The sequence below is a fragment of the Mixophyes fleayi genome, unplaced genomic scaffold (genome assembly GCF_038048845.1).
Source record: "Mixophyes fleayi isolate aMixFle1 unplaced genomic scaffold, aMixFle1.hap1 Scaffold_29, whole genome shotgun sequence".
Lineage (NCBI taxonomy): Eukaryota > Metazoa > Chordata > Amphibia > Anura > Limnodynastidae > Mixophyes > Mixophyes fleayi.
The window spans coordinates 2,154,700-2,298,878 of record NW_027446953.1 but is presented as its reverse complement, the minus strand read 5'-3'; the positions used below and the strand labels follow the sequence as shown (position 1 = coordinate 2,298,878).

The window sequence follows — 144,179 nt, the reverse complement described above, 5'->3', positions numbered from 1 at the left end:
AATTTGCACTAAGATGATCACCTAATAATCTAAACTTTAAAAACAAACAAACACAAACTCATTATTAAGTTAGTCAATAAACGCCTTAGGCCAAAAACAACACATAAAAACAAAGATCGGGGTGCTATAGGAAAGTATTGACATTAGGCTATAAACAAACATTGAAATAAGTCTTTTCATGTAACCATCGCTACTTCTGTGTCTTATTCTGATAAAACACTACTGACAGAACAGTCAGGATTTTTTTTAAATCAATACAACCAGCAATAACTTACTAGCTGCAGGCAGATTTCAAAATGTAATATTTGTAAGGCGCAATAAAAATGTTTTATTGTATGTTTTAGTAACCATGATATAATTGCTCAGTACCTGCGAGTATCGCACTTGTTGTGAAAAACACAAAGTTAATTGGCACCACTTCAGTCGCATTGTAAAGTTTCATTGCTTGATTTAAAAACCTAGAAACAGAAAAAGAATAATAATAATATTGTAGACATTTCAATTGTAAGAGACGCTGTAAGATATACCAGCATCATAAATATTTATAGAGAACGGTATTCAGCAGAACCTAAAATTACTTCATAATCTACTCAGGAAGCCAAATTAAATAAACAACTACCCCTCCGACAGCAAACTCAAGACAAAAACAAAGATAAAAAAGACAATTGAAATGAATCCCTGAAAATGCTCTTGTAGCCGGTGTGAAGAATGGTCACAATTACATGTCAGGTTCTATGCTTATTTTGAGCTATAACCTTTATGGCTGAAACAACAACAACAACAACAACATAAAAACAACACAAGTATAGGCTATATGTTTGGCTCTATTTTGTTTTTAAGCTGGAAAATAGGGCACTGATGTGGTACGAGTTTAATCAGTTTTTATTAGCCACCAATAGTTCAAATGGGTATCTCGGCTTCACCGGCCATGACCAATGTTTCTGGGCACCATCTCCATCATCATCATCTATTTATTTATATAGCGCCACTATTTCCGCAGCGCTGTACAGAGAACTCATCCACATCAGTCCCTGCCCCATTGGAGCTTACAATCTAAATCCCCCAACACACACACACACACACACACACACAGACCTAGAGAGACTAAGGGCAATTTAACAGCAGCCAATTTACCTTCCAGTATGTTTTTGGTGTGTGGGAGGAAACCAGAGCACCCAGAGGAAACACACACAAACACAGGGAGAACATACAAACTCCACACAGATAAGGCCACGGTTGGGAATCGTACTCCTGACTCCAGTGCTGTGAAGCAGAAGTGCTAACCATTGAGCCACTGTGCTGCAGTGCTAAAGGGGACAATAAGCCAACATCCGATCTCAAACAGACTACAGTACTAGAATGTGATTTTGTAGATGACACACAATACAGCACTATCTCCCCTTCTACACTTTGGGGTAAATGTATCAATTGTCGGTTATCTAAAACCGGCGATTTCTTGCCGTTTGCCGGCATGCTTTGAAACGGCAATTTTATTAAAGGCAAATCTTGGTGGGTTTAGCCTCTATATCGGGGGGCGAGACTTGGCTCAGCAGCCTATTGGGAACATTTTAAAGGGGAAAAAAATGCAAGTAAACCAATGACCCAGCCCAAGGTAGCCCACTATGGAACCAGATTCCCCCCAAGCCCACTCAGCCCCTGGTTGTAGATATTTTATTTTAAAGTTTTAAACATTTTTTATTGCATAAAGTTTTTACTATATATAATTATGGTGAATGGTGAACATTAAAATTAAAATTTCTATTTGATTTCTTGGTGTCAGACACATATTACATAACAGTTGGGCTCCTTTTTTTTTACCAACCATTTATTTGGGGCGTTATTTACAAACAGATCTACACTTTGAAGTGAGGCTTCATTTGTTGTTTTCATCTTAGAAACATTATTTAATTCAGCAAGAAGAGTCCTGTAAATATGTTTATTTCCCCTCAAAGGTACATTATTTATTTGAGTTTATTTATAGAGCGTTGTACTTTAACAACCATCAAAAGTTGACATGTATAAGAGTGATTAAGAATGAAGCCCTATTGACTTCTAGCAAGGAGGATTAATTATACTGTCGGTCATTCTATAAATTATTTTTAAATTCAATAAGCAGAAAAAAAATGGACACAGATCACTCACAAGTTTACCGTGTTCTGAATACAGACACTGAAGTCATTAAGATTCTGTTACTGAAAGTCCTGTCTAGCCAAAATCATGACCAATCAGGGCTGTCACGAAGGACAAGTATCCTGCCAAGAGAAGCATCACTTACTTGACCTGAAAGATGCACGACGCGACCATTACAATGGCCATGACGTAGAATATGGCGTAAGTAAGCTGCATGTACCCCTTAAAGGTCATTGCTATCATGCCAGCTACAGCTTTTACGGAAATCACGGCCACAGAAGCTGAAAGTAGAAAAAAAAAAAACAAAGAGGGAAAAATGGTTTAATGTATTAATCATACAACATAAAGCTCATCTGGATTTGTGAAACACTTTTACGCTAACAAAAAAAATAAAAAATAAGACAAGACAAAATAAACAGACCGGGAACTATGTATGCATTAGATTTCCGTTTACACCCAGCTGCACCACAAAACAAAACATGGTGAGTGTAGAGTTTGCAGATCAAAGACATATATATGGGGTGTGTAGTCAGGGAACTACAGGGAATGTGCCCTTCTGGGGGTGGAGGGTAAATAGAAAAAAACAAAACTCCACTTCTCCATTCCGTGACATTTAGCTTTCTGGCTTCTCTCTTATTTCTTATTGTCTAAAGACAGGAGATATGCATTCAGTTTTCTGCATGTTTGCTTCCAAACAGTCCTGATTTAGGCGGGATAGTCCAGATTTCAGGGCTCTCTCCCTCCATCCCTAAATGGACACCTTTGTCCCGCGGGTGGAAAAGTTGGGACGTATTCTCTGTTCATTGCTGCTCTGCATGTACGAGCAGTGGTGACCGGGTGCCATGGTACACACAGCAATGAAGGCATACTTGCCAACTTTTCCTCATTGGCTTCAGGAAGATCCCGGGGGTGGTAGGAGTGCGGGGGGCGAGAACCGAAGAAATACGGGAGTCTGCCGGACATTCCGGGAGAGTAGGCAACTATGCGTTAAATAAAAGCACCTAAAAAATCTCTAGGGACTGAACTGTCTTTTACATTTCTGTCTCCATTAGTGAAGTCATGTTGTCTTACCTCAGTTTTTGATTAAATCTTGGTCTCCATGAAAATGGCCACCTCCATAGGCATCAATACATGGACATAGGACACAATTTTTGAACTGTGTCATCATGCCACAGATGACGAAGCCAACCACGTCTTGTACTGGCTCAGCATCAGGGAGAATGCCAGACTCTTCAGGGAGTGAGGGAGATCACCCCTATTTCAGGGAGTCTCCCTGACATTCAGGGAGAGTTGGCAAGTATGAATGAAGGTGTTAACGGGATAGCGCTAGGCATGTCCTCAGGGTGCCCTATCGTAACATGGCCACACCCCCATGAGCGATGGGCAACCTGAAACGGCACCATGTGGCCCTCTAACCTTTAGAAGGGCCACACATTACCCTTAATCCCAGAAATAAGTTAAAACAATACATTTAATCAAAGAGAAAGACAGCCATCTGTAATAACACATCAGCAAACATATTAAACGTTACCAGCTATAACAAACAAATCTGACAGTAAAGCAGGAAGGAGCTGGGGGCCACAGGTGAAGGCTCGGAGGGCCCGATGTTGCCCATCCCTGATCTAGCGCTTATAAGGACTGTAGAGAATCCTGTGTGCATGAAAACAATTCACTTTGTGATGAGGATCCACAAGGAACAATGTCATGTTTACACAAGATCTGCATACATTAAATGTTACAGAATAGTAAATTATTAATCAAGAAACAGATAGCCTCTGAAAATACATCCAGGCACTGGGCTGAAATTGTATTAAGCCGAGCTTTTCCTTTCGGGCCTGGCTCTTATAAACTAGACATGCAGTGTTAAATAAGGTAATTTTATAGCTGAATAATATAAGTCCATCATCCACAAGCTGATATGGAAAAAGACCCTTCAACATTTGTTTGGAATTTTCATTACCCCCTTCCACTTGTACTACCAACTCACAAAGTATATATTAGGTAAAACCTCTCATTTATTGTTATGATTAAGAATGATTGAAAATAGAACTTGAAGATAATAGTAAAGTATTTAAGAGGAAATTGTTAATTAAAAATGGAATCGTGTGTTATGAAGCAGAAATTAATAAATTATATATATATATATATATATATATAATGATTTTAGTTATCAACATCCTGTGAATCATGGCCAGCGACAGCTGTGGTGTCACCGGTAGTGACCTTGTGTTGCATGGGGGCAAAACAAAAAGAAAAACGCCCTATTGGCAGCAAAAACTCCAGTTTACTCCGGCGTTAAGGCTTTTCGTCCTTTGATTAATCAATGCACTAGGCCAGTGATGGGCAAACTACGGCCTGCGGGCCAGATCCGGCCCACTTAGAGGTTCTATCCGGCCCGCCAATATTTTAAAAAATTCCATTAAAATATGCATAAAATTATTAGGGCCGACCCTGTGTGTCAGAACCTTCATTTTTATGCCTTCCCAGCTATTTCCTCCATTACACTTCATCCTCCTTCCTAAAAGGACACTTCGTATGTCAATCACTCAAACACCTGCCCGCCCCCTAATGGTTGAAAGTCATGTGAGAAGAGATGGGATGGGCCATATACTAAGGTGGATTTCGATTGACTGCTGTGTTGTCAGTTAGTGGCTCACCAGAAAGACGGATCTGCAACAACCTGCTGAAATAAGTGCTGTGTCTGTACGATCGCTGCACTTATAGAGGTAACACTGCTATATAACACCCTCCCGTCCCATTCAAAACATTTGTATTATATATTTCGATATTTGCCTAAAGATTTTTTTTTTATTTGGCCCGCTCCAGAAAAAGTGTGCCCATCACTGTTCTAGGCTCTACCAAGAAATTCAGTATCCCTACCCATGTTTTATTTATTTTTTTTTTTTTTAAGTGCTGTTTTTCTTTTAAAATGTACCTGTAACCTGCAGCCATTTTGTAGGCTGAACCTATAACCTGCAGCCATTTTGTAGGATGAACCAATATTCATTCAAATGCAGCAGTGTAACTACTGCTGAAACAGCAAATACTGCTGCTTATGGTGCCCAATAGTACGAATTCAGTCAGTCCAGAGGACCCCACTTTGCGCTCCTGAATGTGTGTGGGGGCCAGAGCATACACACAACTTATCCATACTTGCCAACTCTCCCGGAAAGTCCGGGAGACTCACGAAATTCGGGTCAGTCTCCCGGGCGAGCAGGCATTTCTCCTGGATCCTGGATATCACCGAGAATCGCGTCATTTGGAGGGGGCGGGGTGAGGCCAATCACGCCATTTTGGCCCCGCCCCAGCAATGTAAATTACGGTTTCGCGGGGGCGGGGACAAAATGACGCGATTGGCCTCGCCCCGACCCTTCCCGCCCTCCAGTCACGCCCCATCTCCCGGAAACAAGTTTCCGGGAAGTTGGCAAGTATGAACTTATCACAGTGGAACTGAAAGCCCAACCAGTGCTTAAAGCTCAACTGTGCTTGTGCCGCCCCCCACGTGAGCGTATAAAAGCAGAGCGAGGGCCTCCAATGCAGTAAGTAGATACACACTCATCACTATGGGGTGCGGTGATTGCGAGTTACTCACCTGGAACACAGCCTCTTATTTCACAGAATCAGGGAATTCACTGCCTCATTAATAGGCTACATTCTCATGAATATTAGTTTAGCCATATGTCAGTGTGGTGTAATTATAATTAATACCTAGTGAATTGATTCTGTATTCTCACATACATTGGCTCAGACATTGTTTACCTCAGTTATGTCACAGGATACTAAGCTGCATTCTCATGAATACGGCTAAACCCACGTAACATCTACCGCTACCGTGTGTAGGCAACAGGTGTATTTTAAATTAGAGATGGTCACTGACCCCCGTGTTTTGGTTTTGGATTCGGTTTTGGATCTGGATTACCGTCGTGTTTTGGTTTTGGTTTTGCAAAACCGCCATTGCGTGTTTTGGTTTTGTTTTGCTATTTTTTTGGAAAATCCATGTTTTTGGGCCTAAATTAACCCAATTTAGTGCTCCAACTGTTTTAGAGACAAGTAATCTAATTGTTGAGGTAATAAATCATCCAAAAAAACAGTTTAATTCTTCGTTGGTAGGCCTATTCTACACACAAAACAGATTGTCTTCCTCTCCATCTATGCATATTGGCAATGCAGCCATCGTCTTTGAATGTATATTACTGAAGTTCATAACATCTATACCACATAATTTAGGATTGGATTCGTCACAGTTTACACGGGTGGAGTTCTAACCACCTATCAATCATTGGCCAATTTCTCTTGCTACTTGTTTTGACAGCTGTCTGGTATGGACTTTATATTGCAGCAATAAGAGGGGATTGTATTTATTTTATTCCATTAGCCATTTTATGGCGTTGTAGTCACAGTGCACTGTGCTATTATAGCTACGCATCAATTGTGCTTTTCCAATAGATTGTGTGTACACATATATGCTTGTTATTGTGTTTTGGTTGGCTATATCATAGGTCTACTAACATATATTTTTATACATGTATGCATTCATTATAATACTAACCTATCAGTGTTTCTTAATGTGATTAATAAATATATTTTATGGTGATTCGTGACAGTTTTACATTTTTTAGCATGTAATTAATAGTCACTATTCTACTATCAGCCATATAGGTTTTTAGCGTTGCAATTCATTTGGGTTTCTATAAAGAGAAGCATATTCTACTTAATATTCTATCGGAGACATGGAATCTGCTGTTACTAAGAAACTAATTTAAATTCTTCTCTATTCTAATCTTAAATGTGATGTTGATGAACCGCATCTCACTTCCCAACCTGCAGTAAGTACACGAACCCCAAGGCAGATCTCAGATAGATTAAAAGGGTAATTTTAGCTACAACTCAGAATCACGTAACATTTGTCAGAAAATGCTAAAACATAACCAGTGGGTTTAACTGAAATGCATAAGAAGTTGGGCTTCTTTGAATAAATGGACATTGATGAAGAATTACTTGGTATAAACAAACACATATTAAGGGATGTAAACAAAAACAAAAAAGGTGAAATCCAGCACCACTGTATAAGTGTAAAGCATCTTGTGCTGTTTGTTTTTGCATGAATATTTCCAGAAAGTAAAATGTAATATTCTACTATATAAATGCCTAGTGGCGTGTGTGAAAAAAAAAAAAACCAAGCTGCAGCGCCACCTGCTGGGCAGAGTTATACACTGACCTATATATTTCTTGAAGGAGAAGTGACAGTTGGGAGTGGTTGGTGGTTGCCGGGGGTGACAGTGGGGAGTTTTTAACACCTTAAGTAGCTTGATGAAGGATGTGGCGATGAAGATGAAGGATGAGGTGATGGAGAAAAATGATGAGGTGGTGACATGTGGACAAAACCACGTTAAAAAAGGGCGCTTGCGTCGGGAAGTAACGCTCTTCCCCTGAGGAGGCCTGGGCTAGGCCCAAATGCATGACAAGAACCTTTTTAACACCTTAAGTAGCTTGATTTGACTAGAATGCATGAGTATCATGCACGGGTTAACTTGTTTCTTATAATAATGTTCTCACATGGGCGAGTTTCCGTCACAAATGTTGTGAAATAAGCAACAGACGTAATGGGAGTAGAAACAGAGTATCTTGTTAATCGGATCAATATACTAAAGTTATCCTTATTTTGTCTGTCCCATTAGTCAGTGGTATTAAGAGCAATGGCTTCTATAGATGTGGTACTTGTCAGGCCTGTAGATCAGTTAAAAGTGATCAGAACAAAATTGAAAAGTTCTCTGCCCATGATCAGACCTATACGGTAGATCCCGTTATTACCTGCAATTCAAAAAAAATGGATTTACATATTGGGCTGCAGATGTGGATTAATATATGTGTGTAAAACTTTTAGACCTCTTAAAATCCGCTTGAGTGAACACTTTAGAAATATTACAAAAAGGTCTGGTCTCACACGCAGTCTCTCTACACTTTAAAGAAAACCATAACAATTCTATTTCAGGAATCTCATATTTTATGGGGATTGGTATTGTGGAGAGTGATTGGAGGTTAAGAAATGTGGAAAACAAATTTGCCAAGACAGAGATATCATGGACCTCTAAGCTGGATAGTTTGAACCCTTAAGGTCTCAACAAGGATTTTGAACTTAAGTGCTTCTTAATTTAATTATAACTTTATTATATTTTTTCTTTTTCTCTTCTCCTCTCTCCTGCAAACAAGGAATGATTGTGTAGTAAAAAGGACACCAGAAGGATGGATGAATATCTTCCCCTATATTACTTATTTTGTGATATATTTTATATATGTTTGTGATGGCTATACTACTTAAGTCACATTTACAGCATTAATACTAATCATGCGTTACCCAATCTGGAACATAGAACTATATAGGTTTGAGTTAATATGTAAAGATATTTTGTTGACATTGATGCTAATGACTAGTTTCCATTGAAATTGAAACCGAAAGTGATGTAGCGCTATTTAAATAGAATATAACTAGTTCCCATCTGATGAAATCGATATATGTACATGTTATGTATTTCTCACTCTTTGCCTTATATCAGTTCCTGTCTGCAAGGCATATAAGATCTATTGTCTTATAGTATCTGATAAATAATGTCAGAAAACGCACATATGGTTTTAATAATTTCTAATTTCATCTGTAGCTCTCTACATTGCAGACAGATGCAGCCAGACAGCAGTTTTGTGTTTTATTCCAGGTCAAACAAACATAACAAACGCTGCTTATATACATATGTACCAGCTAAACACAGGAGGAAGCCAAAATAATAAACAAATCTATTTGGTAAATGTTGCAGGATTCTCTATATTGTATGTCATCTATAAAACAACATGCACATTTCTGTTTTAAAAAGCAAACTCATAACAGTGTTATATAAAAAAAAGTATTTTTTTTGTAGAAGAATTTGAAAGAAGAGAAAATAATACCAAAAATAGAACCGCTGGTAGGAACATTATGAAATGCAATTCACCAGCCTCTATACCTGGATCAAGATTTGGATCTCCACTTGTATCATCAAAGAGAGGACACAAATAACAGCCCTGTCTGGACTCTGATAAATATTAATATGTTTTGTATCAGAAAAACAAGATTTCATATGTGACTTTATATATTTTGACACAATCTAACACGGCCGCAGACTTGTGCCCAACAAACCTGCCTTATGAATCCTACGGAAAGTTTCTTCTACAGGAAACAACATTTCTGTAACTTGTACAGAATTATAGAAAGAAAGTTGCATCTATTATAAGACTAAAACCATTTTCCGAAATTGGAAAATTGGTGCTTTTCCAAGCCAGATGAAGCAATAACTTCTTGAGCACGTTTAGCCTGAGATGCTACGAGAGTAGGATCGTTATAAAGGGAGCTGACAATTGTAAAACAAAATATGTTTGTGCAGAAAATACAAGGTACAAACTTTGACAGTGTTTGGATGAATAGAGAAAAGGAAAAGAATGAAGAATACATTGTTATAGAAACAGTTGTTATAATCTTATTTGCAACATAAAAGTTAAAGGGATTGTCTACTTTTGGGTAAGGCTGGGTACATACTGCAGATAATTTCTTCCGATGCGATATTGTTAACGGTTTTAGCTGAATGCAAGTAGGAGTGTCGGTCCCCACGATGGACGTGGAAGGCCAGGCTAAAAAGCCTATATAGCAGGCATTTTCTTAAAGGGGACACCTTTTAAATATTTTAAAGGAATCACAGAAACTGCCTTTATTAAATCATATTTAACATTTTGGAATTACAGGAATCATTTCAGCAGCTGTCTTGCAGAGCTGTTCATTTATTTGAATGTAAAAACTAGGCGATATGCTGTATACTGATATGAGCCATTACTAACATCGGGCTGCTCGGATGTAATGGCGCTGTGCTGTATAAATACTAGTATTGCAGAACGAAAATGTTATTGTTGTATTATTCTTTAAAGTGAGCTGCAAAAATTAAAAAGCGCTTGTAGGATTTTGATACCAGAGCAGTATTTATAAGGTCATATATAAAGTCAGTCTAACTTAAAATGCTCTCTCTCCAGCAGCCTAACACCAATTACCCACCCCCGAAGTCTAACCTTAACTTTCTTTTCCCTGCAGGCAGGTTCGGCAGAACATGGTAAGCTCAATAAGCATGACAGAAGGGAGCTGCACTTACTGGGGCGCCCCGCAAGTATGAACCAAATTATTATTATTTTTTTTGACAGGTGTTACATACCATTTTAATTTCTAAGTTCCTGCTGTGTGGTTAACAGCAGCTATAAGAACAAGTGCAGGTGTATGGGGGGCGGCACATGCACAGTGAAGCCACTTACGTGCATGTGCAGTAGAGTGCCAAAGGGGCTTTGTGGCGCATGGACCAACTCCAGGCAAGTGGGCACTAGAGCTTCCATCACCAGCCCTGCCTGTAGGAGTTGGAAGTCGGTAGAGCATTAGTCGGAGATCGTCAGGGCAGGAGTTGTAAATCAGTAGAGCAGGAGTTGGAAGCCAATAGAGCAGGAGTCAAGTATTGGTAAAGTAGGATTTAGAAGTCGGTAGAGCAGGAGTCGAAAATCGGTAGAGTAGGAGTTGGAAGTCGGTAGAACAGGAGTCTGAAATCGTCAGAGCCGTAGTTGTAAATCGATAGAGCAGGAGTTGGAAGTCGATAGAGCAGGAGTCAAAGATCGGTAAAGTAGGATTTAGAAGTTGGTAGAGCAGGAGTCGAAGATCGGTAGAATAGGAGTTGGAAGTCGGTAGAACAGGAGTCGGAGATCATCAGAGCAGGAGTTGTAAATCGATAGAGCAGGAGTTAGAAGCCAATAGAGCAGGAGTCAAAGATCGGTAAAGTAGGATTTAGAAGTTGGTAGAGCAGGAGTCGAAGATCGGTAGAGTAGGAGTTGGAAGTCGGTAGAACAGGAGTCGGAGATCGGCAGGACAGGAGTTGGAGACCGGCAGGACAAGAGTCAGAGATCAGCAGGACAGAAGTCTGAGATTGGCCATCCAGGAGTTGGAGATCAGTAGCAGGAGTCAGAGATCGACAGAGCAAGAACCAGACAGCTTGGATGACAAAATCGGAGAAGCACTTAGAGCACTATCAGCTACAGAGGAGACCAGAGAGTGGTTGAATGTGGAAACAGGAAAAAAAGGATCAAGACAGACCATATCAGAAGTACTGTATAAAAACATCCAGCAAGCAACTTATAGATTATTTCTGGAGTAAATAGGTTAAACAGTTATATACTTGTTCCAAAAAGCGAGAACGGAAGACAGTGTAGCTTTACCTCTCTATACCCAAGAACACAGATGAGAGCTGTATTTATAATTCATTCTGCCCTGACCCACAATGTGTAAATATTCCCTTACTTCGTAATTGTGTGTTACATAATCTTCCCTTTAAATTATTTCTTTAAAGGGTATATGAGGACAATACCTAGAAATGCTGATCTTCATTATCATTTACTTAAATGCATTGTTTTTCTTATGCAAATGTATGCTTTAAAATATCTTGCATTTATCCGTCCTTGTATTATAATTGTCAATTTACAATACAGGGAGAAAATGCGAAGCTCTTTTAATGAACACTTGGCTTCACTAATGAACAGGATTCCTATTGGAATAGAGAAAAATAAGCATTTGACAAAAATAAATTAAACACTAATAAAGAGGTCTCCAAACAGTTTTGTTCATGGGCCCGAGCCAAGACTGCAGCTAGTCACGCTGGTCGGCGTTGCATCGCTTATCATTTTATAGGTGATTACAAAAAGAAATTGTATCACGTTAGAAGATTTTTACCCTGGGAAAACGTGCTGATGAATAAATAATAATTAATATCCAGATTTTTCTTTTCCCCCAAATACTACCTGCTGAAATAAATACATAACTTACTAGGATTATATATTGAAATATTCATACCTAAGTCTGCAAAATATAAATAAACATTTTTGGGCTAGCCGAGTGACTAGGCAAGACAAAAAATGCTATTTTATTACACTCCTGTGAAAATGTAGCCAAAACGGATGAAATTAGTGCAAAATCAAATGTGGTTATATCTAATACCACTTTCACACTGGCGCCCCGGCAATATCCCGGATTTTCAAACCTGGGATTGTGCCATGTCACAGAGCATCCCAGCTCATCAGACCCCGTCCACACTGCACCTTGGACATGGGAAATTCCCGGTTTGACCCCATTCATACTGAAATGGGGTCTGCCCTGACAATAAGTGAGAGTCATCACAAGAGGAGCTTTGATTGGCTGACAAAGATTACATAATGGCCCCAATCAGCTACTTTCTGTGAGACCTGGGTTGAAAAACCCGGGATGCACCTGGGAATAACCCTGCAAAAGTCCAGAGTCTAATTCCCAGGTCATCAGATCCAGGTAGATGCAGTGACCCTCGTTCACACTGAGCCACGATCCAGGTAGTCGGGGCACGCTCCAGCAATATCCCAGGTTTTTAGGGCAGTGTAAATGTGGTATTACTGAATTTAAAGTTATTATGGCAAATTTCTGGGTGTAATTTATTTACATTTAGTTTTTCTGTTCCAAGATGTAAATAACTGAAATTATGACAGTTTCTAATAAGTAAAAGAAAAAAAAATCAAACCATTATATTCCAATAACCCAATATTTCTAAATGCAAAATCGGTACAAAATAAACCAGCCTTATCCCGACCAAACTCCGCCTCAAATCAGCTCTACCACGCCTAATTTCCAACCAAACGCGCCCACAATTTGGCAAAGCCCCACCCACTTCAATGTCACCTCTTCACTTTTCGAGGTCCGTGAATCGGGATAGCTGAGAAATATGTAATATGGAAATATGCGCCTACCAAGATAGTTACCGGCTGTCCCTTTTTTGGAGGAATAGTCCCAGCTTTTAAACATATGTCTATGGATATTATTCTGCCTGGAAATATTCTTGTCTATTCTATATTTAGTAGCTCATTATAACCAAGTTTGCTGATGGCGATTATAGTTCAAAAAAGTCAGTCTAAACCAGCGATAAGCAAACTTATACACTTCAGGGGCTGCACGGACGGCCTTCTGTCACGGATCAATGCAGGAACACAGCTAAGGAGCCACGAATATGGTGAAAAACACCCAATGTTTATTTGCTGAAGAGTACAAAACAGAAGGTGTAATGATGAGCTTTGCAGTAATTACCAGGTACACGGCTGATGCAAGTAAGCAGTAGGTATGGAGAGATCCCAAGCAGCAAGTGCAGGGAAATGCAGCAGTAAATACCAGGTTCACAGATGATGCAGATAAGCAGGAGGTATGGAGAGATCCCAAGCAGCAAGTAGCCCAGAAGGAAGTAACAACAATGTAACAACAATAACCAGCAATGTATGCGGAAGTGACCAGTATACATAGGGAAACACCCAGGTACAAGGGATAATAGTGCAACAAGGTTAACTCCTAAAGGACAAGAAACAGGCACAATAGCAACACCTCTGGTGATCATAGGTACTGCTGCTAACACATAAAATGAAACACAAATAATAAAGTCCAATAGTCCAGGAGGCAGAAGCTACCAATACAAAGCAGCAAGCTGTAGGCAGATCGTTACACCTTCTAACCTTCAAATAGGCCACACATTACCCTTAGTCTCAGTAATAAGTTAAAACAATACATTTAATCAAATAATGAGACACCGATCTGTAATAACCTATCCGCAGGCATTTTTGAAGAAGTATCACAAACTATAACAAATCTGACAATAAAGAGGGAAGGAGCTGGCAGGCTCCGAGGCCCCTGTTGTCAATCACCGGTCTAAACAGAGTGGGAAATGCTTAGATGTATTTAGCTACAAGGAGTCCCTAGACATGATATGAAGATATTGGCATGCTTGCAATGTCGATACATGCTGAAGTTCCAATAATCTTATTTTCAAATGACCCATGTTTCTCCCCAATCTACTACTGGCTTATTCCCCACCTCATCAAGGACCTTATGAAGAGTTGCAGTGTAAAGCTGGGTACACATTTGAGGGTTTTCAGACGATTATCAGGCAAATCACACAATAAACGAGAATTCAGCTCGATATCACATTAATGTGTACACATGAATCGGCATGCTGATCGGGACTTTGTTTTTTCTGCTGTTGGTAAAATCGTTACAAAAGTCGCATATGGAGAAATTTTCTGGAGGGTGTACTCAGCCTCAGACTGTATGTTGTCATTACGCCTCTCTACGTGTGAAGAGACAAAACTGGAGAGGGAACGGGCAAAATAGCGTAGCCCGAGTACCGGTGGTAATCGTAAAAACGATTACCAAGGGGTGGATGATGCTGACCGCAACTAATTCCAAAGAGAGACCTCTCCGGCACTTGACTTCCTCGTCAATGAACAGTGTGACCTAAGTAACTTTTCATTTAAAGCGGCAATGTCCGTTAACCTGCAGGGTCCTGACATTGCCGCTTTAAATGAACAGTTACCTAGGTGGCACTGTTCAGTGACGCGGAAGTCAAGTGCCGGAGAAGTCTCTTGTTGGAATTAGTTGCGGTCAGCATCATCCACCCCTCAAAAATCTGCAACGTCGCTTTGTAGGTAAGTCTGTGTATATTAATATAGTTTTTTTTGCCTAATCTGTGTTTCTTTGTAGGTATCTTCGTTGTCGGGGTTGTGGTAGTCGAAAAATCGTACCCAACCCCCGAGTACAGTCATATCTGTTGCTTACACCCTGGTGCAAGATCCGTGCTGGTAATGATGATCATCAACACAGACCTTGCTGCTAAAAATAAATAAAAGTTAATCCCCCCCTTCCCAAAAAAAAGAAGGCAAAACAGCTATATTGCTGCCAGCCTAGTCTGGTATTAACAAAATCAGCATGAGGTCCCCTGAAATTCCTAAAACCACTCCTAGGCTATGCCAGCCAAGGATGGTGGCTCTATAGCTGGAAAACTTGCAGTGTGAGTCCCCACTGCCATGGTACCATCCAGCCCTAGGCTGGGCAGTACTGGACTGAATTCCCAAGCGGGACCAGGCCTACAAAGAAGAACGCGGGCCCTGGCCCCCCTATGAATAATCATCCCCGATAGCAGTAGGATTATTTCACACCCCAGGGCGGTGGATGTGGGTTAATAATGTAAATTAAAGGGTTAAATCAACATTTTGTCCACAGTGCACTGCAAGGCCCACGTGCACTGGTCACCTTTAAGTGGTAAGTCATGATGGCGCTTGTAGTACTACAAATTCCAGCATACCCCTATCTGCCCGGGCCCTCTGGGAATTGTAGTGACCCAGGAAAAACATAAATAAAAACAAACACACCTAAGACAAAAATAACATTATCCTTGACATTCTGTTTTACCATGCGGGTTGGCCTCGGATGCCGTCTGAGTTTTTCAGGCCCCAATCTGCAGGATAGTAGATGTTAAAGGCTCATCCGATGCCTGTCGCTTTGCATTTAATATTTCTTACATTGTATTGACCTCATAGAGGTCACCCCTAAATGACTATAACCAGGTATTATCCACCAGTATATCTAGCAAGGCCATAACTCAGAATGAATAGAAAGCAGCATTAGACAGTAAACACGACCATTAAACACTTACGGCGTCAGAGAAACTGAACCTTTTAGCTCCTTGAACAAGGAAAATGAAAGGAGACGCGAAACCCTTTTATCTGAGTCCTTATTAGACTTGTTTTTATCCATTTTTTTCTACTTTCATTAATACAATATCAAGAGAGTCTCTCTGTATACAGCACAATGGTATTATTCAGGATACCTGACTCCACAGGAGATTTCTGTTATGGATATAATGATGGTGACTAAACGTAGCAATCAAATGGGGGAGCAATTCATGACTAATCTAGAGATCCTTTCTGAGGCATTAATCTGACAAGAAATCTCCTGTGGAGTCAGGTATCCTGAATAATACCATTGTGCTGTATACAGAGAGACTCTCTTGATATTGTATTAATGAAAGTAGAAAAAAATGGATAAAAACAAGTAAAGGGTCCCTACAAGTGCAGGGTCAAGATCATGCATATGTGTCTTCATAGTGCAAATATACATATGGGTAGCATATACCCCCACAGGGCGCTGATGTGTGAGGTGCACAGTATGCTACTGAGGTATACCATATATGCATAAAAAAATAAGTGTGGCACAATATGTTATTACTCAGTTTTCATATTAACATATTGTGCCACACTTATTTTTTTACTAGTATATTTATTTTAACAGTATTATAATTAATTAAAATGAAACGCATACTCAATGAAAAACTGAATGTGGAATCACTTGTAAGGGTGTCCGAAATTGAAATATAAAATATAAGCCTTGTATCATTCATATGCTGCACTGGTGTGCTTACACCATGCTTATGTGTGGAGGCAATGGGGAGGTTAATTCTTCATTACTTAGATCTTGAGATCTATAAATTATTGTGCACTCTGAAAAAATGAAACAGTATACAATAAAGAGCTAAGTGTAACAGCATAAGCTAGAAAAGGGTCCAAAATATTACTTGTGATACCTATGGAGTCCAAAGTTGTCAAAGAGATAGAGTTAACAGATGCTCCTTAAGGTTCTGAAGGAAGTGATATTTTGATCCCTTTTGGCCGTAATGTAAGTAGTCTGGAATCAATACATTTGGAAAGGCATAGAACACTAAAATGAACATATATAACTGTACAGTAGTGTATTGATACTATAGAATTCAAATTTTACTTTCTTAGTTTCCACAATTAATATTTAAATAATTGACTCCTTTAAATATACTATTAAAGTAATTTTATAGTTTTCCAATAAGCATTGTCTAAGCGATTTCTTGTGTTTCGCTTCGCACTCTGCTGGATCCAGCTAGAACAGTACTTCACTCTAGAATACTGTGGTCAGAGAATGACTGGCCTAGCCGGTCCTAAGGAGCTTGTATATATACACTCAGACTTACAGAGAAAACAATACAGATGACGTGGCTTGCTTCTATAGGTCCAGACTTCAGGAGGGTCCAGTGTAAACAGGTCATAGGCCAGTTGAAACAACTCCCTCCAAGGGTGATGGTCAACATTTCAGATGATTCTCCCGCCCAGAAACCAGTTTAAGGTAGTCTATTCACAGTACACAGTCAGTAACATTTTAAACATTTATTCCTAGCATTGCTAACTAGAGTATGCAATGTGCGAACCCTTCGATGAATGAACCAGAGAGCTGCTGATGAATAGGGGATTAAAATGATACTAAACATGACATGTTTCCTGTAACCTGAACCTTAAATATCACTAAAGTGTACATATAACCTTAATAAATAAATATATATATATATATATATATATATATATATATATATTGTAACAAAAGGAGGCATTTAGCTGGCAATATGCAGAGAAAACAGGGAAGTAGAGTATAACATTTGTGCAGTAATGCACCTAGATTGAATGTAAAGACTTATGTATGAAATGCAATAGTTTAAGTTTGGTTAAACTTACATGATTTGAAATCCTTCCTCTCAGCAAACAGACAGGTTGTGTCTGTTAGTGCAAACAGAACCAGGGATGGGTGTTTCCTCTTAAAGAGAAGGTGGGTGTGTCACCTGTCCATCAAGCTAAGGCTGGGGGAGGAGTATCAGGTATAAAAGCTTGTTTGTATCATTTGTGCACTGAGACCAACGCTGGAGAAGCTGGCTGGTCTTGAGAGAGCTGAGCTATGTCTAGCTCGCGTTTATGGTCTCCAAGAATTGTTGTGAAATCTGTACGATGTCAAAACATTTACCATCCTGACAATAAACTACATAAAAAGGAAGAATTTGTTCGCGTGTGCTTCTGCAGTAGCGGGCTCTTGCCACAAGTGGTGTCAGGAGTGGGATACTCCGGGAAGCAAGTTTCCGCTACCCAGTCCGCGCAGACGTCAACATGGAGGAAGTACTGAGAACCCTCGTGAATGTGGCCGCTGAGCAGCAACAGCAGCAAGCTCGGATTCTACGAGTTGCCGAGGCACAGGTGGAAAACACAAGGCTCTTAAGGGAAGAGTTAAGCCAGATGAGGCATGACAGAAATGAACCACCTGGTCCTGTTCTCCAGAAAATATCGCCAGGTGATGACATAGAAGCATATCTGGTGTCCTTTGAGAGACTTGCAAAAAGGGCAAAATGGCCTCCTAAAGATTGGGCTGAGAGAATGGCGCCATATCTGACTGGTGAAGCTCAGCGAGCTTATATGGATCTAGATGAGGAACGGGCCGCTGATTATTTGTGCCTAAAGTCTGAGATATTGGCTCGCATTGGAGTTTCCGGGCCAGGCCGAGCCCAGCGCTATCAGCAATAGCGCTACACTAAAGAAAGCCTGAGGGGAATTCGCCTTCTCGGATTATTGAAGTTCTGGCGATAGATCACTGCATCCGGGGGATGAACCACAATTTGCAAAGGTGGGTTCTGAAATCAGATCCACAAACTTATGAAGAGCTTGCCACCGTGGTAGAAAGGTTTTGTGCGCTACAGCAAATGACTAAAGAACCTGCATTTGTGCCAAAGCCGCTGCCACGCCAAAAGCCAGGTTTGACAATCCTTGCTACAGGGCCCAATGGCAAAACTGCTACGGACAGAGGGCCAGGTGCAAAGCTGTCTAATATGAAGTGTTTTGAATGTGGTGAGCCAGGCCACTTTAATGCAGAGTGTCCTAAACTACAGGAACCCATTGACTGTTCTGTGGCTCATATTGGGCCTGCATTTCCAAGCTGTTTTAACATGAGTCCCACATCAGGAAGTCCTTGTTTGTTCCGGGTGACTGTGCTAATCAACCAAAACCTTGTTCTGGCCTTGGTTGACTCGGGGAGTGAACTCTCATTGGTTTCCAGCTCTGCCTTACCCGAAACCATAACTTCTCGGTTGCCCAAGGTGAAGGTTCTTTGCGTACATGGCACGACAGAGGAGTATGAAAGAACAATACTACCAGTCACACTCAAAGACAAAACTGTTATGGTGGTAGCTGCCATAGCACCTAAACTCCCATATCCACTCATTTTGGGGCGAGACTTCCCACTGTTTAATGATGTCCTCAGTGAGCGGATCCGGCCGGACATGCCGGCAACTGATGCAACGGTCGGAAGCCCAGTCTTAAAGGAACCACCTAGGAATCCACAACATCTGGACATCGATCTTTGGGAACCGCCAAACCGGAATGCCATCCTGGGAGTCACAGCAGAAGTTCCACAAAAGCATCCACCTGCGGGGTAACATGGACAGTCCAAACTAGCATTGGTCGGTGATGTCGCAGATGAGCCCACCCCACCTGTCAGTGAGGATACGGACTGGTCCGCAATACCAAATTTGTTTCCTCTGCAGGACTTTGCTCGAGACCAACTTAATGATGCCACTTTGGAACATGCCTTTAAAAGTGTGACTGAGGTAAATGGGGTAGCGAAAGCTGCCCAGCCTGCAGAAGGTATACCATATTTTATTGTTAAAAATAATTTCCTGTATAGAGTTGCTAATGTACAGGGGGAAAAAGTAGAACAATTAATGGTTCCTCAGGTCCATGTACCCCTAGGGCTAGATTTACTAAGCTGCGGGTTTGAAAAAGTGGGGATGTTGCCTATAGCAACCAATCAGATTCTAGCTGTCATTTTGTAGAAAGCACTAAATAAATGAAAGCTAGAATCTGATTGGTTGCTATAGGCAACATCCCCACTTTTTCAAACCCGCAGCTTAGTAAATCTAGCCCCTAGTGTTAAAAGCAGCAAACACACATGTCTGTGGGGGACACCTAGGGGAGGATAAAACACGGGAACGAGTTCTGCTTAGGTTTTACTGGCCCAGTGTACACATGGCAGTGAAAAAGTATTGCCGGTCCTGTCCTATTTGTCAGAGAACCTGTCCCAAACCCATGTACAGGGCACCTCTCATTCCAATACCAATAGTACAAGTTCCCTTTGAACGGATAGCTATGGACTTTGTGGGGCCACTGGAAAAATCTGCACGTGGGCACCAATATATACTAGTGGTGCTTGACTATGCAACCAGGTATCCAGAGGCAATTCCCCTACGAAACATAAAGTCCAGCACCATAGCTAGAAAACTTGTATTGATGTTTACACGCTTGATAATACCCAAAGAAATTCTCACAGACAAGGGTACTCCATTCATGTCTAAACTGATGAAGGACATGTGCCAGTTGCTAGGGTTTATAGCACTTCACACCTCTGTATACCATCCACAAACAGATGGCTTGGTGGAACGCTTTAACCGCACATTAAAGCACATGCTCAGGAAAGCAGTGGCTCAAGAGAAAAAAAATTGGGACACTCTTATTCCCTATTTGATGTTTTCCATCCGTGAGGTACCTCAAGCTTCAACAGGGTTTAGTCCCTTTGAGTTATTGTTTGGGAGACAGCCCAGGGGTATCTTGGATATGTTAAAAAAAAGGGTGGGAGCAGCAATGTCCCAGGGAGCCAAATCTGGTCCAATTTTTGTCCCAAATGTATGAGAGGCTAGGAAAGATAAGGCCCATTGTGCAGCAACATGTAAAAGAGGCTCAGGAACGACAGAGAAAAAGTTATGATAAAAGTGCTGTTGTTCGATCTTTCAAGCCTGGGGACAAGGTCCTAGTCCTGGTTCCCACCCAGGAAAGCAAACTTTTCGCCCATTGGCAGGGTCCATATGAAGTTCTAGAGGCTGTCTGTCCTGTCAATTACAGAGTCCGCCAGTTAGGTAGATGAAGGGAGGAGCAAATATATCATGTTAACCTCCTTAAACCTTGGCATGATGAGGAAACCTCTCCTCAGGTAGTGAGTACTGCCATTGAAAAGTCTGAAGTGCCCATAGAGCCAGCTTTGTCCATTCAGCAGAGACAACAGACTGAAGAAATGATTAGCCGGAACAGGGATGTCTTCTCTTCCATTCCTGGGCGCACTACCTTAATCGAACACGACATTGTCAGTGCACCAGGAGTCATTGTAAAACAGAAGCCGTATCGTATTCCAGAAGCCAGACGGGTGGACGTGAGAAAGGAGATCGAGAAGATGCTCCAGTTAGATGTGATTGAAGAGTCCACTAGTGAATGGAATAGTCCCATTGTGCTTGTCCCGAAACCCAATGGGACAATTAGGTTCTGCAATCACTTTAGGCGCCTAAACAGTATGTCGCAGTTTGATGCCTATCCGATGCCACGTGTGGATGAACTAGTGGAAAATCTTGCTGGTAGCAATTATTTGACAATCCTTGATCTAACAAAGGGTTATTGGCAAGTTCCCCTGACTTCCATGGCCAAGCCAAAGACTGCATTTTCCACCCCTGATAGTCTCTATCAATATAAAGTCCTACCCTTTGGCCTGTTATACAGTCTCTGTGTCATGTTTTATTAATCATTTGTACACCGAGCCTGCTATTTTCCCACCGGAAACATTGTTTGGTACCAGGAGTGGGGTATAAGGGGTTAATACATCCACCTGTCGATCTCTGTGTAAGAAAGATTTGTGATATGTCCAGTAGATCTTTTATGTGTTTTTGTCTCCATCTTACTGCATGAGAGAGAGGTCCATGATAAGAAAAAAATCACACTGTTTGTTCTCTCTGTCTCACTGCTCTGAGTAACCGAGAACTGAAATTTAGTTAATCACACTAATTGTTTGTCTTGTTTTTTCCATTTACAAAAGACAGCACAGTGGCTTAGTGGTTAGCACTTCTGCCTTACAGCACTGGGGTCATGAGTTAAATTCCCGACCATGACCTTATCTGTGAAGAGTTTGTATGTTCTCCCCATGTTTTCGTGGGTTTCCTCCGGTTTCCTCCCACACTCCAAAAACATACTGGTAGGGTAATTGGGGCTGCTAACAAATTGACCCTAGTCTGTGTGTCTGTCTCTATGTGTGCATGTATTAGGGAATTTAGACTGTTAGCCCCAATGGGGAAGGGACTGATGTGAATTAGTTCTCTGTACAGTGCTGCGGAATTAGGGGCGCTATATAAATAAATGGTGATGATGACGATGACATGTTTAAAGGAAAAAATTGTACATTTGTAAATGTAATACCGGCATTGGTTAATTGTAAGCTTTTGAAGAAGTGCAGAATAGTTTTAAAACCACGGCCCTTCCTCTCCCAAGATGCCACTAAAGCTCTTGTCCACTCTCTTATTATCTCCCGCTTGGACTACTGTAACCTCCTCCTTACTGGCCTCCCCCGCTCTCATCTCGATCCCCTTTGCTCCGTACTCAATGCTGCCGCTCGGTTCATTTTCCTTTCTCGCCGCTCCTCTTCTGTCTTCCCCCTCTATCAATCCCTCCACTGGCTCTCCATCCCCTACATAATCGTATTCAAGCTCCTCACTCTTACTTTCAAGGCCCTCTCCAACTCCACTGCTCCCTACATCTCCAACCTAATCTCCATTCACGCTTCATCCCGCCCTTTGCGCTCGGCTAACGACCGCCGCCTTTCTTCCCCCCTGGTTACCTCCTCCCATGCTCGCATCCAAGACTTCTCCCGCGCTGCCCCCTCCACTGGAATCAGCTCCCCCGTTCCATCAGAACTTCCCCCAACCTGTCTAGCTTCAAACGGGCCTTAAAAACCCACCTCTTCCTTAAAGCCCTCCAGTCCCCCACCTAATTGACCTCCTCCCAGTCTCCTTCTACCCTCTCCCACTCCTGCCCTCCCTCCTGTCCCCCTCTTACCTCTCTCCTTTTCCTTCTCCTCTTCCCCCCTCTCCGTCTCTGCCTCTGTTTTCCCCATTCCATCTTCCTATCATTGCGTCTCTGTCCGTCCTACCCTCCCCTTAGATTGTACGCTCCTTCGAGCAGGGCTACTCTCCTTCTGTTCTCCACCACCTTAACTCTGCTCTTCAGCTCCTTGTCTCTTCCACGAGGTCCTCCTGCCCTTCTACCCCTTTCTCTACCCCGCTTGGGTCTCTCACCTCTCATCTAGCTGTACATTGAGCTTCGGAGTTACTGTGCTTTTTGTTAACTGTACGGTGCTGTCTCACCCTGTATCGTGTTTCTGTCTGTCCCTGTACGGCGCTACGGATAGCTAGTGGCACCCTATAAATAAAAAATAATAATAATAATACTAATAATAATAATGGTCCGTTGCTTCACAAATCAGCAGACTGAGAAAAATGTAAATAATGTACAGGCAGCGTTTCAACAAAACATTGATGTTCAGGTGGTTGAAGCTGTTTCTGTAGCTGAAAAAAAAACACAATTTTCTTTATGAGGGAGAGAAAGGGAGAAAATGCTTGCATGCAGATATTATATGTGGTTTTAATGTGTGTGAAAGGGCACTGATGACTGTTTCTCAGAAATGAGGGGGGTTTGTTTTACCCATGAAGTCATTTCACGAAATAGCGAGACTTGTTGTGAATACAATTTGTACTTTCAATAGAGAAAGCTTAGAATTTGAAAATATGCATGAAAGTATAATAATGTTTCCTCAGCTTTGATCACTCGAGGCATGCCAACACCTGTTGCTTCCACTTCGCCTTACCTAGTGTATATATATATATATATATTCTGGTATGGTGCATGATATGAGAACTTCAGAAACTTCGGAAAGAGATCTCTTGACGTGCTTGACAGTCTGCTACGCATAGTCACGTATTATTTCAGACTTGAGATGCTATCCATTCAATACTGCACTATTGGGCGCCCTATTCCCTCTTTATAATTCCTATACATATATATATATATATATATATATATATATATATATATATCTCTATATGCATCTTTAGTGTATATCTGTAGCTTTAACAACTTCAAAGTGTGTTCAGGATGTGATAACTCAGCTCTGTTTCACTAATACATTTATTCTAGGTCATGCAAAGAGAAAGTAGCATAACACAATGTTAGGCAATGGTGATAAGTCTTCTATTTATTCACGCTTCCTTAACTACTAACATAACAAAAACACAAACCATTTTATAAACTTAGACAATAAGAACACATACTGTACACTTACAAGAATATATGAGATAAAACAGCATAGCTACTTGTTTGTTGATGTCTTAGGATTCTTCTCTCTGCTTCCTTTTAAACTGAACTCCAACTAACATAACATTTATTTACTGTGAATCAGACATACAAACTTTATTATTTAACTAATTCCCTATTTGACTCATTTATGCATATAAACTGTATCGTAACACATCTACCTTCGCTATAAAATATAAATAAACAATCAGCTATAATTAAAATCATTTTAATAATATCTATGATGTATTTTTTATGAAACAATTGCACATTGTGGTCATGACAATTATTGGAGATGGCCACACACATAAAGATAACAATTGTTTATATCTAGCACCTGCAAGTTTTTCTAACGTAATATATTCTTGTTTCATATGATAAGAAGCCATAATATCTTTGATATTAAAATGATTAGCAAGATTGTTTGTCTGATCAACAAACCCTTTACAACAATCTCAAGCCAGGTGTTGGTCATGGTGATTTCAAAATCTCCATCGTGTAATAATTAATTTAATGTTGTATCTGCCTTCTCGACCATGTTATTAGTTTGAGCTATGTGGGTGTCTTTCTGATCTAAGAGTTTCTCTAAATTTAATGTTAAAGGATCTATGTGTATGTTGCACACAGGTACATATTCTCCAATATTAGAGATTTCTGGATAACTATCAATATTTAGGTCCTCCTCATAATTAAGAATTGTGGCAATAATGGTCTGACCAATGGTAGCGTACTCATGTGGAGTGAAGCAGAAATTTGGGTTCGGCACTGGACACGACTTTCACCCATAATAAGTGACTATGCAGTACAGTCTATTCATGTTGTACGTAACCTTCCCCACTGGAGATCTCCATTTTGTTAGTTGTACTGGACATGAAATGTCTTTGGCTGCATATTTAGATGATGTATTTAGCTTTGCTCTGTATCTGGTCTTCCCACAGCTTTGTCGTGAATGTTGTACTGTTCATTTATGTCCAAGAGCAAGGTGTTTGGCTTACTTGATTCCAGGCCACAGATTGGTGCCTCAATTTAAAAAAAAGTGAAGGCGGCACAAGAACTGACTTCCCTTGATTGTAGAGCAAGCAGTCTGTGGCACGTTCTAGGTGTCATTGATTGGCGTTGAGGACATAATCAGCATATGCAGTGCATATTTTCTATTTACCTACACAACTTTTTTTTGGCTTCTTTGTTGTTGAGTTAAATTATTTGATTTATCTTGGCTTCATTCTCTGACAGTAATCTTGCTATATCATGCATAATCTAAACAATACATTCTATAAATAACCAAATTCTGTCATATTCCATTTTGATAAGTTCAGTACTACTGGCACATGTATGTATTGTGCACCGTTTATCAGGGAACCAGGAAGGGAGGTGGCGGTGAGACCACTAGTGGGTCTTTAACTTGTTTCTGGGCATTCAATTGTTGCAGCAGATGGCAGTATTTTCCGTTTTTGTTGTTGTGGTAATTGATGGAGTATGATCTATTTCCTGGGACACATTTAGTAAGATGCCTCCAGGAACATACCACCTCTTTGTCGTGGGTTAATTTTCATAGGTGGGAATGGGGATGATGAAAACGTATGTCCAGGTTCCTATGTCTATAAGTTTTGTGTTACTAAGCAATAATGATCCATTTGAAAACACATGTACTCTGCCATTGTACGGTGGAGAGCTTTCTGCGTTTCCATTATCCCAAGTTTTAATTTTTTTCTCTGCTAGGCCCCACCAGGATACCTGTTTCTCAGTTGCATCTAGAATTGTCACTGGAAGGAGGATGGATTCTCCCTCTTTACACCAGATTGGATTTGCTTTCACCCGAATTGAAATATTAATTTAGCTGGTGCCCTGGATTTCGATGTTCACCAATACGGATAGGAACAAAGTTGGGATTCTCATTTTCCTGTGGAAAGAAAAAGATGAGGAACAGTAGAGCAGTAATTCAGTTGTCCACTCTCCTTTGTTCAGTTTCATTTGATTGGCGAGTACCCATTTGCATCTTCCTTCGACTCAGCCGTTGACCTAGACGGACAACATCCACTCAATCAGATGAGTACATGTGGACTTTACTCACTCGTAATTTAGTGGTTGCAATTGAATGATCGAGCCTGTGAAACGGACTCCATAGAGGAGGTGTCGACTGTAACTGTTGATGGAACTTCAGGGAATGACCTCTTCTTTATCAACGGTAAGCTTCAAGTGTCGGAGAAACACCAACAAATTCATGATCTGCATTTAGCGACTGTCAGGTGTAATTTTTGCTACCGACAAATAGAGCTTAGAGTCATCATCATAAAAGGTGGTAGCTAAATCCAAAGGGTCTGATGAGGATACGACTAGACAGTATATAAAAGAAACAAGCAGAGCATAACGGACGAAGAGGAAATTTCAAAAGACACTAGAGGAGCAATTAAAGAGCTAAGACGAGTACAGCGAGACCGACCACAAGTGAATGGAGAAGCTGAGTGAGGAGAGAATGGCCCACTGTATCCAATACTGATGGAAGATTTAAGAGAAGACGTCTTGAAGACTTCCAATATAGCCATATGCTGGTCATTAGACACTTTCGCAGGAACAGCTTCTACCAAGCGTGCAAAATGCAGATTAGAGAGAATCAAGTGGATTATTAGGTGATCAAGTACTTTAGCAGCAAAGGGTAAGCAGTAGACATGGCATAAACAGAGGGAGACGAGAGCGAAATGCTGAATCCAAGGAGCTGTTCTCGAATGCTGATAGGATTGATGGGTACTTGAATGGTTCGGGTAAGATACCAGTGGAATGAGGTACGATAAAGATACAGAGATCGGAGGGATGGAGGAGGAAATAGATGTTCTACTCTGTGGAGGATAGTACAGCGACCACTTCCTCTTCTGTAATGTGGGCATAAGAACAACACGGGAAGACGGGTAATTTCTCTGTGGATGGTTTGTATTTCGATTACAAATAATCAGCAAGTCATGGTGTGACTAAGGAGCTGCTGTGCTAGGAGGGGATCGACATGGAGAAACATAAAACCTGAGAAGAGCAGTGGTGGGTTTGATTCAACGCTTGTTGAACAATTCAAAATGAGTTTGTGTGAGCCAAAATCATCACAGTACAGCAGTAATGGAGAAGAGATCTGGATTTTTAACACACTTCTCCTGCTCTACAACCAATCCTTAGACCCACATACCTCTACATGGCACAGTACACTCACTGGCCCATGAACAAACCCCCACGTCAAAGTACCTCTTTAAACCAGCTCTACCCCCTAGTCCAGACCACTTCCAGGTCCACAGTCTCCCCAGGCTCCAATCACAACCCCCCTTTTTCCCATTCTAGATTACTCCTCCACTCCAACTCCCCCTCTCCCCAATTACTCCTCCACTCCACCCCCCCCCTCCCAGATTACGCCTCCACTCCACCCCCCTTCTCCCAGATTACACCTCCACTCCACCCCCTGCTTTTCCCAGATTACACCTCCACTCCACCACCCCCCTCTCTCTCCCAGATTACACCTCCACTCCACCACCCCCCCCTCTCTCCCAGATTACACCTCCACTCCACCATCCCCCCCTCTCTCTCCCATATTACACCTCCACTCCACCATCCCCCCCTCTCTCTCCCATATTACACCTCCACTCCACCATCCCCCCCTCTCTCTCCCATATTACGCCTCCACTCCACCATCCCCCCCTCTCTCTCCCATATTACACCTCCACTTCACCACCCCCCCTCTCTCTCCCAGATTACACCTCCACTCCACCATCCCCCCCTCTCTCTCCCAGATTACACCTCCACTCCACCATCCCCCCCCTCTCTCCCAGATTACACCTCCACTCCACCATCCCCCCTCTCTCTCCCAGATTACTCCTCCACCCCATCACCTAGATTACTCCTACAGTCCATCCCCTCTCCCAGAGTACTTCACAGGTCCACAGTGACCACTTTGCTCTATATAACTTCTCAGCTCCACAATGACCCCCACCTCACTATGTTACTTCTCAGCTTCAGACTGACCCGTGTCCTAGATTATACTTTTATGGTCCACACTGTTCCCCTGTCCCCCTCTAGATGATTTATCAGGACTTCATTGATACCTCTGCTTCTCAGGTCCATACGGACACCTTCCTGTCCCTTGTCCTCTTCCTAGGTCCACATTGATACCAACTTGCTCCAGTTAGCCAGTGTCCAGCACTATCCGAACTAGACATGCTGACTAATCTCAGAACCCTGCCTCAAACCAAAAAGGAAAAAAAACAAACAAACGACATTTGTAGTCACCATGCAATTATCCCGGAAGAAAACCAACCCACCTCTTGTAGCAAGCCGAATGTCCCTGGGTTCCGCTCAGGTTTTGATGAGGAAGATTCAGAGGGAAACAGAGTTGAAACGAAGGGTTTATAAAACGTTCAGATTGCTGTCATTGCATCAGTTCAGGGTTCAAATATACTTTCTCCTACAAGAAACAGAAAATGGGACCGTAAGACAGGGTAAAACAATAGACAGTACATTAATATGATGTATACACACAACTATGTTGGAGCAGTTGTCTAGGCTGCCCCCTTAACATAACCAATATCTACGTGTACTGAGTGGCTGAGAAACAAGAGGCAGTGGAGCAAGGCATGATGGGACAGGTAGTCCTTAATCCACAGAGCCTACACTCCCACAATGTCTGACCTCACAAGATAACAAGTGACACCAGGCATCCAAAATGATCTCATTTTTATTGCATTAATATTTATACACTTCCACGAATCCGGCCACAAAACAAGAAATCAGAGTCCAGACGTAGGCTGGGTACACACTGCAGGTTTTTGACCAAATTATCGTTCCAATCACACAATATCGCATTAGGTATGCTCCCACCATTATATTTTATCGTACCAAAGCACATTGTATCGTTTCATTTTACTTTGTAACCGGACTAAAAATCTCTATAAATGATGGAGCGATGTCGGGCAATTTCTGTAGTGTGTATGTACTCAGGACCAGCAGTGTCCATAGATCTCTATGGAGTGTATCTGTGTGTGTCTATATTAGGAAATTTAGACTGTAAGCTCCAATGGGGCAGGGACTGATGTGAATGAGTTCTCTGTACAGCGCTGCGGAATCAGTGGCGCTATATAAATAAATGGTGATGATGATGAGTGTACAGAGTCAGGATCTTTTCAGCAGATGGTCATGACAGATGAAGAGCACAGACCTGAAGGTAAATCGTGTACACAAGAATCGGCTGCTGATCAGGACTTCAGTCGTTGGTGCAATCGTTAATGATATCGTATTGGGAGACATTTTCTGCAATGTGTACTCAGATTTACCAAGGCTGGAGAGAAATTCACTCATCAATCCCCGAGCCTATCTAAGCTTCTGAAACATTTCGTAAAAATTTCTGATTCGCCCCATAATTCTCCTCCTGCCTCACCGCCGGCAGACGCCGCGCACAACATTCCGAAAGCGCGGTTTACCTCTCTGTGACCTCGTCCATCAAACAGACGTAGAACCTTCATGAAAAGGGAAGTAAATTCTCTTCACCACTTTTCTCTAACCCGTTTCTGACCCATAATCTAATGCACTCAGTAAATGGCTATAAATATCTGTACTGCAGCTCACACAAGGTTTTCCCCCCCAAGGTGCAGGAAACACAGAAGACAGAAGGTTGTTTAAAGGTAGAATAAATCAAAGGATATTTATCTCAGCTTCTTACACAAGATAAGTGTTCTGCAATGCGCCATTTCTTATTTACAGACGAGCTTTGTATGAACACGTCTACAAGGGTCTGTAACTATCACGGCGTAAGAGCATTGCGAAACGGACCTCCTACTAGGTAGGAGGTGTTTGCGGCGGCTCCTGTTTTTTTTTTTTTTTATCTTCAATCAAGCCTAAAGAGTCGGGATGTACAAATATGTGCCCCTTCTGGGCGAAGAGTTCCTGTTGGAAAAGATTCCCTTATGGAGGTATAAATGGCTGGGACTGGGGCAAGCTGGCAAGGAGGATTTACAAATAATAAGTGACATTGGATCAAGAAAGAAGGCATCATTGGTAAGTATTTGGGGTTTTTTATTTTTAATAAATACTTGTGGTTTAAAAGAGGGTGGTTAGTGTCTTTATTGTGGGTTTTATTATTTTTAATAAATATGTGTGGTTTGTATGAGGGTGTTGTGGCTTTGTAAACTTTTTTCTTTGTGGAACTACAGGTTCCAGCAAGCCAGGGATGTCAGGGCATGTTGGCACTTGTGGTTCTCCAAGTGCCAACATGCCCTGGCTGCCGTGGGTATGCTGGTGCTTGTAGTTATACAAGCACCAGCATGGCCACACTGTTTTTGGCAACCTGGCTGGCTGGGACTTGTAGTTCCACAAACAAAATTGGTGTCAGTTTGTTTTTTTTACTACTTTACCGCCGTATTACCCTACTACCCACAGCCCAGGGGTAGTAGGAAGAGCCCTAGTGCTATCAGCACTGGGCTGGTTCTTTCTAGGGGAGGGCCCGCTCGTTTTTTTTAGCAGACCCCACTCCCTAGGGAATCCAGCCCAGCGCTGAACAGTCTAGGGTTGGATAGTCATTATGGCAGGGGGACCCCTGCTGCGCGTCTCCCTGCTATAGTGCCGCCAACCCTGGCTGGTTTGCCTAGGTTTGCCTAGTGCTGGTAAATCGAGGGGACCCCATGCAAAATTTTTCCCCGATTTTCACGGGACCAGCACTAGTCAGGCAGCACTAGGGTTAAGCATTAATAGTGGGGGGACCTCACGGGTTTTTTTTTTTTTCAACTTTTATCTATTCTTTACAGTTTTAACACTGCCAGGGCAGTGTAACAGTGATGTGTTTGCCAAACACAGGAGAGTTTGCTAAACTCGCCAGTGTTTACATCGCTCAAAATCGCCAGAGATGACTAGCGATTTTGAACATGAGTGTCAAAATCGCAGCTTGATACATTTCCATTTTTTTAAAAAAAAATCGCGGGAAAACACCCGTGATTTGCCGCGATTTCAACACGCTGGCAAACTCGCAGTTTGATACATTTACCCCCTGGAATCTGTTATTGTAATACTAGTCAATATTTGATTTAATTAGTGCTAAACATAAGGGAAACTTATTAAAGTCACTTAAAGGAATTATTAATGTCTCCCTCCAAGTTCCTACAGTAAAAAGTGAAAGAAAGAAAACAAAATGATAAAAAAAAAGTAGAACATTAATAATAACAATAATTATAAATATAAATAGTATCCGAATACCTGGGAGAAAAAGCAATGAATGTTTGTGGTAGTGTTATGGGGCTGTACTAAGTAGTAAAACCAAAAGAGTTTTTGCCTATTTTACCTGTCATATGCTAATAAAATAAAAGCATATTTAATACAGTATGCTACCAAATAAAAGACCTCTATTACTGGTGGGTACTGTGTGACACTGGCCACCCAGTTCGGTGTCAAATGTTGCACGTACATTACTAATAATACTGATGACCCTAAAGAGGTTATAGAAGAAGATGGATGAAATTTTACAGCTGAAATGGGAATTTCGAAAGAGCCATAATTCTTCGTTATATGAGGTCGGGGAAAAGGTGGCGGGTTGGTTCTCATGGTTGAACCCAGCAAAATGGTTCTCCGGTCTGGGGGAGTGGGTACAGGAAATGATTGCGAGTGTAGGTAAGCTCCTTCTCCTTATACTGGGTGTCATCTTAGCAATTGGTTTAGTTGTCAAATGTGTTCCTACTGTGTTGAAGTGTGGAAAACGGTCTCATGGGAGTAACACTGAGAAAGAGACTGAAAGGGTGGTACCAGATACTGAGATCATGGTCTGTGAAGAAGTATTGTATAATCCTGAACTTGAAACGGTGATTGGGTGATAGTTTATTACACTATCAAAGGGTGGAACTGTCGAAGTCAGCAAATTGGATAAAGTCATTTCAATTAAAGTCTAGCAAACTTGGTTGTCTTTGTCTGAAAAGATGCGTACGGTACGCTACGACGTACAAGGGCACGCTACGGCGTGAAAGGGCGTACGCATCCACTACACGTGGCAGCAACAGTAATCGGTCTTTTACCACACATTCGCACAAACACGCATACTTATAAAATAGTACACATTAATGGTAGTTGCAACACATAGTCAGTTATGTCGAAATATAGTAGTATTTATATGTTATATCAGAGTTACATGCATATAAGTGAAATACACGGAACGGGTTAAAGGAATAACATCATGAGTGGTATCATAATGAACCTTGTTACATATCCTACTGTTTGGTTCACTCTGCGAGGGAATCGCAGAGTGCATACGCAAGTTATGAATGATAGGGAATTATGAACTACTTAAGACTAAGGAATCCTGGCGGGAAGAGCAGAGCATACCCCCTGCAGAGATGACCCCCTCCTTTGGATTCCTTAGGATGAACCAGCCAATGATTGACGACCCCTTGGACATTCCTGAGACCCGGACCAATAGATGCAAGCCATACCATCTTCATTGTATTACTGTATTTGATTGTGTATATAAGCAGCAGCTTGTGATCCAGAGTGCAGACATCTTGTCCCCAGACTTCAGGATTGAATGACTGCACTGGATCCAGAGCGCCTGCGATAAGTAACGGCTGTATTTACTATTACTTCGCTTGAGCATATATATATTCTATTATTGCGAATAAATCTCTGTGCTTTGGAAACACAACTCGAGGTTCGACAATCGTTATTGGTTAGCGACAATACGCACATAACACAAGGAATGAAAGAAAATATTATAGAAATTTCCTGAATATGATGTGCAGAAAAGCAAAAACCAAGAAAACTAAATACCTGAAAGAAATGCAAACCGTGCAGAAAATAGCATGCCCAAGATAGGAAGGATTTGTATTTACATGAAATCTTTATTAGAAAACCAGTGATGACCGCATAGATTTGTAGCAACCTGTGAGGAACATTCCTTAAATGCATTCCAATCATAGTTACCCAACCCCCCCCTCCCCCCCCCGCATCTAGTATGCAATCGTATAAATGAGCAACAGATGTCTGACCAATCAGTGCTAAGAAATTGCCTAGGCTATAGTTATTCCCAATTCAATACATTACATTGTATGTATAGCAGCATGCTAAGGACAAGATAAGGCATACACACTTTGTTTTTAAGACCAAGATACATGTTTAAATTGCTTTGTTTTAAGAGTAGTCAAGAGAGAGTTTACTGAGATACTCAAGAGAGAGTTTACTGAGATACACAGTAGCAAGTTGATGAAGTTATACATGGAGCATTTCACAGGACACTGCAGTGTAAAACAGGAGAGGACAGTGTTACAGATGCTTATAGATTTGAGAGTTTGCAAAAGGAGGAGGTGGCCAATGATATAAAATGCAGCAGAGAGGTTGAGAAGCATTAGAAAAGAGAAGTGTCACTTACATTTATTGAAAAGAAGGTCGTAAGTAGAGATGGGCGGGTCCGGTTCTCCGAGAACCGAACCCACCCGAACTTTGGGTATCTGAGTACCGAGCAGCTCGGTACTCTCCCGCCCATTCCGAATCCAAATCGAGGCCGAACGTCATTGTGACGTCGTCGGGGCTCGGTTCTCGCGATACTTCAACTTTATAAATACACGCCTCCACAGCAATCCATCGCCATTTGACAGAGGGAGAGAGCAGGGTGTAGTCATAGGCTAATTAGAGCAGGGACAGAGAATACAATATTGTTCTTGCAATTGCTCTAACCAAAATCGCTAGTTCAGAGAGGAGGATAGAGGTTTATTATTTTTTCTTCATATTTGGCACTCCCCAGCGCTTTTGGGGTGTCCCCCATAATTGTGCATAAATATTTCTGGCTGTCAAAAGTCATATCTGTCAGCAGTATCTACTAAATAATTTTTAGCACTCCTCAGTGCTTTTGGGGTGTCCTCCCTAATTGTGCATTAATATTTCTGGCTGTCAAAAGTCATATCTGTCAGCAGTATCTACTAAATAATTTGTAGCACTCCTCAGTACTTTTGGGGTGTCCTCCCTAATTGTGCATTGATATTTCTGGCTGTCAAAAGTCATATCTGTCAGCAGTATCTACTAAATAATTTGTAGCACTCCTCAGTGCTTTTGGGGTGTCCTCCCTAATTGTGCATTAATATTTCTGGCTGTCAAAAGTCATATCTGTCAGCAGTATCTACTAAATAATTTGTAGCACACCTCAGTGCTTTTGGGGTGTCCTCCCTAATTGTGCATTAATATTTCTGGCTGTCAAAAGTCATATCTGTCAGCAGTATCTAAAACAATTTGTAATACTACAAGTACTTTGGGCTCAGAATGGATTCAAAGCAGTCCACATATGAGCAGAATGAGCAACCAGGTTCTGTCACCAGTCCTGATGGTAGTTTAAATATAATCTTCCCACAGGAGATAACAATCTATATTCACCACCACACACACAAACTAGGGCTAATTTTGTCAGAAGCCAATTAACCTACCAGTATGTTTCTGGAGTATTGGAGAACAATGCAGTGAGCCTGCTTTATCACGCCCATACATGGACACATAGGGACGCACATCATGTTTCACAAGCACCTCGTCTATTCCCAATTTGGTCAATTCAGACAGATCTTGCCGATCAGGTCAAATCACTGGATAACATGAGACTCCAGTATGTGGGGTCAGACAATGTGCAAAGTGCGTGAGATCACGTTTAGCTTACAAGTGCATTTTCTGCAGGTCCATATTAACATCTGAACATTGAGATATCTGGGAGGATTCTTTGTCATTTTGTGATTACACATGCAGCCATTTTGTAGCCAGTCTACAATTGTGTAAATAGTTGTACAAATGCCAGAGTGTTCTTACCTTTAGACATCTTTTACATAAAACAGCTGATAACAGATGGTTTGTTCTCAGACTGTGTATGTAAAACTGCCCATGCCTTGACATAAAATTAGATATTTGGCATTGCACTTATATGTATTTGCTGTGTATGTGAAAACAAACTATAATTGTTAGTAGATCTTTTATATAAGGCCAGTGACCGCAAACAAATGTCAATCCTCCATGTACAGAGGCAAAGGGGCATCTGCCCCCCGGACTGGTCCATTAGTGGACTAGTTTGGGCTGGATCACTGGGCCACCTGCATTTTTTTTACCTTTAAAATATTCCTAATAGACTGCTGAGTCAAGTCTCTAAAATTTGCCAGCCCTCCCCTGTTCATGAAGGAAGCCTCAATGGCATGTGCTAAAACCTATATTTAGGTGCATAGAAGAAAGTGTACATAAACTATAAATGTGGGCAAAAAAGGTAAGTTGTATTTAAACTAAGGTTAATGCATAAATATTACTGTCTTTTCCTGCATCACGGCAGGAAATAATCGTACTAGCATGCAACACTTCCCACAAGTGCTTATGTTACAGAAAAAATAAAAATTGCCAACATGCCATTCTACACACGTAGTGGCATAGAAAGAATCAGGCCTTCGCCTTCCTCTATTAGTGGCAGATCCAAAAATGTTACCGAGCCTTCTTCTTGTACGGTCACTCATGACCAAGCAAGACCAAGTAATTTGGAGTCTAAAAGTGGTGCACAACTACTGTTACGCATCAAAGCCGAGCTGCAAGATAACAGTAAGGCATTAGAGGATAATGTTTGCTCTGAATCAGAAATTACAACAATCCCTGTGGAGAGTCCATCCACGAGTGGTATGTCTAATCATGAGCATTCTGTTAGTGACAGTGTACCCATAAAGAAGGGTCCTTTCAGCAGTTCTGCTGATGTGTGCCTTAGCAACCCGAGTGTAGCCGGTGATAGCCGGTGATACACCAATTGAGGATGCAACTTTGGAATTTGAAGAGGATGAGGTGGAAATTTGTGTAGGCGACGAGGGCACTAGTGATGATGTTGATGATTATGATGCATCAGGTACCAAATTGCCTTTCTCAATTTCTATTTATATTCTAGACTCTATTACGGCTGAACAGTTTTCTATTTTACTCCTCGTGGAGAGGGGGTCTGATGCAGACAGATACCAAACTGTCTTTGTCAATTCATTTTTATAATCTAATTCTACAGTCTATGCAGGCTGCTTTTTTTCTATTCAACTACAAGTGGAGGGCGGGGGTCATAGACAGCCACCAAACTACCTTTATCCATTTATTTTTTATATGGTTCAGTCTATGCAGGCTGCTTTTTTCTATTCAACTACAAGTGGAGGGCAGGGGGGGGGGGGGGTCATAGACAGCCACCAAACTACCGTGGTCCATTTATTTTTTATACGGTTGAGTCTATGCAGGCTGCTTTTTTTCTATTCAACTACAAGTGGAGGGCGGGGGTGGGGTCATAGACAGCCACCAAACTACCTTGGTCCATTTATTTTTTATATTGTTCAGTCTATGCAGGCTGCTTTTTTTCTATTTAACTACAAGTGGAAGGGGGGGAGGGTGGGCTATAGAGACTGAAACCAAACTGCGTTTGTCCATTTCAATTTATATTGTACAGTCTATAACGGCTGAATTGTTTAGTATTTTCTACAAGTGGAGGGGGGCCTAGAGAGACAGAAACCAAACTCAGTCATGATGGCGCTTGTAGTACTACAAATTCCAGCATACCCCTATCTGCCCGGGCCCTCTGGGAATTGTAGTGACCCAGGAAAAACATAAATAAAAACAAACACACCTAAGACAAAAATAACATTATCCTTGACATTCTGTTTTACCATGCGGGTTGGCCTCGGATGCCGTCTGAGTTTTTCAGGCCCCAATCTGCAGGATAGTAGATGTTAAAGGCTCATCCGATGCCTGTCGCTTTGCATTTAATATTTCTTACATTGTATTGACCTCATAGAGGTCACCCCTAAATGACTATAACCAGGTATTATCCACCAGTATATCTAGCAAGGCCATAACTCAGAATGAATAGAAAGCAGCATTAGACAGTAAACACGACCATTAAACACTTACGGCGTCAGAGAAACTGAACCTTTTAGCTCCTTGAACAAGGAAAATGAAAGGAGACGCGAAACCCTTTTATCTGAGTCCTTATTAGACTTGTTTTTATCCATTTTTTTCTACTTTCATTAATACAATATCAAGAGAGTCTCTCTGTATACAGCACAATGGTATTATTCAGGATACCTGACTCCACAGGAGATTTCTGTTATGGATATAATGATGGTGACTAAACGTAGCAATCAAATGGGGGAGCAATTCATGACTAATCTAGAGATCCTTTCTGAGGCATTAATCTGACAAGAAATCTCCTGTGGAGTCAGGTATCCTGAATAATACCATTGTGCTGTATACAGAGAGACTCTCTTGATATTGTATTAATGAAAGTAGAAAAAAATGGATAAAAACAAGTAAAGGGTCCCTACAAGTGCAGGGTCAAGATCATGCATATGTGTCTTCATAGTGCAAATATACATATGGGTAGCATATACCCCCACAGGGCGCTGATGTGTGAGGTGCACAGTATGCTACTGAGGTATACCATATATGCATAAAAAAATAAGTGTGGCACAATATGTTATTACTCAGTTTTCATATTAACATATTGTGCCACACTTATTTTTTTACTAGTATATTTATTTTAACAGTATTATAATTAATTAAAATGAAACGCATACTCAATGAAAAACTGAATGTGGAATCACTTGTAAGGGTGTCCGAAATTGAAATATAAAATATAAGCCTTGTATCATTCATATGCTGCACTGGTGTGCTTACACCATGCTTATGTGTGGAGGCAATGGGGAGGTTAATTCTTCATTACTTAGATCTTGAGATCTATAAATTATTGTGCACTCTGAAAAAATGAAACAGTATACAATAAAGAGCTAAGTGTAACAGCATAAGCTAGAAAAGGGTCCAAAATATTACTTGTGATACCTATGGAGTCCAAAGTTGTCAAAGAGATAGAGTTAACAGATGCTCCTTAAGGTTCTGAAGGAAGTGATATTTTGATCCCTTTTGGCCGTAATGTAAGTAGTCTGGAATCAATACATTTGGAAAGGCATAGAACACTAAAATGAACATATATAACTGTACAGTAGTGTATTGATACTATAGAATTCAAATTTTACTTTCTTAGTTTCCACAATTAATATTTAAATAATTGACTCCTTTAAATATACTATTAAAGTAATTTTATAGTTTTCCAATAAGCATTGTCTAAGCGATTTCTTGTGTTTCGCTTCGCACTCTGCTGGATCCAGCTAGAACAGTACTTCACTCTAGAATACTGTGGTCAGAGAATGACTAGCCGGTCCTAAGGAGCTTGTATATATACACTCAGACTTACAGAGAAAACAATACAGATGACGTGGCTTGCTTCTATAGGTCCAGACTTCAGGAGGGTCCAGTGTAAACAGGTCATAGGCCAGTTGAAACAACTCCCTCCAAGGGTGATGGTCAACATTTCAGATGATTCTCCCGCCCAGAAACCAGTTTAAGGTAGTCTATTCACAGTACACAGTCAGTAACATTTTAAACATTTATTCCTAGCATTGCTAACTAGAGTATGCAATGTGCGAACCCTTCGATGAATGAACCAGAGAGCTGCTGATGAATAGGGGATTAAAATGATACTAAACATGACATGTTTCCTGTAACCTGAACCTTAAATATCACTAAAGTGTACATATAACCTTAATAAATAAATATATATATATATATATATATATATATATATATATATTGTAACAAAAGGAGGCATTTAGCTGGCAGTATGCAGAGAAAACAGGGAAGTAGAGTATAACATTTGTGCAGTAATGCACCTAGATTGAATGTAAAGACTTATGTATGAAATGCAATAGTTTAAGTTTGGTTAAACTTACATGATTTGAAATCCTTCCTCTCAGCAAACAGACAGGTTGTGTCTGTTAGTGCAAACAGAACCAGGGATGGGTGTTTCCTCTTAAAGAGAAGGTGGGTGTGTCACCTGTCCATCAAGCTAAGGCTGGGGGAGGAGTATCAGGTATAAAAGCTTGTTTGTATCATTTGTGCACTGAGACCAACGCTGGAGAAGCTGGCTGGTCTTGAGAGAGCTGAGCTATGTCTAGCTCGCGTTTATGGTCTCCAAGAATTGTTGTGAAATCTGTACGATGTCAAAACATTTACCATCCTGACAATAAACTACATAAAAAGGAAGAATTTGTTCGCGTGTGCTTCTGCAGTAGCGGGCTCTTGCCACAAGTGGTGTCAGGAGTGGGATACTCCGGGAAGCAAGTTTCCGCTACCCAGTCCGCGCAGACGTCAACATGGAGGAAGTACTGAGAACCCTCGTGAATGTGGCCGCTGAGCAGCAACAGCAGCAAGCTCGGATTCTACGAGTTGCCGAGGCACAGGTGGAAAACACAAGGCTCTTAAGGGAAGAGTTAAGCCAGATGAGGCATGACAGAAATGAACCACCTGGTCCTGTTCTCCAGAAAATATCGCCAGGTGATGACATAGAAGCATATCTGGTGTCCTTTGAGAGACTTGCAAAAAGGGCAAAATGGCCTCCTAAAGATTGGGCTGAGAGAATGGCGCCATATCTGACTGGTGAAGCTCAGCGAGCTTATATGGATCTAGATGAGGAACGGGCCGCTGATTATTTGTGCCTAAAGTCTGAGATATTGGCTCGCATTGGAGTTTCCGGGCCAGGCCGAGCCCAGCGCTATCAGCAATAGCGCTACACTAAAGAAATCCTGAGGGGAATTCGCCTTCTCGGATTATTGAAGTTCTGGCGATAGATCACTGCATCCGGGGGATGAACCACAATTTGCAAAGGTGGGTTCTGAAATCAGATCCACAAACTTATGAAGAGCTTGCCACCGTGGTAGAAAGGTTTTGTGCGCTACAGCAAATGACTAAAGAACCTGCATTTGTGCCAAAGCCGCTGCCACGCCAAAAGCCAGGTTTGACAATCCTTGCTACAGGGCCCAATGGCAAAACTGCTACGGACAGAGGGCCAGGTGCAAAGCTGTCTAATATGAAGTGTTTTGAATGTGGTGAGCCAGGCCACTTTAATGCAGAGTGTCCTAAACTACAGGAACCCATTGACTGTTCTGTGGCTCATATTGGGCCTGCATTTCCAAGCTGTTTTAACATGAGTCCCACATCAGGAAGTCCTTGTTTGTTCCGGGTGACTGTGCTAATCAACCAAAACCTTGTTCTGGCCTTGGTTGACTCGGGGAGTGAACTCTCATTGGTTTCCAGCTCTGCCTTACCCGAAACCATAACTTCTCGGTTGCCCAAGGTGAAGGTTCTTTGCGTACATGGCACGACAGAGGAGTATGAAAGAACAATACTACCAGTCACACTCAAAGACAAAACTGTTATGGTGGTAGCTGCCATAGCACCTAAACTCCCATATCCACTCATTTTGGGGCGAGACTTCCCACTGTTTAATGATGTCCTCAGTGAGCGGATCCGGCCGGACATGCCGGCAACTGATGCAACGGTCGGAAGCCCAGTCTTAAAGGAACCACCTAGGAATCCACAACATCTGGACATCGATCTTTGGGAACCGCCAAACCGGAATGCCATCCTGGGAGTCACAGCAGAAGTTCCACAAAAGCATCCACCTGCGGGGTAACATGGACAGTCCAAACTAGCATTGGTCGGTGATGTCGCAGATGAGCCCACCCCACCTGTCAGTGAGGATACGGACTGGTCCGCAATACCAAATTTGTTTCCTCTGCAGGACTTTGCTCGAGACCAACTTAATGATGCCACTTTGGAACATGCCTTTAAAAGTGTGACTGAGGTAAATGGGGTAGCGAAAGCTGCCCAGCCTGCAGAAGGTATACCATATTTTATTGTTAAAAATAATTTCCTGTATAGAGTTGCTAATGTACAGGGGGAAAAAGTAGAACAATTAATGGTTCCTCAGGTCCATGTACCCCTAGGGCTAGATTTACTAAGCTGCGGGTTTGAAAAAGTGGGGATGTTGCCTATAGCAACCAATCAGATTCTAGCTGTCATTTTGTAGAAAGCACTAAATAAATGAAAGCTAGAATCTGATTGGTTGCTATAGGCAACATCCCCACTTTTTCAAACCCGCAGCTTAGTAAATCTAGCCCCTAGTGTTAAAAGCAGCAAACACACATGTCTGTGGGGGACACCTAGGGGAGGATAAAACACGGGAACGAGTTCTGCTTAGGTTTTACTGGCCCAGTGTACACATGGCAGTGAAAAAGTATTGCCGGTCCTGTCCTATTTGTCAGAGAACCTGTCCCAAACCCATGTACAGGGCACCTCTCATTCCAATACCAATAGTACAAGTTCCCTTTGAACGGATAGCTATGGACTTTGTGGGGCCACTGGAAAAATCTGCACGTGGGCACCAATATATACTAGTGGTGCTTGACTATGCAACCAGGTATCCAGAGGCAATTCCCCTACGAAACATAAAGTCCAGCACCATAGCTAGAAAACTTGTATTGATGTTTACACGCTTGATAATACCCAAAGAAATTCTCACAGACCAGGGTACTCCATTCATGTCTAAACTGATGAAGGACATGTGCCAGTTGCTAGGGTTTATAGCACTTCACACCTCTGTATACCATCCACAAACAGATGGCTTGGTGGAACGCTTTAACCGCACATTAAAGCACATGCTCAGGAAAGCAGTGGCTCAAGAGAAAAAAAATTGGGACACTCTTATTCCCTATTTGATGTTTTCCATCCGTGAGGTACCTCAAGCTTCAACAGGGTTTAGTCCCTTTGAGTTATTGTTTGGGAGACAGCCCAGGGGTATCTTGGATATGTTAAAAAAAAGGGTGGGAGCAGCAATGTCCCAGGGAGCCAAATCTGGTCCAATTTTTGTCCCAAATGTATGAGAGGCTAGGAAAGATAAGGCCCATTGTGCAGCAACATGTAAAAGAGGCTCAGGAACGACAGAGAAAAAGTTATGATAAAAGTGCTGTTGTTCGATCTTTCAAGCCTGGGGACAAGGTCCTAGTCCTGGTTCCCACCCAGGAAAGCAAACTTTTCGCCCATTGGCAGGGTCCATATGAAGTTCTAGAGGCTGTCTGTCCTGTCAATTACAGAGTCCGCCAGTTAGGTAGATGAAGGGAGGAGCAAATATATCATGTTAACCTCCTTAAACCTTGGCATGATGAGGAAACCTCTCCTCAGGTAGTGAGTACTGCCATTGAAAAGTCTGAAGTGCCCATAGAGCCAGCTTTGTCCATTCAGCAGAGACAACAGACTGAAGAAATGATTAGCCGGAACAGGGATGTCTTCTCTTCCATTCCTGGGCGCACTACCTTAATCGAACACGACATTGTCAGTGCACCAGGAGTCATTGTAAAACAGAAGCCGTATCGTATTCCAGAAGCCAGACGGGTGGACGTGAGAAAGGAGATCGAGAAGATGCTCCAGTTAGATGTGATTGAAGAGTCCACTAGTGAATGGAATAGTCCCATTGTGCTTGTCCCGAAACCCAATGGGACAATTAGGTTCTGCAATCACTTAAGGCGCCTAAACAGTATGTCGCAGTTTGATGCCTATCCGATGCCACGTGTGGATGAACTAGTGGAAAATCTTGCTGGTAGCAATTATTTGACAATCCTTGATCTAACAAAGGGTTATTGGCAAGTTCCCCTGACTTCCATGGCCAAGCCAAAGACTGCATTTTCCACCCCTGATAGTCTCTATCAATATAAAGTCCTACCCTTTGGCCTGTTATACAGTCTCTGTGTCATGTTTTATTAATCATTTGTACACCGAGCCTGCTATTTTCCCACCGGAAACATTGTTTGGTACCAGGAGTGGGGTATAAGGGGTTAATACATCCACCTGTCGATCTCTGTGTAAGAAAGATTTGTGATATGTCCAGTAGATCTTTTATGTGTTTTTGTCTCCATCTTACTGCATGAGAGAGAGGTCCATGATAAGAAAAAAATCACACTGTTTGTTCTCTCTGTCTCACTGCTCTGAGTAACCGAGAACTGAAATTTAGTTAATCACACTAATTGTTTGTCTTGTTTTTTCCATTTACAAAAGACAGCACAGTGGCTTAGTGGTTAGCACTTCTGCCTTACAGCACTGGGGTCATGAGTTAAATTCCCGACCATGACCTTATCTGTGAAGAGTTTGTATGTTCTCCCCATGTTTTCGTGGGTTTCCTCCGGTTTCCTCCCACACTCCAAAAACATACTGGTAGGTTAATTGGGGCTGCTAACAAATTGACCCTAGTCTGTGTGTCTGTCTCTATGTGTGCATGTATTAGGGAATTTAGACTGTTAGCCCCAATGGGGAAGGGACTGATGTGAATTAGTTCTCTGTACAGTGCTGCGGAATTAGGGGCGCTATATAAATAAATGGTGATGATGACGATGACATGTTTAAAGGAAAAAATTGTACATTTGTAAATGTAATACCGGCATTGGTTAATTGTAAGCTTTTGAAGAAGTGCAGAATAGTTTTAAAACCACGGCCCTTCCTCTCCCAAGATGCCACTAAAGCTCTTGTCCACTCTCTTATTATCTCCCGCTTGGACTACTGTAACCTCCTCCTTACTGGCCTCCCCCGCTCTCATCTCGATCCCCTTTGCTCCGTACTCAATGCTGCCGCTCGGTTCATTTTCCTTTCTCGCCGCTCCTCTTCTGTCTTCCCCCTCTATCAATCCCTCCACTGGCTCTCCATCCCCTACATAATCGTATTCAAGCTCCTCACTCTTACTTTCAAGGCCCTCTCCAACTCCACTGCTCCCTACATCTCCAACCTAATCTCCATTCACGCTTCATCCCGCCCTTTGCGCTCGGCTAACGACCGCCGCCTTTCTTCCCCCCTGGTTACCTCCTCCCATGCTCGCATCCAAGACTTCTCCCGCGCTGCCCCCTCCACTGGAATCAGCTCCCCCGTTCCATCAGAACTTCCCCCAACCTGTCTAGCTTCAAACGGGCCTTAAAAACCCACCTCTTCCTTAAAGCCCTCCAGTCCCCCACCTAATTGACCTCCTCCCAGTCTCCTTCTACCCTCTCCCACTCCTGCCCTCCCTCCTGTCCCCCTCTTACCTCTCTCCTTTTCCTTCTCCTCTTCCCCCCTCTCCGTCTCTGCCTCTGTTTTCCCCATTCCATCTTCCTATCATTGCGTCTCTGTCCGTCCTACCCTCCCCTTAGATTGTACGCTCCTTCGAGCAGGGCTACTCTCCTTCTGTTCTCCACCACCTTAACTCTGCTCTTCAGCTCCTTGTCTCTTCCACGAGGTCCTCCTGCCCTTCTACCCCTTTCTCTACCCCGCTTGGGTCTCTCACCTCTCATCTAGCTGTACATTGAGCTTCGGAGTTACTGTGCTTTTTGTTAACTGTACGGTGCTGTCTCACCCTGTATCGTGTTTCTGTCTGTCCCTGTACGGCGCTACGGATAGCTAGTGGCACCCTATAAATAAAAAATAATAATAATAATACTAATAATAATAATGGTCCGTTGCTTCACAAATCAGCAGACTGAGAAAAATGTAAATAATGTACAGGCAGCGTTTCAACAAAACATTGATGTTCAGGTGGCTGAAGCTGTTTCTGTAGCTGAAAAAAAAACACAATTTTCTTTATGAGGGAGAGAAAGGGAGAAAATGCTTGCATGCAGATATTATATGTGGTTTTAATGTGTGTGAAAGGGCACTGATGACTGTTTCTCAGAAATGAGGGGGGTTTGTTTTACCCATGAAGTCATTTCACGAAATAGCGAGACTTGTTGTGAATACAATTTGTACTTTCAATAGAGAAAGCTTAGAATTTGAAAATATGCATGAAAGTATAATAATGTTTCCTCAGCTTTGATCACTCGAGGCATGCCAACACCTGTTGCTTCCACTTCGCCTTACCTAGTGTATATATATATATATATATTCTGGTATGGTGCATGATATGAGAACTTCAGAAACTTCGGAAAGAGATCTCTTGACGTGCTTGACAGTCTGCTACGCATAGTCACGTATTATTTCAGACTTGAGATGCTATCCATTCAATACTGCACTATTGGGCGCCCTATTCCCTCTTTATAATTCCTATACATATATATATATATATATATATATATATATATATATATATCTCTATATGCATCTTTAGTGTATATCTGTAGCTTTAACAACTTCAAAGTGTGTTCAGGATGTGATAACTCAGCTCTGTTTCACTAATACATTTATTCTAGGTCATGCAAAGAGAAAGTAGCATAACACAATGTTAGGCAATGGTGATAAGTCTTCTATTTATTCACGCTTCCTTAACTACTAACATAACAAAAACACAAACCATTTTATAAACTTAGACAATAAGAACACATACTGTACACTTACAAGAATATATGAGATAAAACAGCATAGCTACTTGTTTGTTGATGTCTTAGGATTCTTCTCTCTGCTTCCTTTTAAACTGAACTCCAACTAACATAACATTTATTTACTGTGAATCAGACATACAAACTTTATTATTTAACTAATTCCCTATTTGACTCATTTATGCATATAAACTGTATCGTAACACATCTACCTTCGCTATAAAATATAAATAAACAATCAGCTATAATTAAAATCATTTTAATAATATCTATGATGTATTTTTTATGAAACAATTGCACATTGTGGTCATGACAATTATTGGAGATGGCCACACACATAAAGATAACAATTGTTTATATCTAGCACCTGCAAGTTTTTCTAACGTAATATATTCTTGTTTCATATGATAAGAAGCCATAATATCTTTGATATTAAAATGATTAGCAAGATTGTTTGTCTGATCAACAAACCCTTTACAACAATCTCAAGCCAGGTGTTGGTCATGGTGATTTCAAAATCTCCATCGTGTAATAATTAATTTAATGTTGTATCTGCCTTCTCGACCATGTTATTAGTTTGAGCTATGTGGGTGTCTTTCTGATCTAAGAGTTTCTCTAAATTTAATGTTAAAGGATCTATGTGTATGTTGCACACAGGTACATATTCTCCAATATTAGAGATTTCTGGATAACTATCAATATTTAGGTCCTCCTCATAATTAAGAATTGTGGCAATAATGGTCTGACCAATGGTAGCGTACTCATGTGGAGTGAAGCAGAAATTTGGGTTCGGCACTGGACACGACTTTCACCCATAATAAGTGACTATGCAGTACAGTCTATTCATGTTGTACGTAACCTTCCCCACTGGAGATCTCCATTTTGTTAGTTGTACTGGACATGAAATGTCTTTGGCTGCATATTTAGATGATGTATTTAGCTTTGCTCTGTATCTGGTCTTCCCACAGCTTTGTCGTGAATGTTGTACTGTTCATTTATGTCCAAGAGCAAGGTGTTTGGCTTACTTGATTCCAGGCCACAGATTGGTGCCTCAATTTAAAAAAAAGTGAAGGCGGCACAAGAACTGACTTCCCTTGATTGTAGAGCAAGCAGTCTGTGGCACGTTCTAGGTGTCATTGACTCAGACCAGCAGCTCTGGTATGTCCAACACTTCTTTGTAAATGTGTTTTTTCAGGTATCCAATGGAGTGGACTTTAGACAGTTTGTCAAAGAAAGACTTCCCTGGATCAAATACAGGTAGAGAAATGGTAAAAGAAATATTCAAGATATCATTGACTTCAAAGGCTTGCTGTTTGTTATGGCAATGTAGTTAAGCTCTATTAGGGTGAGGAGTCAAAACACCTAAAATCCTAATTGTGGAGGTAGAAATAGATCTGCAACTATTTTTTGGGGTACCCACCCCCGCACACACACTTTCCCTGTAGGATTGTGAGCAATACCAGTTGGTCAGATCCTTATACCTATAAATGTCAGGTATTCTACCAGATTGCACGTTCCTAATTACATGTGTGATTGCGTTGAGGACATAATCAGCATATGCAGTGCATATTTTCTATTTACCTACACAACTTTTTTTTGGCTTCTTTGTTGTTGAGTTCAATTATTTGATTTATCTTGGCTTCATTCTCTGACAGTAATCTTGCTATATCATGCATAATCTAAACAATACATTCTATAAATAACCAAATTCTGTCATATTCCATTTTGATAAGTTCAGTACTACTGGCACATGTATGTATTGTGCACCGTTTATCAGGGAACCAGGAAGGGAGGTGGCGGTGAGACCACTAGTGGGTCTTTAACTTGTTTCTGGGCATTCAATTGTTGCAGCAGATGGCAGTATTTTCCGTTTTTGTTGTTGTGGTAATTGATGGAGTATGATCTATTTCCTGGGACACATTTAGTAAGATGCCTCCAGGAACATACCACCTCTTTGTCGTGGGTTAATTTTCATAGGTGGGAATGGGGATGATGAAAACGTATGTCCAGGTTCCTATGTCTATAAGTTTTGTGTTACTAAGCAATAATGATCCATTTGAAAACACATGTACTCTGCCATTGTACGGTGGAGAGCTTTCTGCGTTTCCATTATCCCAAGTTTTAATTTTTTTCTCTGCTAGGCCCCACCAGGATACCTGTTTCTCAGTTGCATCTAGAATTGTCACTGGAAGGAGGATGGATTCTCCCTCTTTACACCAGATTGGATTTGCTTTCACCCGAATTGAAATATTAATTTAGCTGGTGCCCTGGATTTCGATGTTCACCAATACGGATAGGAACAAAGTTGGGATTCTCATTTTCCTGTGGAAAGAAAAAGATGAGGAACAGTAGAGCAGTAATTCAGTTGTCCACTCTCCTTTGTTCAGTTTCATTTGATTGGCGAGTACCCATTTGCATCTTCCTTCGACTCAGCCGTTGACCTAGACGGACAACATCCACTCAATCAGATGAGTACATGTGGACTTTACTCACTCGTAATTTAGTGGTTGCAATTGAATGATCGAGCCTGTGAAACGGACTCCATAGAGGAGGTGTCGACTGTAACTGTTGATGGAACTTCAGGGAATGACCTCTTCTTTATCAACGGTAAGCTTCAAGTGTCGGAGAAACACCAACAAATTCATGATCTGCATTTAGCGACTGTCAGGTGTAATTTTTGCTACCGACAAATAGAGCTTAGAGTCATCATCATAAAAGGTGGTAGCTAAATCCAAAGGGTCTGATGAGGATACGACTAGACAGTATATAAAAGAAACAAGCAGAGCATAACGGACGAAGAGGAAATTTCAAAAGACACTAGAGGAGCAATTAAAGAGCTAAGACGAGTACAGCGAGACCGACCACAAGTGAATGGAGAAGCTGAGTGAGGAGAGAATGGCCCACTGTATCCAATACTGATGGAAGATTTAAGAGAAGACGTCTTGAAGACTTCCAATATAGCCATATGCTGGTCATTAGACACTTTCGCAGGAACAGCTTCTACCAAGCGTGCAAAATGCAGATTAGAGAGAATCAAGTGGATTATTAGGTGATCAAGTACTTTAGCAGCAAAGGGTAAGCAGTAGACATGGCATAAACAGAGGGAGACGAGAGCGAAATGCTGAATCCAAGGAGCTGTTCTCGAATGCTGATAGGATTGATGGGTACTTGAATGGTTCGGGTAAGATACCAGTGGAATGAGGTACGATAAAGATACAGAGATCGGAGGGATGGAGGAGGAAATAGATGTTCTACTCTGTGGAGGATAGTACAGCGACCACTTCCTCTTCTGTAATGTGGGCATAAGAACAACACGGGAAGACGGGTAATTTCTCTGTGGATGGTTTGTATTTCGATTACAAATAATCAGCAAGTCATGGTGTGACTAAGGAGCTGCTGTGCTAGGAGGGGATCGACATGGAGAAACATAAAACCTGAGAAGAGCAGTGGTGGGTTTGATTCAACGCTTGTTGAACAATTCAAAATGAGTTTGTGTGAGCCAAAATCATCACAGTACAGCAGTAATGGAGAAGAGATCTGGATTTTTAACACACTTCTCCTGCTCTACAACCAATCCTTAGACCCACATACCTCTACATGGCACAGTACACTCACTGGCCCATGAACAAACCCCCACGTCAAAGTACCTCTTTAAACCAGCTCTACCCCCTAGTCCAGACCACTTCCAGGTCCACAGTCTCCCCAGGCTCCAATCACAACCCCCCTTTTTCCCATTCTAGATTACTCCTCCACTCCAACTCCCCCTCTCCCCAATTACTCCTCCACTCCACCCCCCCCCTCCCAGATTACGCCTCCACTCCACCCCCCTTCTCCCAGATTACACCTCCACTCCACCCCCTGCTTTTCCCAGATTACACCTCCACTCCACCACCCCCCTCTCTCTCCCAGATTACACCTCCACTCCACCACCCCCCCCTCTCTCCCAGATTACACCTCCACTCCACCATCCCCCCCTCTCTCTCCCATATTACACCTCCACTCCACCATCCCCCCCTCTCTCTCCCATATTACACCTCCACTCCACCATCCCCCCTCTCTCTCCCATATTACGCCTCCACTCCACCATCCCCCCCTCTCTCTCCCATATTACACCTCCACTTCACCACCCCCCCTCTCTCTCCCAGATTACACCTCCACTCCACCATCCCCCCCTCTCTCTCCCAGATTACACCTCCACTCCACCATCCCCCCCCTCTCTCCCAGATTACACCTCCACTCCACCATCCCCCCTCTCTCTCCCAGATTACTCCTCCACCCCATCACCTAGATTACTCCTACAGTCCATCCCCTCTCCCAGAGTACTTCACAGGTCCACAGTGACCACTTTGCTCTATATAACTTCTCAGCTCCACAATGACCCCCACCTCACTATGTTACTTCTCAGCTTCAGACTGACCCGTGTCCTAGATTATACTTTTATGGTCCACACTGTTCCCCTGTCCCCCTCTAGATGATTTATCAGGACTTCATTGATACCTCTGCTTCTCAGGTCCATACGGACACCTTCCTGTCCCTTGTCCTCTTCCTAGGTCCACATTGATACCAACTTGCTCCAGTTAGCCAGTGTCCAGCACTATCCGAACTAGACATGCTGACTAATCTCAGAACCCTGCCTCAAACCAAAAAGGAAAAAAAACAAACAAACGACATTTGTAGTCACCATGCAATTATCCCGGAAGAAAACCAACCCACCTCTTGTAGCAAGCCGAATGTCCCTGGGTTCCGCTCAGGTTTTGATGAGGAAGATTCAGAGGGAAACAGAGTTGAAACGAAGGGTTTATAAAACGTTCAGATTGCTGTCATTGCATCAGTTCAGGGTTCAAATATACTTTCTCCTACAAGAAACAGAAAATGGGACCGTAAGACAGGGTAAAACAATAGACAGTACATTAATATGATGTATACACACAACTATGTTGGAGCAGTTGTCTAGGCTGCCCCCTTAACATAACCAATATCTACGTGTACTGAGTGGCTGAGAAACAAGAGGCAGTGGAGCAAGGCATGATGGGACAGGTAGTCCTTAATCCACAGAGCCTACACTCCCACAATGTCTGACCTCACAAGATAACAAGTGACACCAGGCATCCAAAATGATCTCATTTTTATTGCATTAATATTTATACACTTCCACGAATCCGGCCACAAAACAAGAAATCAGAGTCCAGACGTAGGCTGGGTACACACTGCAGGTTTTTGACCAAATTATCGTTCCAATCACACAATATCGCATTAGGTATGCTCCCACCATTATATTTTATCGTACCAAAGCACATTGTATCGTTTCATTTTACTTTGTAACCGGACTAAAAATCTCTATAAATGATGGAGCGATGTCGGGCAATTTCTGTAGTGTGTATGTACTCAGGACCAGCAGTGTCCATAGATCTCTATGGAGTGTATCTGTGTGTGTCTATATTAGGAAATTTAGACTGTAAGCTCCAATGGGGCAGGGACTGATGTGAATGAGTTCTCTGTACAGCGCTGCGGAATCAGTGGCGCTATATAAATAAATGGTGATGATGATGAGTGTACAGAGTCAGGATCTTTTCAGCAGATGGTCATGACAGATGAAGAGCACAGACCTGAAGGTAAATCGTGTACACAAGAATCGGCTGCTGATCAGGACTTCAGTCGTTGGTGCAATCGTTAATGATATCGTATTGGGAGACATTTTCTGCAATGTGTACTCAGATTTACCAAGGCTGGAGAGAAATTCACTCATCAATCCCCGAGCCTATCTAAGCTTCTGAAACATTTCGTAAAAATTTCTGATTCGCCCCATAATTCTCCTCCTGCCTCACCGCCGGCAGACGCCGCGCACAACATTCCGAAAGCGCGGTTTACCTCTCTGTGACCTCGTCCATCAAACAGACGTAGAACCTTCATGAAAAGGGAAGTAAATTCTCTTCACCACTTTTCTCTAACCCGTTTCTGACCCATAATCTAATGCACTCAGTAAATGGCTATAAATATCTGTACTGCAGCTCACACAAGGTTTTCCCCCCCAAGGTGCAGGAAACACAGAAGACAGAAGGTTGTTTAAAGGTAGAATAAATCAAAGGATATTTATCTCAGCTTCTTACACAAGATAAGTGTTCTGCAATGCGCCATTTCTTATTTACAGACGAGCTTTGTATGAACACGTCTACAAGGGTCTGTAACTATCACGGCGTAAGAGCATTGCGAAACGGACCTCCTACTAGGTAGGAGGTGTTTGCGGCGGCTCCTGTTTTTTTTTTTTTTATCTTCAATCAAGCCTAAAGAGTCGGGATGTACAAATATGTGCCCCTTCTGGGCGAAGAGTTCCTGTTGGAAAAGATTCCCTTATGGAGGTATAAATGGCTGGGACTGGGGCAAGCTGGCAAGGAGGATTTACAAATAATAAGTGACATTGGATCAAGAAAGAAGGCATCATTGGTAAGTATTTGGGGTTTTTTATTTTTAATAAATACTTGTGGTTTAAAAGAGGGTGGTTAGTGTCTTTATTGTGGGTTTTATTATTTTTAATAAATATGTGTGGTTTGTATGAGGGTGTTGTGGCTTTGTAAACTTTTTTCTTTGTGGAACTACAGGGCCCAGCAAGCCAGGGATGTCAGGGCATGTTGGCACTTGTGGTTCTCCAAGTGCCAACATGCCCTGGCTGCCGTGGGTATGCTGGTGCTTGTAGTTATACAAGCACCAGCATGGCCACACTGTTTTTGGCAACCTGGCTGGCTGGGACTTGTAGTTCCACAAACAAAATTGGTGTCAGTTTGTTTTTTTTACTACTTTACCGCCGTATTACCCTACTACCCACAGCCCAGGGGTAGTAGGAAGAGCCCTAGTGCTATCAGCACTGGGCTGGTTCTTTCTAGGGGAGGGCCCGCTCGTTTTTTTTAGCAGACCCCACTCCCTAGGGAATCCAGCCCAGCGCTGAACAGTCTAGGGTTGGATAGTCATTATGGCAGGGGGACCCCTGCTGCGCGTCTCCCTGCTATAGTGCCGCCAACCCTGGCTGGTTTGCCTAGTGCTGGTAAAGTGAAAATCGAGGGGACCCCATGCAAAATTTTTCCCCGATTTTCACGGGACCAGCACTAGTCAGGCAGCACTAGGGTTAAGCATTAATAGTGGGGGGACCTCACGGGTTTTTTTTTTTTTCAACTTTTATCTATTCTTTACAGTTTTAACACTGCCAGGGCAGTGTAACAGTGATGTGTTTGCCAAACACAGGAGAGTTTGCTAAACTCGCCAGTGTTTACATCGCTCAAAATCGCCAGAGATGACTAGCGATTTTGAACATGAGTGTCAAAATCGCAGCTTGATACATTTCCATTTTTTTAAAAAAAAATCGCGGGAAAACACCCGTGATTTGCCGCGATTTCAACACGCTGGCAAACTCGCAGTTTGATACATTTACCCCCTGGAATCTGTTATTGTAATACTAGTCAATATTTGATTTAATTAGTGCTAAACATAAGGGAAACTTATTAAAGTCACTTAAAGGAATTATTAATGTCTCCCTCCAAGTTCCTACAGTAAAAAGTGAAAGAAAGAAAACAAAATGATAAAAAAAAAGTAGAACATTAATAATAACAATAATTATAAATATAAATAGTATCCGAATACCTGGGAGAAAAAGCAATGAATGTTTGTGGTAGTGTTATGGGGCTGTACTAAGTAGTAAAACCAAAAGAGTTTTTGCCTATTTTACCTGTCATATGCTAATAAAATAAAAGCATATTTAATACAGTATGCTACCAAATAAAAGACCTCTATTACTGGTGGGTACTGTGTGACACTGGCCACCCAGTTCGGTGTCAAATGTTGCACGTACATTACTAATAATACTGATGACCCTAAAGAGGTTATAGAAGAAGATGGATGAAATTTTACAGCTGAAATGGGAATTTCGAAAGAGCCATAATTCTTCATTATATGAGGTCGGGGAAAAGGTGGCGGGTTGGTTCTCATGGTTGAACCCAGCAAAATGGTTCTCCGGTCTGGGGGAGTGGGTACAGGAAATGATTGCGAGTGTAGGTAAGCTCCTTCTCCTTATACTGGGTGTCATCTTAGCAATTGGTTTAGTTGTCAAATGTGTTCCTACTGTGTTGAAGTGTGGAAAACGGTCTCATGGGAGTAACACTGAGAAAGAGACTGAAAGGGTGGTACCAGATACTGAGATCATGGTCTGTGAAGAAGTATTGTATAATCCTGAACTTGAAACGGTGATTGGGTGATAGTTTATTACACTATCAAAGGGTGGAACTGTCGAAGTCAGCAAATTGGATAAAGTCATTTCAATTAAAGTCTAGCAAACTTGGTTGTCTTTGTCTGAAAAGATGCGTACGGTACGCTACGACGTACAAGGGCACGCTACGGCGTGAAAGGGCGTACGCATCCACTACACGTGGCAGCAACAGTAATCGGTCTTTTACCACACATTCGCACAAACACGCATACTTATAAAATAGTACACATTAATGGTAGTTGCAACACATAGTCAGTTATGTCGAAATATAGTAGTATTTATATGTTATATCAGAGTTACATGCATATAAGTGAAATACACGGAACGGGTTAAAGGAATAACATCATGAGTGGTATCATAATGAACCTTGTTACATATCCTACTGTTTGGTTCACTCTGCGAGGGAATCGCAGAGTGCATACGCAAGTTATGAATGATAGGGAATTATGAACTACTTAAGACTAAGGAATCCTGGCGGGAAGAGCAGAGCATACCCCCTGCAGAGATGACCCCCTCCTTTGGATTCCTTAGGATGAACCAGCCAATGATTGACGACCCCTTGGACATTCCTGAGACCCGGACCAATAGATGCAAGCCATACCATCTTCATTGTATTACTGTATTTGATTGTGTATATAAGCAGCAGCTTGTGATCCAGAGTGCAGACATCTTGTCCCCAGACTTCAGGATTGAATGACTGCACTGGATCCAGAGCGCCTGCGATAAGTAACGGCTGTATTTACTATTACTTCGCTTGAGCATATATATATTCTATTATTGCGAATAAATCTCTGTGCTTTGGAAACACAACTCGAGGTTCGACAATCGTTATTGGTTAGCGACAATACGCACATAACACAAGGAATGAAAGAAAATATTATAGAAATTTCCTGAATATGATGTGCAGAAAAGCAAAAACCAAGAAAACTAAATACCTGAAAGAAATGCAAACCGTGCAGAAAATAGCATGCCCAAGATAGGAAGGATTTGTATTTACATGAAATCTTTATTAGAAAACCAGTGATGACCGCATAGATTTGTAGCAACCTGTGAGGAACATTCCTTAAATGCATTCCAATCATAGTTACCCAACCCCCCCCTCCCCCCCCCGCATCTAGTATGCAATCGTATAAATGAGCAACAGATGTCTGACCAATCAGTGCTAAGAAATTGCCTAGGCTATAGTTATTCCCAATTCAATACATTACATTGTATGTATAGCAGCATGCTAAGGACAAGATAAGGCATACACACTTTGTTTTTAAGACCAAGATACATGTTTAAATTGCTTTGTTTTAAGAGTAGTCAAGAGAGAGTTTACTAAGATACTCAAGAGAGAGTTTACTGAGATACACAGTAGCAAGTTGATGAAGTTATACATGGAGCATTTCACAGGACACTGCAGTGTAAAACAGGAGAGGACAGTGTTACAGATGCTTATAGATTTGAGAGTTTGCAAAAGGAGGAGGTGGCCAATGATATAAAATGCAGCAGAGAGGTTGAGAAGCATTAGAAAAGAGAAGTGTCACTTACATTTATTGAAAAGAAGGTCGTAAGTAGAGATGGGCGGGTCCGGTTCTCCGAGAACCGAACCCACCCGAACTTTGGGTATCTGAGTACCGAGCAGCTCGGTACTCTCCCGCCCATTCCGAATCCAAATCGAGGCCGAACGTCATTGTGACGTCGTCGGGGCTCGGTTCTCGCGATACTTCAACTTTATAAATACACGCCTCCACAGCAATCCATCGCCATTTGACAGAGGGAGAGAGCAGGGTGTAGTCATAGGCTAATTAGAGCAGGGACAGAGAATACAATATTGTTCTTGCAATTGCTCTAACCAAAATCGCTAGTTCAGAGAGGAGGATAGAGGTTTATTATTTTTTCTTCATATTTGGCACTCCCCAGCGCTTTTGGGGTGTCCCCCATAATTGTGCATAAATATTTCTGGCTGTCAAAAGTCATATCTGTCAGCAGTATCTACTAAATAATTTTTAGCACTCCTCAGTGCTTTTGGGGTGTCCTCCCTAATTGTGCATTAATATTTCTGGCTGTCAAAAGTCATATCTGTCAGCAGTATCTACTAAATAATTTGTAGCACTCCTCAGTACTTTTGGGGTGTCCTCCCTAATTGTGCATTGATATTTCTGGCTGTCAAAAGTCATATCTGTCAGCAGTATCTACTAAATAATTTGTAGCACTCCTCAGTGCTTTTGGGGTGTCCTCCCTAATTGTGCATTAATATTTCTGGCTGTCAAAAGTCATATCTGTCAGCAGTATCTACTAAATAATTTGTAGCACACCTCAGTGCTTTTGGGGTGTCCTCCTTAATTGTGCATTAATATTTCTGGCTGTCAAAAGTCATATCTGTCAGCAGTATCTAAAACAATTTGTAATACTACAAGTACTTTGGGCTCAGAATGGATTCAAAGCAGTCCACATATGAGCAGAATGAGCAACCAGGTTCTGTCACCAGTCCTGATGGTAGTTTAAATATAATCTTCCCACAGGAGATAACAATCTATATTCACCACCACACACACAAACTAGGGCTAATTTTGTCAGAAGCCAATTAACCTACCAGTATGTTTCTGGAGTATTGGAGAACAATGCAGTGAGCCTGCTTTATCACGCCCATACATGGACACATAGGGACGCACATCATGTTTCACAAGCACCTCGTCTATTCCCAATTTGGTCAATTCAGACAGATCTTGCCGATCAGGTCAAATCACTGGATAACATGAGACTCCAGTATGTGGGGTCAGACAATGTGCAAAGTGCGTGAGATCACGTTTAGCTTACAAGTGCATTTTCTGCAGGTCCATATTAACATCTGAACATTGAGATATCTGGGAGGATTCTTTGTCATTTTGTGATTACACATGCAGCCATTTTGTAGCCAGTCTACAATTGTGTAAATAGTTGTACAAATGCCAGAGTGTTCTTACCTTTAGACATCTTTTACATAAAACAGCTGATAACAGATGGTTTGTTCTCAGACTGTGTATGTAAAACTGCCCATGCCTTGACATAAAATTAGATATTTGGCATTGCACTTATATGTATTTGCTGTGTATGTGAAAACAAACTATAATTGTTAGTAGATCTTTTATATAAGGCCAGTGACCGCAAACAAATGTCAATCCTCCATGTACAGAGGCAAAGGGGCATCTGCCCCCCGGACTGGTCCATTAGTGGACTAGTTTGGGCTGGATCACTGGGCCACCTGCATTTTTTTTACCTTTAAAATATTCCTAATAGACTGCTGAGTCAAGTCTCTAAAATTTGCCAGCCCTCCCCTGTTCATGAAGGAAGCCTCAATGGCATGTGCTAAAACCTATATTTAGGTGCATAGAAGAAAGTGTACATAAACTATAAATGTGGGCAAAAAAGGTAAGTTGTATTTAAACTAAGGTTAATGCATAAATATTACTGTCTTTTCCTGCATCACGGCAGGAAATAATCGTACTAGCATGCAACACTTCCCACAAGTGCTTATGTTACAGAAAAAATAAAAATTGCCAACATGCCATTCTACACACGTAGTAGCATAGAAAGAATCAGGCCTTCGCCTTCCTCTATTAGTGGCAGATCCAAAAATGTTACCGAGCCTTCTTCTTGTACGGTCACTCATGACCAAGCAAGACCAAGTAATTTGGAGTCTAAAAGTGGTGCACAACTACTGTTACGCATCAAAGCCGAGCTGCAAGATAACAGTAAGGCATTAGAGGATAATGTTTGCTCTGAATCAGAAATTACAACAATCCCTGTGGAGAGTCCATCCACGAGTGGTATGTCTAATCATGAGCATTCTGTTAGTGACAGTGTACCCATAAAGAAGGGTCCTTTCAGCAGTTCTGCTGATGTGTGCCTTAGCAACCCGAGTGTAGCCGGTGATAGCCGGTGATACACCAATTGAGGATGCAACTTTGGAATTTGAAGAGGATGAGGTGGAAATTTGTGTAGGCGACGAGGGCACTAGTGATGATGTTGATGATTATGATGCATCAGGTACCAAATTGCCTTTCTCAATTTCTATTTATATTCTAGACTCTATTACGGCTGAACAGTTTTCTATTTTACTCCTCGTGGAGAGGGGGTCTGATGCAGACAGATACCAAACTGTCTTTGTCAATTCATTTTTATAATCTAATTCTACAGTCTATGCAGGCTGCTTTTTTTCTATTCAACTACAAGTGGAGGGCGGGGGTCATAGACAGCCACCAAACTACCTTTATCCATTTATTTTTTATATGGTTCAGTCTATGCAGGCTGCTTTTTTCTATTCAACTACAAGTGGAGGGCAGGGGGGGGGGTCATAGACAGCCACCAAACTACCGTGGTCCATTTATTTTTTATACGGTTGAGTCTATGCAGGCTGCTTTTTTTCTATTCAACTACAAGTGGAGGGCGGGGGTGGGGTCATAGACAGCCACCAAACTACCTTGGTCCATTTATTTTTTATATTGTTCAGTCTATGCAGGCTGCTTTTTTTCTATTTAACTACAAGTGGAAGGGGGGGAGGGTGGGCTATAGAGACTGAAACCAAACTGCGTTTGTCCATTTCAATTTATATTGTACAGTCTATAACGGCTGAATTGTTTAGTATTTTCTACAAGTGGAGGGGGGCCTAGAGAGACAGAAACCAAACTGCCTTTGTCCATTTCTTTATATATTTAACTATAAGTGTAGGGTGTAATATGCACCCAAAGACGATGGCTGCATTGCCAATAGGCTAAGATGAAGAGGAAGACAATCAGGTTTGTGTGCAGAATTAACCTACCAAGGATTAAACTGTTTTCTTCCTAATTTATTAGCTTTAGAATTACCTTACTTATCCAAGAAACAGGTTGAGCACTAAATTAGTTTATTTTATGCCCAAAAACATTGATTTTTAAACAAAATTGCAAAACAAAACCAAACAAAACTAAAACCAAAACACGCATAGGCGGTTTGGCAAAACCAAAACAAAACCAAAACATGACGGTAATCCAGATCCAAAACCAAAACACGGGGGTCAGTGAGCATCTCAAATCTCTATATAGCCCCAGGATAGGGCAGTGAATCTAGCTGCAACAGTATGAATACTGTCTCAATTATTTATATATATATATATATATATCTAATATATATAAGCCTAGCGGCGTGTGTTAGTCTGTGTGTGAAAAAAAAAAAACAAGCTGCAGCGCTGGGCGGAGTTATACACTGACCTACTAAATTCTTAGCATTATCTAATATATAAAAGTAAAAGCCTAGCGGTGTGTGTTAGTGTGTGTGTGTGGAAAAAACTATTTTCTCAGAAAGGGCTCATCCAATTGACCTGAAATTTGGTATACTGACACTATTTGACAAAAAAATTACAATAGTGAAGTCAGTTAACTTCCATCATCCCCCCTTCCCCCCGTGGGACGGGTGGTAAAGGCTAAATTTACGAGTTGAGGGCTCAAACTCATCTTCGTGAGGTAATTTTACCTCATGAACACACATTAAAAAGGGCGCTTGCGTCGGGAAGTAACGCTCTTCCCCTGAGGAGGCCTGGGCTAGGCCCAAATGCATGACAAGAACCTTTTTAAGACCTTAAGTAGCTTGATTTGACTAGAATGCATGAGTATCATGCACGGGTTAACCTGTGTATATATATATATATATATATATATATATTATTATTATTATTAATTTTTATTTATAGGGCGCCACAAAGTATCCGTAGCGCCGTACAAGGACAAACAATGGCACAGTACAAGGTGAAACAGCACAGTACAAGTAACAGTAAGCACTATAACTCTGGGGGCTCAGGCACAGCATGAAAGAGAGGGAGGGAGGGGAAAAGTGAGTACAGGCAGGTAACTATGGCCCAAGAGGGTGGGCACAGATGACAGGTTGAGAGTCACTGAGGGGAACGGAGAGAAGCGAGAGGAGACAGAGGGCAGAGGGACTGAGAGGAGGTGAGCTGAGTAGCTGGAGAGCGCAGTTAAAAGTGATGGAAACAGAAGGTAGGAGAGCCCTGCTCAAAGGAGCGAACAATCTAAAGGGAGGGGAAGACAGACAGACACATGAATGAGACGGAGAGACAGGAGGAAGGGGGAGAAGGGAAGAAGGGATGAGAAAGAGAGGTAGCCGACCGGTGGGAGTTTAGGCATGAGACTGGAAGGCTTTAAGGAAAAGGTGGGTTTTTATATATATATATATATATATATATATATATATATATGTATATATATATATATATATATATATGTATATATATATATATATATATATATATGTATATATATATATATATATATATATATATATATATATATATATATATATATATATATATATATTGTCATGTGCAAGCTAATTTTTAGGCATAAATCTGCAAATATGTGTTTGTGAATTAATTCCTAGAAATAGTGTGACATGGCTCTCAGAGAAGCTGTTTAGATCAATGGGTTTTGTTTATGTTAAATTACCCAGAGGGGGCTGGCAGATAATGGTAGCACCTTGTATCATTTATGGCAGGTCGCAAACGTGAAAGCCTTTGAGGATATCTCTTTCAAGACAATGAAATTTAACACATGTTTTGGAGGGCCCAGACATGCCGACTGCAGACACAGGGTTGTATGTTAATGACAGATTCAAGCTGAATAGTGTTACAGGAAAATATCATATCATTTTCTCCAATATCATACTTACCAGAGACATGTGTGGTATGCAGATGAAGGGAAACCTATGACATGTTGTGTGGAGGTAAAATAATTTTGTAAGTCATACTAGTGAAAAGTTAGGACAGTGTAGCAAAAACCTAACTTAGAAGGTTTTCTCCAGCAGAGTTATAAAACCCTAATTTGCATTCTACCGACTTGTTGGTTCTGACCTCCCAGGAAGGGGGGCTGTGGGCCCTGCAGCTTTGTTTTAAAACTGTAGTGTAAATGTAAGTTTATGTTCACTCTTGGGGAGTCAATTTGAGATTAAAGAGGGTCTCATTTTTCCTGCTTCTCCCAGCACCAGAAACTTGATTATAAGTGAGGTATCAATTCTGTGTTTTATCCTTTTTATTTTATAAAAAACAATTACGTTTTGTATGCCTTTTATTAACTGTTTTATTTTAAGCATTGTGGATGTATTTTCCATATTAAATTACACCTATTAAGTTAAAGTATCTGTGTTCTTAGGAATTGACGGCACAGTTTGGTCAAGACGCTACATAATTGAAATAAGGAGATCATTGAGGTTTATGTTAACTCTGATTAAAGTAAATTGTGCTAGATTAATTCTAAGGAGAACCAAATGCTTCCTAAATAAGGGTGTCAGCTCTTCTCAGAAAAAACCTTGGTGGTGGCAAAGTTGGTATCGCAAAGCTAGTGTGTGGCATAGATAGGGAAGGATTTAATCGTTTCAGACAGACCAGGTGGTTGTTTTTTGGTTAACCCTGTGTCACACACGTGTCACGTAGGCTCAGGTGAGTGCTGTTCGTGAAAAATTGGTGGCAAGCTTGTGGGATGTATTTTAAATTGTTTAAGAACTTAAGTGAATTAGGGTTATGTGATTCCTGAGAGAGGAAATACAGATTAAATCACCAGAGACTAAACTCAATGCTTAAAACATTATAAGACAAACAGCAATGTGTTTCTTTCCCTCCCCTTCTCTTGTTTTTCTTATCTTTTTTATTTGGCATTAAACTGTGAAAATGGCTGCTGCATATAAACGTATGGCCAAAGATGCGCTCATTGCGCAATGTGAGGAAAATGGAATTCCCAGCTATGGCAAAAGCAAGGAGCAACTGGTTGAAGCTCATGTGCAGAGAGATCAGCACCAAGTCATAGCTGTGCCCCAGGAAGGGCACAGTCCGGATTCAGAAGCGTACCTGACTGTGGGTATTGCTCAAAACGGTGGACTGTTAATTTCGGATGATTATAATAGTTCACGTTTCAACACTGCTATGGACGTTTATTTGCAAACTGCCCTAAAATATCTGGGCCCAGTGGACATTACAACTAAAATGCAACTTATACAGCAATTCCAGGAGAAGGAAGCTGCTGACTCTCAGGAGAGAGAAAAAGAGACAGGAGCGCTGCTATGGAGGCAGCAGAGAGGTGTGCTACTATGGAGGCAGCGGAGCACCAAGAAAGAGAAGCTGCCGAACGAGAGGCAGAGAAAAGATATGAACTGGAGCTTGCCAAGCTCAAACGCCAGCCAGAAGCCAGAAGCCAGAGAGGCTGGAATTAGCAGACCCCGTCCAGAGAAATTCCCTGTGTTGGAAAAAGACGGGGATTTGGATGCTTTTTTGCGAGGATTTGAAAAGACGTGCAGACAGTATGGACTACACAAAAATCAGTGGGCTCAGTATTTAACCCCTGGTTTGCGAGGTAAAGCATTAGAGGCCTTTTCAGATCTTCCACGGGAGATGGACGGAGATAATGAGGCAATCAAACATGCCCTGCTACAGAGTTTTAATATCACGCCAGAGGCGCACAGACAGAAATTCCGAGATTTAAAAAGCAGTTCCTGTGACACTTATTCAGGACTTGTGGCCCAGTTGTGTGCGTCCTTCAAACAGTGGATTGGAGGGTTACAGATCACCACCTTTGAAGCTCTGAAAGATTTGATGATTAGTGAGCAGTTTCTGACTTTGTGCCCAACTGATGTGAAGGAATGGGTAGTGGATCGGGACCCTAAAGCATCTGCGGAAGCAGCTAGACTGGCTGAAAAGTATACCGTTACCCGGGCACCTGCAGCTAAAAAAGACACTTTTGTTCCAGGGCTGTCTGCCTGGAAAGGGGAACGGCCAGGAGGATCAATGTCACCCCCCGCAACACCATCACCCACTGTTTCTTCATCTTTTTGGAGGGTTGGGGCAAAGCCTGTTTTGGGAGACACCGCCCAGTGTTTTGTGTGTAACCAGGTGGGGTACATTAGTACCGCCTGTCCAGAAACGAAGACCAGTTCATCCTCCACTTGGGGGGGTACCTTCCCTGCAATCTTCACCAGCTGTCCTGTGTGTTGCTGGACCACAAGGGGGCCGAAAGGACAACCTGCAAACAGTCACTGTGGGTGACAAGGTAACTGTGGGGTTAAGAGACACTGGTGCGGATATTACATAAGTGCGTTCAGATTTGGTGGAGTTAGAGGACTTCATTCCAGGAAATTGTATTTTAGTGCAAGGGGTGGGTGGAATTCACCTTACTGTGCCTATGGCAAAGGTCTACCTGGAGTGGGGTGCTGGAAGAGGTTTAAGGGAAGTAGGGGTATCAGACCATATTCCTACCAATGTTTTTCTTGGAACTGATTTAGGCAGGATGTTATCTCATTATAATGCTAGTAGTGATGTTGTGGACTCTGAAATTAACCATCTTTTTTCCCAGGTACCAGTATGTGACAAGGAAAATGTTTGTTCAGTTATATATAAAGTTTGTAAACTAGGGTGTGACAGGGACCATGTATGTCTTATTGTACCTGAAATGTGTAAACTGTCTGCAGTGATATATGTATCAGATTACAATATGGTAAATTGTGTTGTGTTGCAATCTAACCCTGTCCCTTTACAGACTCCCTGTCCTGAGATAAGGGAAGCGGGCAATAGTGTTATCAATGCTGCATATGATACTGATTTGGGTAAAATGCATGTGCAATCTGTGCTAGCTGAGGTTGTTATGGAGTCTGATGCGTTCAGAATTAACAGGGTATGTCCAGAGGTAATGTGTACTGAAGTAAGGGCAACATGTGACTGCGAGGGAGAGCAGAGGAAAATTGTGCATCTATCTGAGCCTGAACCAGCATGGCCCAACACTGTAATGGACACAGGGGTATCCCACTTACTGGAGCTTAAGAAGGAGAAGGTGGGTAGCTCAGCTAGTTCTCTAGAGGTTCTGATAAAGACAGATGTTAGAAGGTCTCAGGCAGATGGGGCCCACCTTGAACCTGTGTACATTAAGCCAGGTGGAGAAGGAGTAGTGTGGCAGAATGTAGAGGAACAGCTTAATGGGGAGGTAGTAATAGGGGTTAGTGTGTACCCATCTGTATCAACATTAGTGGGCCCCCCAATATCTGAGTCTAGGAGAAAGGAAAGTGCTCTGTCTCTTAGACCCCAAGAAGAGACCCAGCTAGGGATAGAGATGAGATTTTTGCAGGAGATTACTTCCAGACTTAACCCTGTGCCTACAGAGTTGAAAACAGGTATTTTGTCACAGGGACAAAAGTCAGATTGATTGGGAGACAGAAAAAGGAGATGGTGTATCGTGTGTTGTCCCCGATTTCTCAGAGACCACTGCTGCAGTACTGGATAACAGTGTGGCTGCAGGAAGCTTGGAGGGGGGAGCACAGGATGTGGGGAAAATGCAGGGGTCCACGGGTAAAGGGCCAGGTAGGAACCATATCCCAATTCACCCCACTCAACAGGCAGACCCCGATCCCAGACCATGTTTCCTAGACACTGGACCCAAGGTGAGAGGTTCTGCCGTGCAGCCTGCACCGTGGTCTGTCCTTTGTTCTAAGACATTGAGAGGTCTAACAGAAGAAGCCTTGCCTGTGTCTCACAAGAAAAGCAGGGGCTGTGATTGGGATAGGCATGTACAATTGGTCCCTACAGGGTTCTTGGATAGAGTGCAGCGCTGTGGGTGTGGCCAACTGTGTACGTGGATCTTAGACCACAGATCAGTAAAGTTACCCAGGAGGAATCTGACAACCCCCACCATGTCTCTTTACTGTGCAGCGCAAGAATGAAAGCAACCTGGTAACACAGACAGACTGTCTCAACGGAAGCATTGTGTTAGGTGAGCATGGATAATCGTCATGTAGGTAAGGTGGGTGTGGGGGTTTGTTCACTCTAGGGGAGTCAATTTGAGATTGAAGAAGGTCCCATTTTTCCCGCTTCTCCCAGCACCAGAAACTTAATTATAAGTGAGGTATCAATTCTGTGTTTTATCCTTTTTATTTTATAAGAAACAATTGTGTTATATTTGTATGTCTTTTATTAACTGTTTTATCTTAAGCATTGTGGATGTATTTTCCATATTAAATTACACCTATTAAGTTCAAGTATCTATGTTCTTATGAATTCACACAACAGTTTGGTCAAGATACTACATAATTGAAACAAGGAGAACATTGAGGTTTATGTTAACTCTGATTAAAGTAAATTGTACTAGATTAATTCTAGGGAGAACCGAAGGCTTCCTAAATAAGAGTGTCAACTCTTCTCAGAAAAACCTTGGTGGTGGCATAGTTGGTATCGCAGTTGGTAAGCTAGTGTGTGGCACAGATAGGGAAGGATTTAATCATTTCAGACAGACCAGGTGGTTATTTTTTGGTTAACCCTGTGTCACACACGCGTCACGCAGGCTCAGGTGAGTGCTGTTTGTGACATTTATATATATATATATATATATATATATATATATATATATATATATATATATAGATATAGATATATATGTTTATTATTTTTTATTCTAGCCAGTTTAAGAATGCAAGATTGGGAGGAAAATATGTCAGCTGGGAAGATACGGATTTGAACAGAAGGATTTGTTGTTTTACATTTCTCCTGTCTCCCTACTCACTCCTCCATTGTCTTAACAAGCAATGTTTTCTAACAACCTATATCTGCTTACTTTTCTTAACAATAAAATAAAAAGCATCATGCTAGAAAATTACAAAAGGAAACTAGCTCAGATGTTGCTCTGAGTTACATTACAAAGTAATTTATTTTTATAATGCTTATTTAATGCCAGCTAAGTCTTCTGACTTGTATGTTTAATAACAAAGTCCCATAGTTTTGACTGCTTTGAGAGATAGCTCACAAAACAGATCTACACAGATTAAAATGGACATCACTGTGAACAAGGGGGCTGTCACTCATTGCCAAAGTCTAATGTAAGACATATTTAAAGCAAAATCTTAAATTATATTCAGCAATGAATTGAGGCTTCGGGGGGAACTGAATCCCCCCCTATGAAGGTGATTTAGGCAGCACAGAGTTTCCACTGCATGGTGCAAAAGCAGTTTTGGACCAGTCCTCATCTATACTTCCGTCAAAGTACATAAGTTTGTTGGACAAAATGGCGACATTTGCATGGGCAGAGGGGAGGAGTTAAGCAGAACAAGAGCACTCCCTAGAAAACTACGGAGCCATCGCTCAGCCGCATCTAGGTCGGCAGAGCAGTGTGGGAACAAGATTTACTTTTAGAAACCGATATTATAAATGAGGTATGGAACGGATAGGGCGCATTTGTGAAGGGTGTTGCAATACTGCGCCTCTGTTGCGCTTCAGCAGAGAAGCGGGATTCTAGACGCATCCCAGTGTAATAAAATGACTCGCACACAAGCGTCTATGTGAAAAAACAGCCCCAGCGTTCCCTCGCTCTCGTGAACAATTCAAGCCACGCGCCGTTGGAGTTTTCGCCACCTAGGTGTCATCTGAGATCAGAAAGTAAGGGGCACATTTATCAATATTCACATAAAGTGAAAAGTAGTTTTCAATCCTTATCGCAATGATAAGGATTGAACTACTTCTCACATTTATGTACAGCCCTGCACAGAAACAGCAGTTCCGAAAAACTGCTGTTTCAGTGATAAAAAAAATCATACTTACCCCCCTCTTCACTCTTCAATTGCGCATGTCCAGTTCCAAGAACTGGACATGCGCACACAGATCCCCTCTCTGTCTCTGCAACGATAGTTGCAGAGAGAGCGTGCTGAGTGACAGGGAGGGATCATGTGATCCCTCCACACATGCGCTGTCCTGCTCTGCTCTTCGGAGCAGAGCTGACAGCATTAGATTTCCTCAATTCGGATGATGTACGCCAGCTTCAGCTGGCGTACATTAACATGACAAGTTCCCGAAAAAAATGTTTTTTCGGGACTTGTTAGATTGCGGCCAGGAGCAGTCACCATTCTGTTGGGGGTATGATATACAGGTATATGCCCTACATGTATGTCTGGCCATGTATGCATCCTGCAATTCCTGCCTGGATAAGACACTATGGCAATCGTATGGTCCCATTATATTGTGCCTGATGCTATCCAGGTAAATGCAAAACAGTTTCTTAAAATAATACAGGAATACAATGCAGAAGCGGAAGAACCACAGTCAGATTTGGGCAATTTCTCATAAGCAAACTGATACCAAAAAATGACAAGTTTCCAGATAATTTAAATGCTTTTTAAACCTTTTCCAATCTTGTCCAACCCCCTACCCCACCCTCAGTGACATCACTAATGATTTGTGATAATATGCTAAACTAGTTTACAGACGCCTTTTTTACCCTATTGTCCAAAAACAGTTCTAGTAATGGGTTCTTAAAAGGATACTGTGACTCCCTTCCAAAATATAGAAGCGATATGGTATTGCTTCCAATAAAAATGGAATAAGTTTCTGCACATACACATAGGAAACATGATTTAATTATATTGATTCCTAGAGGAGATGCATCATCCCTATAGTTTCTTTGGGGTGTATGCATATGTCATTGACACATGTTATTTTGTTGCTTCATCATCATCAACATTTATTTATATAGCGCCAGCAGATTCCGTAGAGCTTTACAATTGGGAACAAACAGTAATAAAACAATACTGGGTAATTCATACATACAGAGAGGTAAGAGGGCCCTGCTCGGAAGCTTACAATATACAGGAAAATGGTTAAGTGCTACATCATATTGAATATCTGTCCAGCAAGAATCCAAAGGTTACAAATTTTTTAGTGGGCTGTATGCTCAGTCACACAACTATATTGGTCAGACGGTTGTTATCTTGTGTTAGCTGTGCAGAGGGTGGTAATAGGGTAACTTAGGGAGATTAAGAGGGTGGTAGAGGAATATTATAAGCTGGTCTGAAGATGTGGGTTTTCAGAGAATGCTTGAAGGTTTGAAAGTCTTTTGGTGCGAGGGAACTCCGCAAAGTGGGTGCAGCCCGAAAAAGTCTTGTAATTGAGAATGGGAGGAAGTGATGAGAATGGAAGGGAGACGCAGATCTTGTGCAGAACTGAGGTGTCGAGTTGGGAGATATTTTCAGACAAGTGAGAAGATGTATGTTGTTGCAGTTTTGTTGATGGTATGCTAGTAGAAGAATTTTATATTGGATCCATTGAAAAACAGGCAACCGATGCAGAGACTGACAGAGTGGCTCGGCAGAGGAAGAACGATTTACAAGGACAATCAATCTAGCCGCTGCATGCAAAATAGATTGTAGGGGCTCAAGTCTGATTTTGGGAAGACCAGTAAGGAGGGAATTACAATAGTCGATGCTCGAGATGATGAGTGCTCTGGTTTCCTCCCACACTCCAAAAACATACTGGTAGGTTAATTGGCTGCTACCAAATATTGACACTAGTCCCTCTCTGTCTGTCTGTCTCTGTCTGTCTGTGTGTGAGTGTGTGTCTCTATTAGGGAATTTAGACTGTAAGCTCCAGTGGGGCAGGGACTGATGTGAATGGGTTCTCTGTACAGCGCTGCGGAATTAGTGGCGCTATATAAATAAGTGATGATGATGATGCATGAATTAAAGTTTTTGCAGTTTCTTGTGTGAGATATGTACGCATTCTGGAAATGTTCTTTAGATGTATGTAACATGATGTAAATATAGAGTTGATGTGGGGAACAAAGGATAGTTCATATTCGCATATATACAATAGCAAGTCTATCTGATGTGTGAATGTTTTAAGAACACAAAGACAAGACGTTATTAAATGTCAATTTAATATGTCAACATTCCAAATGTTTGTTGAAGATAAACTGTGACAAACATAAATATAAATGCATAACAGTTTCTTAAAATAATACAGAAATAAAACGCAGAAATGGAAGTACCATGGTCATATGACCTTTTGCGTAATCTGCCACCTGGGGAAAGGCTAGAAGATCTGGGCAATTTCTCTTAAGCATACTGATTTAAAAAAAAAATACATTTTCCAAATAATTAAAATACTTTTAAAACCTTTTCCAATCTTGTCCAACCCCCCACCCTCAGTGACATCACTAAAGATTTGTGATAGTATGCTAAACTAGTTTACAGACGATTTTTTACTCTATTGTCCAAGAACAGTTATAGCAATGGATTCTTAAAAAGATTCTATGACTCCCTTCTGAAACTTAGAAGAGATATGGCATTACTTCCACTAAATATGGAATAATTTTCTGCATATATAGATAGGGAACATGATTTAATTATACTGAATACTAGAGGAGATGCACCATCCCTATTGGTTCTTTGCGGTGTATGCATATGTCATTGACACATGTTATTTTGTTGTCATCAGAGGATACAAATGTATACAGAGGTCTATAGATGAATGTATTGCTTTCAAATTGCTCTTCTGTAATAACAGGGTATCTCTGAGGAAATAATCAAGGTAAGGTAATAGAAAGTGGGCCCCTGAAGTCTGTCTGTTTCCTCCATCAAAATACATGAACCCTTTGTTTGCTTGCACACAGTGATTTGCTGGAAATCATGTGTAATAAAGTAAATTTTATTATTAATCATGATAGCATTAAAATAATATTTTTATAATCCTGATTACAATATAATTAGGACAACAGGTGTATGTGGCAATGGATGTAACAATAGGAAATGCAAATAGTTTAGATGCCACCCAGGCAAAATATTCTATATTTTATTTTTAGAAATGTTCCCACCCTGCTGCCCTATTCTTCCTGCTGCCCAAAGGGAGGTATTCCTCTAGCCCAGGGGTCAGGAAACTTTTTTACCTTTTACCCCAAAATATATTTAGATACGCCAACATTACCCCCTTGATTTGAAAGGAAGGAAATCATATATTATTAATTATTGGAATTCAAAATTTTATTGAATCTATTCAAAATGTTTTTGAAAGCTTCAACCTCAAAACTTCAGGTTTTAGAGAAATGATGTTGCTTCATTTTTGATACGAGAGCATCAATATTGGGGCATTTTGATGTCAGAGCAATTTGGATACAGTCTTTGTTTTTATGTTCGTTATAGTGGAAAATCCTTGTTCGCAAAGGTAGGTTGTTGCAAAAGGCAGCAACTTTTTGACTGCCTCCTCATGTGCAATTTGAATGCCTTTGAAGCTGTTGACATCCAAAATTATGACAGAGCTGCTTTGTTTTCAAATGCAATACGTGCTTCATTATTGCATCGAAGCTCAAGAAGTGCCTCTGCCAACCCTTGAGGCTCTTCTGGTACAACAGCAATTTCCCATTTAAAGGGGTCTACAATCCAACTGACAGCATGTGAATCAGCAGCATTACCCCCAGGAATTTAATTTTTACCCCATTTGGGGTAAGTTACCCCTGTTCCCTGACCACTGCTCTAGCCTGAAGGCAGAAACCCCCATATCCTAGGATCATTGGTGCTAAGTGCACTGCTTGATAATGTATTCATCCTTAGCAATTACAGGACTTAAATGGAAAATAGTTAAAAGAGAACTCCATGAAAAATATTTTTAGTTAATGATCCTCTCAACAAGCAGCACTTTGTGGATCTCATGACTGTAAGTCCAATGGTTTATTATGCAAATATGTAGTATTTAAATCTCAGGCTGCTTTAGGACCTGCACACAACAGCCAGCAGAATGACATTTAGAATATCCTATCCGACCAGTCTAATGTAGTATTTGGAAGATTAAGGGCAGGTTGTCCACTCACCAAATTGTAATGTTATTAAAGAGTGTTAACATCCACCTCCACATTTATTAGGTGTTATTCTCCAGCTCCTTACAAGATCGACATTGGATATTCACAGATATTTCATTCTCTACTCTATACAAGATCTTGGGATGTTCCTGGCTTACTATAGTCTTGTTCAGCAGACCTATTATATTAGGGTTGTTGTGTTGTATACATACACCACACTGAAGTGAACAAGTATTCTATGTGTACCTACCCTGCAGCAACAATCATACACTGTATATACTGGATATTGGGGCATATTGTAAGAATTGAGACAAACAGGGGGATTTACAATTTGTTAGGGCTCATTTACTAACATAGCAATTAGGTACAGCAGCCTTTAGATTTAATCTGCCTGGTGCAATCAACAAGTGAAAGAAAGTGTTTGATTGGTTGCTATTGTTTATTGCAAATTTTGCACCTGAATGCAAGGCTGGTAAATCAGCCCTTTTGAGTCCCTATAGTGTCTAAAACCTGCCCTCATATTTCCTTAACATTTCCCCATATTTCAGGAATGTTTAGTGTTGGCATAGTCCGTAGTACAGATTTGATATGAAAGGGTCCCATGTCTGCAGATTAGGCTGTGTGAGAGTGAGATATCCATAACTGTCTTATATACTTTGTTAAATTTAGGCCAGGTTCGAAGCTCTGATAGGACCCAGTGCTTGTGGGAGTCTCAGCCGAATCCTCGCTGCAGCCTCAATAGCTGCCACCAGTATTCCTATAAAGAGGTGACGTGAGAGGCAGAATTCTAGCGGCTGCTGACAGATGGGAGGCTGTTCATGTAGCCAAGTCACCATATCCAACTTGGACTTTCTCAACCACCTGCCAGCATTACCCTCTATTCTCAGTATGTCCTCTGCTCTCGCTGCCAGCACACTCCTCATACACTGACTGCAGGAGGATGTGCATGGTGATTGGCCTATGTGTGATGTGATACCATGCTCTGCCTCTGTCAATGTAGGAGAAGTGTCATGACAGCAGATGCAGAGTTACTGGGAGGGAGAGGAAGTATGTACTAAGAGCACACAGAACAATCACCAGGCACGTCCTCCTGCATTTAGTGTATAAGGACTGCAGGGACTAGCAGGTACTGTAGGTGAGATACAGAACAATCACCATGCACTTCCTCCTGCATTCCTTGTATAAGGACTGCAAGGACTAACTTCTACTGTAAATGAGATACAGAACAATCATCATGCACTTCCTCCTGCATTTGGTGTATAAGGCCTGCAGGAACTGGCAGCTACTGTAGGTGAGATACAAAACAATCACCATGCTCTTCCTCCTGCATTCAGTATATACGGACTGCAGGGACTAGCTTCTACTGTAGAAGAGATACAGAACAATCACCATGTACTTCCTGCTGCATTAAGTGTATAAGGACTGTAGGAACTGGCAGCTACTGTAGGTGAGATACAGAACAATCACCATGCACTTTCTCCTGCATTTGGTGTATCACCATGTACAGACTGGCAGCATGGTGGCTAAGTGAGTAGCACTTCTGCCTCACAGCACTGGGGTCATGAGTTCAATTCCTGACCATGACCTTATCTGTGTGGAGTTTGTATGTTCTCCCCGTGTTTGCGTGGGTTTCCTCCGGGTGCTCTGGTTTCCTCCCACACTCCAAAAAACATACTAGTAGGTTAATGGGCTGCTCTCAAAAGTTGACCCTAGTCTCTCTCTCTCCGTCTGTCTGTCTGTCTGTGTGTGTGTGTGTATGTTAGGGAATTTAGACTGTAAGCTCCAATGATGATGATGATGATGAGATACAGAATAATCACCATGCACTTCCTCTTGCATTTGGTGTATAAGGACTGCAGGGACTGGCAGTAGGTGAGATACAGAACAATCACCAGGCACTTTCTCCTGTATTTGGTGTATAAGGACTGCAGGGACTGGCAGCAGGTGAGATAGAGAACAATCACCATGCACTTCCTTCTGCATTTGGTGTATAAGAACTGCACGGACTGGTAGCTACTGTAGGTGAGACACAGAACAATCACCATTCACTTCCTCCTGCATTTGGTGTATAAGAACTGCATGGACTGGCAGCTACTGTAGGTGAGATACAGAACAATCACCATGCGCTTCCTCCTGCATTTGGTGTATAAGAACTGAAGGGACTGACAGGTACTGTAGGTGAGATACAGAACAATCACCATGCACTTCCTCCTGCATTTGGTGTATAAGAACTGAAGGGACTGACAGGTACTGTAGGTGAGATACAGAACAATCACCATGCACTTCCTCCTGCATTTGGTGTATAAGAACTGCACGGACTGGCAGCTGCTGTAGGTGAGATACAGAACAATCAATATGCACTTCCTCCTGCATTTGGTGTAAAAGGACTGCACGGACTGGCAGCTACTGTAGGTGAGATACAGAACAATCACCATGCGCTTCCTCCTGCATTTGGTGTATAAGAACTGAAGGGACTGACAGGTACTGTAGGTAAGATACAGAACAATTACCATGCACTTCCTCCTGCATTTGGTGCATAAGAACTGCAGTGACTGGCAGTAGATGCAGTGAATGTACATGGAAGCTGGGAGTCAGGTATATTCAAAGGGGGCAGTGCTGGCGCAATCAGTGGTGGCAACAGAATATTCCAAGCCATGTATAGAGAGCGAAACTGTAGCTTACACTGTGGCTTGTTGTATTTGCTTCTGCCCAACAAAGTTGCAGTATATATTTTATAAATTAGTTCAACCTTGTAATGGGAAGTTAGTTTTTATCTGTATGTCACTATCTCCCTTACTGTATATTATCAAAAAATATGTTTGATCTATAAAAAATAGTAACAATAATAGTCCCACACATCCAAGAATTCTAGAACTAAAGTGTTTGTTTGCTGTGAGATATATCCCCAGCCTCATGACTAAAAGTATCTGAGACTAAGGAACAACTGTCAAAATTGTTAATACTTAGGTGACTAAGTGTCCTCGGTTTCTTAAGTCTAAAACTGGAACATCACTGATGACTTATTTTACAGTTAAAACAATTGTTATGATTCATATACTGAAGCCCGGGTTGTCCCTGATACATAAATGGAAATATCTATATTTTCTCAGTTTCAGCACTAATATCAATAGTGTTAGAATACAGGAAAGAAGACAGCTACCTATACAGACAATATTTTGATGCAGACTGATAGCAACAATTGTCTGTCTTTAGCTTGAAGGTAGCTATGATATGTCTTAATTATATTTTAAATTTTGATGTGTAAGAGAGATATAATGGACCTAATGGACTTAATTCTTGATGTGAAGTACTGCATCTAAATGGTCCATCCTGCACACATCATTATGCTTGCCTACTCTCTGCAGAGCTGTAACTAGGCAGGTGCGGGCGGTACCGTCGCCCAGGGCGCAAGTCCAAGAGGGCGCAGCAGCCACCCGCTACCTGCCTCTCTACCTTCAGCCATTTAGTTTGGCAGCGGAACGCATGTGCGTTCCACTGACAGGAAGTTCGGTATTTGGAACGCAAACTTGCGTTCCAAATGCCGAACTTCCGGTTAGTGGAAAATCTCCCCCTCTCCCCCCTTATTTTGAATGAAATCTGGCCTTTTACAATATAACTGTTCCTATGTATTAAAATTAATAATGTATTTAATGCATCAAGTAGAGGATTTAATAGCAGGGTTTTGGGACACTGTGGAAATAGACTTTAATATTCAAATTTCAACACAAATACATTTATTCCTCAGTAGGGGAGTTAGTATATGTATAAATGCCCCATCTTGGTGGACGTTTGTTAGCACTCACAGGCAAATTGGGTTGGAAAAATGTTGAAATAGTAGTCAATTTTATTTGTTTTTTTAACAATCTCCATTTGACTGTTGAACATAGCAGATCTTCCAAGCTGTGGGGCAAATTACACCTTTAGTAAATGATCCCCAAAAGTACATAAAGATCTGGTGACCTACTTAATGCATACCCAGATCTTAGTCTTGCAGCCTTAATCCCACTAAGTGAAAGAAAAAAACACACAAATAAATTGAGAGGGAAAATAAACTAAAAGGTCAGGTAGTGGCAGCAATAACTAATATCAGAGATGGATAAAACAAGTTTACATATTATCTGAGATTTCCCCAGTGAAGAGATGTAAATCAGTGATACTGACAGCAGATAATAGCTAGCCACACCCCTACATTAGGTTGGCCACACCCACTTGGCAAATATCACTCCCACTCAGATGGGGGGCGCCGGTGCCCTGTCTCGCCCAAGGCACTAAAATGTCTAGGTCCGGCACTGACTCTCTGCTCTCCAAACTAGAAGCTACGACCAATTAGAGGCGAAAAGGGCTGGTAGCAGTTGCTCACAAGGAGATAAGAGTAGACCAGCTGTGTCGTATCGATTCGTTACTGCTGGTCGTCGCTGCTTTATAAACAGGGATGGAGTCACCGGATTTACCAGAGGGCGTAAATTATTCTTCGACGTCTTTGCCAATTTATTCGTCCATCTCTGACCGAATCCCAACATCTCTATAGTGGATTTCCCACATGAGCAAGAGGAACCACCTAGAAACCATTTTGTCCATTTTTCACTTAACAATCTTCATTTCATACGTTACCACAAAGAAATGTCTCTGTTTCTGATCTTATAATGTATTTATGCAACACATGTATTTTTGTTTTTTTGTTTCACATAATGATGCTGTAATTGTGATACATGCACTTTGCAGATTAGCCATTGGATTTAACATGCAGTCAGACAATACAGCTCCAAGCGGAGATTAATGCTATAACCCGCAGGTACATTTCCACTTAGTGCTCAGTAAGGTTCGTTAGTGTCTTTTAGGAGCCTCTGTCCATTGTCAGATCTGTCTGACTTCAGCTAAATACTATCACTGCCGGGAGGATGTTAGTTATGAGTGACAAGCTCTCTGGGAGATTGGACAAAACTTAGGAAACCGGTCACGTAGGACAGAGTTACAAGTGAAGAAATTAATTCTGCTCACTTAAAATTTTTAATAGTTTCAGTGTCTGCTGTTAGGACTCACGCAGACGAGTGGTTAGTCAGCACTGTGTCCGCATTTGCCCACACGGTGTTCTAAATTGAACGGAAAGGAATCAAACTGCTCTGAATATAGTACTGGAACAGAGATCATTGATCGTTCTTCTCAGGTCAGAGGCAAGTCCGGGATCCTGTGAAGAGAAGAACAGGATGAAAGGCTTCCAGATCACAGCACATTGAAAACGCTCCATAAGTGCGTTAAAAATAATGCAAAAAAAGAAAGTACACTTTGCAAGCGCTGTTTGAATGCATGTGAAGATTTTCCAAAACTGAGTTACAAAACTTAAGTGAATAACAGTGTGTATTGTATGTACTAACTACTTATACTAATTACATTATAAAGATAAACAAGAGTTATACATAAAGAAGGGACACCAAGTCAAAATATAGAAGCCATTGAGGGAGAAAAGATACAGCACTAACAAAGGCAGCTTTACAGTTCTATCCAACATTAGTGGTAAAGAGTAAAGCTGGGGACACACTGTGGAAATGTCTCCTGATGCCATAACGTGAAAGATTTTACCAAGGACTGAAAGTCCCGATCAGCCGATTCCTATGTACGCACTGTACACGTTTTACACCAGTTACCGTCAGATCTGTGCTCTTCATCTGTCATAACATCACAAGTAGAAGATGAATGCAAATCAGTGTTTACAGAATACAGAGACATGTTTGAAGGTTTAGGTTGTCTGCCTGGCGAGCATAAGATAAATCTAGACACGCAAGTTCCTCCAGTGATACACCCCTGTAGAAAAGTGCCATTTGCGCTGAGAGAAAAACTAAAACAGGAGTTAAACCGCATGGAAGCTTTGGGTGTGATACAGAAAGTTGATGAGCATACTGAATGGGTGAGCTCCTTAGTAATTGTTGAAAAGAAAAATGGACAACTCAGAATATGTCTGGATCCAAGAGATTTAAATAAGGCTATTAAAAGAGAACATTTCAAACTACCAACCAGAGATGAAATCATGTCACAATTTGCGGGAGCAAAATGGTTCAGTAAATTGGATGCATCTTCAGGATTCTGGCAAATGAAGCTAGATGAAGCCAGCTCAATGCTGTGTACATTTAATACCCCAGAATGTCGATACAAATTCCTTCGACTACCATATGGGATATTGTCTGCTCCAGAAGTATATCACAAAAGGATACACATGATTTTTGAACACATTCCAGGTGTTGAAACAATGATGGATGACATTATTGTCTGGGGATCTACAAATGAAGAACATGATTCTAGACTGAGACAAGTAATGGAACTTATCAAGAAGGTGAATCTAAAGCTGAACAAGGACAAATGTGAATTTGGTGTGAAAACACTTACCTTTATGGGTGACGTGGTCTCTGAGGAAGGTGTGAAGCCTGACCCGAGGAAAATATCAGCCATAATAAACATGGAACGTCCTAACAACAAAGACGACGTGAGAAGATTCCTAGGAATGATTACTTACTTAGGAAAGTTTATTTCTCAACTCTCCGAACAAACAGCACCTCTAAGATGGTTGTTGGACAAAAATAATGAGTGGATGTGGTCACATGAACAAGAAGAAAGTTGGCAAAACTTGAAACGGACCATCACAGAGCAACCGGTACTAAGATTCTTTGATCCTACAAAAAGAATAAGAATTTCAGCAGATGCCTCGCAATTTGGCCTAGGCTCAGTGTTGTTACAAGAACATGAGGATACATGGCAACCGGTAATCTATGCATCAAGAGCATTGACAAGTGCTGAAACAAGATATGCTCAGATAGAAAAAGAACTTCTAGCAATCACATATGCATGTGAGCGATTTCATCAATTTGTGTATGGTCAAGCGTTTACAGTGGAAACTGACCACAAGCCATTGGTAGCTATCATGGCTAAATCGTTATATGACTGTCCCATGAGAATTCAACGAATGCTTATAAGACTACAGAAATATGATGTCCAATTGCTGTACTGTACTGGTAAATACATGTACATTGCTGACACACTTTCCCGTGCTGTGAACAAAAGTGAAGGTTCCGAAAGTCTGATGGATAAAGAGATAGACGCATATGTTAATTTGATTGTAGCTTCTCTACCTGTGTCTCTTGCAAGACAAGAACAGATAAGAAAAGAAACAGAGACAGACATCACAATGAAAGTGTTACAAGACATCATTCTGAAAGGATGGCCAGCAGAAAAAAATGCGTGCCCACTGTCTATTCATGATTATTGGATGTACCGCACTGACCTTACGGTTGTCAATGGTATTATTTACAAAGGCAATAGAATTATTATACCTGCACGACTAAGAAAAATGATGCTGTGCAAGATACATGAAGGCCACTTAGGAGAAGATAAATGTAAACGGAGGGCGCGTGAAGTGATGTATTGGCCAAGAATGAACCAGGACATAGCACAGACAACAGCTACATGTGAACTGTGTCTTATGTACAGACCAAAGCAACAAGTCGAGCCGCTGAGTCCTCATGCAGTGCCAGAGAGACCATACCAGAAGGTAGGCGCAGATTTGTTTGATTGTATTGGAAAAACGCACATTGTCGTGACTGATTATTATTCTAATTACCCTGAGGTGCAGACTCTACCTACAACTACTAGTAAAGCCGTAATCAGTTGCTTGAAGTCAATCTTTGCAAGGCATGGTGTTCATATGGAAGTGTTCACTGACAATGGACCTCAGTTTTCCAGCGCTGAATTTAGACAATTTGCTGAAGAGTGGGAATTTGTCCATGCAACATCGAGTCCCCACTATCCACAGTCAAATGGGTTGGTGGAAAGTTCAGTAAAAACTGTAAAGAGTCTAATGAAAAAAGCACAAGACGGCAAAGAAGATTTCTACAAAAGTCTTTTAATCTACCGCAGTACACCTCTACAGAATGGACTCTCTCCTGCACAAATGCTGATGGGAAGGAGGATTAGAGCAAATCTTCTGATAAGTGATGAACTGCTTAATACGCATAACTCAGCATTGGTGAGACTGAGTAAGGTACGTCAACAGGAGAAACAGAAACTGTACCATGATAGGCGAGCAAAAAGTTTATCTGATCTAAGATCAGGTGACCAAGTCCGTCTCCGAGATCATGAGAAAGGCATTTGGATGCAGAAAGGTATTGTGCAAGCACAAGTAGCACCAAGATCTTATATTGTACATACAGATCGTGGAACAGAAGTAAGAAGAAATCGGGTCGATTTAAGATCTCAACCCAACCATAGTGATGGCAACACGACTGAAGAATACCCTTCATCTGACATGTATGATGGACTTGATAATGGTGAACAAACCATGATGGAAGAAAGGTCCAACATGGTTGACGAAACACAGACTTTGTGTGAAAGACCCATAAGAGAAATACGCAGACCTGAGAGACTCATTGAAACGTGTTAGATGATGTTCTTAATGTTATATCGTTGAATTGTTATAATGAAGGATACAGGGCTTATCTTTAAAGAAAAGAAGATGTGATGTTATTGCATTAGATATGCTTAATGTTTGTAGACACTCCCTTATATGTTTAAGCTTGAATCTTTAGTGATGGTCCCTAAGACCATGGGGAATGCTGGGAAGTGGGTGTGGGCATTGTGCAATGTATCCGGAGTCTGCAAATGGCTGAATAAAGAGCTCAGCAGTGCCCACCCATGCTTTAGTGTCCTGATGAACTGATTTACCTGTATATTAACAAAACAAGGGGGGCAGAGCAAAACACAATATTGCAGGGAGGAAAACACAACAGGGGAGAAGAGACAGGGCTGGGGAACACAGAGTTGCACAAGATTACAGACCAGTGGCGGATCGGGGGGGGGGGGGGGGCCATCGTGCAGGTCCGTTCGGCAGAGACAGGCAGGCACAGTGTGCTGCCCGGCTGCTCTTATTGTGTTCAGAGCAGCCAGGGAGCACACTATCCCAGCCTGTCTTTGCCGAACAGACCTACACTGCTGCACATAGTGTGCAGGCATTGGCAGAAATAGTTTTCAAATAGGGGGTGGGGACTAAATCGCCCCCCTTCCTAAATCACCCCGGGTAAAAAAAAAATCTAGATCAGTCCCTGTTAAAGACAGACACAAAGTGGGGGTAAGAAAGAAAGAAACAGACAGACACAGAATTGCACAGACACAGAAAGGGGGGTACATACAAAATAGCTGAGAGGAAAACACAAAATGGGAGAAGAGACCGGGGGTTAGAGCTAGAGAGAGGCAGACAGAAACACGGTGGGGAGTGAGGGGGGAGGGGTGGAAGCCTACCGACAGCAGACAGCAGGGTAACCTTTGCAGGAACCTGCATCATGTGTCGAGGAGCAGAGAGGTCAGGGGGTGAGCCTGTGTAGTGCACATGAAAAGGCCACATCCCCTGTGTGATTAGAGTGGTCGCATGCTGCCTCTATACAGGAAAAGGCAGCATGGTGCCAACTGTACAAAGATACAGGGGGAGCGATCTAGCTAGCAGGGCATATTTTATAGCTTTTAATAGTATAAATTGCGGGCATCAGTGCTGCCTCTTGTCTTTGCGCCCTGGGCAGTCGCACCGGCCGCGTCGGCCGCACCGCCCTCGTTACGGCTCTGACCAGGATAAATGTTGTTTAGTTATTACTGTACTGTTGCCTTTGATTAATATTTTACCTGCTGTCCCATTTATCCCATTCATAAGTTCCCTATATTTAAATCCACCTCTCCCATTTATATTCCCCAACATAAACACGCAGTTGCTTGTTTACAACCACAGTGTGTGGTATATTATTATTTAGAGTGTTAGTGTGGTCGGGTACAAGGAGCTTCCCGAGTCTACCCCTGATGGATTCAGTCAGAGTCCTCATCCCACTATGCGGTGGCCATCTTGCGCCGCATACTACATAATCCAGTGAAAAGGTTAGACATGGTTTGCTATCCTCCTGAAGAAGTCTTACAGACGAAACATGTTGAGACAGAGGGACCCCAGTACCTTCTTTTATTTGCTACAATTCAGCTAACTGGTACATCCATGGCTGTGGTGATTAAGGACCCTAATGGGACTAAAGATAAGCTGTTTTTTATGGTTTACATTGTAAGCATTCACTTTATATCCCTTTGTGAATAAATATATTTTATTTGAATATACTACACTATGTGAAACATGTTTGTTTCCTATATATCGACTGACGGAGTGATTCGGGTGTGAGGATCCATACCGGAAGACTTTACAGATAAGCAATATCTTATCTTTGTGGTGTGCGTAAAATAGGTGACAGGATATCACTATAACACACTAACCATCTGACCTTTCTGGTATTCTGTCTTCCTTTATATGTATGCAAACCTGGAGTAAAAGTATATGGTGTTTGAAAACTACCCAGGAACTTGGATATTTTACTACTATATTGAATTACCCACAAGTTTCGGAATAATCACTCTTAAAAAAAACTGCATCATTTTGCGCCTACATCCTGTGTTGTACCTATCCTATTAATTACGGACTTACCAACCAAATTGAAGGAAGGCTGCCTCCTTACGTGGAAGAGATGCAATAGTGGAATTGGACTTACTATTTATAAAATACTGCTTTGAGCACCATTGTTTATTGCTCTATATTTCTTTCTTTCTCTCTCTCTCTCTCTCTATTCTCTCTCCCTCTCTCTCTCTGTGTGTATATATATATATATATATATATATATATATATATGTATGTATATAGGTGTATATATATATATATATATATATATATATATATATATATATATATATATATATATAGACAAAAACAGACATAGTTCCTCTGCACTCACCATGCACAGACTGGGGTGCAAGAGGGGGTTGCCTATATTATATAGAAGAAAAAAACAGGGATACTCTGCACTCTCCAAACACAGAATTAATGCTGTAATAAGTATTGTTCTATATTTAAAACAGGGAATGTTAGTTCCACATATTGCAATATATGTTACTTACGCCAAAGTCTTCCCAATCTGGTCAGTCCTAACATGATCAAATGCTATGCTTAAAGGCAAGTCTTTCCCAAGCAATAGCAGCCATGGGAGACTGTTAGTTTATTAAGTCATCACTGAACCAATAAAGACACAAAGGGGATCATTTAAGAGCCAGAATAAATATGGCTTTGCAGCACATTTAATTATATACATACTTGCACATATGTAGGTGCACACCATACATAACTCCCAACTGTCCTTATATAGGCGGGACAGTACCGATTTCTGTCTGCCAACCTGATCAGGACAGATTTGTTCCACAGTGGGAAAGTTGGAATCAGTGGGGAATAGGTGCTGTGGGAACGGGAACAAAGGTGTTTGGAGGGGAGGAGAGGGGAGAACAGGGTAACATAGCGCTTCAAAAAGTATTTCCCCAGGTTTTTGCTACACCCCCATCTTGTCATAGCCATGCCACTTGTCCTCAGACCACATATGGGGCATGTACGGCACACCCCTATTACACTATTAGTAACTGCATCTGTAAGTCTGTGAAGATGTTCTGCAAGACCTTTTGTGGGATTACGCGTCTAGATGAAAATGTAAATGTGCCTGGTGGAAAAAAATTAAAACCTCACTTCAAAGTCCAGCCTTCTATCATTTTAGAGCCACCCCCTTTATTTATTTCACTGGTTCTTTTTACCATGTAAAATACAGCTCGAGCCTCTATAGTGGCTTAAATTAAGTTAGCGGGGACATATCTCCCAGCAACAGCTGACAAGACCTGGGTTGTCTAAACCTGCTCTAGGCCATACATTCAGTATACCTATCTCAGGGTGGAAATAGAAGCTGAAAACATACTTTATTATTAAAATAAAGCATTTTTTTTCTTTTTTTTATATTAAAGTATTTGTTTTCTATTTTTTATTTTTCTGTTTTTATTTTTCTTTTCTTTTTTGTGAAAGTGGAACTGAAAGTCCAAGTTCAGGTTTTGCCCAAGTGGACTTACGACTTACACAAAGTGGTAAGACTCCTCTTACTACTGCCAGCCAATATTGCTGGGGAGTTGAGTAAGTATCTACTTAATATTAATTTTCAATCAGCAGGTATCCCCTAAGTAGGCTTCCTGTCCACTCAGCATTTAAAACCTGACACCATTCCACAGCTGTTAAGTTATGTCTTCCCTTTACCTATAGAAACTAACAATGTCCCGGGTTCAAATCCTGGACGAGCCCATGACTTTTAGTCCCATGTCCTAATTCTGCCAGATTGACCTGAAATCACCACATTTTAGTTCCTGAAAATGATTGATTGTTTTGGTCTGTTCCAAACTGAATTTTGATCCAGGATGTAACATGCGGTGGGATAATGACTACATCAGACTCTATGCGTTCATTAGCTGACAGAAAACACTGCCTCTCCCCCCATAGGATACACGTTTATCTGTAATAATATGGTCTTCATGTGTGCAGCCAAACTAAAAAAAAATTTCAATGGCGTTTTTTTTAGTGGCGACGCCAAAGAACTGAATTGCCGTGTTAATTTCCATATTTATAGCACACATTAGGTGGTTGATTGTTAATAGAGATAAATAAACACGTTACATCAATTAATTTACTGATATAACAACCTGCACAGTGGAAGACCCTTCAAAAGAAAATTTTAGAGACCGACCCAGGATCTAAATCTTTAGAGTCCATAATTACAAAGTCATAATATTCCATTCACTTCCTGCTAAACCCAGTTACGGGGATCCAGACAAAGAACAAATTTCCAAATTTGCCAAATCTGAGAGGAAAATTACTTGTAAACTCAAAAAATAACTTGTATTACACTGTGGACAGCATGGTGGCTCAGTGGTTAGGACTTCTGCCTCAAAGCACTAGGGTCATGAGTTTGATTCCCAACTTATCTGTGTGGAGTTTGTATGTTCTCCTCGTGTTTGCGTGGGTTTCCTCCGGGTGCTCCGGTTTCCTCCCACACTCCAACAACATACTGGTAGGCTAATTGGCTGCTATTAAATTGACCTTAGTCTCTCTCGTTCTATGTGTATGTATGTTAGGGAATTTAGACTGCAAGCTCCAATGGGGCAGGGACTGATGTGAGTGAGTTCTCTGTACACTGCTGGGAAATTAGTAGCAATATATAAATAGCTGATGATAATGATGAGGAAAACATGTTATATTACACTGTGTATCAACATTCTGGCATTAATTTCAGCAATCTTGTGTCAATTGAGATAAAAAAAAAAAAAAAAGATGACATTAATATGTAACAGGAAATTTCAAGACACCAAAATATAACATCAGTTTATGAGCAATTGAGGATCATCTAGAGAATAAGAAACAGGAAGATAAACTTGCTTGTCACGATGATGTCATCAGGGGGTTTCCATAATAGAGGAAGCCCAGACTGAAAGACTATGTGATAGTCTTCACATATAAGGATGAGGAGCTGTGGAAGACAAAGTTTATCATTCAGTTTCCACATACCAGTGTGATCTTCTTGTGCTCCTAATCGCTTCCATCTTTTTTTCTCCAATGGTCCTGTTTGTTGTTGAAATTTTTTTAGATCAGTGTAGTCAGGCATTTCTTTCTGTACTGTGTATACTTCTCTTTCAGGCTTTCTCTTAGCTGCCTTTTTTGCTTCTGCATCTGCAAATGTGTTCCCTTTTGTTTCAAAAGTCTCATTCCTTGTATGTGCTTGTATTTTAATTACGGCAACCTTGTGTGGCAATTGCAATGCTCTAAACAAATTTTTTATTAGACTGGCATACTGTATGTCCTTACCACTAAAGTTCTTGAAATCTCTGCTCTTCCATATTGGACCAAAGTCGTCTTAGGATGCTTTTTTACACTCCTGTCTTCCTTTCTCTTGGAAACAATGACTTACATCAATCCTTTAACATAATTCTTGTTTTTCATGACATTTCTAACATTGCCCACAATTATCAACTTTCTAAGTCTTTCTGAACAAGAGAAATAGCAAAACATAGTCATTTCTTAATTGCCATACAAAGCAATGCTTTTTTACACTCCTGTCTTACTTTCTCTTGGAAACAATGACTTACATCAATCCTTTTACATAATTCTTGTTTCTTATGACATTTCTAACATTGCCCACATTTATCAACTTTCTAAGTCTTTCAAAGCAAGAGAAATCGCAAAACATAGTTATTTCTTAATTGCCGTACAAAGCAATGCTTTTTTACACTCCTGTCTTACTTTCTCTTGGAAACAATGACTTACATCAATCCTTTAACATAATTCTTGTTTATCATAACATTTCTAACATTGCCCACAATTATCAACTTTCTAAGTCTTTCTGAGGAAGAGAAATCGCAAAACATAGTCATTTCTTAATTGCCGTAGAAAGCAATGCTTTTTTACACTCCTGTCTTACTTTCTCTTGGAAACAATGACTTACATCAATCCTTTTACATAAGTCTTGTTTCTCATAACATTTCTAACATTGCCCACAATTATCAACTTTCAAAGTCTTTCTGAGGAAGAGAAATCGCAAAACATAGTCATTTCTTAATTGCCATAGAAAGCAATGCTTTTTTACACTCCTGTCTTACTTTCTCTTGGAAACAATGACTTACATCAATCCTTTTACATAATTCTTGTTTCTTATGACATTTCTAACATTGCCCACAATTATCAACTTTCTAAGTATTTTAAAGCAAGAGAAATCGCAAAACATAGTCATTTCTTAATTGCCGTACAAAGCAATGCCTTTTTACACTCCTGTCTTACTTTCTCTTAGAAACAATGACTTACATCAATCCTTTTTAATAATTCTTGTTTCTCATGACATTTCTAACATTGCCCACAATTATCAACTTTCTAAGTCTTTCTGAGCAAGAGAAATCGCAAAACATAGTCATTTCTTAATTGCCGTACAAAACAATGCTTTTTTACACTCCTGTCTTACTTTCTCTTGGAAACAATGACTTACATCAATCCTTTTACATAATTCTTGTTTCTCATGACATTTCTAACATTGCCCACAATTATCAACTTTCTAAATCTTTCTGAGCAAGAGAAATCGCAAAACATAGTCATTTCTTAATTGTCGTACAAAGCAATGCTTTTTTACACTAATGTCTTACTTTCTCTTGGAAACAATGACTTACATCAATCCTTTTACATAATTCTTGTTTCTCATGACATTTCTAACATTGCCCACAATTATCAACTTTCTAAGTATTTCTGAGCAAGAGAAATAGCAAAACATAGTTATTTCTTAATTGCCGTACAAAGCAATGCTTTTTTACACTCCTGTCTTACTTTCTCTTAGAAACAATGACTTACATCAATCCTTTTACATAATTCTTGTTTTTCATGACATTTCTAACATTGCCCACAATTATCAACTTTCTAAGTCTTTCTGAACAAGAGAAATAGCAAAACATAGTCATTTCTTAATTGCCATACAAAGCAATGCTTTTTTACACTCCTGTCTTACTTTCTCTTGGAAACAATGACTTACATCAATCCTTTTACATAATTCTTGTTTCTTATGACATTTCTAACATTGCCCACATTTATCAACTTTCTAAGTCTTTCAAAGCAAGAGAAATCGCAAAACATAGTTATTTCTTAATTGCCGTATAAAGCAATGCTTTTTTACACTCCTGTCTTACTTTCTCTTGGAAACAATGACTTACATCAATCCTTTAACATAATTCTTGTTTATCATAACATTTCTAACATTGCCCACAATTATCAACTTTCTAAGTCTTTCTGAGGAAGAGAAATCGCAAAACATAGTCATTTCTTAATTGCCGTAGAAAGCAATGCTTTTTTACACTCCTGTCTTACTTTCTCTTGGAAACAATGACTTACATCAATCCTTTTACATAAGTCTTGTTTCTCATAACATTTCTAACATTGCCCACAATTATCAACTTTCAAAGTCTTTCTGAGGAAGAGAAATCGCAAAACATAGTCATTTCTTAATTGCCGTAGAAAGCAATGCTTTTTTACACTCCTGTCTTACTTTCTCTTGGAAACAATGACTTACATCAATCCTTTTACATAATTCTTGTTTCTTATGACATTTCTAACATTGCCCACAATTATCAACTTTCTAAGTATTTTAAAGCAAGAGAAATCGCAAAACATAGTCATTTCTTAATTGCCGTACAAAGCAATGCCTTTTTACACTCCTGTCTTACTTTCTCTTGGAAACAATGACTTACATCAATCCTTTTTAATAATTCTTGTTTCTCATGACATTTCTAACATTGCCCACAATTATCAACTTTCTAAGTCTTTCTGAGCAAGAGAAATCGCAAAACATAGTCATTTCTTAATTGCCGTAAAAAACAATGCTTTTTTACACTCCTGTCTTACTTTCTCTTGGAAACAATGACTTACATCAATCCTTTTACATAATTCTTGTTTCTCATGACATTTCTAACATTGCCCACAATTATCAACTTTCTAAATCTTTCTGAGCAAGAGAAATCGCAAAACATAGTCATTTCTTAATTGCCGTACAAAGCAATGCTTTTTTACACTAATGTCTTACTTTCTCTTGGAAAGAATGACTTACATCAATCCTTTTACATAATTCTTGTTTCTCATGACATTTCTAACATTGCCCACAATTATCAACTTTCTAAGTATTTCTGAGCAAGAGAAATAGCAAAACATAGTTATTTCTTAATTGCCGTACAAAGCAATGCTTTTTTACACTCCTGTCTTACTTTCTCTTAGAAACAATGACTTACATCAATCCTTTTACATAATTCTTGTTTCTCATGGCATTTCTAACATTGCCCATACATATTAACTTTCTAAGTCTTTCTGAGCAAGAGAAATCGCAAAACATAGTCATTTCTTAATTGCCGTAGAAAGCAATGCTTTTTTACACTCCTGTCTTACTTTCTTTTGGAAACAATGACTTACATCAATCCTTTTACATAAGTCTTGTTTCTCATAACATTTCTAACATTGCCCACAATTATCAACTTTCTAAGTCTTTCTGAGCAAGAGAAATCGCAAAACATAGTCATTTCTTAATTGCCGTACAAAGCAATGCTTTTTTACACTCCTGTCCCACTTTCTCTTGGAAACAATGACTTACATCAATCCTTTTACATAATTCTTGTTTCTCATGACATTTCTAACATTGCCCACAATTATCAACTTTCTAAGTCTTTCTGAGCAAGAGAAATCGCAAAACATAGTAATTTCTTAATTGCCGTAAAAGCAATGCTTTTTTACACTCCTGTCTTACTTTCTATTGGAAACAATGACTTACATCAATCCTTTTACATAAGTCTTGTTTCTCATGACATTTCTAACATTGCCCACAATTATCAACTTTCTAAGTCTTTCTAAACAAGAGAAATCGCAAAACATAGTCATTTTTCAATTGCCGTACAAAGCAATGCTTTTTTACACTCCTGTCTTACTTTCTGTTGGAAACAATGACTTACATCAATCCTTTTACATAATTCTTGTTTCTTATGACATTTCTAACATTGCCCACAATTGTCAACTTTCTAAGTCTTTCTGAGCAAGAGAAATCGCAAAACATAGTCATTTCTTAATTGCCGTACAAAGCAATGCTTTTTTACACTCCTGTCTTACTTTCTCTAGGAAACAATGACTTACATCAATCCTTTTACATAATTCTAGTTTCTCATGACATTTCTAACATTGCCCACAATTATCAACTTTCTAAGTCTTTCTGAGCAAGAGAAATCGCAAAAAATACTCATTTCTTAATTGCCGTACAAAGCAATGCTTTTTTACACTCCTGTCCCACTTTCTCTTGGAAACAATGACTTACTTCAATCCTTTTACATAATTCTTGTTTCTCATGACATTTCTAACATTGCCCACAATTATCAACTTTCTAAGTCTTTCTGAGCAAGAGAAATCGCAAAACATAGTCATTTCTTAATTGCCGTACAAAGCAATGCTTTTTTACACTCCTGTCTTACTTTCTCTTAGAAACAATGACTTACATTAAACCTGTTACATAATTCTTGTTTCTCATGACATTTCTAACATTGCCCACAATTATCAACTTTCTAAGTTTTTCTGAGCAAGAGAAATCGCAAAACATAGTCATTTCTTAATTGCCATACAAAGCAATGCTTTTTTACACTCCTGTCTTACTTTCTCTTGGAAACAATGACTTACATCAATCCTTTTACATAATTCTTGTTTCTCATGACATTTCTAACATTGCCCACAATTATCAACTTTCTAAGTCTTTCTGAGCAAGAGAAATAGTAAAAAATAGTAATTTCTTAATTGCCGTACAAATCAATGCTTTTTTACACTCCTGTCTTACTTTCTCTTGGAAACAATGACTTACATCAATCCTTTTACATAAGTCTTGTTTCTCATGACATTTCTAACATTGCCTCCAATTATCAACTTTCTAAGTCTTTCTAAACAAGAGAAATCGCAAAACATAGTCATTTTTTAATTGCCGTACAAAGCAATGCTTTTTTAAACTCCTGTCTTACTTTCTCTTGGAAACAATGACTTACATCAATCCTTTTACATAATTCTTGTTTCTTATGACATTTCTAACATTGCCCACAATTATCAACTCTCTAAGTCTTTCTGAGCAAGAGAAATCGCAAACATAGTCATTTCTTAATTGCCGTACAAAGCAATGCTTTTTTACACTCCTGTCTTACTTTCTCTTGGAAAATATGACTTACATCAATCCTTTAACATAACTCTAGTTTCTCATGACATTTCTAACATTGCCCCCAATTATCAACTTTCTAAGTTTTTCTGAGCAAAATAAATCGCAAAAAATAGTAATTTCTTAATTGCCGTAGAAAGCAATGCTTTTTTACACTCCTGTCTTACTTTCTCTTGGAAACAATGACTTACATCAATCCTTTTACATAATTCTTGTTTCTCATGACATTTCTAACATTGCCCACAATTATCAACTTTCTAAGTCTTTCTGAGCAAGAGAAATGCAAAACATAGTCATTTTTTAATTGCCGTACAAAGCAATGCTTTTTTACACTCCTGTCTTACTTTCTCTTGGAAACAATGACTTACATCAATTCTTTTACATAATTCTTGTTTCTAATGACATTTCTAACATTGCCCACAATTATCAACTTTCTAAGTCTTTCTGAGCAATAGAAATCGCAAAACATAGTCATTTCTTAATTGCCGTACAAAGTAATGCTTTTTTACACTCCTGTCTTCCTTTCTCTTGGAAACAATGACTTACATCAATCCTTTAACATAATTCTTGTTTTTCATGACATTTCTAACATTGCCCACAATTATCAACTTTCTAAGTCTTTCTGAACAAGAGAAATAGCAAAACATAGTCATTTCTTAATTGCCATACAAAGCAATGCTTTTTTACACTCCTGTCTTACTTTCTCTTGGAAACAATGACTTACATCAATCCTTTTACATAATTCTTGTTTCTTATGACATTTCTAACATTGCCCACATTTATCAACTTTCTAAGTCTTTCAAAGCAAGAGAAATCGCAAAACATAGTTATTTCTTAATTGCCGTACAAAGCAATGCTTTTTTACACTCCTGTCTTACTTTCTCTTGGAAACAATGACTTACATCAATCCTTTAACATAATTCTTGTTTATCATAACATTTCTAACATTGCCCACAATTATCAACTTTCTAAGTCTTTCTGAGGAAGAGAAATCGCAAAACATAGTCATTTCTTAATTGCCGTAGAAAGCAATGCTTTTTTACACTCCTGTCTTACTTTCTCTTGGAAACAATGACTTACATCAATCCTTTTACATAATTCTTGTTTCTTATGACATTTCTAACATTGCCCACAATTATCAACTTTCTAAGTATTTTAAAGCAAGAGAAATTGCAAAACATAGTCATTTCTTAATTGCCGTACAAAGCAATGCCTTTTTACACTCCTGTCTTACTTTCTCTTAGAAACAATGACTTACATCAATCCTTTTTAATAATTCTTGTTTCTCATGACATTTCTAACATTGCCCACAATTATCAACTTTCTAAGTCTTTCTGAGCAAGAGAAATCGCAAAACATAGTCATTTCTTAATTGCCGTACAAAACAATGCTTTTTTACACTCCTGTCTTACTTTCTCTTGGAAACAATGACTTACATCAATCCTTTTACATAATTCTTGTTTCTCATGACATTTCTAACATTGCCCACAATTATCAACTTTCTAAATCTTTCTGAGCAAGAGAAATCGCAAAACATAGTCATTTCTTAATTGCCGTACAAAGCAATGCTTTTTTACACTAATGTCTTACTTTCTCTTGGAAACAATGACTTACATCAATCCTTTTACATAATTCTTGTTTCTCATGACATTTCTAACATTGCCCACAATTATCAACTTTCTAAGTATTTCTGAGCAAGAGAAATAGCAAAACATAGTTATTTCTTAATTGCCGTACAAAGCAATGCTTTTTTACACTCCTGTCTTACTTTCTCTTAGAAACAATGACTTACATCAATCCTTTTACATAATTCTTGTTTTTCATGACATTTCTAACATTGCCCACAATTATCAACTTTCTAAGTCTTTCTGAACAAGAGAAATAGCAAAACATAGTCATTTCTTAATTGCCATACAAAGCAATGCTTTTTTACACTCCTGTCTTACTTTCTCTTGGAAACAATGACTTACATCAATCCTTTTACATAATTCTTGTTTTTTATGACATTTCTAACATTGCCCACATTTATCAACTTTCTAAGTCTTTCAAAGCAAGAGAAATCGCAAAACATAGTTATTTCTTAATTGCCGTACAAAGCAATGCTTTTTTACACTCCTGTCTTACTTTCTCTTGGAAACAATGACTTACATCAATCCTTTAACATAATTCTTGTTTATCATAACATTTCTAACATTACCCACAATTATCAACTTTCTAAGTCTTTCTGAGGAAGAGAAATCGCAAAACATAGTCATTTCTTAATTGCCGTAGAAAGCAATGCTTTTTTACACTCCTGTCTTACTTTCTCTTGGAAACAATGACTTACATCAATCCTTTTACATAAGTCTTGTTTCTCATAACATTTCTAACATTGCCCACAATTATCAACTTTCAAAGTCTTTCTGAGGAAGAGAAATCGCAAAACATAGTCATTTCCTAATTGCCGTAGAAAGCAATGCTTTTTTACACTCCTGTCTTACTTTCTCTTGGAAACAATGACTTACATCAATCCTTTTACATAATTCTTGTTTCTTATGACATTTCTAACATTGCCCACAATTATCAACTTTCTAAGTATTTTAAAGCAAGAGAAATCGCAAAACATAGTCATTTCTTAATTGCCGTACAAAGCAATGCCTTTTTACACTCCTGTCTTACTTTCTCTTAGAAACAATGACTTACATCAATCCTTTTTGATAATTCTTGTTTCTCATGACATTTCTAACATTGCCCACAATTATCAACTTTCTAAGTCTTTCTGAGCAAGAGAAATCGCAAAACATAGTCATTTCTTAATTGCCGTAAAAAACAATGCTTTTTTACACTCCTGTCTTACTTTCTCTTGGAAACAATGACTTACATCAATCCTTTTACATAATTCTTGTTTCTCATGACATTTCTAACATTGCCCACAATTATCAACTTTCTAAATCTTTCTGAGCAAGAGAAATCGCAAAACATAGTCATTTCTTAATTGCCGTACAAAGCAATGCTTTTTTACACTAATGTCTTACTTTCTCTTGGAAAGAATGACTTACATCAATCCTTTTACATAATTCTTGTTTCTCATGACATTTCTAACATTGCCCACAATTATCAACTTTCTAAGTCTTTCTGAGCAAGAGAAATCGCAAAACATAGTTATTTCTTAATTGCCGTACAAAGCAATGCTTTTTTACACTCCTGTCTTACTTTCTCTTAGAAACAATGACTTACATCAATCCTTTTACATAATTCTTGTTTCTCATGGCATTTCTAACATTGCCCATAAATATTAACTTTCTAAGTCTTTCTGAGCAAGAGAAATCGCAAAACATAGTCATTTCTTAATTGCCGTAGAAAGCAATGCTTTTTTACACTCCTGTCTTACTTTCTTTTGGAAACAATGACTTACATCAATCCTTTTACATAAGTCTTGTTTCTCATAACATTTCTAACATTGCCCACAATTATCAACTTTCTAAGTCTTTCTGAGCAAGAGAAATCGCAAAACATAGTCATTTCTTAATTGCCGTACAAAGCAATGCTTTTTTACACTCCTGTCCCACTTTCTCTTGGAAACAATGACTTACATCAATCCTTTTACATAATTCTTGTTTCTCATGACATTTCTAACATTGCCCACAATTATCAACTTTCTAAGTCTTTCTGAGCAAGAGAAATCGCAAAACATAGTCATTTCTTAATTGCCGTACAAAGCAATGCTTTTTTACACTCCTGTCTTACTTTCTATTGGAAACAATGACTTACATCAATCCTTTTACATAATTCTTGTTTCTTATGACATTTCTAGCATTGCCCACAATTGTCAACTTTCTAAGTCTTTCTGAGCAAGAGAAATCGCAAAACATAGTCATTTCTTAATTGCCGTACAAAGCAATGCTTTTTTACACTCCTGTCTTACTTTCTCCAGGAAACAATGACTTACATTAATCCTTTTACATAATTCTAGTTTCTCATGACATTTCTAACATTGCCCACAATTATCAACTTTCTAAGTCTTTCTGAGCAAGAGAAATCGCAAAAAATACTAATTTCTTAATTGCCGTACAAAGCAATGCTTTTTTACACTCCTGTCCCACTTTCTCTTGGAAACAATGACTTACATCAATCCTTTTACATAATTCTTGTTTCTCATGACATTTCTAACATTGCCCACAAATATCAACTTTCTAAGTATTTTAAAGCAAGAGAAATTGCAAAACATAGTCATTTCTTAATTGCCGTACAAAGCAATGCCTTTTTACACTCCTGTCTTACTTTCTCTTGGAAAGAATGACTTACATCAATCCTTTTACATAATTCTTGTTTCTCATGACATTTCTAACATTGCCCACAATTATCAACTTTCTAAGTCTTTCTGAGCAAGAGAAATCGCAAAACATAGTCATTTCTTAATTGCCGTACAAAGCAATGCTTTTTTACACTCCTGTCTTACTTTCTCTTAGAAACAATGACTTACATTAAACCTGTTACATAAGTCTTGTTTCTCATGACATTTCTAACATTGCCCACAATTATCAACTTTCTAAGTCTTTCTAAACAAGAGAAATCGCAAAACATAGTCATTTTTTAATTGCCGTACAAAGCAATGCTTTTTTACACTCCTGTCTTACTTTCTCTTGGAAACAATGACTTACATCAATCCTTTTACATAATTCTTGTTTCTTATGACATTTCTAACATTGCCCACAATTGTCAACTTTCTAAGTCTTTCTGAGCAAGAGAAATCGCAAAACATAGTCATTTCTTAATTGCCGTACAAAGCAATGCTTTTTTACACTCCTGTCTTACTTTCTCCAGGAAACAATGACTTACATCAATCCTTTTACATAATTCTAGTTTCTCATGACATTTCTAACATTGCCCACAATTATCAACTTTCTGAGCAAGAGAAATCGCAAAAAATACTAATTTCTTAATTGCCGTACAAAGCAATGCTTTTTTACACTCCTGTCCCACTTTCTCTTGGAAACAATGACTTACATCAATCCTTTTACATAATTCTTGTTTCTCATGACATTTCTAACATTGCCCACAAATATCAACTTTCTAAGTATTTTAAAGCAAGAGAAATTGCAAAACATAGTCATTTCTTAATTGCCGTACAAAGCAATGCTTTTTTACACTCCTGTCTTACTTTCTCTTAGAAACAATGACTTACATTAAACCTGTTACATAATTCTTGTTTCTCATGACATTTCTAACATTGCCCACAATTATCAACTTTCTAAGTCTTTCTGAGCAAGAGAAATCGCAAAACATAGTCATTTCTTAATTGCCGTACAAAGCAATGCTTTTTTACACTCCTGTCTTACTTTCTCTTAGAAACAATGACTTACATTAAACCTGTTACATAATTCTTGTTTCTCATGACATTTCTAACATTGCCCACAATTATCAACTTTCTAAGTTTTTCTGAGCAAGAGAAATCGCAAAACATAGTCATTTCTTAATTGCCATACAAAGCAATGCTTTTTTACACTCCTGTCTTACTTTCTCTTGGAAACAATGACTTACATCAATCCTTTTACATAATTCTTGTTTCTCATGACATTTCTAACATTGCCCACAATTATCAACTTTCTAAGTCTTTCTGAGCAAGAGAAATAGTAAAAAATAGTAATTTCTTAATTGCCGTAGAAAGCAATGCTTTTTTACACTCCTGTCTTACTTTCTCTTGGAAACAATGACTTACATCAATCCTTTTACATAATTCTTGTTTCTCATGACATTTCTAACATTGCCCACAAATATCAACTTTCTAAGTATTTTAAAGCAAGAGAAATTGCAAAACATAGTCATTTCTTAATTGCCGTACAAAGCAATGCCTTTTTACACTCCTGTCTTACTTTCTCTTGGAAAGAATGACTTACATCAATCCTTTTACATAATTCTTGTTTCTCATGACATTTCTAACATTGCCCACAATTATCAACTTTCTAAGTCTTTCTGAGCAAGAGAAATCGCAAAACATAGTCATTTCTTAATTGCCGTACAAAGCAATGCTTTTTTACACTCCTGTCTTACTTTCTCTTAGAAACAATGACTTACATTAAACCTGTTACATAAGTCTTGTTTCTCATGACATTTCTAACATTGCCCACAATTATCAACTTTCTAAGTCTTTCTAAACAAGAGAAATCGCAAAACATAGTCATTTTTTAATTGCCGTACAAAGCAATGCTTTTTTACACTCCTGTCTTACTTTCTCTTGGAAACAATGACTTACATCAATCCTTTTACATAATTCTTGTTTCTTATGACATTTCTAACATTGCCCACAATTGTCAACTTTCTAAGTCTTTCTGAGCAAGAGAAATCGCAAAACATAGTCATTTCTTAATTGCCGTACAAAGCAATGCTTTTTTACACTCCTGTCTTACTTTCTCCAGGAAACAATGACTTACATCAATCCTTTTACATAATTCTAGTTTCTCATGACATTTCTAACATTGCCCACAATTATCAACTTTCTGAGCAAGAGAAATCGCAAAAAATACTAATTTCTTAATTGCCGTACAAAGCAATGCTTTTTTACACTCCTGTCCCACTTTCTCTTGGAAACAATGACTTACATCAATCCTTTTACATAATTCTTGTTTCTCATGACATTTCTAACATTGCCCACAAATATCAACTTTCTAAGTATTTTAAAGCAAGAGAAATTGCAAAACATAGTCATTTCTTAATTGCCGTACAAAGCAATGCTTTTTTACACTCCTGTCTTACTTTCTCTTAGAAACAATGACTTACATTAAACCTGTTACATAATTCTTGTTTCTCATGACATTTCTAACATTGCCCACAATTATCAACTTTCTAAGTCTTTCTGAGCAAGAGAAATCGCAAAACATAGTCATTTCTTAATTGCCGTACAAAGCAATGCTTTTTTACACTCCTGTCTTACTTTCTCTTAGAAACAATGACTTACATTAAACCTGTTACATAATTCTTGTTTCTCATGACATTTCTAACATTGCCCACAATTATCAACTTTCTAAGTTTTTCTGAGCAAGAGAAATCGCAAAACATAGTCATTTCTTAATTGCCATACAAAGCAATGCTTTTTTACACTCCTGTCTTACTTTCTCTTGGAAACAATGACTTACATCAATCCTTTTACATAATTCTTGTTTCTCATGACATTTCTAACATTGCCCACAATTATCAACTTTCTAAGTCTTTCTGAGCAAGAGAAATAGTAAAAAATAGTAATTTCTTAATTGCCGTAGAAAGCAATGCTTTTTTACACTCCTGTCTTACTTTCTCTTGGAAACAATGACTTACATCAATCCTTTTACATAAGTCTTGTTTCTCATGACATTTCTAACATTGCCTCCAATTATCAACTTTCTAAGTCTTTCTAAACAAGAGAAATCGCAAAACATAGTCATTTCTTAATTGCCGTACAAAGCAATGCTTTTTTACACTCCTGTCTTACTTTCTCTTGGAAACAATGACTTACATCAATCCTTTTACATAATTCTTGTTTCTTATGACATTTCTAGCATTGCCCACAATTATCAACTCTCTAAGTCTTTCTGAGCAAGAGAAATCGCAAAACATAGTCATTTCTTAATTGCCGTACAAAGCAATGCTTTTTTACACTCCTGTCTTACTTTCTCTTGGAAAATATGACTTACATCAATCCTTTAACATAACTCTAGTTTCTCGTGACATTTCTAACATTGCCCCCAAATATCAACTTTCTAAGTCTTTCTGAGCAAAATAAATCGCAAAAAATAGTAATTTCTTAATTGCCGTAGAAAGCAATGCTTTTATACACTCCTGTCTTACTTTCTCTTGGAAACAATGACTTACATCAATCCTTTTACATAATTCTTGTTTCTCATGACATTTCTAACATTGCCCACAATTATCAACTTTCTAAGTCTTTCTGAGCAAGAGAAATCGCAAAACATAGTCATTTTTTAATTGCCGTACAAAGCAATGCTTTTTTACACTCCTGTCTTACTTTCTCTTGGAAACAATGACTTACATCAATTCTTTTACATAATTCTTGTTTCTAATGACATTTCTAACATTGCCCACAATTATCAACTTTCTAAGTCTTTCTGAGCAATAGAAATCGCAAAACATAGTCATTTCTTAATTGCCGTACAAAGTAATGCTTTTTTACACTCCTGTCTTCCTTTCTCTTGGAAACAATGACTTACATCAATCCTTTAACATAATTCTTGTTTTTCATGACATTTCTAACATTGCCCACAATTATCAACTTTCTAAGTCTTTCAAAGCAAGAGAAATCGCAAAACATAGTCATTTCTTAATTGCCGTACAAAGCAATGCTTTTTTACACTCCTTTCTTACTTTCTCTTGGAAACAATGACTTACATCAATCCTTTTACATAATTCTTGTTTCTCATTACATTTCTAACATTGCCCACAATTATCAACTTTCTAAGTCTTTCTGAACAAGAGAAATAGCAAAACATAGTCATTTCTTAATTGCCATACAAAGCAATGCTTTTTTACACTCCTGTCTTACTTTCTCTTGGAAACAATGACTTACATCAATCCTTTTACATAATTCTTGTTTCTTATGACATTTCTAACATTGCCCACATTTATCAACTTTCTAAGTCTTTCAAAGCAAGAGAAATCGCAAAACATAGTTATTTCTTAATTGCCGTACAAAGCAATGCTTTTTTACACTCCTGTCTTACTTTCTCTTGGAAACAATGACTTACATCAATCTTTTTACATAATTCTTGTTTATCATAACATTTCTAACATTGCCCACAATTATCAACTTTCTAAGTCTTTCTGAGAAAGAGAAATCGCAAAACATGGTCATTTCTTAATTGCCGTAGAAAGCAATGCTTTTTTACACTCCTGTCTTACTTTCTCTTGGAAACAATGACTTACATCAATCCTTTTACATAAGTCTTGTTTCTCATAACATTTCTAACATTGCCCACAATTATCAACTTTCTAAGTCTTTCTGAGGAAGAGAAATCGCAAAACATAGTCATTTCTTAATTGCCGTACAAAGCAATGCTTTTTTACACTCCTGTCTTACTTTCTCTTGGAAACAATGACTTACATCAATCCTTTTACATAATTCTTGTTTCTCATGACATTTCTAACATTGCCCACAATTATCAACTTTCTAAGTATTTTAAAGCAAGAGAAATCGCAAAACATAGTCATTTCTTAATTGCCGTACAAAGCAATGCTTTTTTACACTCCTGTCTTACTTTCTCTTAGAAACAATGACTTACATTAAACCTGTTACATAATTCTTGTTTCTCATGACATTTCTAACATTGCCCACAATTATCAACTTTCTAAGTTTTTCTGAGCAAGAGAAATCGCAAAACATAGTCATTTCTTAATTGCCATACAAAGCAATGCTTTTTTACACTCCTGTCTTACTTTCTCTTGGAAACAATGACTTACATCAATCCTTTTACATAATTCTTGTTTCTCATGACATTTCTAACATTGCCCACAATTATCAACTTTCTAAGTCTTTCCGGCATGCTAAATCTGGTGAGTTGGTTCGCATACATGTACACATGCAGAGTGGACTGGAAATCAGTAAGTTAGCCACTCAGGTCCAGTGTCGCCTGGACGGCTGAATGTCGCTAAGCTACCATTGTGATATTTTTTGTTAAACCATGATAATCTCGACAAAAGAATCTCGCCATGAAGGGACTGTGTATGATAAATAGGCTTCTTTTTAATTAAATTGAATCTTTTGCTATTGCTTTTGTAACAGACAAACTACAGAAGTGAAGCAGACAGGCCAGAATACAAGCAGTGTTGTGGAACTACAAAGCACAGCACACCCAACGTCGCCCACTCGCCAGATTGCCGGCAATTGAATCTCCCCCCTAAGTTATGTGGCTGGCTGCGTGCCAGTGTAATCTATGGCTCTGTAGTTATTTTGGAAAGACCAGCTCCAGCTTACCCTATGGCCGGGCATGCTGTGCTTTGTAGTTCCACAACACTGCTTGTATTCTGGCCTGTCTGCTTCACTTCTGTAGTTTGTCTGTTACAAAAGCAATAGCAAAAGATTCAATTTAATTAAAAAGGGGCCTATTTATCATACACAGTCCCTTCATGGCGAGATTCTTTTGTCGAGATAATCATGGTTTAACAAAAAATATCACAATGGTAGCTTAGCGACATTCAGCCGTCCAGGCGACACTGGACCTGAGTGGCTAACTTACTGATTTCCAGTCCACTCTGCATGTGTACATGTATGCGAACCAACTCACCAGATTTAGGATTTCAGGAGGAAAAAAATTATAATAAAGTCTCTCAAAATGCCGTTAATGCCTGTGTTAATCCGGTTTTGAGCTCTCCATCCATTAACAGTTTGTGTTCACTAGCTTCACTGACAGCTGAGAGAGGAGATAGTTGTCAGAGACGTCTGTCGGCTCCTGAGTGGACAATAGAAGTGGTCAATACATTCAGGAGCAAGGTTTACTATACAACTTCAAATACATGAACAGGTGGGCATGGTTGGAGAAATTGTGGCAGCCTCCCACTTTAAGGGTGCAAAGGTAAGGCATGCCTAGCTAGCAGAAGTAGTACCACTGCAACAATTTTCAAATCAAAATACAAGATGAGGGCTTGGCCTAAATATGTTGCTTAAATGTAAGTTCAGAATTTCTTAACCTTTTTCTCCTGGGACTCTGTAAATGACATAATGTTAACCCTAAGTTTGATGTTGTGTTTCTCTGGTTCAGGTCTAGTAGGATATTCCAAGCGGTTCAGTGACGGATGAACTGCAGTTGATGCCCGTAGTTGGTAAATAGAGAATATAGAGAAATATTGTGAGAAATGCAAGTTAAAATAGTATAATAGTATTTGAATAAAGTAAATGGTGAGTGGGTTGGGCAGTATATACTTCATCCCAGGGGTTGGATATAGGGCAGAGCTAGATTAAGTCTCTGGGATGCCCAGGGCTCTTAAGACAGTAGGGCCCCAGTGTTCCCCCGAAAATGTGGCCAGCCGGGTGGCATTAGGAAGCAGTCGGGTGGGGGCAGTTCTAATACTTTGCAATAATATTGAAAAATGTTGGAGATTACTGCCCACACGTGCAAGGACTGGTCAGACTGGTGGTCAGTGGTACACACACTGCTGTTTGCTCACATAGTGCCTGTTATAATAGGTGAAACAATGATTTATTCTATTATAATATGACACTGTTGAGCTCCAAGAGCTTGGTGGCAAGTAAAAACAGCCAGGTGGAGCACCCAGGATATAGGTGCTGGGGGAACACTGGGCCCCTATGGTCTAATATGGCTATCTGTTTAGACAAATCCATGGGAAATACTGTGTATACTACTTTTAGGTGCACGCAGCTCTCCCTTCACAAGCAGTACAGTGTGAAGCAGGACATACCTCCCAACTGTCCTTGTAGCCAGACCAAACCCTGACTAAGCGGAACAGTGGCCCAAATTCAGGACTGCACCACCAGATTCAGGACAGTTGGCAGACTGTGCTGCTCTCTTCTACCTGTCCTTGCAGCTTTCACTACCTGCGGCTTCTGGTGTCTTTAGCTCACTTGCTGCTTGTGTAGATCCTGGAATGTTGGGTCTCTATTAGGAAAAAAGATAGTTAAAGGAAATTTAAAAAGCTCCAACCAGCCCTGGGGAACTGTATTAAGTAGCAGATTCTGCAAGTCGCCGATATTCAGCGACTTTGCAGAGGAAATTTAAAAAGCCAATTTCTTTCAAGGCAAAACTTGCCTTCAAAGTTCTGCTGGGTTGTCTGGTACCCAAAAAGTCAGTCCAAGGGGCAGATACAGTTGCACGCGATGCTCTCAGGCCACATTTTATTACTGTTTATATGGTAAAAAGTAACGCTTACTTTTGCTCGGATCTCTATGGAATGCAAGCAAAAGTGAGCTGTACTTTCACTAAAAAAAATCACCCAAGTCATTTATGTGAACCGAACTTCAGTAACTTTATATAAGATGCAAAGTGTATATTATATAAAACACTCCATTCATTTTTGCATCTTCCAGACAGTCTTAAACATGGTTTTTCTACCATGTAATTAATGCAAATGCCAAGTATCGTTCACTAACACTGTACTTCAATTCACACTTCTATGTAGAAGACACATATTTTTGCATATTATTATTGTTATAGCAAAACTGCTAAGTATGTGTGTACGGCTAATGTAAATATGGTAATAATGGTAGGTATTTATATTATTTGCAATATCTTGTTATGTTCATCATGTTGCATCTGGAATAGAGAGAGCCATTTATTAGACAAGGTAAATAAATTAATGTTAACTGAAGACAAGTTGTGTGTATGATAAAAGCCTTCACTACCTTTGTAATTGTATGTTTTTTCCAGATAAAATGACATGGGGTTATAGAACCATTATAGCCACTCACTTTCTGTAATGCAATGCCGTATTAAACAGCCAAAAAGGGTATATTAGTCAAATTAATGATTTTATGTTAATTTGGTACATTTAGGGAATTGCTCTGGAAGACCTTATTCTGCAGAATCCATGCATCAAATATCAGGGTCTCACAGCACCTCAAGACCTAGCTCTGCAGCAGCACGACCAATGTCTAGAGCAGCCTCAGAGATCTCAGAAATAGAGCTAATCGACTCACCAGACAAAAATGAACTCCTCTTAGAAGATGAAAATGAGAAAGAAACATTGGCCGTCTTAGAAAAAGAATTGCTTGCTTTGCACTCAGGTACTTTATCTTGACCAGTCTTCCTATTTTAAGGTGTTCTTTTGTGACAGACAATAAGTAACTTTTTGTCTTCATCTGAATCTTTTCATTTGTCACTAACGATCCTCACCTTGTTCTAGAGATGACTCCACATTCTAACTGATCATAATGAGCAATCCTCTACAAAAGGGCACACAATACTAAACCACTATATCATATAGTTATTTCTAAAGTTGAGTTGCTAAATTATAATTTATATTAGTGGAATAATTTAACTCAATATAAACTGTACTTTGTTATATTGTAAATCAAAATATCTCTTTTAAGCTGCCAACAAAGTGGCCTTTTATTAGCCAGTTAAGTTTTTCACTTTTTCCTTTTTGCATGTCTTGAAAATGCACCAATCTCGTGGCTGATTGAGAAATTACGTGCTGCTATTGGTGGTGGTTCCCAAACGCATAAGGAATATACAAAAACAAATGCACAGCAACCCAAAGCAGAAAATTAAACAAAAAGAAAAAGCAAATAAATAATCAAACATAAATAAACAAAAAAAAACAAAAAAATGGAGAATAGTGTACATGTAAAACTAATTTTATTAAAACTGCAGTCATGATAAATAGTGTACCAATCTAAAATAAACCATCTCAATAAAACAATAGCATGAATCGGTCAAATAGGTGTGGGGCAACAGCTCAACGCGTTTCATTCTCATAGCCAGAACTTTATCAAGAGCACTATGGTCATGGAGACTGTCAGCTTTAAATAGACCTCCCTTGATTTAAGCTATTACATAATTGAATGTGCCATGTGTGTATCCAGAGAAAACATTCCCAAAACACAAAGGATGGCAGTCTAATATAATCCTGAAGAAAAGCCAGTCAGTGGATATATATAAAAAAAGAGAAATATAGCCATATCACCTATATCGCCCTTAGGAAAAAAATGCTCTGTATCATATCTCAATGGTACAATATCTGGCTATTGGCAGTGTGGATGATTTGCATTGAGCATGCTTGAAACATTTTCAGTTTAAAGGTTACATTGAACATGCTCGAGGTGTTTGATTTAACGTGAGAGTTTGCACTGAGCATGTTTTAACTCTTTTGCATGTTTCCACTCATCACGCTCATGGTTATTGACAAATGTAGAAGGTGGTTTAGAAGTCGGAATTTGACGGGCTGAATTTGAAGCAGAGGGCCATGATTGTACAATTACATTAGTAGGGGCATCAAATTTTAACACTAAAAACAATGATATCTTTTCTAATTACATAAACTGAACTTTTCATACTTTACTTCTTTATATTTTGTTTTAAAAAGCAGCATTTCTTTTATAGGCCAATATATTTCCCAGAAGAGCCGAACATTACATTCGTTTCACAAGTCACAAATGTCTATGTTTTTGTTTAGATTTCTTAGTTGAGAGAAAATTCTCAGTTGTCCCTTTCACCTGATTAACTCGTTGAACTATAGATGATTTATAACACAGACACATTTGTAAAAATGTAAAGTAAAGTATCAGAAGTGCTACAGGACAAACATTTATAAACGGACATTAAAGTGCAATAATGTATAGTTTGTATTATTCTCCCAAACTTGTTTGTTTTTTTAACTTTCCCAAAAAAGCCTGCCAAAAGTGCTCTTTAAATTTGTCTTGAAGCCAAACCCTTACTCTAAAGTCTCCAATGTCTCACGTTGCTGCTGTTGTAAATTTATATATAAACTTAACACGCATTTGGTGGACTTAAAGCTTCAAATGCTGAGATTCTTGTAAAATATGAGCCTGCAATAATTGCCTACACAATGGCCCAGAACCTGTGACTGAGGTTTAAAGGTGGATGCAGATCATTCAGCAACTCACATTCTCATTCTCTATTTGCTTTACAGTAACAATATTATGTTGATTTATTGTACTTTATCGCCTTAATAAATCATACGTCTTAAATGGTAAATATCTATAATCTGTTGTGCATCTGTGGAAATATTTAATGCTGAGTTTCCAGCAAACTTTAGAGAATCCCTTAGGGACAATATATATTGGCATATGTTATAATACTTGTAGAGCTTATCATTACATTTTACTTGTCTGTTTTTAATCACAAAAATGAGCATTTTGTTATGTTGTTCTCTCTGATATTGCAGTAGTTGCAGCCTTCAGGTGGTTGGAGAGTGATTCACTGCCTCACAGTACTGGCATAGGCAAACCTATGCCTAGTGCCTGGAAACCCCCCTCCAAGCTTGGGGCACTGTATAATTGAGGTGGCTGGACCCTGCCCCCGCTGCACATGGCTCTGCTTCAAAAGGAAGAGCTGCGTGCACCTAACAGTAGTGCACGCAGCATTGCCCATGTATATTATGCGGATAGGAAGAGTTGGAGAGCAGCCAAGCACTTTCTAAATTTATAGCCACGCCCCCATGCATGCTGGTCACGCCCACTGGCGGCGTGTTGTGGAAACCTCCCTCTACAAATCCTGCATTTGCCCCTGACTGGGGTCATGAGTTCGCTTCCAACCAGGGGCTCACTTGTGTAGAGTTTGAATGTTCTCCCTGTGTTTGCACGTGATTACTCCGCATACCTCCCAATATTGGGGTTGGTGGCATGTCAAGTGCTTTTGAAGTACTAGGCTGCCCCGTTCTCTTCTCTCCTCCCCTCCCCTCCAAACACCTTCATTGCTGTGTGCACCATGGAGATCAGCAGTGAAGATAATACTTCCCAACTTTTCTACCGTGGCACAAAGCTGTCCTGTTTGGAATGGTGGGACAGAGCCCTCAAATTGGGACTGTCCCGCCTAAATTAGGACAGTTGGGAAGTATGCTCCAGGTTGTCTGGTTTACACCCACGCTTCAAAAACATCATGGTAGGTCAATTATCTCCTGACAAAATGTAATCCTATTGTGTCTTTGTCTCTGTGTGTGTTAGGGAACTTAAACTGTAAGGCTGGGTACACACTACAGAAAATGCCTCTTGATGCAATATCCTTAACAATTTTAAACACATTTGACATGATTTACCATCAGATCTGTGCTCTTCATCTGTCATAACCATCAACTGAATAGATCATGACTCTGCACACTCCATAGAGAACTATGGACACTGCTGGTTATGAGTGCGTACACACTGCAGGATTGGAACGACATCGTTCCATCGTTGAACAAGATTTTTAGTCTGGTTTAAAAAAAAAATGAACCCATATGATGAGCTTTGGAACGATAATCGTTCATCGTTGGACCATACACACTAATGTGATATCCGGCCGAGCGGTCATTTATTATGTAATTGCCCCGATAATCGACTGAAAACCCTCTAGTGTGTACCCAGCCTAAGCTCCAATGGGGCAGGGACTGATGTGAATAGCAAATATTCTTTGTACAGAGCTGCATAATTAGTGGTGCTTTATAAATAAATGATAATAATAACAGAATTCTATAATATACCTAAAAAGATTTTTTGAGGCAAGAACTAAACTTATAATCTATAAAAATTGCGTAAGTGTAATTTTTATGTCTTCCAACACTTGTTGCCACTTTAACTAAAGGCTTTCGATTTTGATTTGGCTCATATTTATTTTATTATTTTGTATAAAACTGTATTCACTTCTATTATCAAAAATGTTTGCATTACTCTAGACCATACCTATTTTACCCCACTAGCATACATTTTGACTTTGGGGTTGTTAAAATTTTGGTAATTTTTTTTATAGAATAGGACTTTCAACTTCTTAAATCATTTTATAGAATAACCCAATGGCTTGAAATAACTAATATTTATGCTTAGGCAGCTGTCCAAATGCTTTAACCTGTTCTCAATCATATGCTTAGGAATGTTTATTTTTTCTTCTACAAATTGACTAAATTTGCAAAAGACCATAGAGGCAGTTTTTTGGGGGACCACTACCAGCTAATTTCTGAAACTCTCCATAAGATTGGATCAGAGAGGAGAACCTAGAATCCTGGACTGGGGCTAAACACCCGGAGGATTCAGTTAGATCAGATATGCTGTCTTATATGTTTTTTAATGTGAGTGCCTTAATTGTATCAAATTTAAAAGTAATTTAAGATAAACTACAATATGGTTGCTGTTTGACACTATTCCTTCATTTAAAGGAACTTATTTCGACAAGGTGTAGTGTGGAAGACTCAAACATATAAGGCCTATTCTTTATTACACTTAGTACTCAGATATTTATGCACTTTATTTATGTAATGTTGAATATTTTCGTGTCAAAAAAGACAAAAGTATTATAGTACTGATACCTTTATTTTCTAACCAAAATAATTTTTTATATTAGTTTTACAGATAGAAGAGTGAAAAAGTCCTAGGAGTCCAGAGATCTGGGGTCACTCTGCTGTGGGGTGTGAAGTGTGTCTATGTAGTTGGTCATAAATCCAGGTGTTAGGTTGAGTCCTTGAGTCAATGACTGGAATGATCTCATCAGCTTGAATTCAACCGACTTCTTGTAATTTTTAAATGGGGTCCATTCTCCTACCACACTGGTAGAGAGCATGTGGCCAGTGCCCAGGATTGTCAAGATGCGAGGATGGGACCTATGGGGACCACAAATGTCTAGCTATCCCTGCCCACCATACATATACGACCTCTACTCAGATACTTCTAAAGACTCTAATACAAAACATTGTTGACTGTATCTATATTCCTGCATCTAAGATGCCAGTGATAAAATACATATAGGACCTGATTCATGTTCGTGCATAAGTCTGTTTGCATAGTGTATCTTGTGTGAAATAGCTCTGAGCATGGCCTGAAATGGACATAACACCAATGAGTGCAGTTACATGCAATTCACGTCTAAACACTTACGACTCCTTTTATCTTGAGAAGTGAAAGGGGAAAAGGAAGGGGCAGACTAAAATAGGCCATGTACTGTAAGGGTGTTCCTGCACATATGCAGCCGATTCAAGTCCTTATGCACCCACTACAGGACAGGTGTAAATGCCAACTGATAGTGATGACCAGGGGTGCCGAGAGTGGGGTGGTGCGGGTACAAATCACCCGGGCTGCCTAGGGGGCCCGGGGCCGCACCAGAGCACTGTAATAAAATAATAATAATAATTTAAAGCACCTTTTTGTGGTCGCAGGTGGTGTGCACCTGCGAGTGTGGGGGTGGGGAAGTGGTGCACGGACAGTGTGTAATGACTGTGTGTCATCACATGCTGCCCAGCAGCCTACAGTGTAAGCCAGGAGCTCCAAACATGGATGATGTGGTAGGGGGTGGCGTGATGCGTGATGTAGCTGAGGGGTGGCGTGATGTGTGATGTAGCTGAGGGGTGGTGTGATGTATGATGTAGCTGAGGGGTGGCGTGATGAGTCTGGGGGGGTGCTGTGGTGTGTCTGGGGGTGACGTGATGGGTGATGTGGCAGAGGGTGGCATGATGCGTGATGTAGCTGAGGGGTGGTGTGATGTATTATGTAGCTGAGGGGTGGCGTGATGAGTCTGGGGGGGTGCTGTGGTGTGTCTGGGGGTGACGTGATGGGTGATGTGGCAGAGGGTGGCATGATGTGTGATGTAGTTCAGGGGTGGCGTGATGTGACTGGGGAGTGTGTGATAAATGTAATATTTTATTATAATGTATGTATTATATAATGCATTATCTGTGTTATGTACGGTGTTCACTTAGTGGTCACTTTTCCATATTTACATTTTCCAACAGCTCCCAACATTTCAGGATCCATCCATGAATCCAGTACCAGGTTGTGAAAGCTGCAATAATAGGTATGTGAAAGTAACACCATTTTAATACATAATAGGGGAGTTCAATTAGCCGCGAAGTGTCTCCAGAATGTCCGCGAGACACTTTACGGTAGATATTTGACAGTAATCTCCTCCCATTTTTCCTTGCACCTCTATGGGGTGTGAGGGAAAATGAGTCGAGATTTCTACTGTAATTGCGAAATGTCTGCGTGTCACATCACTGGCAATTGAATTTCAACCAATGTCATGTCATGCCTATGTTGACCACGCCCCCAACATTATGTATCAAATAAAAGGTCTTTTGTGTCCTGAACTTTTATTGTACTTATGCATGTGTGTATACTGCAGTCTGTTATGTGTGTCTATGTACAGCAAATACTGTTTATCCCGAGCGTTCTTCTAGCCAGATTCAAATGGAAACAAATCTGAAGAGACTCTTGGATTTGAATCAGGCCCATAGAGCTCCTCATATAACCCATCTAGGACTGTCATATGTAGCATTTGTTGTACAATTTATATATTACACCTTATGAAATATATCTAAGGCATCTAATACAGCTCACCTAAGATCTATTATATAATACATATATAAATGTAATGTATGAGGACTCTGGTACTCATGTCAGCAGATGAAAAAAATTTGAGAAGAATGCACAGGATGAAGTTTCTGATTCTCTGGATCTGATTGCATGAGAATAGCTCCAGCTCTCTTATCTGAGGGTCTACCTCAAGAAAGAATGGCAGTCGAGAATCAGGATGTTGCAAAACTGGTGCAGAGGAGAAAGCTTTCTTTAGAGATATGAAAGCTTGCAAGGCCTGGGGAACCAGGAGGATGGGTCTGCACCTTTCTTCGTGACTGCTGTGGTCGGTGCTATTACAGAAGAAAAGGCTGTTATGAATCTTCTATAGTTAGTGAACTGCAGGAATCTTTGGATAACCTTGAGATTAGCAGGCACTGTCCAACTCAATATGGCTTGGACGTTGATGGGATGCCTAGTGGAGCCTTCAGCAGATATAATGTAGCCCAAAAAAGCTACCTCAAATTCACATTTCTTCATTTTTGGCAAACAACTTGCTAAGTCTTAGGCGTTCAAAGACTTGGCATACATGAGCTCAAAGTTCTGTGAGACAACAGGAATAAATCAGAATTATGTTGCCATAAACCATAATAAAATATCCCAAGAAATTCCAACGAGTATCATTGATGAGGTCTTGGAGTGCTGCAGGAGCGTTGCAAATGCCAAATGGCATTACCAAGTACTATAATATCCTCAATTGGTATTGAAGGTTGTTTTCTATTCATCACCAGCTTTTATTCAAATCAGATTTTAGACCCCTTGAAGATCAGTCTTAGTGAAGATGGTAGCCCCCCGAAGTGGGTCAAAAAGTTCAGCAATTAATGGAATTGGATATTGGATCCCTCTGTCTTGCTTGGAAAGTAAAAAGAATCCAGCTCCAAATGGAGATTTAAAAGGACAAATAAAACTTTTCTCAAGGTTTTCTTTTATGTCTTCATCCGTAGACTTGGCTTCAGTATCAGATAAAGTCTACCTTTAGGCAATGAAGCTTCAGGAAAAAGGTCAACATTTACTGAAAACATTAGCACAATTTTGGTATGGAGCAGGTAAATTAAAGAGTCTAAATTGTTTTGACATAGGGAAATACTCAATCAACTATGATGACATGAATCACATCAGCATGCTATCTCACTGGTTTCCAAATTAATTTCCGGATTGTATCTAACTATCCTTGGGTACCCCAAATGACTTTGAATGACTGAATTTGGTCAGTTGATGAGTGAGTAGATAATAGATCGTTCTGAGTGAAACATCCCAATGTTCACAGTCACTGCAGGAGTAGAAAACTTGATGGGGCTCCCAGTAAGAGTTGAACAATACACCCAATTCAAATAAATGCTTGTAGAGGAATTTGTGGTAATTGCATGGTCTTAGCCAAATTATAGTCCAGGAAATTACTTGCGGCACCAATATCAACGAAGCCTGAGGTGTGAATAGTAATGGTAACAAAAAGCAATCTTGTTGGAAGTTTTAGGTAGTTGTGCAGAGTTTTAAATTTGACACCTAGGAGAACCAGTCACTCAATCGATGGGTCCTGTGGTTTCCCGACATCTCATTTTGTTTGTACAAGAAATAGCGTAATGTCCTCCAAGACCACAGTACAAGCACAATCTTAGAGGCCTAAGGTGGTACTTCTCTTCTAGAGTGAGACAAGATACTCCTAATTGCATGAGTTCAAAAGAATCCATCACTGTTGAATGAGGAAAAGGTGTAGGAGGTGCTTGTTGTGTCCTCTCCTGATGTCTCTCCTTGTGTCTGTGGTCAATCTTGACAAACAAATACATGATTGCATTTAATGTCTCAGACACAGGGTATGGCAGAAGGGCATCCTTTATCACCTTGAATACGCAAATATAGAATTGACTGCAGAGGGCTGGATCATTCCATGAGGTGTCTGATGCCCACTTATGAAATTCTGAACAGCTTACTTCAGTTGGACAATTGACTTGTCTTAGAGCATGTAATGAAGATTCTACAGAGGATCTTCTATCTGGGTCACCACACAGGAGGGATAATGCAGAAATGTAAGTCTCCACTGTATGTAATGCAGGATCATGAGACTTTAATGAAAAATACCAGGATTATGGATCTCCCTAAAGAAGTAAGATAATTAGCCCTACTCATTGTGTTTCAGTACTAGAGGACACTATTCGCAAAGGAAAATACAATTTGAAACTGTTTGTGAAGTTGCTAATGCAACCTCTGTCACCATTGAGACTACCTGGAAGGAGCATTTTAGGCTCAAGAAGAGCAGTTTATATAGTAGCAGTGCTTAACCCGTTCCTCCTGAACTGACCGCCAAGCGACTAAAGTCTGAACTGCTTGTTGTAGTTCCACAATTTGATTTGCTAGCACATGGACTGTTACTAATAGCAGCAGTCTGATTTTCCATTACTGACATCTCACCTCTGAAAAATAATAGATTGTATAAAACCAATATGGAGTCTGTTGCAGTACACTGCATATAATGATGGACATAACTCAAACACACTGGATTTGGCAGTAATTGAAAGGAAGAAAGTTGATAACACAGGCTCGGACGTAATGCAGGCAAAACACATTGCAGGATTATAACACAGTCTCTCTGAGGCAATGCAGGAATATAACAAAGACTAGTGGTGCAGATTTTCACAGTCTTTAAGAAAATTATGGATTGCAAAGTCCAGAAATCATTGTAAAGCCCCACAGAGCGAGCAATTGTTCACGTAGTCCATGCCTAGGGATACTGTGTAGAGCTATATGAGCAGTGTGCAGAAGCAAAGTCAGATATCATAAACCAGGAGACAAACAAAAGCAGATCCAGGAACTACTGATGCAAGGTCAGAAGAACACAAAACCCAGATTTGGGAACCAGGAAGCTACTGTGTAACACTATAACTGGCAATGAGTGCAGACCTGAACTGCATGCCAAGTCTGAGTAGAAACAGAAAGCACAGCAGATAAAAAACTAACAATAAAGACGTGAATTATAGTTCTAGTGATAGTACATGACAGTATTATGGAAGAAAAAATGTCAGCTTTCTTTCTATTATGTACATTCTGAAGAAGAACTAGAGCTAGGTAGGTGGTCAGTAGATTACTGTAACACTCATGTGGAAAGAGTAGAAGAACTGGATAGCCTGCACCTCAAACAAAGGAAAATAAACAGAAAAGTAGCCAGGAAGCGACTAATATTGGCATTTGGAAATGAGGACAAGACTAACCTCTCCACCATGGCCTACAGGTAATTGTGCTTGAGAGAATGAGTGTCCAAAATAGGCTATGGCAACTTCCACTGCAAAGTCATGCTGTGTGAGCCAAGAACACAGGAGAAGAGAAGAGAAAAGGAAGGATGTCAGCAATTGTAAATTAGATTAGTAGATGTAGCAGATCACGTGTTATGAACTTGCCTGTTATGAATTGCCCTTAGAATTGCCTTCATTCTAGATGGCCAGGATTGTCTCATGAGGATTCCATCTTGGATCTCTATTACGAACTTGCTCTTACAATGGCCCTTATCCAAGATGGCCGGGACTGTCTCATGAAGATTCCATCTTGGATCTCATTTCCTGTCTAGGCCTAGAAAAAGCATTTCCTGTTTTGAAGCCTTTGCTTGAGTATTGTGTTTGTATCTGAACTAGATCCTTCCACAGTACCTTGCTACCTCTTGTGATTTGGATTGCAATTGTTTGATACATCCAGCAGACCTTTATCTGCCTTGAGACTTTTGATTTCACTTGTTGGCTACCTTAGATTCATATGTGTAGCAAAATCCTATTTACTACAGAACTACCTGGCTATTGGGTTCTGTTTGTGATACCAGAAGTGTGACACCAAGGATGGAATTAGGAGAGAACAGATGGACATGGAGCAGGAGGTATGTAGCTGTGTGCAGGATTGGGGGAGATATCTGTAGCAATAAGTAGGAGAAGTAGGAAAAGAATTAGCTCGGGGTGAGGTTTTCAAGAAATGGTGTAGTGCATGGGCACAGGAAAATGTGAAATTGTGGGGGATGAGGATTAAGGAAGATGGATGTGTGGAGAGATGTGTGGAAGTCATAGAAAATATTATAAAGAAGTAAGAAAAGTGCAAACAGGAAAAGAATAAGGCATACCTAGTCAGCATGGTCATCTGCAGCTGTCCTAAGTGAGCACTAAAGTATAAAATTCCAAGTAAAGAGCAGCAGACGACATTGACGTTTTCCAGATCTTGATATCTGTCCCAGCTGGTGAAGTGGGTTCCAAACCAGTCATAATGCAGTTCAAACTCTAAGTTCAACTCTGGACTTAAAAGTGGGGCTATATAGGGAGACTGCTGAAACACCATTACCAATTAAAACATTCTATTTTCACCATACCAGACTTTCATTAGATTTTTACCATCATTTTCCAAGGCATGGTATTTTGAATATGTCATATCTCAGTGGCTTGTAAAACTTCCCACAAGTAGGTGTGGCTTATTTTCATTACATTTTGAAACAATATAATATAATAAGATAGAAATTGAAGAGGAATTGGGATGATCAAATGTAATTAGTTAAAATGTCAAATTTTCTAATTACATTTGATCATCCAGTATATACCTGCCATACCCAGGGGGTCAGTATAATTAGTTGTTTACTAAAAATGCACCTCTGTGTGACTATAGTGGGTGTGTGTGGGTCTGTGTGGCCATAGTGTGTGTGTGTGTGTGGGTCTGTGTGGCCATAGTGTGTGTGTGTGTGGGTCTGTGTGGCTATAGTGTGTGTGTGGGTCTGTGTGACCATAGTGTGTGTGTGTGTGTGTCTGTGTGGCCATAGTGTGTGTGGGTCTGTGTGGCCACATTGTGTTGTGGGTGTGGCCAACATGGGGCATTGATACATACATTATAATAAAACATTATCACGCCCTCCCAGCCACATCACACCATTTTCCCCACACTATAGCAACACAGGGCCACACTCGCACACTATAGCCACACAGACCCACACACACACATACTATGGCCACACAGACCCACACACACACACACACACACACACACTATGGCCACACAGACAAACACACACACACTATGGCCACACAGACAAACACACACACACTATGGCCACACAGACAAACACACACACACACTTTGGCCACACAGACCCACACACACTATGGCCACACAGACACACACACACACACACACACACACACTATAGCCACACAGACCCACACACACACATACTATGGCCACACAGACCCACACACACACACACACACACACTATGGCCACACAGACACACACACACACACACTTTGGCCACACAGACACACACACACACACACACACACACTATGGTCACACAGACCCACACACACACTATAGCCACACAGACCCACACACACACACACACTATGGCCACACAGACCCACACACACCCACTATAGTCACACAGACACACACTATAGTCACACAGACACACACACACAACATTGTAAAATATAAAGTTTTCTATAAGAATTTACAATTTGTTTGGGGTTTAGTTATTCTATTAAACAGTACCCGAGCGGAGGGTTTTTTCAAGTATTAATAAAACGAAGTTTGTATTAATAATATAAACAAATCATATAATTAAATATGAAGCTTGAATGGCGCTATTTAGAAACAGCCGTTTCAATACTGGAGCGGTTACATTTCTATGTTGCATAGAAATAATTTGTGAAGTGGTTGGAATTGTACATGAATATATATATATATGTGTATATATTTCACACACACATACACAGTATTAATTGTGAGTGCATTTGATTAAAATAAACAAATAAAGTCAGATGGCATATTAGTGGCTGGAAAATAAAGATAAATGCTTCTAAACAAGAGTAAAACTCCGGAGGTAACATAACTATACCTGTATACACAGACATCCATGGGAGATTGCCGTTTCCGCCTGGAATCTGTTGTTTGAACGGTTGAGTTAAATCTCTATTAGTGATAATAATTATGTGTTTAATTAATATGAATTTAGGTAATGAAGAACACAAATTAGATGAATATGAGAAAGACGGATGTGTTAGTGTATTGGAGGATACAGTCCTAGTACAGCAGTGTTAATTGTTTGGCAACTTATATTAAATCACGTTAATTACATTAATTATTTTTTTCACATTGAATACTATGACACCGTGACATCTCAGATGTTATGAAGAGTCATCTTTGTATACAACCTTCCTTAACGCATGTTTTGTACCAGTACAGCCACAGACAGGGAGTCCCAGTTGTTACACTAATCCACCCAAATATCCCGATTTTTAGGCCGTAAAAGGAGTGGGGCAGAAAAATGGGTGGAGCTTTACACAAATTTGCCCAGTTGTGGGTGTAGTTAGTGCAGAATTGGGGCAGGGTTTATCTTGTCACACTTTCGGGATTATATATGTTGGAGGGTATGCCAATACATCCCATCTAGGTGTCTGTGAGAGCTACATCTACACCACCCGATTATCACACATCTCAGCAGATCCATCAAGTAACCCATCATTAGGTGATAATCGCCATATGAACATAAACCTTCCACAACTTATCCCAGTGCCGTAACTATACATTTTAGTGCCCTGGGCGAGACAGGGCACCGGCGCCCCCCATCAAAGTGGGAGTGACATTTGCCAAGTGGGTGTCGCCACCGTAATGTGGGGGTGTGGCTAGCACTTTGCTGAAAAAAAATCTGTTACACATATTTGCAAATGCATGATTATATATATATATATATATATATATATACACACTGACATACAGTGGTGGGATTCAAATAAACTCTGGTGTGTCTCACACTAGTTACCGTGTATGAGGCAAGTAAAAGGAGAGTCCAGGAATTACTCTGGTGCTTCCTTGTGTATTTTTTATTAATGAAAAGCTATAAATCAATACTTTACAAAGTAGGTTATGCAGAAGTCAATTCTCAATATTTGTCACCTAATGAGAGTTGGGACAGAGATCAACTAACACAACTGAATACATATATTTACGTTAGAATAAAAGGAATATCATTGCATAAATTGTGTTAATCTTGCACCCTTTTGCTTTTTACATTAATAAATCCATGAAAAGCGCTTTAAAAATAGGATATATAACAATCAGGTGCCGTACACATATATGAGCTGTGATAATGGGTAAAAAGGCATGTAAAGACCTCTTCCCGTACAGTGATGGGAAGGTCAGGCTTCGCAACCACCAACACCCTTGGACTCGCCTTGGGGATTTGTGATGTCATCTGTTTAGAAGGCAGAGTTGTTTGCTGTGTAGTTGTTGTTCCGGGCAGCATAACTCTCTTACATTTTTTGGAGGGGGGGGGGAGGAAGGCTTAGATCTTTGGGTGAAGCTGAACTACTAGTCCTGAACACGGGTCAGGGCCTAAGCCGTTCCTTGCCTCTCCGTGTCGTAAAGGGCATATTGGCAAGTTTACGTTTCTCCTCAGATGTTTTTAATTTCCTTTTTTTGCTAATTTTAGTGAACTTTGGGTTTTTGGATTTTACATGTCCTGTACTATCACATTGGGCATCCGCCTTGGCAGACGACGTTGATGCCATGTCATCGTCTATGTGGGTCTTGATCTTTCCCTACTTTATCCTCTAAATTTTGGTACTCCATTATATGCAGCACACGTTGTATTACAGTATTTTTTAAATACTGCTGGAACAGTAAACAATTTTTAATAGATTGCAGTATATTAATGTTTCTGGACTGCAAGAAAGAACAGTGAACAGTTTTTAATAGATTGCAGTATATTAATGTTTCTGGACTGCAAGAAAGAACAGTGAACAATTTTTTATAGATTGCAGTATATTAATGTTTCTGGACTGCAAGAAAGAACATTGAACAATTTTTAATAGATTGCAGTATATTAATGTTTCTGTACTGCAAGAAAGAACAGTGAACAATTTTTAATAGATTGCAGTATTAATTTTTCTGGACTGCAAGAAAGAACAGTGAACAATTTTTAATAGATTGCAGTATTAATGTTTCTGGACTGCAAGAAAGAACAGTGAACAATTTTTAATAGATTGCAGTATATTAATGTTTCTGTACTGCAAGAAAGAACAGTGAACAATTTTTAATAGATTGCAGTATTAATGTTTCTGGACTGCAAGAAAGAACAGTGAACAATTTTTAATAGATTGCAGTATTAATGTTTTGTGGACTGCAAAAAAATTTTTTATACTTTTTTGAATTTTTTTAATATTTTTTTTAAATGATTTTTGTATCATTTTTTATTTTTTTTTTGAAGATTTTTTAATACTTTTAAAATAACTATGCACTTAGCAGAACAAAGCACAGGACAAAAGCACCACTGTACTCAGCAGCACAGGACAAAAGCACCACTGGACTCAGCAAGGACAGAGCACTGGACTGATGCACCACTGGACTCAGCAAGGACAGAGCACTGGACTGATGCACCACTGGACTCAGCAAGGACAGAGCACTGGACTGATGCACCACTGGACTCAGCAAGAACAGAACACTAGACACAAGTAAAGAGCACCACTACACTATACACCCTCCCTCTTCCCTGATGTCAGGCGTAATGAAGATGGCGGCCTCAAAGTGAGTATTTATGACATCCGAGTCTCGCGAGATCCGACGCGGGACTTGGATGTCATAGCCTCGGTTTGGCTTCGTTTGGCGCCCGGAAGTTCCCGAACAGTGCTCGGATCCCGTTGGATCCGCACTGTTCGGGTGGGCTTGAATTACCGGAATCTGAGCCTGCTCATCTTTATATAAAACAGCGTATTAAGCATGGCATATGAAATCAAAAAGTTTAGTTAACTCTTGCATGGGTGTCATCATAAATCTTAACATAGATGTTTATACAAAACATTACAATAATCGTCGGTTTTATAAATACATATAAGTATTGTGTGTGTGTGTGTATGTCAGAATCACTGTTACATATTATGTTTATGGATGTGTTTGCCAGTATGTGTTGGGGTGTGTGGTCTGTGTTGTGTAGTGTGTGTATGGGAGTGTGTGTGTCGTGTGTAGTGTGTGAGGGAGCTCATGCTGTTTAAATAATTAAGACACCATGCCAAGTATCCATATCACTGTATATGTACAACACTATAAAACTCAAAAAACATTTAGATCACATACCACTCACATTGATTATACATAAACCACATATTCTCACATTATTCCACTTGATATTTATCACAGAAGTCCAGATATATCTCCCAACTCGGCAACTCCGTTCTGCACAAGATCTGCGTCTCTCATCCACACTCATTACATACTCTCATTCCCGGTTACAGTACTTTTTCCGGGCTGCACCCACTCTATGGAATTCTCTCCCTCGCACAATAACACTTTCCTCTAGTCTACAAGCTTTCAAGCGTTCTCTGAAAACCCACCTCTTCAGACAAGCTTATAATATTCCTCAACCACCCTCTTAACCTCACTACACTACCCTATTACCACCTGTTATACAACTACCCCTTGACCAACATTGTTGTGTGACAGGATCATTTAGCTTATGAGTCACTTTTACCTTTGGCTGGGCCGACTGCAAATGTAGACTTAACCTCATGTGTCAAACTCCCATTGTCCAACAGATTGTAAGCTTGCGAGCAGGGCCTTCTCACCTCTTTGTCTGTTTTACCCAGTTTGTTTATTAGTTTATTATATTTGTCCCCAATTGTAAAGCGCTACGGAATATGTTGACGCTATATAAATTAATGATGATGATGATGATGATGATGAAAGGCTGAAAATATGTCCCGTTTGGGTAATTAATGGTATCCTGATAGCTGTATGCAGTTCTGTCTAGACACATATGATAGAGAATCAGAGCTCCAACCGCCTTATATCCTATGTTTCAAAAATTCTACTCCATACCCGCAATGGTAGTATAATCCAAAACGTGAGTGCATATAATTGTTAGTACTCACTGTCTCTGTCCGCAGAATAGTAAATCACTTCACTCCCACCTTCAGGGGTAGCGCCAACGGGGACTTTTCTCTTAAAGGGTACAGATGGCCGATAATATTAGAGATATACGTCCTGCAGGGAGCGGGTCTGTGACTCACCGGCACCCTGGAAATGTTGTTCCAATTTGAGCGGAGTCCTGAGTGTGTGCTGGCAGTTACTTAGTTTATCCAGACCTGGCATGTATATGGTTCTCAGCCGAACGGGTCACAAACACTGCACTACACCCAGTACCTGATGATCAAGTCCAGCTGGACAGCGGGGGTAGGAGGAGAATATGAGCAGGCAGTTCCTCAATGATATTATTTGAGACAAGATGCAACAGCTTACATGTGCGGATACACAATTTCAATAACCGGCAAAACTAGCTTGTGGCTAAAAGGCAATGTTGAATAGAGAATCAGCAGATAACAACTAAAATGTTTGCTCAATGCCCCTAATGCGTTTCTTTACAAAAATGTGACTTCCTCAGAGGGAATATCCAGACTCATTACAAGTTCAGAAGAGCCTTATATATGCTGCATCTTCAATTAATCAATCACATATCATTTAACACACATTTTAACCATTCGTGATCCTATCAAGCACCGTGTTGAACAGGGACCAGTGGATGCCTCTCTGTGTTGTGCAGGGGTCAGAGGATGGCTCTCTGTGCTTTGCAGGGGTCAGAAGTAGGCTTTATGTATTGTTCAGGGGTCAGAGGAAGGCTCTCTGTGTTGTTCAGGGGCCAGAGGATGCCTCTCTGTGTTGTGCAGGGGCCAGAGGATAACTCTCTGTTGTGCAGGGGTCAGAGGATGGCTCTCTGTGTTGTGCAGGGGTCAGAGGATTGCAATATGTATTGTGCAGAGGTCAGAGGATGTTTCCTTGTTGTAGAGGGTCAGAGGATGGCTCTCTGTGTTTTGCAGGGGCCAGAGGATGGCCCTCTGGGTTGTGCTGGGGCCAGAGGATGGCTCTCTGTGTTTTGCAGGGGCCAGAGGATGGCTCTCTGTGTTGTGCAGGGGCCAGAGGATGGCTCTCTATGTTGTGCAGGGGCCAGAGGATGGCTCTCTGTGTTGTGCAGGGGCCAGAGGATGGCTCTCTGTGTTGTGCAGGGGCCAGAGGATGGCTCTCTGTGTTGTACATGAGCCAGAGGATGGCTCTCTGTGTTGTGCAGGGGCCAGAGGATGGCTCTCTGTGTTGTGCTGGAGCCAGAGGATGGCTCCCTGTGTTGTGCCGGTCCAGAGGATGGCACCCTGTGTTGTGCAGGGGCCAGAGGATGGCTCTGTGTTGTAGAGGGTCAGAGGATGGCTCCATGTATTGTGCATGGTTCAGAAGATGGCTCTGTTTTGTACAGGGTCAGAGGATGGCTCTATATATTGTGCAGGGGTCAGAAGATGGCTCTATGTAATGTGGAGCGGTCAGAGGATGGAACTATGCATTGTGCAGGGGTCAGAGGATGGCTATATGTATTATGCAGAGGTCAGAGGATGGCTCTGTGTTGTAGAGGGTAAGAGGATGGCTCTATGTATTGTGCAGGGGTCAGAGGATGGCTCCATGTATTGTGCAGGGGTCAGAGGATGGCTCCATGTATTGTGCAGGTGTCAGAGGATGGCTCCATGTATTGTGCAGGGGTCAGAGGATGGCTCTCTCTGTTGTGCAGGCATCAGTGGATGACCTTTATGAGGCGGCCCAGAACACAGCGTCTGTGTCCTCCTCTATTCAGGCTGCATCTATTTCAGCAAGAAGAACGTTATGGCTGAAATCCTGGAAAGGAGATACGGAATCAAAAAAGTCTGTTGAAACCATTCCCTTTTCAGCAGCAGGTTTGTTTGGCCCGGAATGGGATACTATGATTTCCCAGGCAACAGGGGGCAAAAGCACTTCTTTGCCGGTATTCTCAAGTAGGGGCCGGACCCCTTGGGTCAGCTCTTTTCGTCAGCCCTTTAGGGGGACCTCTTTGCCTAGAGGACAGTCAGGGGTAGATCCTCGTTTGCAGCTAGGCGCAAGGCCTCCAAGACACAGGAGAAGCCTGCATCCTGACGATCACTCTATTCTGCCGGAGGTGGCGCCAGTGGGGGGACGTCTGTCTTTGTTTCAGGAACAATGGGCAGCGTCATCCCAAGACCCTTGGATTCGGGGCATTATATCAAGGGGGTACATGATAGACCTGCTGGGTCCGGTACCACATCGTTTCTTTGTAACCCCGCTACCCCGAGATCCAACAAGAAGACAGGCAATACAGGCCTGTGTCGCCTCTCTTCTTTCGCAAAGAGTCATCTGCAGGGTCCCAGACAACCAGAAGGGACAGGGGTTTTATTCAAATCTGTTTCTGGTCAAGAAGCCAGACGGGTCCTTTCGACCCATTTTAAACCTAAAAAACCTCAATGTGCACTTACGGGTGGACAGATTTCGGATGGAATCCCTGAGGTCGGTGATATCGGCTTAGAGAAGGATCAGTTTATGGCTTCCATAGACATAAAGGACGCATACCTCCATGTTCCCATTTGGAGCGACCATCAGTCTCTCCTAAGATTCACAGTGGGGTCCTCCCACTATCAGTTTCGGGCCCTTCCCTTCGGCCTCCCCACAGCTCCGAGGGCCTTCACGAAGATCATGTCACTTAAAGGGAGTTTAGGTTGTGCCTTATTTGGACAATCTGCTCATCATCATCACCATTTATTTATATAGCGCCTCTAATTCCGCAGCACTGTACAGAGAACTCATTCACATCAGTCCCTGCCCCATTGGAGCTTACAGTCTAAATTCCCAAACACACACACAGACAGACAGAGAGAGACTATGGTCAATTTGTTAGCAGCCAATTAACCTACCAGTATGTTTTTTTGCTCATCAAATCCTCCTCAGAGATTTGCTTACGTCAGCACTTATCCCTCACCTTGGCGGTTCTCGAGAGCCATGGGTGGCTAAAGAAATCCCAGGTGGTTCCATGTCAACGCATGGCTTTCCTAGGGCTCATCATGGACACCAGTCAGCAAAAGGTGTTCCTGCCTGCCGAGAAGATCAGTTCAATTCGGAGTATAACATCTCAGGTCTTGTCTTCTCTCAGCCCCTCAATTCACTTGTGCATGCGACTGCTGGGAAAGATGGTGGCCTCCTTCGAGACCATCCCCTTCGGTCGAGCTCATTCTTGATGCTTACAGTAGGATCTGTTGACAAAATGGTAAGGATCCCACCTACGCTTGGATCTCCAGAGGATCTCGCTGTCTCCGAGGGCGACAGAATCGCTCCAGTGGTGGCTGAATCAGGATCAGATGGCGGTGGGCAGGTTTTTTGCTCCATGGTCATGGATCATAGCCACAACAGACGCCAGCCTGAGAGGTTAGGGGGCGGTAGTCCTGCACCTCAGGCTCCAGGGGCTCTGGTCAGTTCAGGAATCAGCCTTATCAATCAACACATTAGAGTTGAAGGCAATTCTTTTAGCTCTCCGGGGGGCCCAGACTCTTCTTCAGGGCCACCCAGTCAGAGTTCAGTCCGACAATGCCACGGCTGTTGCATGTGTCAACAGACAGGGAGGAACCAGGAGTGCAGCTGCAATGCGAGTGGCAGCTCAGATATTCCTTTGGGCAGAACAGTATGTTCCAGCAATCTCGGCGGTGTTCATTCCAGGAATAAAAAATTGGGAGGCCGATTACCTCAGTCGCAATGCGATGATGCCAGGAGAGTGGTCCCTCCACCCGGAAGTATTTCAGTCTCTAGTTCAGAGGTGGGGTCTTCCGGATATAGATCTCATGGCCTCCAGACACAACAAAAAAGTTCACAGGTTTTGCACAAGGGCAAGAGACCTCTTAACGGTAGCGGTGGACGTGATGTTCATGTCATGGGAATTCAGGTTGGGTTATCTGTTTCCCCCGATTCCCAAGCTTCCTCGAGTACTCAGACGAGTGAGGCAAGGCGGTCGGCCGGTGATTCTAATAGCTCCCTCATGGCCGCGTCGAGTGTGGTACGCAGACATAATATCCATGGTGGTAGGACAAGGATATCGTCTTCTGTCACGAGAAGATACTTGTGTGTTATTAACATGCTTTATCAGCCATATCTGCAACTATGTCCCAGTCTGAATCTGTACACAAATGCTCAATCACACCCTTATTGTACATTGCCCAAGTTAGAGCACCCTTTCCCTTCCCTGTCAGGCACAAGGAGTAGTAAGTGCCAAAAAGTTGCAGATCTACATGGCAGCAGTAGTGTATGCTCATTTTCTGAGCACGCTCAGTGTGAAACAAACTGCAAAGATAAGAGGTATTGCTATCAGTGACAACAAAACAGTTTTAATTTATAAAATATATTGCTGTGATACCACCTCTTTTCTAACTGCATCAGGGACGGGCTGGACTGGGGGCGGGGGACACATGCCCCCCCAGGCCGGACTGAAAAAAGACTATTTGAGCCGACCGGCCCAATTCTCCATTACTTGGTGGCTGGCCCCTCCTCCAGGACCAGCCACCATCAATATCGGCCGCAGATCCTTCCGATCCGTCCCCCCACTCTCCCCTCCCTCCCCTATGTGTGGCCTATCTGTGAGGGACCCAGTGTCAGATGGGACGTGCACCACATGACAGGTGCTGGCCCATGTGTGACGAGAAGCAAGACCACACATCGCGCGTGGATGGAATAGGATAAGTGGGGCTTATGTTAGTATAATGTGTGTGTGAGGGGAGGGGGAAGCATATTAATACAATGTGTGTGAGGGGGGAAGCATGTGAATATAACGTGTGTGTGTGTGGGGGGGGGTATGTTAATATAATGACTGTATGATGGGGGAGTATGTTAATATCATGTGTGAGGGAAGGGGGGGTCTTAATATACTGTAGAAGGTAGGCTATTTAATGGTGGCGTGTAGGTGGGGGCAAATTATTTAATGGGTACTATTTTATTTGTGGGGTGATGGTGGAGCAATTTAATTTAATAGTGGGGCCTGTTAATTTAAAGTGAGGTGATGGGACCTTTAATTTAATGCTGGGGTGGTTTGAGGCTATTAATTGAATATGGGGCTGAGTTTGGAGAGGAAGGCAATGTATTAAATGTGAATATAAATTATTTAGAGCCATGGATAGTTGCAAAATGAGCTAAAGAATCCAGCAGCCACAGGTGGTGAAAGTGACAAGAACAGGTAGGAGAGAGCCAAATGGACAGTCTGCCAAATGTCCTGAATCTGGTGGGGCAGTCCCAATTTTGGTAACTGTCTCGCTTAGTCAGGATTTGGTCAGCTGCAAGGATAGGTGATAAGTATTTCCCACCTCCTACTGTACTGCTTGTGAATAATATATATATATATATATATATATATATATATATATATATATATATATATATATATATATATATATATATATATAATTAACAATAAATATATTTTTTTTTTATTTTTTTCAGTCATTGTGTTCTAATTTTACAACTCTAACTATTAATAACTGACATCAGACCAGCCTAATGCAGAAACTGGGAATTAAGATTATATAATATGTAAAGTGTGTGATACATTCTCTTTCACTAGGCAGTATTACACAGATGACCAAGCTGTAGGTTATAAACTGCTAGAAACCTAAAAAGTGTCTTCAACATATACAAAATGTTGGTTATACCTGTACAACTTACACCTTTATTTTACTGGTGACATAGAGTAAACCAGCAGCAAGACATACCTGAAAGTAGGTAAAGGACTGGATGAATATGAACTTTGATCTTGCTCAGCCTCTATCATGTGAGGTTAAGTACCAGGGGTCAGAGGTGAATATCTTGAGCTCTTCCAATCAGGGCTCAGCACATGCTCCTCTGACCCCAGGTGCTCATCCTCATGTGATTATGCCGGGTGAATAGAGACAGTGCAGCAGGAAGGACAGTCCCATCTGTACTGTCAGTGTAACTGCTGGGCTGTCGCAAAAGTCACGCTGCACATATGGGCAGCACGGTGGCTTAGTGGTTAGCACTTCTGCCTCACAGTGCTGAGGCCATGAGTTTGCTTCCCATCCATGGCTTTATCAGTGTGGAGTTTGTATGTTATCCCCGTGTTTGTATGGGTTTCCTCCGGGTGCTCCGGTTTCCTCCCACAATTCAAAAACATACTAGCTATCAAATTGACCCTAGTCTGTCTGTGTGTGTTAGGGAATTTAGACTGTAAGCTCTATTGGAGCAGAGACTGATGTTAGTGCGTTCCCTGTACAGCGCTGCGTAATTAGTGGCGCTATATAAATAAATAAATGATGATGAATGATGATCAGTATGTCATTGGAGCGTGGGAGGAAACCACGGGGGGGGGGGGGTGAGAAAAATAAATAGGTTTAAGTGAGTGTGGCCCTGACCTATCTATAGCTAGTATAAAAAGAAGAAGTAAAAGTCAGTGGTAAAAAAACACAATTATAAATTAGAAACTTTTGATTAATTTCATGGTGGACAAAATCTTTAAATATATAAATGTTAGAAAAATGGATTGGATCTCAAGATTACTTTCTAAAGTGGAGATTTTAAAATAGCCACGGGTCTCCCCATGGTGACATGGTCTGAGAGGACACGAGAATGTTTGCAAGAGTTTTGGAAGGCAACAAGTTATATTTTCAGGTTTAATGTAAATGATATAATGTATGTTATACATAAGTGTATATAGTATCGCTGCTTCACATATCACCCCCATATGGGACAACCCTCTGTTCCCTCCAGGTTGTACTCCGGGTCACTAAGCATTGGTATTAAATGTATTGGCAATCTCATATATATATATATATATATATATATATATATATATATAGCCTCACAGGATGTTATTCAACAAAAGTACCCTTTGCTATACCCAAAGCTATTTGAATATTCTCAAATTAGACATTTAATTCATTCACTCCACCCTAAGTTTGTTTTTTGCTTTCTAACTCCATTTGAGTCAAACTGCCTATGAAACCCTTGCAGGTCTTACCCCCCTCCAGATGAAGAGACCTGGCAGGAGATTAGGGAGAGGATATCCTGTACCTCAATTTCCACAATTATTAAGGAAACCGCAGTGTACCATCGATGCTACTACTGTATAATCCAAATAAAGTGAATACAATGATTCCCATAACAGAACCAGCCTGCTGGAGGAATTGTGGCCACAGGGGAACTTTCTACCGTATTTGGTAGACCTGCCCAGAGATATCATTATTCTGTGACAAAATACACAAAAACCTCCACTCCATAATGGAAGCTGGGATTGCTAAGGACCCATGGGCTCCTCTCCTATCCACCTCAAAAGTCTTTCTTGACACTCAAACAAACTTGTCTCCCATGTACTAGCAGCTGTCACATCAGCGATTGCTTTACCTGCTGAATGGAGGCAGACTGACCCACCTCCTCTTTCAGCATCTGGCATGTCACATGCATGGAAAAGATCACTTACTACCTCCAAGATAGACCGCACCTCTGCAACAAAGTGTGGGCTCCCTGCTCACTATACCATCACCTAGAAACCAGCTATTGTGCTCTCTGGCTTTACTTGTACTTTCTGAGTTGCCCCAACTTTTTAAAATGTAATTTAGATCCATCTGTTACCATCTAAAAACTATATGTTCTGCCTATTCCGTGATTCTCCCATCCCTTTTCCCCTCTATGTTCCATGCTTTCTATCCCTCATCTAAATCCCGATTGTGCAATGCTATTGATTATTTCAAACTATTTTATATATTTTTTACAATATGTGGACTACCGCTTGTCTTTCCTATATTGTTTGTATTTAACAGATTTGTCCTTGCAAAGTAAAGCGTTTAAAAAGATTATACAGGTTTCTTAGATAGAACTTAAAATCTTGTTTTTATCTAGATATTGTTAAACACTACTACTGTAATGTTTAACAGTAGTAGTAGTAGCATATATATACAAATAAGTTTATATATGTTGATTTAATTAACTTTCATTTACAACCCAATGCTTCAAGGGTACAATTATTTATGAATAAAGGAACCTTTTTTTTTTTATCTGACAATATGCAAACACATTTTAATTACATGGTCAGTGTTAACATTATCCACATTTAAGAGAACTAAACAATTATTATTATTAATTAGCAGCAAACCCGGAGTACATTATTATTATTATCATAGATTTGTAAGGTGCCACAGTGCTCCGCGGCGCCGTACAGTAGGGAAAACAGTACATACATAAAACAGGGACATACAAGGTAAACAAAAAAAATGCAGACAAGAAAACAAAGGGTATGTTCACCTTGTTCATTAGAGAGCTTACATTCTAAGTGAAAGAGGGCTTAGTTCAAACAAGAGGAGTAAATGTGTTTCGCAATGGAGATTGGGATAGCTGTGAATAGTGTTAACGAGGATAAGGTCACCTCTGAAAAAGAGATGGGTTTTCAAAGAGCATCTAAAGATTTGACGGTTGTGGGAAAGTCTGATTGAGCGTGGTAGGGAATTCCATAAGAGGGGAGCAGCACGGGAGAAGTCTTGTAGGCGGGAGTGAGAGGTGGTTACCAGAGATTAGAAAAGGCGCAGGTCAGAGGTAGATCTAAGAGGGCGGGAGGGAGAGTATTTTGATATGAGATTTGAAATGTATGCAGGGTTAGTGTTGTTGAAGGCTTTGTAGGTAAGGGTGAGTAAATTGAATTTGATTCTGGAGGACACAGGGAGCCAGTGTAGGGATTTGCAAAGTGCAGCAGATGTGGAGCGGTGAGAGAGGAAGATCAGTCTTGCAGCATTTAGGATGGATTGAAGTGTGGATATATGGGTGTCAGGAATGCCAGATAGCAGAAGGGTGCAATAGTCAAGACGGGAGATGATGTGAAAATGGATAAGAGTTTTAGTAGGATGTTACAGTACATACAAATTGTAGCAATTGCCAGATTTTTCACTTACCCCAAAGTAATGCTAATATGTGCCAAGTATTGATAACATTAGAATATGGAAGGTAGCCCCCGTTATGCCTCCCATCCATCCCTCTCTTGAAGGGAAAGTCCTTTATTTCGAGTTATGGTACCCTAAGGTATTATGACTATATAACAATACACAGAGCTGCTCTAGGCATGTACACTAGTTTGCCTATGTGGCCTTTTGTCAGTCAATTATATAAACTTTGGTTGGATACACTGATTCAAAAAGATGTGGCTTTCAATTCAACACAATATCTTCTACAGGACTGAAGACAATAGGGCAGATACTAGTATTTCAATATCTCCAGCATGTAGCATGAGAATTTCTCATGATCACTGCGTACCCAAGTGGTGGTGGGGAATTTTTTCTTTTGTTCTAATAGTACCAAGCCATACTAGCTCAATTTGGGAGTACATTTCCTCCTTTAAAACAATCACTAAGCCTATAATAAAATTTGGCTTAATAAGGAGGGCAACAAGTAATATACACAAACATGTATGTAACAGGTTAAGGCACTTACCAAAACTAAAAATATGAGATAAATATGTTATCATAGAGGGTATCTTTACCTACAAACTTCCTTTCAGTAATTCCATTGAAGGACAATGCAGTTAGCCTCTCCTAAATGGGAGATAGCTGATAACACATAAATAGTGTATCTTTACATTTGCTATGTAGACAAGTGCAGTGTCAGTCATCTAATGTTCTGTTCATTTATGGGAACTTTTACATATTTGTCTGCAAAGGTGATTAATAACTTCTTTGTACAAGGCAACTTGTGTTTTATGCTAAAAAGGTCCTTTAAAGGTTAATCACCCAAAACTAAAAATTTCATTTTGGGTGGAATTCCATCATTCTGAAAGCCAGCCTGGGATCTGGTGTCTCAGTTGACCCAGTAGGTCCACCCATGACCACCATGGTCCAGCTATGCTTTTCTTTGCTCCACTATGGCAGACTATTCCAAAGAAGCAGTGTGCTGTCAGCCAGAAGCAAGAAGCATGTCGCTGGCCCATAGCAGACATGACAACAAACCCGGGTGGATTCAAAATCAAACGTTTACAGCTACTAATATATAATGCTTCTAGCATGTCTGTACAGGTGTCAGTAGGACTATAACAAATTCTAAGAAAGTTTAATTTTTGTTCCTAAAAAGTAAAGAACCATGAAATTCCAAATGCTATTATTCCTTGTCAGTGTAATATTTGTAACAAATTTGGGTTGTGTAGAAAATGGGCAATGTTTGGCACTACAGGTGTTGCTCAACTAGAACAGCTATACACCCAACCAACAGTTGTGATTTCTGAAACATGCAGGTTAGCAGCAATTTCAGTGTGTTATATTGTCTCTCTCCATCACTCCGCTGAGCCTTCAGACTTTTATTCTTGAAAAGGTCATACAAGATATAACAACAGAGCTGGAATACATACAATAGCCCTAGTATAAACAAAGATTCAAGTGTAGGAAACGGTTTTCAAGCAGACGTTTAAGGTCAAATGAAGATGAACGGAAATTGTCAGCCTGTAGTAAGAGTTATTTACCTGTCAGCTGACACTGACTGATCTTGTGTTCTGTGATATCACTCAGTGACTCAAACACCTGAAGGCAACTGTCACAGCTGTGAGCCGCTTCCTCCTCTAGTTCTTCCCCCTCCTCCTGCCTCTTCTTACAATCTGTCGCTTCACCATCTTCAGATTTATCGTCTAGTTTACAGTTGGGATCTGGAAGAAAAAAAAAGAAAGAAAGATTGGACCTATGAAAAACATTACAGGCAGTTCTAGATCAAGGGTTCTTTACCAAACATAAAATATACCCAAAAAATTAAGATTACACACACAATGAATAACACCACAATCAGGGAACTAAGAATTTATATTTTATAACTAACTAAGACGACACTGAAAACAGATTATTATGTTTACTGTTACATGGTTTCTAAAATTGATAGCAAAACAATAACTGTATACATAAAATGTAAAGCTTAATCCATCACTAATAACATTAGATTAAACACACACAATAGGAAAGCAGAGTTACACATGTTTCAACTAAACATTACACAACAGAGGAAAAAGGTTTATTTGACATTGTACATTTCTGGGTCAATGTTGTGATCAGCGACTATTACTTGTTATAGTTATTATCTTATCTTATAGACAAGGACCTGGATACACAATTGTGACAGTCTGAAAGAGGAGACCCAACAATAGTTGGACCCATACCAAATTCAGCATCTAAGGGGTGTATTTACTAAACAGGGGGTTTTAAAAAGTGGAGATGTTGCCTATAGCAACCAATCAGATTACGGCTTTCATTTATTAAGTGCATTGTACAGAATGACAGCTAGAATTGGTGCCTTACCTATGTGGCCTCCAGTATCATGGAGTTACCCAAGTGTAGTGTTTATAAAGACAGACAGCGTCGAAGTGTTATTAGTTGACTTTCTTAACCCTAAAATTGTCCCTGTTGCAAATATTCGTGCAATGGACAGTTACTTTTTTATTGAAAGACTCAAGCTTTCAAGTGTAGTGTTTATAAAATATAAACAACAATACAGTAGTTTTAGAGCACGTCAATACCTCTTGTTTTAAATTATGACAGGGCATTTTACTTTTGGTTTAATTTCTTGAATTTGTTTAAATTTGGTTTTACTTTTTGAACATGGCAAACGACTGTTGATTGGTCATATAATGCAAAAAAAAAAGTTCCAAGATGGAATTGTCCTTGGGCCCTCACACCCACCCTTATGTTGTTGAAATAGGACATGCACACTTTAACAAACCAATCATTTCAGCGACAGGGCCTACCAAGCAACTTTGGCTGAAATGATTGGTTTGTTTGGGCCCCCACACCAAAAAAGCTATTCATCTCTCCCTGTACAGACTAAACGGGCTCTACTGAGGCAAGATGTCATCCTCATCCTCAACCTCTGATTCCTCTCCCCCTACAGTGTGTACTTCCTCCTCATCACACATTATCAATTCGTCCCCGCTGGACTCCACAACCACAGGTCCCACTGTAGTATCTGGAGGGCAGTGCTGTACTTCATTGAGGAATTGATTATTCATTTTTATAAACATCATTTTTTCAACGTTGTGAGGAAGCAACCTCCTTCGCCGCTCACTGACCAGGTTCCCCAATGCACTAAAAACTCTTTCCGAGTACACACTGGAGGGGGGACAGCTCAGGTAAAATAGAACCAGTTTGTACAGGGGCTTCCAAACTGCCTTTTTTTCCTGCCAGTAACAATATGGACTGTCTGACATGTCTACTTGGATGGTGTCAGCAAAGTAATCATCCACAATTTTTTCTATTGTGACAGCATCCAATGCAGCGAGAGTAGACATGTCTGCAATGGTTGGCAAGTCCTTCAGTCCGGACCAGATGTTATCAGCATCCCCGCCAGTGCCTCTTTTGGGAAAACTGAGCTTTTTCCTCGCAGCCATAGATGTGGAAGAAAATGAGGGTGGAGCTGTTGGCATGTCACGGTCCTCTTCAGAGGACAATCTCCTGACCAGCAGGTCTTTGCACCGCTGTAGACTTGTGTCCGCCGGAAACAGAGACACAACATACGCTTTAAACCGAGGATCGAGCACGGTGGCCAGAATGTATTCCTCTGACTTTAAAAGAGTGACCACCCTCAGATCCTGGCAAAGCGTACGAAGGGCTACATCCACAAGAGCTACATGCTTGGTGTAATCGCAATGGCTTACCAGCTCCTCCCTCACTTTCTCCAGCTGCTTCTGCAACAGCCTGATCAGGGGAATGACCTGACTCAAGCTGGCAGTGTCGGAACTGACTTCTCGTGTGGCAAGTTCAAATGGCTGCAGAACCTTGCACAACACGGAAATCAGTCTCCACTGCGCTTGACTGAGGCGCATCCCCACTCCTTTGCCTATGTCGTAGGTGGCTGTGTAGGCCTGAATGGCCTTTTGCTGCTCCTCCATCCTCTGCAGCATATAGAGGGTGGAGTTCCAGCGCGTCACAACCTCTTGTTTGAGGTGATGGCAGGGCAGGTTCAAGCTTTTTTGATGTGCCTCTAGTCTGCGGTAGGCACTGGCTGAATGCCGAAAGTGTCCAGCAATTTTGCGCGCCACCGCAAGCATCTCCTGCACACCCCTGTCACTCTTGAGGTAATGCTGCACCACCAAATTAATGGTGTGGGCAAAACATGGGACGTGCTGGAAATTGCCCATATTTAATGCCCGCACAATGTTACTGGCATTGTCTGACACCACAAATCCCCATGAGAGTCTAAGTGAGGTAAGCCACTGGGAGATAATTTCCCTCATTTTCTCTAATATGTTGTCAGCGTTGTGCCTCTTATTAAAGCCTGTAATACACAATGTTGCCTGCCTTTGCACGAGCAGCCATTTTGTAGTTGCTGCTACTGTTGCAGCTGTTGCTGTTGCTGCGGAAGGGGATGCATCTACCCAGTGGGCTGTCACAGTCATATAGTCCTTCGTTTGCCCAGAACCACTTGTCCTCATGTCCGTGGTTAAGTGGACAGTGGGTACAACCGCATTTTTTAGAGCACTGAGGACACTTGATCGTACTTCTCTGTACATTTTTGGTATCGCCTGCCTAGTGAAGTGGAATCTCGACGGGATTTGGTACCGGGGACACAATACCTCCATCAACCCTCTAAATCCCACTCCACTGATGGCGGACACCGGGCGCACGTCTAACACCAACATTGCAGTTACAGCCGCAGTTATACGCTTTGCAATAGGGTGACTACTATCGTATTTTGTGGTCATGGCAAACGACTGTTGGACGGTCAATTGTTTTGTGAAAGACTTAGCGGTCTTACGACTTCCCCTCTGGGAAGATGACCGACTAACAGCAGCAACAGCAGCAGTGGCAGTAGTAGGCGTACCGCTGCAGGATTCCTCGGATGAATCCCGTATTGAGGAGGACTCAGTCTGGCTGCTGACTTGGGCTGCAGGACTGAATCTGATGGAGATTGTGGAGGAAGTTGACGAGGAGGGTGTTGCTGGTGTGTATCCAACTGGACCACGGGATTTAGGTGTCCCTGTACCGATGAGGGTCCTAGCCCCAGTTCCTGAACTAACCACTGAACTATGAAGGTTATTCAGGTGACGTATAAGGGAGGATGTTCCTAGGTGGGCAAGATCCTTACCCCTGCTTATTTGAGCTTTACATAAGCTACATATGGCCATACATTGGTTGTCTGGATTTGGATAAAAATAACTCCAGACCGAAGAGGTGCATTTTTTGGTCTTCTGACCAGGCATGACGATGGGCTTTTTCATCCCATGGACATCAGCTGTTTCCCCCCCTGGTGCCTCATTTACAATAACCACATCACCATCCTCATCATCAAGTTCCTCCACAGCGCCAGCTACATCATCAATAGCCTCCTCCCGAGCCACCTCTTCCCGTACAGTGATGGGAAGGTCAGGCTTGACAACCACCAACATCCTTGGACTCGCCTTGTGGATTTGTGATAAATTCTCTTTAGAAGGCAGAGTTGTTTGCTGTTTTGTTGCTGACAGCATAACTCTCTTCAATTTTTTGTAGGGGGGGGGAGGAGGAGGAGGGCTAAGATCCGTGGGTGAAGCTGAACCACTAGTCATGAACACGGGCCAGGGCCTAAGCCGTTCCTTGCCACTCCGTGTCGTAAATGGCATATTGGCAACTTTACGTTTCTCCTCAGATGATTTTAAGTTTCTCTTTTTGCTACTTTTTCTTAACTTGGGCTTTTTGGATTTTACATGCCCGGTACTACGAGATTGGGCATCGGGCTTGGAAGACGACGTTGATGGCATTTCATCGTCTATGTCATGACTAGTGGCAGCAGCTTCAGCATTAGGAGGAAGTGGGTCTTGATCTTTCCCTACTTTATCCTCCAAATTTTTGGTCTCCATTATATGTAGCACAAGATACTGCAGAATGTGTGAACTTGGTAATATTGCAGTACCAATGGACTTATACTGCTGGATTGGTTTTGCAAATTTGGTTATAATTATATTTATTTATTTTTTATTTTTTTATTTTATTTTTTTTTACTTTTTTTTTATTTTTTAAAAACTTGGGAATAATGGGGAAATAACTATGCCCTTAGAAGCACAGAGCACAGGACACAGCACCACTGGACTGAACAGGACACGGCACAGGACCCAGCAGCACTACGGAACTCAGCAGGACAGAGCACAGGACACAGCACCAATGGACTGATACTGCAGAATGTGTGAACTTTGTAATATTGCAGTACCAATGGACTTATACTGCTGGATTGGTTTTGCAAATTTGGTTATAATTATATATTTTTTTTTTTTGATTTTTAATTTTTTATTTTTTTTTACTTTTTTTTTATTTTTTAAAAACTTGGGAATAATGGGGAAATAACTATGCCCTTAGAAGCACAGAGCACAGGACACAGCACCACTGGACTGAACAGGACACGGCACAGGACCCAGCAGCACTACGGAACTCAGCAGGACAGAGCACAGGACACAGCACCACTGGACTGATACTGCAGAATGTGTGAACTTTGTAATATTGCAGTACCACTGGACTTTTACTGCTGAATGTGTGAACTTGGTAATATTGCAGTACCAATGGGCTTATACTGCAGGATTGGTTGTGCAAATTTTGTGGTAATTAAAAAAAATTAAATTAGTTTTTGGTATTTTTTTAAATAACTTTTTTTTATTTTTTTAAACACAGGGGAATATTGGGGAAATAACTATGCCCTTAGAAGCACAGAGCACAGGACACAGCACCACTGGACTGAACAGGACACAGCACAGGACCCAGCAGCACCACTGACCTCAGAAGGACAGAGCACAGCACACAGCACCACTGGACTGATACTGCAGAACACAGCACAGCACAGCACAGCACAGAACTAAACAGCACAGCACAGAACTAAACAGCACAGCACGAGATCTACCAGGACAGAGGACCACCTAACACACCCTCCCTCTACCCTGATCAATGCCCGAGTGAAGATGGCGGCGACTAGCGGGGAATTTATGGGATCCGAGTATCGCGAGATCCGACAACGGGATTATGAGTCAGAGCCTCAGTTTCAGATTTGAATTTGGCGCCAATACCCGGATCTGTCTCGGATCCGACTCGGATCGGCAACGTTCGGGTGGGCTCGGATTTCAGAAATCCGAGTGCGCTCATCTCTACTAAGAACCCCATTTGCGCATGTGCTAATGAGGTTTCAGCTTCATGAACAGGAACCATTATCTATCAAAGACTTTCTAAAAATATTTGCAGAGCGACTGAATAGTAATCTGGAGATTGTGCTTAACTGCCTCAGGTTCCGTTATATGATGTTGGACACGGTTGTGCAAAGGGGAAAAGTGGGTGCTGGAGGCAAATGGTAGAAGAAGGTGGGGAATAGATGTGATAAGAGGGGCAAAGGGAGACAGACTCAGACAGGGTGAGAAAGAAAGAACAGACACTCAGAATGCAGAGACAAAGACACCGATATATAGAGTCAAACACCCAGGGGAGGGGAAGGAAGATGCAGACAGCAGAATAATGGAACGCAGGTGGTCCTGTTGGTCTGTGCGGCTGCCCAGTCTGACCATGCCTTTCAGAAAATAGCTACATATAGCAGTCCTGTGTGGTAGTGCATCTTTAGAACCAATTTTATATAAAAATATCAATCTCCCTAGAGCAAAACAACTGCGTCTGATTACACAGCTCATAGATAATCTAAAAAAAAACAAAAACAGTTCATTTATCAATTTGATTTCAAATTATGAATAACCAACTTGTAAATTAGCTCATTAACTAAGTTAATCAATTTTGTTTACCATATAGTGACCACTCTTATTCTTAAAAATAAATAAATAAAATAAAAAGGTCATTGCCGTATCTTATTTTGGTTTTATCAATACCATGTCTTAGTTCAAATAAAGTAGTAAATGCAGTAATATACAGTTCTCTTTTTGTTAACTTGCCTGATGGGACATAGTTATAGCAGTGTAAAGTGCTATAACTTTTAATAAGAGGGATATTATTAACTGCCTCTATATCGGGCAGAAATGTGGGTGGTCACGCAGGCGCCTACAGCATGCCCTAAGCTGGTACCTGGTCTGGGGGGCTCCCGGAGAGAGGGGGCATGAGTCACGTGCCCCTTGTGCCCCTTCCTTTATCCAGGTTTAGCTGAAAACAATAGGCAACTGTGTCATAGGGTTGTCAATGTCTACAGCCCAGGGCAAATGCCAGAAGGGCCGATGGTCAGATGGGCCGGTCTGATCTCTCAGTGCACGGTGTGTGCACTGACACTTCCTGGTCACATGTGCGGCACGAAAACCGGGGGGGGGAGACAAAAGGTGCCAGACAGACAGAAAACGGGGGAGAAGAGAAAGATTGCCACACAGGAAAAGAGGGAGGGGGGGGGGAGATATAATGGCCCAATACTGTGTAGCATAATATCAACTGGGAGCACTTTTGTGGCATAATAATATAAACTGGGGGCACTTTTGTGACATAATATCAACTGGGAGCACTATTGGGGCATAATATCAACTGGGAGTACTATTTGGGCATAATATCAACTGGGGGCACTATTGGGGCATAATGTCAACTGGGGGCACTTTTGTGGCATAATATCAATTGGGGGCATGTATTTAGGCATGAGGGAAGGAGGTGAATGTTAATATAATGTGGGAGGTAGGCTAATAATTTAATGGTGGAGTTTAGGTGGGGGCTAATTATTTAATTTGTGCTATTTTATTTGTGGGGTGATGTGGGTTAATTTTATATTAGGGGCTAGCAATTTAAGATAGGGTGATTTGACCTTTCAATTAATAGTCCCCAAACCACCCCAGCATTAAATTAAAGTGGGGCTGTTTGGGAAAAAAATATGAATTTAATGGCAGTGATGGTTGCGGGAAATAGCATTTACGTTTAATAAATAAACCTATTTCCCTCCCTCCAAACAATCCCAGCCATAAATGAAATAGCATTTACATTTAATAAATATACCTATTTCATTTATGGCTGGGATTGTTTGGTGGGAGGGAAATAGGTTTATTTATCAGCAGCAGCAGCTATTTATATTAAATGTAAATACTAGTATTTTAATGTTGGGACTGGATGGAGGCCTAATTATAAAACATGGGTTGTATTGATTAAACACCAGGGCTGGTTGCAGTTTTCTAAATTACATGTACCCATTTTTTTTCCAAATAGGGCCTCCAACATTCCAGTAACCAGACAAGCAGCAACTGAACTAAAGATACCAGGAGCCATAGGTGGTGAAAGTAACAAGACAGGTAGGAGAGAGCAGGACAGTCTGCCAACTGTCCTGAATCTGGTGGGGAAGTCCCGAATTTTGGAGACTGTTTCGTTTAGTGAGATTTGATCCGACTACAAAGAGAGTTGGGAGGTATGTCTCGCTTCACGCTGTACTGCTTGTGAAGGCAGAGCTGTGTGCAACTAACAGTATTGCACACAGTATTGCCTGTGTAATTGTCTAACATTTGTCTAAAATGATAGCCATGTTACATAATAGGGGCTCCCTGTCTTAAACACCCCAGGCCCCCCAAGTGTTAATCCAGCTCTGGTTAGCAGGAGGGAGCGGATAGCTGCTCCAAGTCTCTGGATAGGACACAGCCTGCAGAGCAAGCCAAGGAGCTCTAGATCTCACAAGATTTGGTAATCTTGTGAGACTAAGAGCTTCCCTGCTCACTCTACAGGAAGTTCCCACCCTGATGGATGTCAGCAGCACCAGAAGCATAGATAAGTACAGTGGGCTGGGGGTGTCATAATGTGCCTCGGGGGATGGCGTGATAAATGTAATGTTTTATTTTAATGTATGTATCATTGCCCCATGTGGTCACACCCACAACACAATGTGGTCACACCTTTTTCGGTGCTGCCGCGCAGGCCCACCTCAGTTTCTTTCCTGCTGGAACTAAGGTGGGCCTGTGGACTATAAATGCCAGGGCTGATTTTTAGTCCCAGTCCGGCCCTGCTACAGCCTGTTAACTGAGTGAATGAAACCAAAGATATGACCAGGTATGACCATACCTGCTTTGCAAGGCTGCTTTGCAATGCTAAGAGATTGCAAATTGATAAAACAATGAAAAATATCAAATTCATATTTACGTTTTGTATCATGTTTTTAAAAGTACAGACACTAAAGACAAAGATTGTGTGCAATATTTGTGTTTGCTGTAGTATATAACATACATAGACATGTTCTGTTGTCTTATCAAGTTTTTTAATTTATTCAAAACTAGAGGTGAAACAGAAGGACTCCAGTCCAATAGATTCTTATACTATCTTTTACGTAAAACCACTTTTATTGGTAACTCGGACTTAAAAATTCACATTTCCACATTCATCAGGCCTATTGCAACGAAATATTAAAATTAAAATGAAATAAGTGATAAATAAAGCGCTCTGTTAAAATGTTTAATCAAACCCTTAAGTGGAGCCAGAATATAAAGTCTAATATTAAATGTTATAAGAGAAAATTGAAAGTTGTTGTAGCTATATGGCACTTGCGTCAGAGCAGGGCCGGTGCTAGGGTCCACGGCGCCCTAGGCATTTTAAAAAAAATGGCGCCCCCCCGCAAAAAACGCCGCCCCCCCCCCCCCCCGCAAAAATCGCCGCCCTCCTCCCTCCTCTCCTTACCTTGTCTCACCACCGCCGCCTCTCTGCTCCGTCTCCTCCCCTCCACTCACTGACACTAGTAAGTGGAGGGGAGGACACGGAGCAGAGAGGCGGCGGTGGTGACAAAATAGCCTCTTCCCCCCCTCCCCGTCCATCTGAATGCTGTGCGGCGGCCGTGACAGGTATGGTCAGCGGTCACCGCACAGTTTTAAAGTATTTCAGAATTCTGTGGCGCCCTCCAGAGCCCGGCACCCTAGGCAAGTGCTTAACCTTGCCTAATGGGAGCGCCGGGCCTGCGTCAGAGCCGTAACTTTTAGCATTTTAGGGGCGAGAAGCAAAACTGCCGCCCCCTAGACCTCAATTTTAATCAAATTAATATATAATATTCATAAACTGAGCCCCCTTTCAGCGTTGTCGCCCCTCTTGTACAGTCCTAGTTAATAAATACATTAACATATGTCAATACTATAATAATTAATAAAAAATACATTTAAAAAATAAATTATCTTTTTTTTTAACAAGAAATTTATCAGAATATTAGTAATACTTTGCAATTAGGAGCATCTGTAAAAATGCATTTTATGTAAACACATTCTGGCATGTATATGCCTCTGTCATCACTATCAATCAGCACTTACACCTGCCCTGTAACTGGTACAAGTGATACGGCTAAACATCACATACCTGACAGATGCCCAGAGCTTGAATTGGACGAATGTGTATGCGCTCAACCTTAGCACGCCCTTACTGTACATTGCCTGTGTGATAATGTCTATTCCCTCATTTGTTCCGCCCTTCAAATTGTAGGCTGTCGAAAGGGTAATTTGCATTTGAATTTGAATTGCATACACTGGTGTATAGTCCATTTCTGACCATGCGCAGAGCAATTTCACACAAATTATGTCACGCAACGAAACTTACATTTCTTAATGAATCAGGCCTTCAATGTATAAAAGATACTTAGACACTGGAGTTCATTAAAACTGTATCTTCATACATATTTCCGCCCAATAAGCAAGGCGGTGTTAATGAGTAACTCCAAATATTTTTTTCCCCAATAACCCTTTGATGCACTAGTAGGAGAGCAAGTTTTCCAATAAAAGGGTCTTCACGGTCACAAGGTACTGATTCCCACCAGAACTGAAATTAAAAAGTTTGAAAGTAAACTACATCTATTGAGAGGTTGTTGAAGGAGCTGACTCTATGGTAAATGTCTCATTCTTGGGTTTTACTAGTTGGGGGAAGGGAGGCTTTGTAAAGGACGCGTGGCACATGTTTAGGAACTCCTGTAAGGATGACAGTGCCCCAAAGTTAATAGCCCAGTGAGGGCAGCCCAAACCTAAGGAGCACTGTAGGGGGAAAATGCAGTCCCTATTGGAGAAAGCCCCACAGTGAAGGGTCAGTGACCCCATTTACTAATAGCTCTATAGAGAGGAATAGAGTTGCAGTGGGGGATCACCACCTTTAGAGGTACTCCCAGAAGGGGGAGACCATGAAGAAATGTCAGTACTGCATGACAGGTGCACCTGTTTGACATTGGACAAGAGGGGGAGAGTCCCCAACAGAGGTCATAAGGATGGTAGAGTCTTTGGAAAGCTGCCTGGAAGAGTGTGCTTGGAAGAGATAGGCATGAATGGTTGGCACCCAGAGACCTTTGGATGTGGTGAATGTGTGCAGGTGGCACTATACAGCATTTTTATGCAGAAAGGGAGGGGGGAGACAGCATCTGGATATAGCAAATAAGGGTGTCAGCACCCTGGAGAGGGTTCATGGCCGGATGCTATGGGGGACTGTGAGTTACTGTACCCCTAAATGCAAGGATATTTTCATGTAAAGCAGGTAGACCCAGCACTTAGGGGGGTGCTGTGAGATATTGAGTTACTACATGTCTGTAGGGAAGGAATCCCTGATAACTGGGAAGTGTAATGCCAGAAAATATTCTGGAAGGGTTCCCCAAACAGTTACTCTCAGCTTCAGTAGAGAGATGAAGGGGAGTCCTTGCATAGTGGGGAATCATTCCATACAGCTGGGGGGTTCACTGCATGAAGGTAGTGTGGCTACAATTTGCGAAGGAGGGTCCCTGATGTACAGGACAGTTTGCATGACCGTAGTGCAAGAACCTTTGGACAATGCCTACCTATGTGATGTCAGATTTATATTTGGGGTAGGGCATGCCCTAGATCAACTTTAAATTTCAGTGTACAAATAAGCTATAAGTATTTGTGTGCTACATCAAAAAACAGCCAGTATTTTCCTTATGTACAAAATAATAAACTAATTTGCACCCCTTGCATTGCAACCTGGTTTTGCCAGAACACTTGAGTAAGAAAACGTACTCAATGTTTTGCTTAACTTTCCTTAATGAATCAGACCCTCTGTTTATAGGGTATGATGCTCTTCTTATCTCTCACTATCACTATGAGTGGAAACATCAGTCTACTATGCTGACTGGTGACAGGGCTCTCACATTCACAGTACTCACTCAGACTGTGATCTGTGACTTTCCAGTAGTTCCAGTGACCAAGTGCTGAGCAGGCTCCCTGCTCCACTGACCGACTCCAAGACTACTAAACATGCAGCAGTCTCTTACAGTGTGTTTCCCTCCCCTTTGCAGGCCCAGCAGACATGCATACACTGGTTTCTGGTTGCAAGTGGCTCCTCTGGGCCTAAAACCGAACCATGGCCCCACCTACCTCACCCTCTGTTTCTCTCCTTCATATATTCTCGTCCTGTAATTCTGACAAGCTGTAATGTCATTTTGTGTCTCCTCATAGCTCGGGGTAGCTGGTAATTATAGTTTTTAGCACCCAAGGCCATTTTGCACTGCCCCCTACTACATTCACCTGTTCCTCCCCCTCTTGTAAGTACTGGGTGTAGTGGGGCGATGATCACACAGGTGGTCCCTTTCAGTCTGTGTGTACAGAACTACATAGTAGAATGGTGATACTCATTATTATTGATATCCTTTATTCATAAGGTGCCACAAATGGTCCACAGCGCAGTACATAGGAGGTGAACGGAGCGCACATTTACACAATGCACAGCCAACTACAAATAATGCATAATCACACAACACAAAATTATACAATGACCAGTCAACAACCAGAGAACATAGAATTGCAGGCTCAGTTATTGACAAGACAGTGAGCCTAGTGATAAGCGGCACTTGGTGGAAGTAGGCCTGTGCCCAGGGGCATGGGCTCAATCTCTGACTTTTCATACCATCTGTCCAAATTCAGATTGATGGCTTTTTTAATATAGCCCTATTCATCAATGGGTTACCACCGACGAAATACTGCCCTACCAACAAGACTTTGCATGGGAAAGCCTGTTTAATATCAATGAGGATAGGTCATGCAAAAGATCACTACAATACTAGTTCTGTTATCGTCATCACAGACCAAAAGCATTAAAAATGACTGCATAACTGTCTTTAAAATAGTTATGTTTTTTCATTTTTAAAATAAACTGTATCTTCTTTCAAACTTCATATTCTTTTTTTTAAGAACTGAAAGCTCAAGTCCTGGCTTATACACGCAGTTCCATTGCGCATATAAGCCCGCTCATGCATAACCATATACCATCAATTTATATAGCGCTACTAATTCCGCAGCGCTGTACAGAGAACTCACTCACATCAGTCCCTGCCCCATTGGAGCTTACAGTCTAAATTTCCTAACATACACACAGACAGAGACTAGGGTCAATTTTGATAGTAGCCAATTAACCTACTAGTATGTTTTTTGGAATGTGGGAGGAAACTGGAGCACCCACGCAAACACGGGGAGAACATACAAACTCCACACAGATAAGGCCATGGTTGGGAATTGAACTCATGACCCCAGTGCTGTAAGGCAGAAGTGCTAACCACTAAGCCACCATGCTGCCCAATGCAGAGACTGGTCCAGTGAAGCCATAAGTAAAATTTACTGCTCCGGACAGTATTATTTAACTGCTCTGGAGATTTTTTTGTTTTAGAAATTTTAGCAACATCATCACAAAGGTGGCTGTCCCTGATAAATAGGCCCCATAAAGTAGAGTCATGAATAGAGTTGTGTGTGGGGACATGTCACTTGGTAGCAATTTATGATATTGTGATATTTATCTACGCATACTGTAAGGTTTTAATAATAAGAACCCCTTGAAATATCCAAAGAGTTAATATACCTCTTCTGACTTTTGTCTGTTGCTCTGCCAGGGAGAGTCTTGAGATAGATTAAATAGTTTCTGGTTTCATTCCCAAACTCCCACAATAAAATCATTTCACAAATAGAGTTTCTCATTACTCTCTCTCGATTCGCCCTCCAGAGACGTGTCAAGTTATGCTAATGGTTCCAGATACCATAATGTTTGTGGAGGTGGTATTGCAGGGAGCTGTACTACATAAGAGACAGCCATGGGAATTCTTAAACATTAGATTTTAGAGCTGACATAATCATTATTTATTATTCTCATTAAAAAGATACTGACATAAATAAAATGTTTTGGAGTGTGACTGTGCTTTTTAAATATGTGGTCGGTTCATATTTTTTCTGTCTTTTATTCATTATAAATCATGATTGTTCATGATCCATTGTGCGTCCCTGAGAGTTCTACACAGCATTCCGTTTCACTGGGGATAACTCTTGCTCCCTACACTCGTTAAAGTCAGTCGTCAAATATGTCTCAAATTGTGAGAGGAAGGGAAAATTGGATCTGTCTTTATTATGTCATGTTTGTGCTTTGAATATTTTAATGACATGACAATTTTTGAGGAATATAAATATGCTTAACTGCAACAAATGTACCTGGTTGGCGCAAAAGCGGCCCCATTTGAAAATTAGGACAATACACTTACTGACATGTCCTGAGCTCCCGTAAAAAAAAAATTGCAGGAGAAGGAGTGTATCAGCCATCTTGCTAACCAAGGAGTAGCCCTGTAAATGTGCCCTCTCCACTCTTGAATCTCATATAAATGTTTTATATTTTTTTATCATTTAAAAAGAAATCTGATGTTTGCTTTAAAGCACAATGTAATGGGTTCTAGGGGAGACAAAGTCACACAAACCGCAATCCCCTTCCCAACACCCAGGTACTCACCCGATCCTGAGGGACCACTATGAGACACACCGCGATCTCCTGCGCGGCAGTCTGGGAACCACACCTTGTGTCTGATCACCCTAGGGCGTCTGCCGTGGCTGGAGCCTGGCCTTTGGTTCCTACAGGGGAAGGACACTTAAAAAGAGACAGGTGGCATACAAAACAGTTTGGCATGTTGTCTGCCAGTGACCACCTCGTATGCCACTCTCAACAACGTAACCTCCTTACTTAGGGCCTAACGCCCTTCTACCCTAATCAAGCTACCTTATGGGCCTTGTGCCCAAGGACTACCCAATTGGCCTTGTGCCCAATGACTACCTAATGGGCTTGGTGCCCAAGGACTACCTAATGGGGCCTTATGCCCCCCTCTGACTTACTGTGAGGCCTAGTGCCCGAATAAACCCTGCCTATGCCCTAACTGTGCCAGGACCTTGTGCCCGCTACCTGCTCCATGAGCCTAGTGCCCGAATTTCGCCCATGGATCTTGTGCCCGACCTACAGTAGTATTTTATACTTTCCTGCTCAGCGCATGATCCTCAACTTGCCCCAGCATCTTCGGGTCTTCCAGACTCTCCATCCTGCAGCTACTCTTCTTTGGTTCAGTGTGCTAGTCTTCGTTGTCTTGTTGGCGGGAGCACTCTTAGCCCTTACACCTTGTTGTTGATCTCGGCGTCTTCTTGCTTCTTTCCGGTGAGCACTTCTTCGGACGGCCTTGACTCGCCATCCTCTTCTCGTGGCAAGGTAGGTCCGTGGCCGGTTTTTCTGGACATCCTGCCACTTCCTCTTCTTTTGGCTCGGCCGTCAGACTACTTACAAAATGGCGGCGCCCAGCAGCTTATATAGCCAATCAAGGCTCGCCGTGGCACCAAATATTCAAATGGGCAGAGGCAAGCCAGAATTGGTTCACCTTTCTGGCCACTCATTGGCCAGCAGGAGAAAGTGAACCCTGATTGGCTCACTTGCCCTCTGCTGACGGGACCTGTGGGGAAGAAGAGAATGGACTCACCTGTGCTGGATCCATTCACAGGTAAGTCCAGACTTAGTTTCTTCTCTATTCTTCGGTTCTTCGCCCTCTTGACGGACACCTCCTCGGGGTACACTTACACACACAAAACAAGAATTGTGAATGTGCCTAACCCTGCATTTAACTGGGAACAGACGCATGTACGCAATAATAGGCGCATGATATCACAAAATGGTATATGTCAGGGAGCATTTTTGCATGTTCATAAATAACACTTGTTGAATCTGCTGCAGGCTCTCAAAATTATAAACAACTTTGTAAGGCAATTTGTGATAACATAGCGCAATATCTTGCAGCACAGTGAAACATGCGTCATTGTGGCAGAAGGAGAAAGCCTACAGAGATAACAACAAAAGGGCTGATCTCCTATTGTTGCTTTTTGCATGAGAAAGCTTTCGCTGGTGAGACCCAGCAAATCTAAATTCCAGTGAAGGCTACCACTGGTGATAGCACTGGAATCGTTGATGGTGATCCCCTTGATGTATAGGGAGAAACCACCCGCTTTTGCAGGAGACACAGCTTTTCATCCTATAAAAATAGACTTGCATATACTTTGTTAGTTAAAGTGTTATAAAATCTATATGTTTACAAACTGCAAATAAATGAAAGTATGTTCAAAGAACTCATCTCCTTTATACAGTACCATATTATACATCTAAATGTGTCAAGAATTTGTTAGAACTAAATAGTTTAAAGATAAGGCTAATTACAGTGTGGGGGGAGTTATCACTTTGTGCAAAACTGAACTATTTTGTAAAATATTTTTTTCTTTATTTTGTTTTTGTTTTACTGCTGTTGAAAGATACAAACCAGACAAACCTCACCTGGAATTTTAAAAAAATCTGGCTTCGAAACAATAGCAATAATAGTTACAACTTTAAGGGGTTATATATGACCCCATCACATTAATCATCATATGTATTGATGCAGTGGTACAAATTAAGAACCACGGCAATTTACCATGCCCGATTGCTCTTGGAGCCCCAGCGTTGACTGCCGTCCTCCACTAAGTATTTTCCCTTTTCACAGGCAACCTAACGCTGCCGGCTAATGGAGAAAGTGCAATGTGCA

The 144,179-nt window shown here is 40.7% G+C and overlaps 1 protein-coding gene across 1 annotated transcript in view; it reads right to left on the bottom strand.

The window, feature by feature from the left end:
• Positions 1-2,753, bottom strand: part of LOC142127196 (NIPA-like protein 2) — a 3,385-nt gene extending 632 nt beyond the window's left edge. Inside the window, exons 1-2 of the mRNA XM_075194324.1 lie at positions 2,276-2,753; positions 370-458 (exon numbers count right to left, since the gene is read on the bottom strand). Coding sequence (XP_075050425.1) covers positions 370-458; positions 2,276-2,373 — 187 coding nt within the window. The 5' untranslated portion in view covers positions 2,374-2,753. The remainder of the gene's footprint in view (positions 1-369; positions 459-2,275) is intronic.
• Positions 2,754-144,179: the final 141,426 nt, after the last annotated feature.